The sequence below is a fragment of the Colias eurytheme genome, chromosome 15 (assembly GCF_061535395.1).
Source record: "Colias eurytheme isolate Ceu_HAF_F1 chromosome 15, ilColEury1 Martin Lab GWU primary, whole genome shotgun sequence".
Classification (NCBI taxonomy): domain Eukaryota; kingdom Metazoa; phylum Arthropoda; class Insecta; order Lepidoptera; family Pieridae; genus Colias; species Colias eurytheme.
In genome coordinates, this window is record NC_142994.1 from 8,406,784 (window position 1) to 8,535,636 (window position 128,853).

General features: G+C 32.8%; 6 protein-coding genes across 7 annotated transcripts; 3 read left to right on the top strand and 3 right to left on the bottom strand.

Annotated features, from left to right (window-relative positions):
* Window positions 1-45,805: 45,805 nt before the first annotated feature.
* On the bottom strand, window positions 45,806-47,525 carry mRpL27 (mitochondrial ribosomal protein L27). Its single transcript, XM_090110282.1, has 3 exons — window positions 47,339-47,525; window positions 46,961-47,124; window positions 45,806-46,054 (listed from the first exon to the last, which is right to left on the bottom strand). The coding sequence occupies exons 1-3, from the start codon at window positions 47,385-47,387 to the stop codon at window positions 45,851-45,853; spliced, it is 417 nt and encodes a 138-aa protein (XP_089966408.1). The 5' UTR covers window positions 47,388-47,525; the 3' UTR covers window positions 45,806-45,850.
* A 4,576-nt stretch (window positions 47,526-52,101) lies between these two features.
* LOC149902479 (cytochrome P450 4d2-like) lies at window positions 52,102-72,400 on the top strand. Its single transcript, XM_090110450.1, has 11 exons — window positions 52,102-52,353; window positions 61,817-61,923; window positions 62,512-62,602; window positions 63,290-63,478; window positions 65,263-65,332; window positions 65,406-65,602; window positions 66,092-66,201; window positions 66,950-67,083; window positions 67,337-67,437; window positions 69,067-69,255; window positions 72,224-72,400. Exons 1-11 carry the CDS (start codon window positions 52,203-52,205, stop codon window positions 72,376-72,378), a joined length of 1,494 nt encoding a protein of 497 aa, XP_089966576.1. The 5' UTR covers window positions 52,102-52,202; the 3' UTR covers window positions 72,379-72,400.
* Window positions 72,401-74,896: 2,496 nt separating this feature from the next.
* LOC149902480 (transcriptional adapter 1-2-like) lies at window positions 74,897-76,874 on the top strand. Its single transcript, XM_090110418.1, has 3 exons — window positions 74,897-75,443; window positions 75,627-75,991; window positions 76,258-76,874. Exons 1-3 carry the CDS (start codon window positions 75,048-75,050, stop codon window positions 76,406-76,408), a joined length of 912 nt encoding a protein of 303 aa, XP_089966544.1. The 5' UTR covers window positions 74,897-75,047; the 3' UTR covers window positions 76,409-76,874.
* A 932-nt stretch (window positions 76,875-77,806) lies between these two features.
* On the bottom strand, window positions 77,807-80,037 carry LOC149902481 (uncharacterized). The gene is made up of 5 exons (XM_090110048.1): window positions 79,884-80,037; window positions 79,680-79,812; window positions 79,131-79,433; window positions 78,886-79,052; window positions 77,807-78,309 (listed from the first exon to the last, which is right to left on the bottom strand). Exons 1-5 carry the CDS (start codon window positions 79,942-79,944, stop codon window positions 78,047-78,049), a joined length of 927 nt encoding a protein of 308 aa, XP_089966174.1. The 5' UTR covers window positions 79,945-80,037; the 3' UTR covers window positions 77,807-78,046.
* Window positions 80,038-81,043: 1,006 nt separating this feature from the next.
* On the bottom strand, window positions 81,044-93,521 carry Suv3 (Suv3 RNA helicase). Of its 2 annotated transcripts, none has more exons than XM_090110047.1 (15): window positions 93,029-93,521; window positions 92,824-92,944; window positions 92,565-92,733; window positions 92,153-92,339; window positions 91,537-91,614; window positions 91,138-91,229; window positions 90,702-90,841; window positions 90,198-90,332; window positions 89,737-89,843; window positions 89,285-89,478; window positions 88,447-88,626; window positions 87,938-88,086; window positions 83,021-83,116; window positions 82,025-82,166; window positions 81,044-81,214 (listed from the first exon to the last, which is right to left on the bottom strand). In XM_090110047.1, the coding sequence occupies exons 1-15, from the start codon at window positions 93,450-93,452 to the stop codon at window positions 81,110-81,112; spliced, it is 2,319 nt and encodes a 772-aa protein (XP_089966173.1). In that variant the 5' UTR covers window positions 93,453-93,521; the 3' UTR covers window positions 81,044-81,109. The 2 variants fall into 2 exon arrangements, with proteins under 2 accessions (XP_089966173.1, XP_089966172.1); XM_090110046.1 differs by having other exon boundaries at window positions 82,025-82,163; window positions 83,018-83,116.
* A 1,617-nt stretch (window positions 93,522-95,138) lies between these two features.
* eIF5B (eukaryotic translation initiation factor 5B) lies at window positions 95,139-118,366 on the top strand. The gene is made up of 18 exons (XM_090109996.1): window positions 95,139-95,357; window positions 95,433-95,495; window positions 95,634-95,794; window positions 95,904-97,042; window positions 97,234-97,398; window positions 98,429-98,551; window positions 98,772-98,990; window positions 99,560-99,673; window positions 99,913-100,140; window positions 101,273-101,455; window positions 101,862-102,023; window positions 102,586-102,716; window positions 103,491-103,623; window positions 104,197-104,304; window positions 104,642-104,806; window positions 105,811-105,918; window positions 106,350-106,511; window positions 117,502-118,366. The coding sequence occupies exons 1-18, from the start codon at window positions 95,311-95,313 to the stop codon at window positions 117,607-117,609; spliced, it is 3,519 nt and encodes a 1,172-aa protein (XP_089966122.1). The 5' UTR covers window positions 95,139-95,310; the 3' UTR covers window positions 117,610-118,366.
* Window positions 118,367-128,853: the final 10,487 nt, after the last annotated feature.

The following is a 128,853-nucleotide window of genomic DNA, read 5'->3' on the forward strand; positions in this document are numbered from 1 at the left end:
TTCATATTTATTAGGGACATTTTCTTAGTACCTTGTCAGTGAAAAATCCTCAATTGTTTTTAAAAAGTACATTAATTTTTTTACACAATTTTTACAAAACGTCTTCTTAAAGGACCTTCTTGATATAGGTAATTAGGTAGTTAGTTTAAAATATTTATCAAATTCAGTAACTTAATTCTATGCTTAAATGTGAGTTTTGTTGGGCCCATAAAATCGACTAAGTTTAAACATACCTACTGTTGAATCATTAAACTCTCTCTAATACAGATTATCAGATATTATCCTTTCTCAAATTACGAACACTCTAGTGTACCTTCTGCATTTTCAAAACGAATCTGTCGATAACGACCGTTCTTTAATTCTACGGAAAACCTCCTAAAGGATTCACATTTACGATATTACGATAAAATTATGTCGTTAAAGCAAATTTAATCAAATATCGACACCCCTAGTCCCGCCTACTCGTTACCTGCCTGATGGCACCTCAGGCGTACATTGCGTCTTACACGCCGACCATTCTCATTAGAGCCATGATTACACATCATTCACTCCTCGAACACCTAATCATAGAACGCAACAGGGGGGATGGAGGGATCAAAGTAAAGTGGAAAATCGGTTGGCAGGTTAAACCGTATTTGCTAATGGAATACAGATGTGAAGATGAACAACATTCTGAGGTTTACCGTAATACCAACACGTTGTTTCTATTCTATCGTGTGCCGTAAGCTTTGAGGTGTAAAATACTAAACATTTTGAACACTTGAATGCTCTTGAAAATTTAATAGAGTTGTTCTATGCTCTACTCTCAGTCTAAACTTACTTAGCAAGCTAATATTTATTACAATACCTACCTAGGTAATGTAACAAAAAATCTAAGACGATATTAAATCGATATTTAATTTATTAACCTATAGGTATTCTAAATACTAGAATATCCAGATAGCTAGAAGAGCTTTAGAAATTTGAAATACTTTCGCAAATACTTCAGCTAAATCTAAAAGCCTTTAGCAATGTAGGACGGTCGATACCCTGACACTTCTTCCAATCAGCTCATTGTTATAAACTTTATGTGAAGTTTCGGTAAGTTGGAGGGAATTACCTCACCGTCTTAATTAGGAACGGCCATTAACAAAACCTTTTACGAGTCAATAATAAATTAGGATCTCTTTGCGGTGAACTAAGTTTTATAGCCTCGGGAGTTAAGTTAATTTCAAATTTGTTTCATTTTGCTTACAACTTTACATAATGTTTGAGTACGAGCCAATAATGGCAGCCAAAAGTAGCTTTATTTTTAAGAGGATTACTTTTTATTCCCGAAGGCAAAATTTCTCTTGGAAGATTAATATTTCAACGTAATTATGGAGTTCGATAGAACTTGAATACTTACAGGACAGGATTGGCACGTGAGCGCACAATAAAGTCTGATTTCGAACGCTAAACTATTATAAAAGTCTTTGTATCTTGTACCTAGGCCTTCGAAAGAAATCATAATCATAAGAAACACATATTTTATAGATTTACACCATTACACAACTAGGGAATGCGGAACTTGATTAGTTTACTTTACAGGGCGCGTTTTAATAATATATGTATTAAGATAAAAGACCATACACGAGCTTTTAAGTCGATGATACGCCAAATACTCTAAATAATGATGAGCTTTCTGTTGAACTTTGAATATTGAGGTTTTCTCATACGAAGCACTAAATACCTACATTTAAAAAATTTTATTTAAATAAAAAATTTCCATTCTTTACATTATTATATCTAATCTTAAACCTCTATCTCATCAAAAATTCAAAACGAATTACTTGCGATACACAAAGCCAGATCCATATAAAACAGGCCATTTGCAAAAATAATTTTTAAATGTAGAATACCCAACGATTTTCTCGAATGGCGGGCGGTCGGAAGTGACGTAGCAGGTAGATAATAACAGCGGTGCGCCCCGCATTGTGCAGCTTCCGGCGAGCCCTCGCTGCGATAATCTTCGACGTACGTAATTTCCAAATTGGACAAGAAATTTTAGGAGTCGCATTGTTACGTAAATTTTATAGTGGTTTTACGTTAGTGTGGTAGATAATTCTATTGTGACGTTGTATTGTTGTGATAATATAATTTAAATATTTAAGATATTGTGTGTACAGTGTAATAAGTGAAATGGTATTATTTCCGTTACTAATAGGAGTGCTATAATTCGATATAGAATAAGTTATATAAAAATTAATAAATTTATTGTTACTATAATTATGATCATTAGATGATATTCTCATGTTTTCATTTTTCATCTTTTGTTTAAATCATGCCTAGTTTTAAAATATCTCGCCAACGGATTTTTAAGTGTGAATATTTCAAAAATCCCTTGAGAATCATTTCTCATGAGCTCCAATAAAAAGCTCAGTTTCAATTCATACATTTTTAATATAATTTTGAAAAAATATCAAATAACAGCTCCATGCATTCTCTGTTCCAGCACCCTTCTTTGTGCAGTGACCCCCGAGGCTCCCCTGCGCAAACAGTCGTCAAGAAACCGGGAACACCTGAGATCAACGCAGCACAATTATAAGATCAGCGTTATTGCCTTACAACAACTTATACTAATTAAATGTAAACATTTCTTCTCTATAGCTTTAAGTTCAAGTTACGGTTGTTACAAGGGTCTACTTATGATTAATTATTATTACTGTAAAGCTGACACCTTCGAAAGTCATTAACGATTAATATATTTGAGATTGGATATTTTAATTTGCGAGTCATTATTTGTTAAGTGGAGTCTACCTTATACAAATTTAATAGTCCATTAAATCGGATCACCTTGAAATCGTATTTAAGCGATTAAAGCTCAGAATATCGCTGCCTAAAATGAATATCGCATAACCAATACAGTTTTCAAAACAAATAAAACAAAAATTGTATACAAATATCAACTCCATAGACATTAAAAAATTATAAACATACTCGTTTTAAAAGTGTGGACATAATCCGAGCACATCAAGAGGACCAAAGGAATTTATTACAAAAATCTCAAACTGTCCGGAATTAATCCGATCGTCGTTAGCAATATTTATGAGGTGTTTGGGCTTCTGTCATATCTCGGCCTGCACGCACTTCCACAACATTGAACTGTGACTAAACACGAGGGACACAACGATAAACGTCCATTGTAAATATAAAAATTCTATACAAAATACATCGTGGTACAAAACATTCTGGTTGGGCCGGTGGTCGCGGTCACTATGAATTCATATATATCAAACAATAATATCATCTTCTTAGTAATCAATCATAATGTTTGTAACGTCATGCAAGAGAAAGAAAGATTGAAGACTAATTTAATACTGTACCGTTTCATACCATGGATTACTGTATGTTAAAAAATTGTTAATTAAATTTTATTTATTATTTATCTTTGCTCGAAAGAAGTTAATATCCGTACCTACTCTATGATGGACTGTAAACCTACCTGAAAGTACTGGCACCGTCCATAGTAAGTAAAAAATGGTCTGAGCCGATTGTTTGACAAATATTAAACATATTATTATAAATCTAAACAATAAGAAGTTACGTCTTGTTGTTCTGTAGAGATGCGATGAGATGCATCCCAAAACATTATGTTTACCAATTTTCTTTATGGGCAATGAAATGCGCCCTCCGCATAAATACTTCTATTAATTTATCGACCTCAGCAGGCATCATACTCACAACAACTATAATATGTTACAAACAATATTATACCAAGAATATGATCGATATTATTAATAAATCATCAAATACTTTTACCACACATTATATTAATAAATTATACTATCTGTAATAATGGATTACTCCAAAAATACTTATCTATATGTACATTCATCGAATTTGAATCATCTGCATTAACATTAACTGACCAACCAAAGGTTAGTTAGAGAGCAGTTCATTAATAAACAGACGAGTTAAATAGAACTAAAATAACTGACTAATTTAAGTTTAATCAACCCAAAGCAACACTGACGAGCTTCCAAACTGATTCCATTATCCCTCCATTTGCAAACATGAACTTCGACCAAACTGATTGTTTATTTTTAGTTATAGAGTAAAGGTAACTAGGCATACATTCTATGTAAGTATTAAATATTAATAACAAATTGGTGGTGTAATGTCGATAAAAATATGTCAAAATGACCATTTATTATAAGGTTTGTATTTGGTAATGGAATATCTATTTCAATAAATATTTCATCAATTTGGTATTTACTATTTTCCCATTTCAAGCCGGGCGAAATAATTGCGAACAGATAATACTAGTAAATCTAATTTTACAAATAACCATATTAAGTGGAAATCTTCAGAATTCCTACTAGTTATCTATTATATTACCTATACATGAAAAGGCAGTTTTCAAATATGTATCTTTTTATTTAATTCATATTGAATCCCTCTTTTTGTTTATAAATGCATACGACATAATTACCTATATGCTCCGATAATATGTCTAAATTCCTTTTGCTACTATTATTTTTCCATCAACAACAGCACGTTATCGTAATAGTATCCGCTCTTCACAAAATGATTAAACAACGACCCTCACACACAATACCTCTCCGACTTACAGGAGAAGTTGCTAATTGATCTTATACACGGATGCTCGAGCTAAGATGCTGTTTACCAGGAATTGCTATTGTGTACACTGATAAATGGCATCTATTGTAGTGATATTTAGCTGCTCGCGGTATAATAGAACGTGCGAATAATACGCAATATAATTCATAATAATGCGAGGAAGTGTTAGAAGATCGAAATGGTCCTGCACAAACTCGTTGTTAGAGTTTGGGAAAATTGGATGAACCTGCGAGGGAGATGTTCCAACTTAATATGTACAGTTAAGCGAATTATTAGAATTAAATAAATCATGTATACCTGATTCAAACCATTACCTTCTAGATAAGAATATAATTTAGGACAGGTACAGCCGTGTATTCCAATCATATTTTTGCAAGAAAATGAAAAAATACATAATACACATTACGATAAAAGCTCATTTCATTGTGACTGTGAATACATCTGGATTAACTGAAGATAAAAATATATTATATTATTTTCTTCGTCTCATATAATATGTATCATATTGCTTTTAATGTATTAGAATAAACATACATTTTTAATGAAAATGTATTCTACCATATAAAATGCAATATTTTATTCATATAGGTCAGCATCTTTACTAGAACTACTAAGAATTTCACATTATAGTTTATGTTTGCGTAGGTCATTTCTAAGAAAACTCTTACGTACTCGTAAGCTTTTAAACAAATACGACGTCAAGAAATATTCTCTTGATAATAATTCAATTGAACTATAAGACTTTTCAAGATATTTTCTACTTGCAATGTAATTTTTATAGTTGTTTTAGAGAAATGAAGGTTTTGTTAATATCTATAAAATGTCCTTCTCGCGACATCTTATCAAAATGAATCGTGTTGCTCTGCAATATACTTACTGCAATACGATTACTATTGTCTGTATTGTGACAAACAAAGTAGGATACGGATAATATTTAATGAATAAAAAGAAAATTATTTAAGGATGTCATTGAATTTGGTAGCTATGCAGTGAAGCAAGAAAGTTTAACTGATTAATTCAACCAAAAAAAATTGGTTGTCTGTAAAGTCGGTTTACTGACTATCGTCACGTCACGTATGCCATTTATCAGTTGAACGTGACAACGTCCGATTGTGCTTCTTTGTCGCTCGTTCCGCGCTCTCGCTTGCACTTCAAGCCTTACATGGAACGCCTCAGAGCGAGGTAACGCCGCATGAGTCATGTTTTTTCGTGCGTGCAGCCGGCTCTATCGAATTATAAGACGTTGTCACGTCAAAAATTGGTTGTCTGTAAAGTCAGTTTACTGACGATAGTTGAACGTGACAACGTCCGATTGTGCTTCTTTGTCGTTCGTTCCGCGCTCTCGCTCGCACTTCAAGCCTTACATGGAACGCCTCAGAGCGAGGTAACGCCGCATGAGTCATGTTTTTTCGTGCGTGCAGGCAGCTCTATCAAAGATTATATATTATAAGACGTCAAAAACACTACCTTTATATTTTAATCTATCTATGGCTACTAGCACGAACTTTAAGCAGATGTAAATGTGAATATCATATCATGATTCTATAAAAGACACTATTTAGCTTTTATTCCATACATCCTAAGTCACTTCCTTATAAATTAGCGTACAAATTTTTATATTATGCAAATGTAACATACCGTTTTGATCACCTACTGGAGTCCATTACATTACTATCGGATGCTCCTTGACTGGAATTGCTATAGATATGTAAATGAGCTCTGTTCCGTTTTCCTCCACGATTGCCGCCGATATAGTCCGTTAAGCCCTTGTAATTTCATTCAAATATACGATTCCATTATTGGCAATGATTTCATAGTAACGGCGCGATGCAATGGGCATTTTAAATAGATTTTTAACCGACGTTCCCAAAAAGGAGGAGTTCATTTCGTACAGTGTAATATGAACCTATGTATAATTCTGTGTTGATATCATTCATACTGTTAACAGTATATCCGTTTTGTTGTGTGTGTAAAATAATTATTATTTTCCAGACCTCAAAAAAAAATATTTTTAATCCTATATATTCATTATAAAACTACTCACTAAAAATAAACCTAATAATAATTTTATATTTCCGCTAACTGACCGTATTAAAAAACCGATAGAAATCAAGCACTTAATCCAATCAGCGTGTACCTGACTGGCTAATCAAGTGCATACGCTATTCAGGTCACGTAGCTGGGCTGTTCGACCTAAAGCATAGCATTGCTTCAAATTACTGAGGGCTTCAATTTGTGTCATTGAGAACCGGTAGAATGATGCCAATTTCGACGATTATGGAAAGGGGAATATGAACTACGTAAGCTGGGAACACTGAAGATGTATGACAGAAATGTGTGAATCGTAACTCAACCATTTAATATTAGGCCACTATATTTTACTGGGTTTTAATCTGTCTTTGTTAATGTTATGGGCATTTTAATAGAAGTATAGAAGTATAAATCAAATGTATATTTTAGAGCTCTACGAAACGCTATTGTAAGTACCTACGTATGTGCGCATAAAGGCGACTTGGTATCACCTGGTATCTTGGTTGGACTTTATTTCATTAAGTTCGCAGTGCCTTTACTTTTGTTAACGTTGTTAACAAAATTAATGGGAGTATAAATTTAATTTATATTTAAAACTCTACCAAACTCTTAACTTCGTCATGAATAAGTATATATACTTTAAAAGCAGATATTATTTATTGCGTACATGTATAGAACATTAAAAAAAACAGGACACTATACGCAAAGGGCGGCTTTATTTCTTTTTAGCAATTTCTGGCAATCAACCTTTTGTTTTTATATTAATATAAAAACAAAAGGTAGAACGGATAATAACATGCATTCACAAATATCTTAGTACATTTGTAAAGCTTTACAGTGATACCATGGATCCAAGCCGACATTCCTATTTTCCGAATGTTGTTGGAATGTAAAAGTGTCTGAGCAAGTAATTGCTCTGCCAGTTACGGCGCGATGGATTTGTAACTTAGCAACTGCTGCGTAATCACTTCTCCCATGAAATACTGTTAGGAAATATTTTATTGTGTAATTCGTCAATTAATGTACAAACGGTTTAGGTAAAAACTGTTATTGGATAGACTGAAGATAATGCTTGAAATTTTTTTAGCCATTATAAACTATGTGTATCTGTTAATTGCATAATATTGTTGCTAAGCACAGTCAATCCGATCGAGCATTATAGTCTTTAAACAATTGAATATATCATAGCCAAGTCCACTTACAACATCCACTTATCAAACGTAAGCATCCAATTTAAAAACTACACAACGATAAACTAGTAATCGCCTAATCTAATAGAATCTTGATGGGTATTAGCGTATTCCAATGACAGGTCCTTTGATCACACTACGCATTGAATGTTTGTCTCAAAGCTGTATTTAATTGCTTGCTCGTTATTTTTGGATTATTTACAGTGCTAGCCGTTCCCCAGGGCCGCCTCAATTCGAACCATCAAACGATTTTTCCGCGTATGTTACACTCATTTAATTGCCAGTAAATTCATACGTGTTTGCAGAGAAAACAAATAAACGCTTTTAATTATGTTTTTGATTACTGTACACATACTAGTGGAACACGGCAGCGCTCGGGTTATGGAATTAGGTAACTCAGAATTGAAACTTTGTTATGTAGGGAGGAAAACTAAAAGTAACACATATTTTGTATCATTAAGGAGAATATTACGTCTTACAGATTAAATTCGTTGTTTTTAGTACACAACGATCGCAATCATTGATCTCGTCTATTAAAATAATACGTTTATAATCCCTATTATTTATTTATTTTATCTTGCTTATCTATTTTTCTCATCATGTCACCAATTCAGCTAAAGCGTTTCATTTAAATTCAAACAATTGGAAAAAATATTTTCAAGCCAAGTACCAAGTATCACCCATAAGTCCAAAATATTGTTCAAAAGCTCTTATATCGCAGTTAAAATGTAAATAAAAGAGCGTAAAACTCGTAACATTGGCCCACATTCGTATTCACTGTTAATTCGAACGCATTGTCTGGCATTTTTCGCCTCTCTAATCTTGTTAAGCAAATCCGATGGAGACTGTGACGCGGGTCCGGGATTAACTTAACTTTCCCGGAATTTACCTTATGTGAGCCGGGTATCATAAGGGCCGTTTTGATATTTTTATTGTAAGTTCAAATGTACTGTTGTTTGTTTTTATTGATTTTATGCAAGAATTGCTAATGAGAAAAGCTGGTAGGTGCGGACTTAATGGCGTTCACTTCATAAGTTTATCAAATTTATTTTTGTAGGTTCCTATGTATTATATTTCATCCCGTGCCATTTCCCCTATTTACATTCGTGATACCTACACTGACATTAATTATTCCGGACCATAATTTATCTGCAAGTTTTCGACAACTTCATAGGCTGGGGTTTGTAAAGGTGTAGTATTATACATTTTCGAATTTGTTTAATTAACAGTATGTTATAAAAATATATAAACTTTTAGGCACATAATAAAGTTAGTTCTTATAATAAAATGCTATAGGTATTATAGAATGCATCAGGTTTAAGAGGTAAGTTTTAAACATCTATAATTGGCGAACAATTCTTGTTAGAGTCTTAATTGCACATTATGACGATAGAATAATACACGCAGAAACACAATATTCGTTATATTCCTACGTCGGATTGCGACATGTTCGAGCTCGATAAAATCTCCGGAGCAGAAAGACTTTCCGGTATCGTACTTAAGTCTAGTCACTGAGTTATAACAAGACAAACTTGGATCTAGTCGCTAACAAGTGAGCAGGGCGTTGTTAGGGTTCCGTAGTCGAATATTGTAATCGGCTTAGTTACTTGTACGGAACGCTCCCTTCAATGGGCTTAATGGCGAGCAGGATAATTAATGGTGAAATGAAACTTCTTTATAACTGAATTTGAATTGTAAGGGGAATTCTGCGGGTTTGTGACAAACGATTGTATTATATGCATTTGTAAGTTCTGTTAAATGATAATGTTTTAATTTGTTGTTTTGAGATTTTAAAATTTGTTTCGTAAGTAGCGTATCTGTTAAGTATTCTCAATTCTCATCTTAAAGAAATACGAATCAAGCAATGTTAGTTATATTAAATACACATAATCTGTTCAGTCTGTTATTATGAACTGAAATAAATGTTTCCTTTTATAAGCATGCAGGTAATTACTATCTAATGTAAAGTGTTGCATACTGTTTATAAACTTACACAATTACTAAGTCCAAAAAGAAACCCAGACATTTTACGTTAGTAATTCCTCCCTTTTAATTAGCTAATGAAATAAAGACCAAGGGAAGTTTGTTTATAATTTTCAGTGAGCCCCCATCATCGATCGAACTTTCGCACCGTCTCAAGGCCCCGTCTATAAAAGTTAAGTGCAGCTTCCCCTCTTAATCTTCCATGTTTCGTGAGGTATTAAGTATTTACCAACGTTTGGGACGTCCATCGATTTGTGCATTGCGAAGGCGAGATATGATAGTGTCCATCAAGATATTGACTTTGCTATATACGAGATTGAGAAGTAATTGGATACGCAAAACTAGTTTTATGCTCAGACAAATAGTTGTTAAACCATGTTACAATTGATTGAATTTATGTTACTTTTAGATCTAGGTTTTACGAATAAATAATACAGATGTCAAGTATCTACTACTATATCATTTGTTTTAATGTACCTTTTCTCTACTTCTCAAATATTTTGACTACCTACGAATATAATATTAATTAAAGATTATTTAATACACATTATTTAATATCTTCAATATATTCACAATTAAGAGTTTGATTGTAATAACAACATACTATAAATAAGACAATTATTATAATGATGCACAAAACCATGCTTAAACTTGTATGAAGTAAAGCTATATGCAAAGCTTACGTGACAAGCAAATATGTCAGCTGTACCTGATATATGATAGGCTCTACGGCTAGCTGTTGACTTATGGAGTTCCTTAAGATTATGTAGGGTTGTTCCTTACATCGTACTTACAGTTATCGATAAACATACGTGCATGTTTGGAAATTATCGACATATCGTAACGTATATGTATCTTTTTAGCAAATATGTTTATTAAAATTCATACCAAGGTTACTTTAATATTATGTTTGTATTAAATTAATTACAGCATCAATTTTTATTTTATAAAATAGAAGAATTAGAATCGGGCTCACGCATTATTACACACATACATATTATTTTCTATGTAACAAGTACTATTAGCTATGTAAAACCAATGTCAAATACTTCATCTATAAACTTTCTTTATTTCTTAATGCACTTATTTATTTATCGTATCATTATCATAACATCGAGAGGCGCACAAGCCTACTCCAGCACTTTACATTCAGCGCTCCCTCTGGCGGCAAACGACTAATCTCTTGATATATCGACCCTCACCTTCCTTTATTGAAGATCAACGAAAAAGTGCTCCTTTATTACGACACCCGGTGTTGCTGGATTAGTCTGAAGATCGCATCATTGACTGACTCAATATAAACAATGCGAAAGGATGTAAAAAGAAGTTATATTCTTGGTTATATTTACAGTTCTCTATGAGAAAGGGCAATAGAAGGTTATATTAAGATGGTATTATGTGTGTGGATGCTGTTTGAGTATAAAAAGTGTGATAATAAATTAAAGAATAGAAAAAATCTCATTTATATTTGAATGCTATAAAAACTAAATTATCAAATATAATTATGTGTATAATCATTCTTGTGTTTGTGTCTATTTCTTGTGTGTTTATGTCATTCTAGTTAGTACTATTATTAATATATATACTTTCTCTTACTAAAAAAACAATACAAAAAACCTAATATAAAATCGTACTAAATAACATTGACCTCCCTAAATACAGTCTCTAAGAGCTTCGTAGCATCGACGTAGCGTTGTAGGTCTCCGTAGCAAAGCGGCACGTTAGCGTAGGCGTAGCTTAGAACTCGTATAAAGAATTATAAAAATAAGTATTACGGGTCACTGAACTTGTCTTTTACTTCTTTACTTATCTGGTTTTGGCTAAATTAAAATATATACTTGTCTGCTAACATTCTACAACTGACATCATATAAAGAACCTTTAATTTATTAGTGTATATCTAGAAACAAGAAACCATTGTACACTTAAATGTTCATATAATAAAATTACTTTTACCTATCCCACGATCCTTTTACCGATTAAACAACGCAACTTGTATTTTATCAATATCGGAATCAAAATCCTAATAAGCGGATTGTACTATTAAGTCGTTAAGTCGAGATAAAATCTAAAAAACTTAAAGTACCAACTAACTCGTCTTGAAACAAACACGAGGCGGTTATCTCCAGGACCCTAGAATTCTAAACTTGTAACTTTGACAAAGCATTTATTGTTTGTAAAGAACTCAAGAAGCTGGCTACGAATGATAACGAGTTTAAATCGCAGCGAAAAATGTTTTCACAGTAAAATGTTTTCTACGTTTAAATGATAACATTAAGTTTGTTTTTTAAGCAAAAATTGTTAAATGTTTAATATTAAATACTTTAAACTTTTAAATGTAAGTAAAAATCATTGTATTTTGTCACACATTAAAACCTATAATAATTTTAAGGTTTTACACAAAATACTATTGTAAAGAATACACCAATAGTTCAATCAATCGGCGAACAACAAAAAACTTGTACATATAATTATTGTTAATCACATCTTTTTCTAAAACTAATTAATACAACAAAATATATAAATCAAACAAAACACAATAAATCCCACTACTTTTATCTTAGGAAGCGCACAAATAAAAATATTTACAAATTATTTTAACACGTCTGAAATTCTTTTAGAAAATTCCGAATCGGGTTTGCTAAAGTGCTACAATAAATTAGTTCAAAGAACGTGGCGACAATGAATTTCCCTAAAGCTAGGATCTAGACGTAAAACTTGAACGTTAGCTTACAAGTAAACCTGGTGAATATATAACAAGAAAGAAAAATGGCTACTTAAACAATGCTTAAGGAAAGAAAACAAAACTAAATTTATCATGTTTTCATCCTTTCATATCGTCTCAACATGATACTAAAAGACAAATCATATGAATGGGATACTTATTCGTTTTGTTACGTAATAATATCTACTGACGGAAAAATAAAGAGCGGTTCGTAAAAGTACGCTCAATTTCAACAACTCGTAAAACCGTCTGCTTTTGCGATAGTTCATATTTTAGTGTAAGTAAATTCAACACAATATTTCATAGACGATCGTAAAGTCATTTATCTGTCTAGAAGTTAGAAATGCCTTTCTAAACTCTTTTATTGACTTCGCGTTGTAATCTCTTCACGATACGAAAATAAAATAATAAATCATTTAAACCTTTATGACGGAAACGCTATTCATGAGTACGTGAAAACAAAGCAGTTAAACAAACTCTGTTCACTTAATTTCGGCGGCATAACCCGACCTGTCATAAAACAATAAATATACGACTTTATGGGCGGCTTCGAAGGATCAGAACAGCATTGTGCGTAGAGTGCCAGGCTGTCTGCCTGAAATCTGCTTTGTAAATCCCCTTTCATGAAGATGACGGCTTAAAACCTCATTTAGCGGGACCTCGACGCCTGTACCACTTAAACGTTATGGCCCAAGAAAATTGTCGCGTAATTTGAATAACTCCGACGGAATCCTCCATTGTCCTCGGCGTTCGAAGCGACGAGACATCGAGTGTATAAATCTCCTATTGTACATGGAATCATTTGTAAAAACGATTCCATGTACAATAGGCATTTCTTTGTATACACACTACACTTTTCATTACGAAGTAATCTGTAAAGGTACAGACACAATAAGATAAATAAACACATGTGTACCGAAATAATATTTGCACATAATCCATGATCAAAAGCTTAAAAATCACGTCTACGAAAGTAACCTGATCTTTGTTAGAGTTCTCTCAAAGGCAGCGTCTGTTATAAAACCATTCTGTATGAGGTGAAAATAAAGCAATTAGAATACAGTAACATCAAGCGCATTTGCTAACGAGTATTGTGAGTGATGCAACGCATACATCAACAGTTATGAGAGGACATCAAAGACTCAGGTATGAAACTAAAACAGAACAAACAGTTTCAGAACTTAATTGAAAAGCGGGCGTTGGGTGTATTTGCTTTGGACTCTGCTATGACCATACTGTGTGTATTGCTCTTGTCCGATTTGTATCAAAGATATACGAAAGTCTTATTGGACGGTAGTTGAATGCACTACAATTTTGAAATATAAACCTTGATTAAATGGGAGGTGCTTATTATTAACGTGCAGTAACTGAAATTTAAAAATCCGTTTTCATTTTGCAATTATTAAATTATATGAATATTTGTAATAACAACCAGACAACAACATTTTAGCAATATTTCAATTTTGTTTGAAATTTTTAGAATCAAATTAGAAGAAAATAAATAAACCGCACTAATAAAATAAATTTCATCTCCTTTTGTAAGGATTTATAACCTATATAAGAATAGGGGATTAAATAAATAAGCTTTTGTATGAACTTTAATAATTTAAAAATAAAAAAGACTAAGATGACCCAATTATCGTGTGGATCTGTTTATCTATGAATAAATCATATGAACAGCTAACTTCACCCGCCTATCTTTAAGGCTGTGTAATAATTAACTTGTCCAACCTTTGTAATTAATTAAAGATAAACTTACTAAAGCTTCAACAACATTTGAAGGTGAAAATCAAATCGAAACTTGACTCGAGTTTCGTTTGAACTGATAACTAATTAGATAAAAGCGAGACATAATAAACTCAACCAACAAATACCTAAACAAAATTGGTTAATGGAGCTTATTGAAATCTGCCATCATCTCACTAATCAATAAACATAAATGTCGAAATCAAGATCGAGACACGTAAAGTCGTGTCTTAATGCTCAAGGGGAGAGTTCAAAGGCTTTCCAATATGGCCGGATAATATAAAGCGACGTGAAGCAGCTGCCGAGTTAGACGGTGAATTACCAAGTACACGCTATGAAGCGATTATCGCTGAAGGAGTGAATAGAAGGCTGTTTTGAGGCAGGGAATATATCTTTAAGAAAGATTAACGATCAGGTACTGAGCTGGGGTCGCGCTATAATTAAACGATGGAGTTTCCCAAAAGACTCCGAAGAGGGTAGGTGTCTTGCTGAGTTATGATATCCCGTTGATGGTGATTGGCAATACATAATGTAACACGCGAAAACCCAACGTCATGTTATATTATCAGATATAAGGAAAGTAATTATTTATTTTCCACACATAAAATGTGACTGCTTTACTCAAAAAAAAACAATAAGTAGCACAAATTACAATTAAAACAAATACACTTGCAATTATTATTTAAACTGATTAAAAATGATCTTCTACAAAATTTTTATTGTAACTCTAAGTACTAATAAAACTCCGAGATACAGGTTGTTCGAACTTACTAAAATCATACATTGTAATTTATAAATTTATAAAATGTGCTTAAATGTTCAATTTTATACACTACGAACACTGAATGCAAAATATAACAACACACGACCGTCATTCGAAAAATTCGCATCCATCCCCATAATATGGTAAAATTCGTCGCATGAAGTGGATTATGCGTTTCATTCCTCTTGCTTGGTTACAAGGCTTTGTGTATTAAAAGCCTCAAGATCACTTTTCTTCCCCGCTCCGTGAAGCATAACCATCTAGTCACATATTTCAGTACGGACCCCTGAGAACAAACTCTTTATTAGAATGTTAATATACGACATGCTACCTATCTGATTTGGCTGCAGTTTCCGCAATTTAGTTAGAGTATGAATCGCTTGGCTCGATGAAATGATAACTCGAATTTAGGAGCGGTATAAAATTTTATACGGGATATTGTTCTTGAGATTTACAATGCTTTTGAGAAATATTGTACAGAATATTTGTTATGCTTGCGATTGTTTTAAATTTATATTATGTGTTAATAAAACCGACCTCGGTTATTTTTTTTTTATTGTTGAAAGTTAAAATCTAAATCTATATCTTATACAAGGACCGATGAATATTAATAAATTATAAAAAAAAATATTTTTTTTAATCTTGCTAATAAATTGTGTAAGTTATACAACAATTTGTAGAATATTCGAACTACTCGCAATTAATTACAAAATGCGCTCATATCATTAATGACGTAGTTAATGAACATAGAATTAATCACAGAATGGGTCCGACACAAAATGATCCGCAGTTGAGATGCGGTCGAAATAGGACGAGTCAATTAGGATATTGGACGCAGTGACAAACTACAGCCGAATTTAAGTCCATACTGTGTCCATATTGTCACTGTTTGTACGAAATAATTGTATTGCACACTCCCGGGCAAACTGTAAACGTTCCGGGAACAGAGTTAAGGGAAAGCTTTGTCCCTCGGATTGATCAAAATTTTCTGAGCTCTATTCTATTTTCGTTGAAGTGTAGTGGGAAGTAAATGTAGGTTTTGGTTTGTTTGTTTCAGTTGTTTAGCTTAGATACTTTTTGCTCTTTTAACCTCTAATAGATTTGGATAGAAATGGCAACGATAATACCTATACGAGAGAGACTTGAACAAGGAGGAATGATCGATCAATTTTTAATTGCGATTTTATTAATTTTTCATTTGAATCTTAAAAGCTCATATTTATTATAGTTTTATTTTTTTATTTACAGAGTCAAATGAAACGCTATCAATCTCGGAATATATTGACTCAACTCAATTAACAAACAATCAAAGGAAACCCTGAAATTGAAAGAAACGTATCCTGAGAGGCCTAATTTAATTCTCCCACAGTTTATACAAAAAACTCATCTGAATTGCCAATGCAATACGAGATTCGTTTACTCCCATTTATATGCAGTCGGAGGTTGAATTTATTTAATGAAAATATTCAGTTGTTGTTGCACTCGCTCAAGGGTATGTTACAATAACAATTGCTGGAGTACCTATTAACGTTCTCTTTGGAAGCGTATGAAATTATAACATATAAATATAAAAAATTACTTTTCTGCACTGCTTATTATTTATTGTAAAGAAAAAACGTTTCTGGAGTATATTTTCGCTGCTTATGTTGTGAAAATGAAAATTAAATTCTGTTAAAACACGTTAATAGTATAATTTTAGGCGTAGATACTTAACGTGAAATTTTATGAGAACTATAGTAGGATTGTTGACCTCCTTCGTACAGTAATTATCGCGTTAAGGTAAAAAGCGAGAGGTCTTAGTTTTAACCCCTTTTAATATGAATAAAAGAAAGTCTTGGTCTAGCAGTGCACAAAAGCCTTGTCACCAACTTGCCTACTGTTTAATTTCTCTTATAACTAAAGAACAAAATGTATTGTTTATAAATGTTCACATAATATCATAGAGCAGTAGCATTTGTAGACTATTTAGATATAAAATGTACATATTCCTTGTATTCTAAATTGCGATAAAAAGACACAAGATGTTAAATTAAATGAATGTTTAATTCTGTAAAAGTGAATATTGTTTTAATAACAGTGCACATATTAATAATGACCTCTTTCATGCACGTTTATGTATTTAAATTTCAAAATTAATTTAAGCGCATATAATTTATGTTTTAATCGTTTTCTCGGTACGTTGTTATCGGTCAATTAATAAAATTTAAACCATTTTGCCGCTGGACAGACTATTTCCGAATGTTATTATGAACGTCGAAACTTGGTCTATGGATGAAATAAAATAATACAAATATTATTCGAAAATACTAAAAAATATTAGTTATTTTTTAATGAACACTATTGACTGCGCAAATGTTATGTCAAACTGAAAATTAAGAAAACAGACTATAGTGTGTTCCTAGGGCAGGCGGAAATTCGTACAATGACCTAACAGGGGTGTCCAACAATACGTGAATGCGTGTCGCTGTGCTTCCTAATCTGCACCTTATACAGACATGTAATAACAAGTTTGTTACCTCTGAACGACCTTGTCGTTCACCCCACCTTGTACCACGAGAACCCGTACGCTGCGTAAACGACATGTAAACGATAAATTAGTGTATGAAGAGCGATAGGTATCGTTTTATTTGATGATAGCATAATACTTCGTGTCATTGTACGAATTTCCGCCTGCCCTAGAAACATACTATACAAAACAAACAGAAAACTATAGTCTTATTTGACTCTCATGTTATAAAGTAGTCATATCATTATTTCTAGAAGTAGTTTCTAGAATCCAAAAATATGGAAAAAAATATACTCCAGCGTTTATACAACGTTTCATACAAATAGTTACAAGACTAATAAATAGCCAGACACAATTACGTTAGGTTCAGTTCTGAATAATTATTGTTGAATAGTGAACTTATTACAGAACTAAAGTGAAGGTAAATGAAATGCAAGCCCGAATTAGTCAGCCAATAAGCAGTAAACTATGCTTATAATAAGTTGAAAGTTTAAGGAATAAAGTATTTTGTATCGTTAAAATCATAAAAAATAGAATATTTCCCGCAGACATATTACCCGAAAAAGAAAACTCGTTTTTTAAACAAAAACAATATTCAAAGTGCTAACAGCGTAACACCGCATGATTTATGTCCCGATAATATTTTATTAGGCCGATAAAACATCCGAACCGAAGAAGAAAAGCTCCTGCGTCGTGAAGCTTAGTGAATTTTAATAATTGCCTTCTTTATTTTATCATTTTTATGAAAGTTTTAAATTTATATCGCAAAAAATACAGTCAAAATAAGTACAACTTTTTGGGGGTGACTTTGAATTGAAAGACATTTTCTTCTATATTAGTCGTTTATTTTTGAATTACTTACATTTGAATTGTTTGCGTTTGTGCATCGATTAATTAATAATATCCATACTTAATATTATAAATGCGAAAGTAACTCTGTCTGTCTGTCTGTTACTCAATCACGCCTGAACTACTGAACCAATTTGCATGAAATTTGGTATAGATATATTTTGATACCCGAGAAAGGACATAGGATAGGTTTTATCCCGGATATCCTACGGGAACGGGTTTTTCTCTGAAAACGCGGGCGAAGCCGCGGGCGGAAAGCTAGTAAAAAATAAAACAAGAAAAAAATAGTTTTGATTAGCCCACGTGCCTCATAGGAGTATAATATAAATCCCACCACGCTGGCCAAGTGCGGTTTGGCAGATGTCACATGTCGTTGAACTTTTGATTCTTGGGCATGCTGGTTTCCTCACGATGTTTTCCTTAACCAAATAGACTGGGTTAATAAATTGTTAAATTGAAAATTAGTTTTATTATTGCTCCTGTTGCAATAGTCTTGAACCCGTGGCTTTTTGATTGCACTTATGTTTGCACTTACTTGATTGTTAGACATAATATTAGGAGGTAAAAATAGTATTTAAAAAGGTCAATGCACAAACCGAAACAGAAAGCCCTAATGCGATGGAAACTTATTATTATCATAAATAATGCAAAGAGTAATGTTTTGGTTTTTAAAATACCAAAGGATGTTTAGTTTAGTGCCAAAATATTGTTCTGCAACCTCCATAAGGAACGTCTGGCACCGTGGCCGCCTTGACGACGCCAGCGGCATTTCTTACTCCTTAATATGACTGTGTAAAATGCTGCTTTTCTTTATGAAAATATTAAAAATATATTCAATAACAATATGTAAATTCAATACTGTACATCTACAGATATAACCCGAAACTGGATAATAAAGAAAATTGACTATTACAATATTTGTTCGAAAGCGTGGATATTGTACCTTTCCATTTTTTCTCATTATTCATCTGATGTTTAAATAATTCTCAATATCGTGTGCAATAATACATTTTCTTTTTCATGGAACATTATCATAATAATTGTTAATGTTCTACTATTAAACCAAATAGTTTAGCGAATCCCCTTTCTGTGTCTAAATTTTGTTTCGGAAAGTAATACATGTAGATGCAATATCATCATCACAATACCAATGTAGATGCAATATCTCACAAAGTATAATTCTCACTATTTAACAACTTAGAGAATTAAAGTTTAACAACGACGATTTAATAGTGCAATTTTCGTGTACAAAAATAAACGTTTTAGCATCATTTTAGCGCTCCTATTTTACCATGAAGTAATTGCCAAATTTATGGCAGCCTACACTAACGCAATTGCGGTGGGGACGGTGTGTATCACTTCAAATTAGATTGCAATGAAAACGCAAAATGTCGCAAAGAAAAGTGACCCTTATTTATTATAAGAAGTGTACGTTAATAATTATGACTGTTGGAAAAACAAGGCTGAGAATTAAATGGATAAACTTTGTAATTGCCTTAAGTAGTTTTGCGGCTGAGTGCTCTAGTGTTTCCTTTATCTTGATGAAGACAACGGAGGACTTCTTTTATTTTATATTTAGACAAGAAAGTAGAATGTTTTTGTTGAAAATAATATTTAATTTGCTTAATTTGTAAAACTAAATCTCTGGATAAAAATAAAATGTTTACTTAGTTGATTTAATTGATTTATTTCTCTGCAAACAATATTTTTGAAAATCTATATTACTAAATAACTGCAAAATAATCGGAGTAAAACTTGCGACGAAGTTTTAAAGTAAAGGAATGCTTCAAATTCGCCTAAACACCATTTGAAACTTCTCGAAGACATGCTTTTGGTTTGAACTCAAGTTCTCAATAGCTTGAAGCGTTGCGTTTTCTATTAAATTTTATAGATTGACCATTCATGATGACGAAAAATAATATTCTATGTATAAACATAATTTGCAAATCCAATTATTAATAACTTTTATCCATTATATTTGTTTGTTTATTATTAGGGTATAGTTTAACAATCCATAGAACTATTAATTACCTACTCCCTAATATTAGAGATTAATAGAAGATAGAAATAGGGTGATTTAGAAATTTTATAAAATAAAATATTAAATTTCGGGAAGACCATAAACAAAAAAGAAGAAAATATTAAATTGATTAATCACGCTTTTTACATTGTAAAAAACTGAAGTAATTTTGGTACATATTTAAAATCATAAATGAGAAAAAGATCGTTGTGTTGTTTTTATTATTATCTATAAAATATGGTCCAATACCTACAGAAAAAAAATTGTAACACATTATACCAAAACAATTCCCTTACAAAATTCGATACACTGAACTCTAACAAGAAAACAAGGAAAACATCTAGCGTAACCTTACATTACCTGAATGTGCCTTTAAATTGTCTGCACTTGTAACAAATGTGCTAGAAATTTAAAAACAAACACTGAGTCTGCGTTGAGGCAATAACTCCGCTAATTTCAGCTATTCTAACTAACCAGCACGAGCAGTCTTGGATTGCGAAATATTTTTCTCTTTCAACTATATTTTCGTTCGGAACTATAGTTGCACTTTTCCAAGTGCTAGAGCTTAACATATTAACAATTATTAATTAGCAAGACTATTAATTTGAAGTTTCATTTTCATTCTACTACATTTTGCATAAATATAATTTACTGCTTAAAAAATTAGAATTGTACAGAGGATAAGGTAACAAACGAGACTACCAAACATTTATAACAGTCGACAGTCTAATAATACAATAGATATTATATTTATGATACCACACATAAAGCCGGTATTACAGTTGACATTTGGCATTTTAACAACCAATCAACTCAGAGTGCTGATGAAATCGGATCGAGTTATAGGGTAAAATAAAATAAAGTCATCGTACCCCATCAATCATTGGAGCCTCTTCCCGTGACAAAGTGGTACCACTGACATAGGAAGAAATAATTGATTTTTAGACTCAATGACCCAATTTATTTAGGCGATTTGATGTTATGTGACGTTGATTGATATATTGAAAAAATCTAATGAATTTTCGTGATCACGGGGATTTGTTGAATCATAATCGAATATTGTGCATGTCGATTAGGTATTGTTTTTGATTCTTTTAATTAATGCTGTATACATGTTGTTATTAAATGCATTTTCATTTCCCAGTTGTAGCGCATTAATATACCATATCATTCCGATATTTTTTTGATGAGTAACTAAGTATTTTTCTCTATTGCAAAGAATAAGAATAGCTCATTCATCCTACTAATCTTTCGTTCATACAAAAGACACCAAATGTTAATTATTACACGTGAAACGGCTTATCAGGAATGTAAATGCTCAAGATTTCTAAGTGAACTCGAACATATAAAGCTTATTTCTTTTGCAAATACTCACTTGTTTAGAAGTGCTTTACGCTCCATGCTTACGTCGGGGATTAGCCGTTTCGCGTTTAATTATTAACCTGGTGACGAGTGCATTGCAAAAGACTATCGATTTAATATAAATAGACGAGACACTGAGAAATATTCATGATCTAGTGCGAATGTGTGCTTACCAGTATTTACGTTACAATGCAAAGGGGATCTCACTTGACAGTTTGTAGTTGTACTAGTACTGTCTCGAAGCGATCGTACCTATATAAATAGTACTATCGTTGTATAAATAACTAGGTATGTCCCAAGGTTTTGCCCGTATTGATCAGCTTCTATTGATCTTAGGGTGATGATATAGTATAGCATATAGCCTTCCTCTATAAATGGACTGTCTAACACTAAAAGATTTTTTTTTTCAAAACGGACATTCCTGAGATCAGCGCCTTAGAACAAAAAAACTAATGTAAACATATGAGTATAGATACAAAAAATGTACGTTTTCGTATATTGTCGTTGTAGAGAATCAAAATAGAAATATATTATGTATTCTACTCAGATGTATGTATAATTAGAGCAATCATAATTATTAGAATTAGAGCAACATTTCTGCTCAAATCATACTCTTTGACACCATGTTATAGATGAGAACCTACAAAGTTTATTTGACGTTTACCGAAGTGCTCTTATGCGGTCGCCACGCGGAATAGAAGGTTTACGCACAAACGCTTCTGCTCTCCAGTTTGTAATTAATTTTTTATTTTAATAATTTCACAGTTTGAATATTGTGTGTAATTTGGTTGTTAATATTATGTAATTACTAGAATTATTATTCATATACGTAAATCAGATATCTGTTTATATCAATACCATATATAAATAATAAGTTCAAATGTAATTTAATTAATTTCTTATTTGGGATAATGAAGAGTTCACAGTTTAATTCACCGATTTACCAAGTCAATAAAATGAACCTCAAAAAAGCTCGCTTATTTCATTTACGCCTTCAAGAATAAACCCATTGCAAATTTTACATTACCCTACACCATATTCTAGGAAAATACCACATACACTAAGCGTTATTACTTTCAGTTATAGGTATCACAAAACCTAATCCTAAGTTTACATACGGGAATATCACAGTACCTAGTACCAAAACAAGAATTCTGATTCGTATTGGCAGAGCATCACGCGATTCTAAAACTAGAATGTTCTATCAAGGGTGGCGTATGAGAAAATATCTCTTCGGAATAGCCTATTCCTCATGCGAGCGAGTGACGGGTGTTTTGTGAAAAATGGCGGCAGAAATAGCACGCTAATGCCGCCAAGACACGGCAATTTTGACCGACTTTTATTCTTAAAAGATTGCCTTTGTCTGCCACTTACGTAATCCTTTGAGACTTATACTAAAATGTTTTCCGTTCATATTTTTATGACAAATCCATTTCAATTTCTGTGAGATATTTTGATTTTTGAACGGAATAACAAATTTTCTTAGAAAAATCCCTCGTGTAACATTTCTATTTTAATTTACTTTGACCTTTAGTTTACTTTTATGGAATACTTAATAAGCATTTACTAAAAAAATATACTTACTAAGTTTTGTTATAAAAGTTGGCATTCACAGTCTTTGAAAATGCCAACTTTTAAAGGTAGGTAACCCTTTTTAAGTCTCCATAAATCCACAAATAGATAGACACATATATAAGATTTCGTCCTAAACTGGTCAACATATTATATTTATCTTTATTAAGCCGCATATATTAATATTCAGAATATACTTATGAGGCCTTTTTTTCAATCCATGGTGAAAACTTAGCCGTCCAATCGTCCAATAAAGTATCTATTAAACATATTTTTAAATTGACGGTATTCAAATAGCCCCTAGATATCGATAACTAAAATATATTTCAATATTACTACAACTTCTGGCTGTACACTAAAATGTTTATCCCGAAATCCAAAAACACAAGATATTCAGTTCGCGTGCAATCCAGACCCGACTTACAATCGAACAATACTCATAAAATACCGGTAAAATGCTACAACAGTACCGACATCGCTGACACGTTTTTACGATTTATAGCAATCCTTTTAACCGCAATATTTAAAAAATATAAGGATAGACGCGGCCGAGTGAAATATTATGTTGGGTATCTCTGCCGAAATTGTGATTGGGGTTTAGGGACGATAAATCCAGTTTATTGCCCAATTTTTGTTGGATAAACAGTGGAATTTGGTTTTATTACAATTTTTGGAGGAAGGCTGTTATCGGAGCGAGTAACGGTCATGAGTGGAAAATTTATAAGCCAAGATGAAGACAAAGTAAATGCCCTTCCTTTAATCCTCCTAGTATATAAGTAATGTTTAGAGATACTATAATATATTCTATCCCATATTTCTATCGAAAACAGTGTGATAAATTGGAAGGTTTTTGAATAAACGTGGGTAGTTCCTTCCTCCTATTTTGAAATTTTGGCAGCACTATTTAATGATATGATTATCCACATTATAATATCAAATAAGTCTATATTGTATGACATAATTTTAAGCATGTCAAAGCTTAACTTAAAAATTTCAACAGAAAAAGTAAAAAAAGAATGTAAACGTTTAAACACTCATTGCATCCGCACTTAAAGGTGCTAGTAGTAGGAAAAGAACAGTCGGATAAACACCAAAAACGTTTTGAATATTCATTAACCCTTAACTAGAGTCGTGAACAATTGTTACGTATGTATAGTCGTGGGTCCATTAGACCCATGTATTTTTAAATGGTCATAATTACTTATCTAAGCATTTATTTATGTAAATTTAAATAAAATATGATATTTTAGTTTATGAAGAATATATATTATAAAAATCAACAATTAGAACTTTTATTTACTTAACATAATTTCACTTATAAAATCAGTCGTTGTTTTCTTATACAACAAAAAGGCGTCTTACAAAAATTAAAAATCTCAACAAAATTTTTATTTTTTTTAAATCAATTTTTTTTTATCTAACTAAAAAAAGTATGTTGCTTCCTAGAAAAAACAAAAACAAACTAAAAACTCTTATATAAAAAAAATAGCAATCCCTAATTACGTGCAAGATTTACAAATTATATTTGCATATGGGCTCCCTGCATTTAGTGCACAAATGTACAGTTTTTGCTCTTTTGCCAGGCAAACAGAATGAACATCGCTTCCTGTTATTTCTATCTAACAACAAAATCTACATCATCATCGGAAAACTCATTATCTGATTTAGTTTCTGTAATACGGGTAGGTGTTGAGTTTTCATCGGAGTCTTCATCATTTCTTAACAATTCTTCATTTAACCATTGTTCTAACATCTCTTCGTTATCAACCCATAAACTTCTGGGATTCGACATAGCGATAAACTAAATAAAAATACAATAATAAATTTAATAACGAAAATAAAAAAGATACGTATCTATAGTCGTGGGTCCAGTGGACCCCTGTAAAGGTCAGTACCTACCTAAGGAGTATCGAGCCGAACACGTCTGTCTCACAGGATACGCTCCGGCGTACTATAGGAAGGTACTGAGCAGTGGGAGGTTCTGCGGTAAGTGCCGTGGAGTAAACGAGACTTTAAAAACTCAACCTGGGTCCATTGGACCCACGACTCTAGTTAAGGGTTAACTAAACAACGTTGGCGAGACTGTCTACAGCCTATCTTTATGGCTAGGGTGCATCTAAATGTGCTTTCAAAACAGAGGTCAGTGTATAATAAGCAACAGCTATTTTCTTATACATACATATAGAGAACCTCTATTTTGTTTTGTGCAAGCTGGAATATAATATTCGTCTCAGTTTTACATTTGAAAATTGTATCTAGGTACTGTATTTATATGAATACGGATTTAATGAATAGATATATCTATAACAAAAGGAGTAACCACGGCCATAGTGTAAGTGCCTTGTCTTAATTTTTTCGGCTTTTGTGGTGTTTTGTCAGCGTAGTTTTTAGTTACAGCGAAAATATATATGATTGTTCAAAGTTTTACATTATTGTGTTTTAACCATTAATTCTTGTCGATCTAAACTTAAAAGTTAAAATAGTTAAGACGAAGGACTCCATCTATTGACAGTACTCGGCAGACAACCTGCTTGACGCTAGGAAACTTTACCTTCAATAACTGTCCGTAGTGAGATACGTCCAAACGTTGCAATATTAAAAGACTTCGAAACTAATTACTTACCGGGCCATATTCAGAGATAAAACGGTGTGTTTGTGCAGTTTTCAAACACTCTAGACAAGAGTTAGACGCCTGTGTTTATTCAAGGTGTAAGTTTAGTTCGAGTACCGTCGTAATAGAGAAGTTTGTTTTCGAGTTTACTTGGTTTAATATTGAAGCGTGGATCCAGTGGCTTCAATCCTCGTGTGTACTTTGCCTGTCAGCGTAATGTGCATCAGAAGTGAGGTAGAATTTTTATTCCTTGCACGGAAATTTTACGGCGAAGTAAGCTTCGTCTTTACGGTCAGTTAGATTTCTTTTCTCGGGGTGAATACTCTTTGGTATTTTAGACGGTGTGTGTAATTTATTTATATAAGCTTGTGAATGTTTCTTGTTAGGTTTTTCGTGGGTGTTTTATTCTTTACCTTTGTCAGCTATTAATCTTAAGAACGTTTCTTTCGTATTCTTTGTAATAGTTAAAATAAATATGTCGTTTGAGTTTTAAATAACTGTTACGTACATCTTCTAAAGAAGTGTGCTCCAATAGCTCTAAAGGCACCTTCTAAAGAATTGTGCTCTTAGGGCTTTTTATCTTACCAGCTGGCGAGATCGTGGTCAAGAGCTTCCCTTTTGTCATAAAAGTATTCCTTATGAAATAGCTGTCAAATTAATGCACCAATTAATCAGATTTCTTAATAATTACTGAACATTTATGAACGAGGAACATAACTTTCAAATCATAAAATCATTTTTTTATTTTGTTATAAACAGGTTTTTATAAAAGTGAAAATGTCTGTGAAATTCTGGATTTTCATCCGAAAATTTTAACTGATTGACCTAGGTACAGAACATGAATACTGCGTGCGTCCATCCACAAAGCTGCGGCGGAACATCAGGATTACGAGCTATACAATATAGTAGTACGTCTATCCGAACAGTGTTTTATTGTAAAGAATATTCTACCTCAAATCTACACTAGAATTTATTACGTACCAGTGTAAGTAGGCAGCCTATTTTTAATCTTATAAGACGTGATTTAACATAGATATAAATGTGTAATAAAATAAAATCCCAGCTAATCTTCATGTTTAACATTTGATATTGAAGTTTCATATTCATATCTCGTTCCATTTCTGTGAAAAGAAAAATACATGTGCACATGCAGGCAGCTGGAAATGCCGCATTCTCTCCATGCGCTCTTGTTCAAGATCCATTCAAGAGGAACCAAATGAAACTAGGTTATAAACAATAGTCGTACAACTAAAGTAAATGAAAATGTCCACCATTCTGCACTCGTCATTGTCACCAGGAGCTCGACTTTCATCAATAACACACATGAAGGCATCATAATTTACGTTCCCCGCAACATCAACAGTTTAAACAAAAAAACTTTCACTCGGATAACTTTTCATATTTTTCAACATGGACACAAATAGGTCACAGCTCGGGAGCGGGCCATTGTTGCAATATCCCCAACAATGGGTAAATGGGAGCAGTTGTCAGCCAATGGCTTTGTCCAATATCTACTCGATGCATAGATCTATGGCTTCCCGCATTCAGATATCGGTGAAAAGAAAATACTAGAAACATATTGTGCAAGATCGAGTTTCATATTCATACGTTGCATTATCGAGCACTGCGTGTCTTTATTGGAGGTTCTAGTACGGCCTCCCGCGATGTGATACAATCATACAAGCGTGTCATAGGTAAATATAACGCAGTACCTATTGTGTACCTACATTACCTTTACTAAGCGTTACCATTGTACAGTTTAATTAGATGGTACAATGAAATAACAAATTATGCAATATTTTTTTGGAGATTAAATGCGGCAATAATTAATATTAAATACAGTATACATTGGTAATTTAAGGTGGCATGCAGAAATATATTACTACTTACATTACCTACATAATGAATAATTTAAAAAGCTTTTCCTATAGATATTACCTTTAGTTTTAATCAAATCAATTTGTCAACGTGATAACAAAAAATCTATGATTTTAAAATCATATATCCATATAGAAAGTAACCCAAAACGCTTCATACATCCGCTCTACTATAAACATAACTGAAAAATGAACTCTACTACAATACCTCTGAAAAAGATCGACTGAAACATTCAAGTGACGATGGTTCAGATAGGCTGTAGAGTGGTTCGACCAAACAATAGACTAAGGATTTTTATTCTATTCACCTTGTATATTACAGCATGTATCACGTTATATTTATAATACAAAAAAAGAGCGTGTGTGCCGAGCACACGTGTCAGAAGTTAAACTTATTTGGCAAGATTCAAATATACCAGAATCGTCGCCTTAGGTACTCCATGATGTGACGGTATTGCTATAACGTGACCTTGAAATTTTTTCTCAACGTGCTATTTAGTATTTTAAGCTGTGAAGTGAAACTTCAAAATCTAAAACACAGCTCAAAATAATATTTAAGAAAGCCTACACATGGCCTAGACGCTATAAAACTTATATATAGACTACGCTTACTCCCTAGTATTTAAAGTCTAAGATTTAAAGTATGTCTTTTAAATAAATTCTCGTATCCTTTTTTACACCCTCCTAGTCCTTTCCTTTATTCGCGTCATCAATCCTGTATCTCTCTTTCTTTAAAAATAGCAAAAACTCGCATAGAACTCACCTCTACAGATGTGGATGGTGGCTATCACTTTCCATGAGGCAAACAACCTCTTTTGCCAGCTAAAAAAACCTCCAATTATTATCTATGATTTATAAGAACGAAATAGAAGTATATTATTTTCATAGAAAATTATGTATGTAAGTAAGAATAAAAAGCAATATTCAAATTACGGGAACCATTAAATAAATATATGATTTCACTTTAATTAGCTGATGATGTTTAATCGAAACTGTTTGATACTCATTTCAGTTGTTATTTATATTTATATCTTATCTCTTATATATAAAATTCTCGTGTCACAATGTTAGTCTGCATACTCCTCCGAAACGGGTGGACCGATTCTCATGAAATTTTCTGTGCATATCGGGTAAGCCTGAGAATCGGCCAACATCTATTTTTCATATGTACCACGGGCGAAGCCGGGGCGGACCGCTAGTCTTATATATAAAATTCTCGTGTCACAATGTTAGTCTGCATACTGTTCCGAAACGGGTGGACCGATTCTCATGAAATTTTCTGTGCATATCGGGTAAGTCTGAGAATCGGCCAACATCTATTTTTCATATGTACCACGAGCGAAGCCGCGGCGGGCAGCTAGTTATAAATATAAATAACAACTGAAATAAGCGATAATAACTTTACATTAATAAATATTATTAATGTAAAGTTATTATCGCTTATTACCACTTCTATCATGTTAATTAAAATCCAATAACATTTACAACAATCAGATATATCAATAAAATACCGATAATGTTGTCGTTATCAAATTTTATTTTAACTTAAATCTTTTCCCAAAAAAAATCTATAGGTCTCTTCAGTGCTCATCATCATAGTTTTTTATCATCAAAAAATCCTTCATCACATGAGCAACAAGATCATCAACTTAATACAATAATGAAAGCTAATACGTACCTACTTATTTGATATTTCTATTTCACAAACACGCAAAGATCTACAACAAAACATGAATACAAATTATATTACAGAAATTAACACGTCGTAAAACAATATTGAATTGTATATTAATTTAGAACGAAAACACAACATTCATTTCTGTTATCGAAAGCATACAGGCGCGCTCGAACCAAAGCTGAATTTAATCTCGACAAGAACACAGTAAATACACTGTGTCGAAATATTCGCGCATTATTTCATAAATAAATACGTCTTCGTTACATAATCTTAGTCAATATTGGATTGGTGAAGCTTTCCTCTTGTTGATTAGGTGGCATTAAATTCACGTGTTCTAATTCATAAAACGTATTAGCTTATTTAAATATTACCTGAACTTGCTAAGTAAAGTGTATTTAATTTGATCGAATAATTTTATCCCAACAGTTTATTATTAACGACTTATTAAACAAACAAATCAAAATGGTTACATTAATCTATTACGCTTTGGTAGAATTTTACCGCTTCAATTAATAATTTCCTTGTTTGGTTTTGCAATGTCTTAACAATACGTATATTATCTACAAGTATACTGTCGTACTACGTATATTATCTACAAGTAATATTTTTCTAGCTACATTGTTCAATCGACATTATCCATACAATCACCAATAAAGCGTACTATCTTCATAAATCACTAAATCAAATAACCATAAACGTCGCGCCAATAAAAACGACACTTTAGCAAAACGAAAATATCCACAATAATTCGCCAAATGGCAGTATCATCAAATAATACGAAAGGAAATACGAAGACAGTCTACGCAAATAAATGAAAATTCATCCGAGCAAACAACGGGAACGGAATCTTGTTCACGTAACAAAGTAAATATCTTAACGCGGTTGCCAGTGGCTTCCAGTTTAGTGTTATTTCAATTGTAATACGATGCTCCGCTTTACTTTTGTTTCCGAATCAGAAATTAATTTTATTGTATTGTGTTACGAGAAAGTGCAACTTTATGTGTAAGACTTTGGATAAAAACTAGATTCGTTAAGGCTGGTGAGTATTTTGTGAAGATCAAATAAAAGATGTAAGTATTCACGAATAATTACTGACAACATTTCTAGTTGTTCTAAAGTAAATTTTTATAAAATCCTAATTTAACTAAGTAAATAATTTTATGCATATCAAATAGCTACAATGTAGGTAAAAAATTTTACCTAACAAAAGAATTTTTCATAACTATATCAGCTTCAAGAACTTAAATGAACCCAAAAATACGATCTAGTAAAAAGTCGCTGTCGTTTTAATGAAAAATATAAAGCATAGCAATTTATCATGTTAAAGTAGCTTTATATTGTAGATTTATTCATCCCCAGATAGCGGAGGGCGGAGATCATATAGCTCCACTTACATTTTCAGATTACAGAATATGGAAGACATCGTCAGGTCGTGGTTTTGTTTGAGTAATAGCCTTTTGCTTCACTTTAGTTTAAAAAAAAATTTGAAGCGAACTTATCATATGCTTTGTAACGGGTAACCGGCTTCGTTCGTAATCTATACTATTATTATTATTTCTCCTATTTATGACTTTACAATTATGTATTTATTTATTTAAAATTTAAACAGCTCTACAATTATCTCCCTCCATAGACCTGTTTCATGTCTGTTTACCTTTTTAACAATGCTCCCAACTTTCCTTCATTAATGATTAACGAGATGTCTGCTAATACAAATGGTGCTACGTTTTAAATCTTAAACAATCTTAAACGAATATTCGATAAGCCCGAGGTGCGCAGATTTCTCAAGGCAATTTCACGCCACGTCGTCGTAGGCCTCTAGTGTAATTCGTCCAAGCAAATACAGGCTGTGACGTTGATATTTTGTGTCTACGTTATTAACATAACAGATGATGTCATTTTCTTGAAAGTCTCGACGCTTTTCTTGGAGGTGTATCTCAAATTTTTAGGTCCATTACTGCTGTTCTTCATTACTTAGTTATGAGTTTAAAGTATTCACAAATTGAAAATAATTATGAATGCTACAACATTGTTTAAAAAAATAATATAATTGTCTATTATTATTTATTTTGCCCTCTCAACTATGCTGTGTGTATACAATTGATTGGCATTTTACCGCAACGTGTGATTGTTCTATATATGTTAAATTGTTCTGTATATAGGTATATGTATCTCAGTCAAAATTGTCAGCTGTGGTGTGCACCTTTTTTTAATAAATTAAATAAATATTAAGCTTATTGATTAAAATATGAAAATTCCATCGTAACAACGTTAAATATACATACCAGGGTATGAATATGCGAACAAATTGATTATATATGTAATACCAAACTAGAAACTAACTATACTACCGGCTAGCCCCTAAGTATTATCAAGTTGCAATTAAACCACTGATATATACCCATCAGACAAACAAAACATATTGCTGTGAAATTTCAACCATTACCTCTCAATTAGTTTAGTTAAGTGGAGTATTCTCCGTCGGAGGCACCGTGCATAAATTAGTCTTGTTAAGTGCAGTACAGGAATTTAATCCTCATATTTCGTCTGCCCTGGGGTTCGGTCTTTCTAAAATGCAATAAGCATTAAACAAAGCAATTTACCCTTAATAGCGTAGGAGCTAAAATTTATTATCGCGTGGATAGTGCAATTATGTCTTTGCAATTTTACGTAGCATCAGGTAGGTATACAAGTGAAAGGTCACGTATCAATAATTTTATTCATATTACCTTAACTATGGATTTTTTTACATCTATACTAATATTATAAAGCTGGAGACTTTGTTTGTTTGAACGCGCTAATCTCAGGAACCACAGGCTCGATTTAAAAAAAAATCACTATTAGATAACCCATTTATAGAGATAAGCTATAGGCTATCATCACGCTAAGACTGGAACGGAGCAATGCGTGTAAAACCGCGGGACACAGCTAGTTATTAATGAATGAATCTTATCGGTTCTTTAATTAGTTACATGAAATATATAGATATTAAGAAAGCATCAAATGTTTAAAGCTTTCAATGTATCGTAATCGTATATAATGTACATATTTACTATACCTACCTATTTAGTCTGAATGAGCAAAAAAAACAAATCAATAATTTATAAAATCAAGTTATGTCTCACTCTATCATCATTCTCTCTATTAAATAACTATGCTATTAAAAGTTTCGCGAACCATAATTCAAAAGACATAGCAAGACCTGTATTTAAAGGAAGAAAATTAACTTCGAACATAGATTGTGTCCAATATGGAGAAGGCATAAAAGTGGCAAAATGTTTCTATGAATGAAACAATTTAATAGTGGTTGAGTAATTGCTTCAAAAAGAAAAAGTTTAGCCCGCGAAAATTTGCGCATTTGAAACTACCGCTTTTGAAAATAGAATGAATGGACATGTCGGAAATCGAGACGTTCGAGATCACAATAAGATGCTTTTTATTTTTTAATTTTCTGAATGAACCTCCTCCATTCCGCATCATAGACAATTGCAACTTTTTAACAGAAAAGCAGGAGAGGTTGAAGCCTCTTTGTATTGTGCTAGTTGTAATTTCCTCGCAGACGAGCTCGACGACAATCCCGACTTATCTTTGTTCCTTGACTACACTTTCCCCTGGGCTGCTTTATTACAAACTTGTGTCTTCAACTGTGTAGCCCTTTTGCATTGTGCATAAGGCTCTTTTTGCGACGTTGGGACCATTCATTCTTTTGTTAGGACATAGGTTGATTTATGGCGCAACTTCGCAACTTCTGTAGTCGCTTTCATTTCACACAACACTACGGACAAGGCTGGTTTATTTGTTTTATTTCATTGTACAGTGAATTTATAAGTTGACAAATTAAACTCGTCGCTTAAACTTTGAATATTATTGTAAAGTGTGGTCTAATAAAATATTATATGGAAAGCCTTTAGCATAATATTCACTTAACCAGAAATAGCAAATCGGTATCTAAGGTTAAGGCATAGTAGGTATGTAGTAGGCTTACAACAAAAAAATAACATACAAAAGGTCTACATTAACATAATTCTTGCATAATTAAGACCATAAAGTGCAAAGTGCGAAAGGAAAATAAAAAATGAATATTACTAAAGCAACAATGAGCAATCTAAATAGCCTGGTTTTAATGAGACTAACCTTAATTCTTGCTGGACATGTGGTTCTAATGCCTTTTATAAATGGCAGTCTAGCCCCCGCCGAGAGAGACATATAAATTTAAGCAAATGTTTGCCCTGACGCCGAAATCTTTCTACATAGCATATAGATTATATAAATAAGGTTGCTTTTCTCGATATTATTTATTTTCTCTCCCTTCTTTGCCTAATACCTATACAATTTTACACTTAAATATAAATTGAAGTAATTTCTACAATTTCCTGTAACGTTGTTAGACAATAAAATCAAAGCTCATGTTTTAATAGACTGATCATTATTTATACAAGAAAGGTTGGTCTAGATTTTAGTAGATCTTCTAACTTTTTTATCTCGAGACCCAAAGAAGTTGTTTGAAAAATGCAGGAATACTTTTAAAATTTAAATTCTATTTAAAATTAAAAAAGAAATTAAACTCTATTAATCTTTTAATAACAAATTCGTTTCATAATAACTCGATTCGCCACCAACAATCATGTACACCTGACTGAACCGAAAGAAAAATCCGATATTTTATCGGATCTGATGATTTACGGCCGCCTGAAACGTCTGTTTTGTTTTAAAACTACTTAAACTGGAACGTCACGTGCCAAGAGATGATAAAATAAATTTTGAACATCCCCCCATTACAAAGCTAATGGGCTGTATCTCCAAAGCTAGGGAATAAAAGATCCGTCGATTAGAAACTTTATGTTTGCAATTTTCCGGAATCTCCCCTAGAGCCTTGTGAACTCAAGAAACTCGTAGGTATACATACAACGGTATTGTGCCCGATTCTCTATATTATTGCACTCTTGTCTAGTTTAATTTTCACATGTGCACCATCCGAATGGAATGACAGTGAATTTACCTTTTAGCTTCACGAAAATGGTAAAACGCAGATTTGTTTATTTCATTTCAGAACCTATTTTCTTATAAACCTATGATACACTTTTCGAGGTTTTGATGCAAGTAATTTAAATTTAATTTTAAATGCCACACACAAAGTTTATCACAAGAATAACGTAACGAACATAAATACGGAGGGTAAAAGGGTAGACAAGCGAATCGAACCTCTACAATTTAGAGGTCGGGTAGAAAGGAAATAGACTCAATTACCCACCTATCTAGTGTAGGTTAATCTCGACTGGATCGAAAAGACTATTAACTGTTTAATCTTGCTCAACCTCGCTCTGAAATCGGGGCAGAATTGTTCAACTCTTATATAATAGTGTAACTATTTACTGTACACTGGTGTGCTTTGCTTGAAAGCGCTTTGTACTGTGTCAACTCTCTCGTCTGTTTAAAGTTCTACATTGTATTAGTAAAATACGTAGTTAATCGGAATTTAAATTTAGAAAAATTGCATTATGTTACAAGTCCCGTAAGTAAACAATGACATATGTGTAAGAAGTAACGTAAACATTTTAGTTATTACTCACAAAATACATAATAATTAACATTAAGTACATGACTGCAAAATTTATATTTCAATTTCAATCGAATTCGATATTACGTACTAGGTAGTAGGTACTATAGTTGCTACGTTATATTTATTGCCCATCATGATAATTTTAACCGCGCTTAAACGTCACAAAAAGGTCAAATGAAAATTGAAACTGCCTTTTCAGGATCAACGTAGCGTTCAAATTAAAAATCGTGAAAATTGACGGGCGCAGTGAAAACATATAAATCTGAAGGCTAGCGGAAAATTAAAAAGCGTCCCGAGGCGGTGCGGGCGGGGCTCCGATATGCGACAATGCTGCTGCCCGGGTCAATACACCACTTAAATTATTGTTACCTTTAATTCTTGTCACTTACGTAATTATTTTTCCGCTTTTCGAGGGAAAAATGATTGGGCTTTTATGGGCCGAGTCACGATATTATCTGCCTATCAGATGAATGGATTTTTATGCTTTTACGTTTTTGTTAATCAAGTTAAATTTACTGGAATATGTTCGTAAAATTATAAATTCTGGTTCTGAGATTTATAGAACAATAAAGATAGTAGCTGTAGCCTGTAGGCAATAAAGTTTGTACCTTCTAATCCTAATGACATCGACTCGGGTTAAAATATTCAGAAATATCTTTTGGTTTATTTAATAGTATGTACCATATTTTTGTTTGTGCAAGGACATGGAACATTACTAGATTTTAGTAATGAGTTTTAATACAATGGGTAATTTCTTTTCATTGCTTCATTATATGCCGTCGTTTGGGTTAATGATGCAGTAATGCGTTTGCACTGTTATCCGCTAGGAGTCCTTTCAAATAGCCCATTGCTAAACGATTATATTTGTTATAAATAGTAATACCATAAGAAACTATTATATCATAAAAAATACGAACTAAAATCTACTTTTATGTACGAGTATAAATAATAGGTATAGTATAATCTTAAGTTATTCCAAGCACCGTACCATCTTTGAATAAAAATATTGCTATGTCCCATAAACATTGGCTCCTTCATAAAAAATTCCTCCCATGTATTCACGCATTACGAGCATCTTTAGATTTATGGTAACCCGCTGTCCGCCATATTGTTCCAAATTTAAAAATATTTATTCTCCCGCGCAATCATATGAATATACGGTGTACGTTATCTGTGGAAACATCCGGATAACATTGAGTGGACTTTAGAGACTTTCGGTTACAGATTTTATGTGTTTGGGATGAATATTGGACAGTTTATCGCTATCACGTACGCTAAAGGTACAGCTGTTTTTCCATGTCAATTTATATGCGGTTTCTGTTACAGCTCGAATATGTGATTTTTAAAATATATTCATTTTCATTGGTTCCCTTTTCTACGTAATGCGGAGAACATGACCTCTTATGTTCAGAGATATAAAGATCGAAGTTTTCCCTAACTGGAATTGTTATTTTAAACAAGGTAGAGCTAGCCTAGTATGTAAGATAAAGCTCGTTGTTCATTCGATTCACATGTTAAAAATGCCTATAGAAGTATAAAAATATGGCTCTTGATTTGAATACTGCTGAAAATAAACCTAATGGTTAAACTTATAGGTACTTTATTTTGAGATTTTTTTTGTGGCTTAGGTATTAACCAAGGTATTAACCAACGCCACAAAAAAAATCTAAGAAAATATAAATTATACACGCATTTTTGTAACTTCAATTAGATGCAGTCGATTTTATATTATCTGTTGCAGTAACGCAACCACGCATTTACTTTTTTAATACATTCATATCATCATATTCAACCAAATTGTTGCATAACAGACAGATCCGGATCTAATAAAGTCAATGTTAGAAAGAAAGGGAATTTCCAAGACTACAAATTTAATAAAACCATCTACGAGCTAATAGTGACTGACATTAGCCAATAAAAGGATCTCTGACACCTACTGAATTATATATTTGCTGCTGAATGTGGGTAATAATACCTAATATTCATTCGTAGAGGATCATTTTATTGTTGAATATTTTTTATGGTTTGTAAAACTACATAATATTTAGACGAGTGCCCATCTGGATATGGAATCGTAGAATAAAGAATGGCTCCTAGTGGACACTATCTAAACTTAATGTTTTAGAACTAACAATCATAAATAAGCTTATTATAATTATTTTTGACATCCACTAGTTCTAGGCGTGTAAACTTTGTGTCTAGGAAGACACAAAGTTTAAGTACATAATATATAAGTTGATATAAGTATCTAAATCTACACATAGACCATCTCTCAAAATGTAGCCAACTATAACGTCGATTTTCTTTAAAGATATGACACATTATCCATACTTAATATTATAAATCCGAAAGTAACTCTGACTGTCTGTCTGTTACTCAACCACGCCTAAACTACTGAACCAATTTACATGAAATTTGGTATGGAGATATTTTGATACCCGAGAAAGGACATAGGCTACTATTTATACCGGGAAAATGACGCAATCCCGGAAATCCCACGGGAACGGGAACTATGCGGGTTTTTCTTTGACAGCGCGGGCGAAGCCTCGGGCGAAAACCTAGTGTGTAATAAATCTTCATTCTTTCCTCACATTGGAAGGCTTATTACTAATATGCCGTTTAAGTAATTCATGAAGGTGACTCGCAAAATAATCAAGCATCATTTTATTTGATAAAAAAACATCCTAAAAGAGAGCGTGTGTGCCGAGCACGCGTGGCAGAAGTGAAACTTCTTTGACAAGATTCAAAGACATCAAAACCTTGTAATTTTACTCTCCACCCGCCTAAAGAAGTTTCACTTCAAAAAATTACATTAAAATAGATAACGATACTATACTTAAATAAAAACTAAATGGCTCTTATTGAGAACACCTGGCCTAGTTGGAGATAATTAATTTTAACGTGCTAAGAATATTCAACTTACCTACACTCGGCAATTTTCCGCACGATGCGTTTTATATTAGGTACAAAAACACAACCAAGATAAAATAATTTCTGCGTTGCATTTTTATTACTTTTAATACTAATTAAACCTTTGTAACCAAACATAATTACACTAAAAATTTAATCAATTAAAATATAAAATCCTCATGAAAGCCGTTAACATTTTGTTATTTTGTTGTTGAACTTGAGCCAGGCGGTTAACGAATGTCAGGGCAATTTGACAAGTCAATAAAACAATGGCTAAAGAAATTAACCGGGCAAGTCCGACAAACAAGTTAATTGAGTTAGCCAGTTAACGTCACGTCACGTCAACCCTTTGACGCAACAATTGTACGTTTGTTCCTCGCATTTCGCCTCAGAACCTCCCAAATATCAACATTTGGTATTTTCACAATACTGAGCATTATTTAGGTGTAATGAATGACGTCTTTCGCACGGTTGGTAAGTGGTATTCTATGTTATTGTGAGTACCACTGAAGCATAAAGTACCTAGCATTGAACAAGAGCATATTAAAACACATTTGGCTAATTCAGCTGTAGATTTACACGTTGATATCATTTAGGTACATGGTTTAATATGCACAAAGAACACTGTAGTCCGGGATACATCGCCCATTTTTGCAAGTGATTACTATCAAGCTAATTTTTCGTGAGTAGCTTTATTTTGAAGAGATGCCCAATAATTTCATGTACGAAACTCTCGATTGTGGTAGCTACCAGAGGAAACAAGGATAAAATATTTTGATTTTATGGTTCTCAAATATTAATTACTAACTGAATGTTTTTTTTTGTTCAATCTCAAGATAATTATCTAAATTATTCGAAAAAATATTTGTCCTACAAAATCTATGGTTTGATCAAAGAGTCCCCCTTTCCAATGTGTATCGATAACGAAGTCATCATAAATGATTACTAACCAGCTGATTTTTTTATTTTCACTTATTTAATACTTATATAATTCAACAGACATATTGTCCTACAAATTGCGTAATAAATATTTGAGAACCGTCAAATCAAAAATTTTTATCCTTGTTACCTCTGTACCTAAGCTACCACAATCGAGAGTTTCGTACATGAAATTATTGGGCATCTCATCAAAATAAAGCTACTCACGAAAAATTAGCTTGATAGTAATCACTTGCAAAAATGGGCGATGTATCCCGGACTACTGTATTCAAATTCACAAAATCTTTTATGCGAAATCAGCTTGAAAAAAATTTTCTGCTCATCTGAAAAAAATAAACGAAAACCTCTGCAAGCTGAACCAACTCAAACGAATGAACGTTTGTAATAAAGAAAACATCATAATGTCCCGCAAGCAACATAAAAATAAAACATTATTTTAATCTTGCCGTAATAAACGGAGGAATATCTCATGTAAAGTCCATAATTTCACATTTTGAGCGCGTTTTCCTTCATTACACATTTTTCGAGACAAGAGCCTAATCTCTTCCGCGCTCGGTCCGCCCAGGCTTCTTTTGGAATTAAATTATGAGTTTCTATGAATATTATATTCGAGATAGCAATCTTTTTGTGTTACTCAACCTTTCCTTTGAGAATGCTTTAATACATCAACAGTTTGATTTATACGGTTAGGTAGAGTAGGCACTTACCTATACAGGGTGTCCCAAAAAGTAGTGATATACTGAAGCTGGGAGGTAGAGGACTTAGAGGGCTATCCGAATCACCCCCATGTGTGTTATGCGATTTTTCGTATTTTCGGAGTTATTACATTTTTTTCAATTTTTCATCTATCGCCGAGTACGATGAGATTTTTATTTATGGTGACGTGAATTATTGCGCTAGATGCTTGTTTTTTTTTTGTGTGCTAAGCTGAAAGATAGGCCAATTCAGTATGGTAACATTTACTATCGTTAGATCTTCGAATGGAATAAAAAAAAGAATTAAATGCTATGAAAGATAAAATTACCCAGTATGTTCATAACTTCAAGGGCCCATAAAAAAATAAAATCACATAAAAAAGGTTTTCCATTTGGCTTTTAAAAACTTGCTCTATCGATCAGGTAGCCACCCTAAAAATTTCATTTTATTATTCTGAAGGCTTCAATCGAAAAATTGAAATCTAAATGTGGTAAGTGCGAAATTTTTATTAACATGATGATTATTAAAACCAATAAATAGGTGTTTAAAAATGAATTTTTTTTAAATAGCCCCGCTGTTGCTCAATGCAAGTGCGACATCACCGTAAAAAGTTGTCTTTTTTAATGTCTGAATGCTCTTTTATCATTTTTAATGGTTTCTTCTGCTACTATGAATTTCCGGGTTATTTCGTCCAAATTGTGGCAGTCTCTCGTCTTTGTAGTATCCCCACGGAAAAAATTCAATAGGGTTTATGTCCGGAGACCGTGGAGGCCAGGCTAAAGGGCAAAAATACCCTGAAAGATGGATTGGTCGTTGCAGCCTGCGCATGCGCCGGTGACGCCTGCTTTAAAGCCTGGCCTCCACGGTCCCTCGAATAAACCCCATTGATTTTTTTTCAATGGGGATACTAAAAAGACCTCGGCTACTTGAGAGAATGCCCCAATTTGGACGAAATAACCCGGAAATTCATAATAGCAGAAGAAACCATTAAAAATGATAAAAAAGCATTCAGACATTTAAAAGACAACTTTTTACGGTGATGTCGCTCTTGCACTGAGCAACAGCGGGGCTATTTAAAAAAATTCTGGTAATTAAACACCTATTTATTGGTTTTAATGATCATCATGTTAATAAAAATTTCGCACTTACCACATTTAGATTTCAATTTTTCGATTGAAGCCTTCAGAATAATAAAATGAAATTTTTATGGTGGCTACCTGATCGATAGAGCAAGTTTTTAAAAGCCAAATGGAAAACCTTTTTTATGTGATTTTATTTTTTTATGGGCCCTTGAAGTTATGAACATACTGGGTAATTTTATCTTTCTTGGCATTTAATTCTTTTTTTTATTCCATTCGAAGATCTAACGATAGTAAATGTTACCATACTGAATTGGCCTATCTTTCAGCTTAGCACACAAAAAAAATCAAGCATCTAGCGCAATAATTCACGTCACCATAAATAAAAATCTCATCGTACTCGGCGATAGATGAAAAATTGAAAAAAATGTAATAACTCCGAAAATACGAAAAATCGCATAACACACATGGGGGTGATTCGGATAGCCCTCTTGGTCCTCTACCTCCCAGCTTCCGTTCATCACTACTTTTTGGGACACCCTGTATAATTTAGTTATAGCTGCTCTTCCATACATTGCCTACTTCCTTTAATACTGTATTATATTTATCTTATATGACTTTACTCATGTACATGGCATTGTCAAGTTTATATAGGTAGAGTAGAATTTTATTTAAAACTAGCGGTCCGCCCCGGCTTCGCCCGTGGTACATATTTCGCAATAAAAAGTAGCCTATGTTCTTTACATAGTCTAAAGATTGTCTGTGCCAAATTTCATCAAAATCGGTCCAGTAGTTTATGAGCCTATTCATTACAATCAAACAAACAAACAATCAAAGTTTTCCTCTTTATAATAATAGTGTAGATGTAGAAAAATACCTATACAGTCATTGTGAGGAGAAAAAGGCTCTCTTTGTCAGGAATACAGGTATTAGGCCTAATATATTATATGATCTGTGTTAAGGCACTTAAAAATATAACATGTATTAATTGTATCATATTTTACGCTTTACACGATAAGATACAGATCTTCATCCTGAAGCATGACATCACATTTCAGGTGTTAAAAAACAAAACACTGAAATCGGTGACGCATTCGGACTGAGTTGCAACATTTCAACCCCTTTGATGGCGAGGTTTTTTATCGCAGAGCCGAGATAAATGTCCGGTTAGCGGGGGTCCAACATTGATTTATACTGGATGTCCGTCAGGCAACGAATTACGAAGGCAGCCATGTAAATCACCTGCCGTCGGTGCTGAATCAATACCGCCCTAATAGCTTTTCAATAAAAATTACTTTCTCGACGAGGTATTTTAAGATTAAGTATATAAATGGTGCTTGGTTTTTTGGTCCTAATGATGTGTATGCTAAATAATTGAGAGAAGGCTTTAGCCGTATTTAAATTTACTTAAAACATAAACAAATTAGATGCCTTTCCTTAAGATAAACTAATGAATTTTACCACAAAATTGTTTGTAGGATGTGCACCACTTCAAAGTCTTATAGTACCTAGTACTATTAATAAATTACAAACGTCTTTGGCTGAATATCGCTTCAGTAAACCCCATTTTGGATATTATGCATCAACGAAGTGTAGCTTAAAAAGTAGTAGGTAGAATCTAAGTGTGCATATATTTCTAAAACTGCCTTCGTTTGCGCGCACTGAACTGAAGAATGTGAACATTATCACCCGACAGTCGATCCCCTAAATTGTGTCCCCCTAATTTAATACAGTCGAGTTAAGTTTTCGACTTCAAAACTAGCCTTTTAAGACTTGATCTATTTCTATGTCTAATCAAAATTCTAATAAAAAGTTTTTGCACGCGAACAAAACATAGGTATGTACATTATACATAGACAAACCCTATATGCAATCCTATAGCAGTAGATAAGTTTCACGTTCAAAAATCACGTTGTAAGCATGAAAGTAGTGAAGTTGCAGTTTTTTTAGGAATTTGTAAGGATTACCCTATCCTTAGAATTTAGAGGCATCGAGATTAAAACAATAAGCGCTGCCATAAAAACAAAAAGAAACAAGCCTATCGTTACAGGGATGATGTTTATTACGTCGCAGGTTGAGTGTCAAAACTTTTTATAGGTAAAGTTGATCGTAAAACACGTTCGGGTGGATTAAAAAGGGCCGACATTTCAAGCTTACGAGCGGGGTAAAGCTAAGCGAGACGCATTATTTGTCCCTGTACACGTTTACGTGTTGTTTATTACGGTACTTTAAATTAAATTGTCAAAAAGTTTAGCCACTTTCGATGCTCTAAGAACTAGAAAATGTTATATAAATTCTTCAATAACAAACTTTTTGTTATGTGTTATAAAGACCGCAAAATAACTCGGAATAACATTACTATGCTCGAGAAACTTAATGCCCCTTGAAACTTTACGATGTGAAGAGGATTTTTTTTTTTAATATTTTAGACACGAAGCACTGGATTACAGATATCTTATAATGACCACAAGCGAATGTTTCCACGTACCATACGTCTACAATCTACATAATATTGATGTTTCAAAATTTTACATGAGGTTTTCTTTTTTTTTAATAATTGTTTTGTGCGTTAGGTACTTTAAATCGTGCCAAGTGTCGACATAAATATTTAAAAAAAATACCAATAAATCGTAGCAATAGGTAGTTAGGTACAGAATTAACAGACGTGCGCGATTTTACCATAATATAAATCGCAATGAATAACTGGGTCTGTGCAGTTTCCAGTTTGCCGGATTTATAGGTCGTGCAAGACAAAAGACCGACACAGCAATGTAACGTCACTCCAGACATAACAATGACGGCTGAGACATTCATTACGGGAACAAAATGTTACTTAAAACATCCCGGATTAATATCAAACGATATTGCACTCAAACAACGCCGTGTAAGAGTCATTTCCGCAAAACACACCGAGTACTAAGTATGTTGATTTTCATCTAGCACTGAAATAGTAGGGAGGGAAAGTACTCAGCAATGACTGTAAAAGGAAACGCTGTATGTATGTTTATCTTATAGTTGGAATAATGATTATTACGGTTTTATGGATCTTTCGCTGAAGATTTCCGTTTTTATTTTCGGTACTCGACATACCTATACTCAGGCTACGAATAACATTATTTTAACAACACACTAAACATGTTTCTATTTAGATTATATATTTTAATTCTTAACGGTTGATGAATTATACAGAACTTACAATATATCGTAGCATCATAATTATTATCAATTCATTAGAAACAACACATTAAAAATCTATTTATATAGCATTAAAAATTAGGAATAAAAATTATAGTATTTTTTTATAGAATTTAATTCCTTCTCAAAGTAAACAATGTTTGAATGCGAGACCAAAGGGCATTGCCACAGATACAACATTATGACAGAAGAAAAATTACATGCGGTAAATATGTGGTCCCTCTTATTTTCTCTTCACCCTTAGGGAAAAGCCGTCCAACGCTTAAGAAACGCGTTTTCTTATCAGATTTTGTATTTTGTATAATATAATAGATGTTATACCCGCATTTTTAAGGGGAATTGTTAATATTTAGGTCCAAAAATATTGTTATAAAAAGTTAATAGCTATATTAAAATACATATATAAATATTTGATTGGCTTTTAAATTATCTGCGCCTGTTGATGAACATCACCATGGCTCGAAGGGTGAAGGAAAACATCGTGAGGACACCGATATGTCGAAGAATCAAAAGTTCGACGACATGTGACATCTGCCAACCCGCACTTGGCCAGCGTGGTGGATTAAGGCCTGTACCCTCATAAAGGGCTCTTGTGACTTGTCCCAGCAGTGGGAACGTATATAGGCTATGATGATAATGATTGAAAGCCTTAATAGACTTTCAAAAATACCCTAGAGCTCCATTCAAAACTTTTACGTAACTAGGTTCTGTGACGCAAAACAAAATAATACATATTACACATAGACTTATAGTAGGTACTATACCTAATACCTACAACACAAATTAGGTAAATGGTAAAACATAATATGTTACCAGTACAGAAATCATGTTTTACAACACAGCAGTGCAGTCACCGGACGTTATTTCAAAACCGGAAAATCGCCAATCTCCTCGGCCTCCATATTTTTTATGACATATGCATATAGTTATCTGTGACATATGCACCTGACATCTGTTGCTAATTGCAGTTGCATACACCATGCGGTCATTTCCGAGTTGGTTAAATGTTTTCTCGATGATATAAGATTCAGAATCTATTAAAGATATTCATAGTCGTAGAAGCTTTTTGAACTAGCTTAACTCGCGTCATACCCAAATATAAACTAATTTTAATATAATATCTATCTATGCATAATACACATACGTAGTGAAATGTGACCACAATAATCACCTCCATCATAACTACATTATTCATTGATATCCAACAAAATATTGAAATGCCATAGGAATTAAAGTATGTACGTATACATAACATAACCTTGCAATCACAGACATGTAATATATGTCTGTGCTTGCAATACTACAACTTCGAGACTTCGAATCTATTTCTATAGAAATAATGGTAAAATTACGTACATTATACACGTATATAAGAGTAATAAGTATTTAAGTTTCTTGAATAACATCCCCTCTCTGTGATCTTCCCAACATTACAGAGTTTTGCAAACTCTATGCAAGGGAAATTACCTTTGCTTTATATTCCAAGATGGCGCTAATATCAAATTCGTCGTATTTATTATCTACGTCCATATTATATTGATAGAAACCAAATTATTTATTTGGAATTTTAGGGGTACTTTCTTCATCAATAAAACCTCATTCATATGTACCTTGTTTCTAACTTATTTTTTTTTTTCACTAGTAGAACACTAGAACTTACTTAGAAGACTGCATCCAAGACTGCATCCATGAATGTTGTTTAGTGAAGTCTATTGAAATGAAATAATTTCTTGGAATATGGCAATATTTATGCATTCATGTAGAAAAAAAGTAATTGAAAATTAAAAAAAAGAGATGTAATTATAACAAAAATTAACGTAAGAAATGAAGTGAATTATCAATTCAAAGAGGAATAAAATTATGAAGATTAGAGTTTCAATGATGTATCTTCCTGTCAATAAAACAACCCTAATATTAACTAATACTATATTTCCTATCAATAACAATTATTTCACATCTATAATTCATCTATCAACTTGAATCTGTTATGCTGTGGTTTTGGTATAATATTAAAATACTTCTTGTATATTGTCTGATCGGTTCGTCCTCCGTAGATTCTCTGTACCCATGTGTGGTCCCAATTAGGATCAAATTTCTCACAAGTTATGACAACCTTGCCCGCTTCCATTGCAAATAGGGTACCATTACGACCCATACCAACCTAAAAGCAAACAATTATTTTCATATAATAGTTATTTCTTGGTTACATTTTCATATAATATGTATCCTATATATATCAATTTCCTGTCATTGAAAAATTGTGTGTATGAAATGAATATAATTTTCAGTTTTCATTTTCATTTATATTTCATGTAAATGTTAAAAACATCATGAATATTTTAAGGAACATCCATCAAATCTGGTAACAATATTAATATAGGATGTTAATTTATTTTTTACTGGGCGCAGACATAAACTGGCATTGAACCTGGAAAACTATGGAAATTCTCTTACAAGGAAGGCTTTGTAAATGCTTATGAGTTATGGGAAGTTATAATGAGGCAACCCATTAGTGATTGTCAATATTATATGACTTATATCCTTATAAACATTTTTATTGTGTATTCAATTAAGCGCTTTTCATTCTATATACTAGCTTTCCGCCTGTAGCTTCGCCCGCTTTGCCTTACAACCTTATAAATTATATGATAAAACCTTCCTCTTGAATCACTCCATCTATAAAAAACGCATCAAAATCCATTGCATAGTTTTAAAGATTTAAGCATACATAGGGACAGAGAAAGCAACTTTGTTTTACTCAAATCTTCTTTCATTCACTTCAAACAGTATATGGATGAAACATATGAATATAAAGTTATTTCTTATTTTGTAAATAGAGGTCTAAGGTTCACATTATTTGGTATACATATTTATAGGTACTTATACATTATTTTGTATTGTTAGTTATTCATGGAAATACAATTCATTGAGTATTAAGACAACACTTAGATAACCATATAGTTTACTATGAATATTAAGTTACATTTAGTTTCTATTTGAATGGTGTCTTGTCTTTGAAGAGTTTTAGTAAATAATGTTATGCAAATTGTTTATCACAGTTACTTACATTGAGCCCTGGATGGAATCTGGCGAATCTTTGGGTTGCTAAGATATGACCAGCCTGAACTGAATGTCCATCCTGCACCTTCCAACCTCTGTGTTTTGGTCGTACTTTACAATTCACGTTTTTGGTACTGCCTCCAGTTTTCTTACTGGCATGTCTCACAAATTCTTGAAAGTAATAAGTCGCTTATTAACGTAATTTTCGTGTTACTGACGCAATAATTAATAACAATAATAATTAACAAGTAGAATATTTAAAAAATACAGAAATAAACCAAAGAGATTAATTACACTACAATGATGTAAATCGAATTTTTATTTAAGGATCACACATTACCGAAATATGAATTGACTAAATACTGTTATCTGTACTGTTACTTACCTAATATTGGAGATGCGGGTTTCAGAGCGTTCAGAAAATTAGAAGACATTGTGGAAATTTACCATCCACAATTCTTTGCCCTGTAATCAAAATGTAAACTGAATTTTATAAGAACTTCTATAAATTCTATAATCTTATTTCTTGTTTTGATTTTGAGGTTATGTTCGGAATTCTGACAAGTCGGACATTGACATTTGACAACTGTCATTATCAGTACAAATCGTAGACAGAGAAACCAAAAGTGTACCAAAGTTTAGCGTTTAGCTACTATTATGTATTCTGTGGCCAAAGTACCAAAAGTAGAGCCATTATAATAGGCAACATTTGACAGTTCAACAAAATTCAACAACGTAACCTAGTAACGACGACATGGAATAACATGATATTTCGTTTTGTTAGAACTGCACAATTTGCTTAACTTTTTTCAATTATAGACCGGGAGATACTGACACAAAATTTCGAGTCATTTGTAGCAGGATGGCGGTTCTACAGGGTTCTTAGTACGCAATGACAAAAAGAAAAACGATGGTGTGAACGCTGGTACCGGCGTCTTAGTCGCGTGGGCGTTAGTCGAACTCGTCGGAAAAATAGCGAAAGTCAAAAGATTTGTAACACAAAAATTTTAGAATTTACCGATAGCCCATAAAAAAGAAGTAGGCGGTAGTGTCATGCCATACTTTTCCGGTGTGACTTACAGCCCGCCATACCGACGCGAATGTGTGGATTCAAATAAAACAATTATTCAACCATTTGTACCAGGCTAACTTTTGCACAGGTAACCATCGTCGTGCAGCCATTTACGAAAATCGCCATGCCATACTTTTCGGACGATTCCAAATGGTCGCCATACCGCCGAAAATTTGCAAAAAAATTTATTTCGCCAAACTTTTTGTACCAGTATTGCATTTGGATTTTTGGAGAGTATTTGATAAAATGTGACCATTATTATATTTGCCATACTTCTAGTAGGGGGAATAAGTGCTGTCATACTTGAAAAATTAATTAAGTATTAATTTATATAATAGAAGATTTCCAACACCTAGATCTTTGAAATTTTGTATTTATATTCGTTGATCCTCAAACTTACAGGAAAAATAAGTGCCATACTGTTACAAATCGTTTGACTTTCGCTATTTTCCGACGAGTTCGACTAACGCCCACGCGACTAAGCCGCCGGTACCAGCGTTCACACCATCATTTTTCTTTTTGTCATTGCGTACTAAGAACCCTGTAGAACCGCCATCCTGTTACAAATGACTCGAAATTTTGTGTCAGTATCTCCCGGTCTATTACGATTACATATTTATAATATTATTATTAGTTATTACTAGCGACCCGCCCCGGCTTCGCACGGGTGCAATGGCGGCCGGCCGGTACCGCCGCGCCGCAAACGCTACCTACGTCCCGCAATTTTTAAATCTGTAATACCTTCGAAAATTTTCGTCTCATATTTTGTTTGGCCTGGTTCACCTCATTAGAAAAAGACAATTTCCCAAAGGGAACGCTCCTCTCGGACCGGTTTTTCGTTTTCGGTTTTCAGTCTACACAATAATTTACAAACTACAAACTCATCGTTACGAAATCATCACGGATGAAGTCGCGGGCGCTAGATAGATTAATTCATATTTCAACATTAAGCATTTCGTATAGATGTACCTAGTTCCATAGAAAGAAAAAATATATGAATAATTAATATCATAAAATATTTCGGTGATAACACATTTGACCTGGGATAAAGACTGAATACAATGCAATATAACCCTGACCTGATATTTTTAATGTCAGCTTACGCACTGAACAAAGTACATTTGTGTCTATCATTGAAATTTGAAATCTATAAATTAATCTATGAGCTCCGAAACATCTAGACGGTACTGTAGGTACCTGTATTGTTATGTAGATAACATTTTAATATTATTATATGTATAGGTTGTCTAGAGTTTACTTTAGTACTTAGTGAAAAACATTCTACTTGTTTAACTTGTTGTTTTCGGTGTTCTAAATTCGAAAATATTGAGTAAGTAAACTATGTCAAATCTTAGAGCTGTATCACTGCATAATAGGTATTATAAATATGTACATAATTATATCTTAGAATAACAAAACACTTAACATTTCTAATTCCACTTATTGTAATTAATACATATAGGTAAATACTTACATTATATTATAATCAAGCAATTTAATTTATTTATTTGTTACGATTCTTAAATGTTGCTTATTTATCGTATTAATGATATAAAAATATGTATTTTAATTTTTGTTGTTGTTGTAAGTTTGTAAAATGGATCTAAAACAACGTAAAGTTGTAAATATGAATGAAGACCAGGCGATTTCATATATATCATGAAAAGAGACATTCCTGAAGATGCGAGCCACTCGGAAACCAAAGACAAGTTACCTAGGACAGAAAGAAAGTATTGTTATCTATGTAATTACAAAAAGAGAACAAAGACTGCACATTTATGCACTAGATATCTGAAGCCTGTATGTTTGAGTTGCTCAAAAAAGGTATGCCGTCGTTGCCTGCAATCAAATTCAAATTTTCAAATTCAAATTCAAATTCAAATTTCATTTATTTACAAGAATGTAGTTACAAAAAAGGTGTTATTACAATGTTAACGCGCTAATACATTCTACCCACTTTCTGGGTGTGCAATCTGGTGTTTTTTTTTATATAAGCGTACATTTTGGTTGTTTATTATCGGTTTTGTATTCCTTTAGAAGTCTTATAAAATTAAAAAGATTTTTTAGTTAAAAATATTTGTTATTATTGTAGGGCTTTGAAAATAACTCTGTTTTTTAAGACTGTTAGAATAAGTTTATTTTTATTTTTAAGAGTCAGAAGTTTATCCAGTTTTGTTATTTTTTGTAGTGCCTTAATAAACATTTAAAAATAATAATTAATAATAAAGAGTTTTATTTGAAAAAAACACGCTAAGAAAATATATGAGTCCAGTGGACTCATGGAAGCTGTTAATGTTAGCAAATTTCACGTAGTCAATTGAGGGTTAAGTTTTAACAATTTTACGATACCTATATTATGCTTCCGATCTCATGATCAAAGAGGTGTGATCTTTAGACTGAAACGGTGAAACCTACTGAAACCGAAAAAAAATGCAGTATTACTTATATCTACTCAATACGGCAGTATTACTTATATCTCTTACTTATCTATATCTATATCTACTGAAAAACGTTTCTACTGTATTCTATAATTTATCGAAAATCGTATTCCATATTTCCATAGATACAAATAAAATTTTGTCAGTTGTTTTTTTCTTTTTTTTATAGTTAAGACACGAGTTTTTTCTATACTTAACTGTACACTTAAATAAACAAAAGCAAAAGATTCATCATCATTTATTTTAATTCACCTTACAATACAAACTAAATACTTAGTCAATGTTTTGTTGTATGATTAAATATTCAAACATTTAACACACGTGTGATCCACAAGTCAATCACTTACGTAAATTTGATCAAGTTATTATAGAACTAAGCTCGTATTACCAACATAGTTACCACTAATCATTACAAATTACTAAAAATTCCACAGCTACTTATTACGTGTGTTTGTTTGTCTCAATTAAAGCTAGGAAATTAATTTTCCATTTTGTGCTTTGAAAAGTAAATGCTACCATAAGATTTACCACAAAGATGTAAAAAAATCAATTTACCTACAAAGTCATACCTCTACTTACGCACAACAAAATCGGCAGTCTGCTTTTCAAGTCTACCCATCCAAATTCCAAACAACAAATAAATTTTGACTCGTTATTTGAAAACTTAAAATTTTATCAAATTCAATAAGTTAGGTGGAGATTCCGCACATTGATCCTATTTAACTAACTAGCGGCGCCGCGGCCGGGGTCGGGCCGTGGGGTTTCTATATACACCCGCGCGCGTGATTGGGTTTTTATTCCGTCAAAATCGGTCCAGTCGTTCCGATGAGCCGGAACAAGTAGACAGTAAAAATAGTTTTTTTTTTTTTCGATATTAAAAAAGACACTCCAATTTGAATATTGGTATCCATGCAAGTAATTAAGGAGTTTAACAAGCAAGAAAAATGCACGGACTGTGTAAAAATGTGAATGAATTGAATACAATGATTATTGATTATACAGGTACTTTCACTAATTTGCAGTTTTGCACTGCGCTCGCGCTGTGAATAGTGTAACAATCCTCGTACTCGTATTGACGAGTGTAAATAAAGTTACTATGTATTGTATTTGATAATTCTATATCACTATTTATTATAAATGCAACCGTATAATAATTTAACGATGTTTCGTATGGTGATTATAACGTGAGCGTAGTCTACTACTCGGAGATCCTGTATAAGACTTCAGGTCGCGACTGAAAAATAATTGGCTTAAGTCTGACAGGACACGGACTACTGGTACCAACTTACCCATGTTCAAAAAACAATTTGTAAAAGAAATGTGGCTTTATACCTATGGCCCATAGGATATACAGGAGTTCACTTATAATTATTTATAAAGTATAAACACGGAAGTTTTTGATGTTGAGAAAAAAAGCTGAGTTGAAATTATTGAACAAACATAACTTTGAATAAATATAATAAAACCTGTACTTCAAAGTATTAATTATACATGTATAAAATGAAATTAAACCAAAAAAACAAAATAGTACATAAGTTTATTTTATTTTATTCTAAAGACTCGTTAATATATAGTAATAAAACAGGAAATGCGGCAACTTCAAAACTAGATAATATAATAATATAGAGTTTACAGTGCATTCATAATCAGACTCAGTGGCTAGTGATACATGTAACGTATTGGTCGTCGCGAATGATACGAAGTTTTACGAATATAGTTAAAAATATTGTGATAAAACGATGATTGCGATTTTGATATTTATCGCTTTTATATTAATACTTATTATATCGTGGATAAGTTTGATAAGAGATACCAAATCTTATAATATTCCCGGACCCACACCCCTTCCAATAGTTGGAAATGGACATTTATTTGCGATCAGGGCAACTCGTAAGTAATTATTATACTTAGTTAGGAAGAATAATCTAAAATAATATTATGATATAACAAGACAAAGGTGGAGGAAATATTAGTAATGTGTTTGCTTTTTACGATTTTACATACCCAAAACTAAATAGCCGGCTTCATAAATATTCAACCCAAAATAATTATTCACTAAACCAAAAGCGGTATGGTATTCAAATTTATTTTAATTAATTTTTTAGCCCTTTTTTAATTTATTAACATTTTTCACCTATTTCTCAAAATAGTAAATATTTTACACGAATTAGTATAAATATATTTTTTTTATAAATTTACCTTTACCTACTCTACCATTTGAGACGAAAAACTTGCGAAAAACACGTCATTATTGTTTTATTATTATCGTAAACACAGACACAACCACAAAAGAGATGTTTAATATTTTTGTGGTCGTTATTTCTTTTTTACGATAGACCTATTACATATATTTTAATACAACAATAGGTAAAAGATTTTTTTGTTACTACAGTGCCAATACAGTGGTAGGTACATTTTATGTAGTTCACCCACAATAATTGTACCCAAAGTCAATAATTTGAAACATACGTCGCAAATTGTAACGTAATTGTAGTGTACGTCGCAAAAAAAACAACTAGATTTGACCCTCTATTATTCACTTATACATTTTTTTACGTTTATGTCTAGAATTTTAAGTGGTTTGTCAACTGCCTAGGTTGCTCTCATTTGGCCTATGTATTCTGAGATAAAGTTCAATACTCTGAAGAAGCAGATATTAGGTTTTATCTACATTAGGGGTCAATAAGTTATCACATAATATAATTAGCAAAATTTTGACTTTCGCATTCATGGACCCAGGGATAATAATAACAGTTAATTTTTATAATCATTATTGTATATGGTCGCCTCTCTATAGTAGGTATCTTTACTTCTAAAGCAACAGTTTTTCACAGACTCACAGTCACTAATAAAATCCCAATTTTTCTGTTTATCCAATAAAAAATGATAGGTATCTATAGATACTTATATAAGTATTATAAAGCTGAAGAGTTTGTTTGTTTGAACGCGCTAATCTCAGAAACTACTGGTCCGATTTGAAAAAATATTTCGGTGTTAGATAGCCCATTTATCGAGGAAAGCTATAGGCTATATATATCATCACGCTAAGACCAAGAGGAGCGGAGCACTGCGGGCTAAACCACAGGGCACAGCTAGTAAAGAATACAAGGTAAAGACACCTCAGGAGGTACAGACTCCACACAATATATAGGTACTTATTGACTGTTTAATAAATATACAATGAAAAAAATAATTAAGTCCATTTAAGTAAGTCGGTTAATAATCTCGTGTGTAATACCTGAATATCTACACTTTATTATACGTACATCAAAAATGACCTTTATCATTCAACTCATTTATGTACTTAATTTACATGGAATTAAGAACGTTACACGAATCTACAATTAAGCATACAAGTATTATTATAACTATAATAATATGTATCTACAATTCAATCACGTGCTAAAAAGTATAAAACCCCTATTTCAAGCTCCTAATTTATGTACATAAACCTACATAGAGTTTTAATAGTAAGTAGGTACCTAACAATATTTTTAAACACAACGTTTTGATATAATGTGAATTCACATTCGGAAATAAGTACATACAAATACAAACATATCAATAACTTTTTTAAAATGTTTATAATGTATTTTAAACAATTACATATCCATACTAATATTACCTATAAATGCGAAAGTAACTCTGTCTGTCTGTCTGTTACTCAATCACGCCTTAACTACTGAACCAATTTGCATGAAATTTGGTATAGAGATATTTTGATACCCGAGAAAGGACATAGGCTACTTTTTATCCCGGGAAAATGACGCAATCCCGGAAATCTCACGGGAACGGGAACTATGCGGGTTTTTCTTTGACTGCGCGGGCGAAGCCGCGGGCGGATAGCTAGTTCTAAATAAACTGAATATTTATATCACTCATGACGAGATAAAAAAACATAATATTTAATTCATTTCAAAATTAGATAATAATAATACTTTTAAAATAAAAACTATTATAATTTTTTTTTGTAACATAATTCAATTTTTTTGTTACATAATTTAAATTGCAGCCATATGAAATAATATGATTTTATTTCAAATTATCTTTTATCTATTACCATTTTTCCGCCCACGGCTTCGCCCGCTTTCTCTAAAACTTTATAAATTATAATTATATATTATATATTCCTCTTGAATCGCTCTATCTTAGCATCAAAATCCGTTGCGTATTTTTAAAGATTTAAGCATACATCCCTATGTCTAGTATATCCCTATATAATATCCTTTTTTGAATCTATCCATTTTCTTAACGATGTGGATTGTATTTGTACTTGTACAGTGTACACGTGTATTCGTATATTGGTGACCCAGTGAATGAAACTGGTTGAATCTGGATAAGCATAACTGGATGCCTGAAGGATTGCATGACAATTGTCTATTGCTAATTATTGCAAAAGGTCAAGTGCGATCTTTTTCAAATAGTGGTTAGTGAGATATGTCAATATACGTGCGAATTTTTTTGTGTAATAATGATGAGTAGGTACCTACATAGGTATCTACCTTTATTATAAAAAATCCAATATGTATTCTATAATAGTTTGTCAAGCGTGTAAACATAGTGTACTAATCAAAGTTTCGGTTCCTTGCAAAAGGCAATATTAAATCAAAAAGTTAATTAATGTATTTACAACTTAGCGAAAATCAACACGAAAAAATTAATTAGTAACTACTTCAACCATCTTAAAAATAAAAATATGTAATACAATATAAAAAATAAATGAATTGAATAATAAACAAGCTACATTTAAACAATATATAGTTCTCTATGATTAATGATCGTGCTATATTATTTCAACGAGCTTATTAGAATATTCTAGCAATAAATAGTAAGTATATAAAAATAATAAGTTTAAAAGCCATTCCGAAGCTATTATGATCGACCTATTTTTCTGAGAAACGAGTTAAAAAAATGAATAGCAACTAATACAAATTATAATCATTCTGTACCTACGCCGAATTCAAAACTGTTCCGCACCGAAATCGATTGTTTATCGATCGCTGTAACTTGAACAAGAAAAAAACAATAATTTGTTACTTAGATAGGGTAGTATAAAGCGTATAGTAGGTATAAAGTAGGCCTTTTTTATCATTTGCAAATTGTAATTTAATCGTTATACACAAACTTCAGGTTCATCTTTGACAAGTGTAGAGTCTGGTAGAGTCCAATATCTTATATCAGCTGTGGCATTCTACTGTGGATTATAAAAAATAAAAGATTGAGCAAGCATCGTTAAATTATCAAGTTTTTTCTTATATCAATTGTAATTATAAAATAATTATTGTTTTGCCATTCATTGAAATGACTTCTTTATCCTCAGAATAATTATTAATCTTCAAAGACCTTATATTTGTAATCATTTGAACGATTCAATGATCACACTCTTATCTTATTACTGCAATGAATGATTTTAAATTGCACCTTTGATAATATACGATTATACCTACGAATATCACAATTACAATAAGAAGTAGTAAAGAAGAGCCTACTAAACAGAAACAATTTAACTTACATAGATCTATTAATAATAATTCGATATGACCTTGCGCATTCAAAATTACCTAATATTGAACCGTAGACCGGGAGATACTGACACAAAATTTCGAGTCATTTGTAACAAGGATGGCGGTTCTACAGGGGTCTTAGTACGCAATGACAAAAAGAAAAATGATGGTGTGAACGCTGGTACCGGTGGCTTAGTCGCGTGGGCGTTTGTCGAACTCGTCGGAAAAATAGCGAAAATCAAACGATTTGTAACACAAAAATTTTAGAATTTACCGATAGCCCATAAAAAAGAAGTAGGCGGTACTGTCATGCCATACTTTTCCGGTGTGACTTACAGCCCGCCATACCGACGCAAATGTGTTGATTTAAAAAAAAACAATTCAACCATTTGTACCAGGCTAACTTTTGCACAGGTAACCATCGTCATCTAGCCATTTACGAAAATCACCATACCATACTTTTCGGACGATTCCAAATGGTCGCCATACCGCTGAGAATCTGCAAAAATTTTTTTTTTCGCCAAACTTTTTGTACCAGTATTGCATTTACATTTTTGGAGAGTATTTGATAAAATGTGACCATTATTATATTTGCCATACTTCTTGTAGGGGGAAAAAGTGCTGCCATACTTCATAAATAAATTTATTATTAATTTATAGAAGTGAAGATTTCTACCACCTAGATCTTTGAAATTTTGTATTTATATTTGTTGAACCTCAAACTTATAGGAAAGATTAATGCCATACTGTTACAAATCGTTCAAAATACGAATAAAATCATACAATAAAAAAAAATCTTATACAAATTCGCCACCTCCCACAGGTATGGCATTATCACACTTCTATTTATAATCATTCAGGAGTTGTTGAAAAAAAAATTTAGGGTGTTACAAATGGTTCGGCGAAAAAAAAAATTTGCAGATTTTCGGCGGTATGGCGACCATTTGGAATCGTCCGAAAAGTATGGCATGGCGATTTTCGTAAATGGCTGCACGACGATGGTTACCTGTGCAAAAGTTAGCCTGGTACAAATGGTTGAATTGTTTTTTTTAAATCAACACATTCGCGTCGGTATGGCGGGCTGTAAGTCACACCGGAAAAGTATGGCATGACACTACCGCCTACTTCTTTTTTATGGGCTATCGGTAAATTCTAAAATTTTTGTGTTACAAATCGTTTGACTTCGCTATTTTTCCGACGAGTTCGACTAACGCCCACGCGACTAAGCCGCCGGTACCAGCGTTCACACCATCGTTTTTCTTTTTGTCATTGCGTACTAAAACCCCTGTAGCACCGCCATCCTGTTACAAATGACTCGAAATTTTCTGTCAGTATCTCCCGGTCTACCGCAAATATTGCGCCAAAGCATTTTGGCGAAGTAGTTTAAATTATAGTAGAGCCATTTTAATAGGCAACATTTGACAGTTCAACAAAATTCAACAACGTAACCTAGTAACGACAACATAGAATAACATGATATTTCCTTTTGTTAGAACTGCACATTTGCTTAACTTTTTTCAATTACGACCACATATTTATAATAATAATGACCGATACAAGTAATTTTAAGATTTCATTTTACTGATAAACCATTCTAAACATAATAAACAATTTCTGAATTGAAGAACTGACGTCGCTACAATTTTGTGTCAATAAACCTTTTTTCTTTTTAAATACCAGAGACGTTACTCTAAAAATCGAAAACTGACATCTAGAATCGAATGCATTGATTACTTGTGAATAAAAATCACCATAAATTAATAAATTCGATTGACAAATGTTTCAAATCCGTATCGATTAATTCACTTTAATCGATGTTTTTAAGCAGGTTACCTCTCTTCGAAGATAAAATTGATAGCGTCAAATGTTGCCTATTAAATTGGCTCGACTATAGTTCCTTTTTTACTATAATACATATTATAGCCTTGACATTTAGGCATTTCATGTTTAAAGACATATTAAAGTTATAGATTAGACTCACAGGTTTTAAAATGATATTCATCTACAAATTAAGTGATTCGACATATGAATCATTTCATGAAATGCGACCATTTCGTGAAATGATCAATCATTTCATGAAAAGAGCAAATCTACGATATGGCCACAACATGTACATATGGAAAATCTGCTTTTAAGGTGTAATAATTGATAAATGGATGTTTTTGTTCTGTGATATTATAGATATGATTTTAGAAGTAGGTATTTTTATTTATTACACAATTAAAATCAATTAACTACATAATAGAGACAATTACTACTATGTATTGTCTTTTTATAATAGCTCTTATCACGCTTTATATGCAAAAAACAATGTAAACATTCTAAAGATACTTAATAAAAAAAATGCGTGGAACGCTGCAATTAATCAAACGAAAGAGTTACTGCTAACTACGTTATTATAATTGTTTAAATTACCTTCTGCTCACCAATAATTATTGATCACATAATTAAACTGTCTCGTAGTTGAGGCCCTGTATCTATTTTATAGTGCTTACCTAATCATATACAGCCTACAGGGTGTCCCGCTGTGATATTAATTAAAAGTGAAAGTAATGTAGTTAGTGTGATAGTAATTACCTAAAAAATTGTGAAAAATTCAATGTGAGAGACGCTTCAATGCGAATTAAAAAAATTACATGGCTCTACTCTGTTTTTTCCTGCAAATATAAATAAATACATTAAGTATTAAATTATTTATAATTCTGTAACATTATTTTTAAACTAATTCTCATGTCACAACAAAAAACTTACGTAGTTGGTCGCGCGGCATATTTACTTAGCTCCTGTTGCATAACCTCGCGCACCCGACTCTCCGCGCTGCACTGAGTGCATGGGACAATTATTCAACTTAGAGTACACGAAGGATGGAATAACTAGAGCATTTAGATTTTTAGAAATTTGCAATTTTGTATCTCTGTCACCTGGTCTGCATGTGTAATCACATGTAGACCAGGCGACTACTTTAGGGTTATTGAAGTTACGCATTTACGGTCATGTCACACTGAATTGTGGTTTTGAAATGTAATATAGGTATACAGTATATTGTTACTATAATTTTATTCAAAGCAAGTGATATCAACTTTAAGCTGGTGTCGTAAGAGGTGTTACGAGAATAAATTTATCATATTATGTATCTACAATTCAAATTTTGACTGGCAACCTAGTCGATATATATATTCTCCTAATCTATCTATACTTATAATAAATCTGTAGAGAGGCCAATTCTGTACATGAAATATATTTAAAAAAAAACTATGAAGGGGTGATAAGGGATCGCTACTGATGCCAAAAATGCAATCAGTAAAATTTTTGTCTGTCTGTCTGTCTGTCTGTCTGTCTGTCTGTATATTCGCTATAGAAACAGAAACTACACGACGGATTTTAACCAAATTTGGCACAATTATTCTTCATACTCCTGGGCAGGTTATAGTAAAAGAATCATGTAAATCGGTGTAGAAACACCAAAGTTATACATGAAATACGCTATAAGTCATCGCGCGTGAATACAGAATCATGCCATAAGGATTATTTTTGTGTATCAGTTGCCGCGTTCGACGCGCTTCGCGGCGGGAGCTATAAAAAGGCGGCGGGTCTGCACCCGTTTCGCGTTGTCACGGCATCACGTGTGAACGGCTGAACCGATTTCGATAATTCTTTTCTATTATATTCCTTGAAGTACGAGGATGGTTCTTATGTAGAGAAAACGTAAATACGTTCCACGGGCGAAGCCGGGGCGGACCGCTAGTTATAAATATACATAAAAATTCGGTTTTCAGCAAAAAACCGATGAACGCACTAATCCTATATTTATAATTTTTATAAGCCAGCAACCCTTATTTGCGGCCGGATTTAATTAGGCAACCATATATGATAATAAATAGAAAAAAATTAGCTTTAATTTGATATAATTATGATTCATAAATGTGCGTTATGAACGTAAAAATGAATCGAAATCATACCTGTTTGCACCAGGCTGCCAGGTGAAAAGCGGCAACCGTGATTTTTTAGAATTTTTATATCATTTGACGTGATATAGACTACATTTTATTCAAAAAAACAAGTGAACGAATTTTTTTCCCAAATTTTAATTAAACATGCTTGCGGCCAAATTTTGACTGGCAACCTAGTCGATATACAGGGTGTCACACTATTGGTATACTAAGCGCGAAGGGACTTAAAGGTTTGCATACACTGATCATGAAAAAAATACTTAAACAACAAAATTATGTCAAAAATTTTTTGCTAAATTTTTCCTGAAAATCCATGTTTTCTTCTCTGGCTTCGCGCAGCCGGCATATAACGCTTCTCTAATGTGAGCATTTTGTCTATGAAAACATAATCTTAAACGATAGCCCACGTGCTGGTGGCAAAGCTGGGCGGGTCGCTTGTTATGGGTGTACACATAGACTTTTAAGATTTCATCTATTTGAAAAAAAAATGCGTCTGGAATTTTTTAAGTATTTTTTACGTACTCAGCGTATGCAAAACTATAACCTCCTTTGAGCTTAGTATACCAACAGTGGAACACCCTGTATATTCTCCTAATTATAAATATACACAAAAATTCGGTTTTCAGCAAAAAACCGATGAACACACTGATCCTGCAGCCGGATCTCGTACTAATACTGCCTTGATCTAGATGCAACATTGTAGCAAGTAATTACTTTGCTATCATTAAAATAAAATTTTTCAAATAAAACCTTCTAATAGACCGGTTCATTGGCCATTGCCCATAAGGTTAATAGTACCTACTGCAGCAGGCTGCAACTATACAGGGTGTCCCACTATTGGTATACTAAGCGCGAAGGAACTTGTAGTTTTGCATACACTGATCACGTAAAAAATACTTAAAAAAAAAATTACGTCCAAAATTTTTTGCTAATTTTTTCCTGAAAATCCATGTTTTCTTCTCTAGCTTCGCGTAGCCGGCATATACCGCTTCTCTAATATGAGCATTTTATCTATGAAAACATAATCTTAAACGATAGCTCACGTGCTGGTGGCAAAGTTGGGCGGCTCGCTTGTTATGGGTGTACACATAGAGTTTTAAGAATTCATCTATTTGAAAAAAAAATGCGTCTGGAATTTTTTAATTATTTTTTACGTACTCGGCGTATGCAAAACTATAACCTCCTTTGAGCTTAGTATACCAACAGTGGGACACCCTGTATATGTAATATGTATTTGACTTTTATTTAAATTAAGTATGTAGATAGTTACCTAACCATTTTTATTTTAAAGGTGTAAAGCTCCTTACTTACAGAAATCTCATAAAAAAAACACATAAAGCACAAAAGCGATTTAGTCTTGTACACAATTTTTTTTTTTCGTTATGTAAACAGACCGCAAATAAAAGCTTTACAATTTTAAGCCCAACGACATTTTTCAATTAATATTACTTTAACTTATACAAGAAGAAGGTATAGGTTATCTGTTACTATAATTTGCATTGATCTTTTCTTAAATTTGACAAAATTAAACGTGACCCTGATATACCTATTAACTGACACCATTTAATTTAAAACAACTTATATAAGTACAACTTGACTAAAGATTAAAGTTTATGTTGAATAATATTAATTAACTAACTATGCTCCGAGTCTTTTCTCTTGTAACAGGTTTATTTTATACAAATTAAAATTTAAAATATTTTTCAAAATTAAAATGTTAAAGCCCGTCTTCTCTGGGTTCAATGTATAGTTATTCGCAAATATTAAGATTACTAAAACTAAGAAAGAAAAATTACTTTGTACCTATATAATTATTAATTACTATTTCCAATGAAGGATAGGTACAATCAATTAACATAAAATATAATAAAAAATAATAACTAACATTATTTCTTACAGAGTTTCTACCGCTCTTACAATATTTCCAAAAAACCTACGGAGAAGCTGTCCGAGTCCATTTATTTAACCAGCCTTATGTCGTCTTGTATCATCCGAAATATATTGAGGTAAGTATGTATACAGTTATTTATTATTATGACAATATCTCCTAATACACGATCCTCGCATCCCATAAGAAGGCCAGCTTGTAGTATCCTTACGTAGTGGTCTTTATACACTGAGATCCTTTAAATTTTAAATGATTATAATTTACTGTCGTTATTTATTCTTATATCAGCTGTTGTTATCATACTTTTAATTAGGTACATATTATATTCATTAAAAAGTTGTAAGGAATTGATGAAGTTGCAACGCATACGTGTAATGTGTAATTTACACTGTAAACATCAATGAGATAGCGATATGTAATGCATTGTTTTATAATTATTACGTTCAAACATGTTAATTAATAATGACTGTATTATTTGTCAAGTAATCAAGATAAAGGTTCATAATTCAAATGCATTTATTACATTTCGTCTTTATTATTATTTTATTTAATTTAAAATAATAAAGCTTCTTTTTCTTGTTATGGCAAGAAGATATAATTATTTGAGTAATAAAGCTTCTTTATTATTTTATACAATTCGTATGTTAAGAAATAATTATACAGATAACAAACTCATTTACTAATTATTAAATAAACATTTTTTCAGCCCTTAATATCACATTCCGAATTGATAACAAAAGGTAAATCGTATAATTATTTACACGACTGGCTTGGCTTTGGACTTCTGACCTCAACAGGTATGAAGCGTTTGGACTTCCAAAGTCAAAAATTTTTCACATGAAGCATTGACATATACGTAGTAATTTGGTAGTAATTTGGTATGTAGTAATATTAGCTCAATGACATGAAGTTGTTTTTTAAAAACTGTTGGAAAAAAGGACTTATAATAAGTATGTATTATAATAAATAATAACATAAATATATAAATTAATAATTAAAAAAATACGTGTGGCACTCGGGGACTGCTGCGGTAAAGCTATTGCATAGCATGCCTTCAAGCCACACCTCCGTGTCCGTCGCAGTGGGGAGCGTGAGGTTTTTTCGTTACGGAATTTCTGGATTCGGTCCCCGCGCTCAAGGCCCGCGATAGAAGCTATGCAATAGCTTAAAAATACGTGTGGCACTCGGGGACTGCTGCGGTAAAGCTATTGAGTATTGCATGCTTTGCCTTCAAGCCACACCTCCGTGCCCGTCGGAGTGAGGAGCGTGAGGTTTTTTCGTTACGGAATTTCTGGATTCGGTCCCCGCGCTCAAGGCCCGCGATAGAAGCTATGCAATAGCTTAATAAAATTGATAAATAACGTGAAAAACATTATTACTTACGTACATTTATATTTTCAGTTCTAACCAACTTGTGTAATATTATAATATAGTCCATTTGAATGAAATCAATGTATTTTAAACAAAAATATTATTTCTTTCAGGCAACAGATGGCGGACGCATCGAAAATTTTTGACGCCCGCTTTCCATTTTAACATTTTGCAAAACTTTTTGCCAGTTTTTTTGAAAAACGAGAAAGTACTCATAAATAAATTGAAATCTACATATTGTAATGAAAAACCATTCGATCTATTTCCTATCATTGCACTGAATGCACTAGATAATGTTACGGGTAAGGATTTTTTTTTGTATTACAAACTTCACTCGTAAGTACTTTATTAAACCCTAGGCTTCGACTCTAGTCTTATAGACTAGAGTAGATAATTTTTGAAACAAAAAAAAATCGCAGTCGGATGAAACCCATTAGAAAAGGATATGATAAAGGATAAAGGATATAAAGGATACCCATATGATAAAAATGTAAGGAAAAATAAATTACGGTCAATCCGAGTTCGGGAAGCGGGAGGGGGGAGCTTTTAAGAGAAAAAAATGGTTTCTCTCGATTTCCGACAAAACTACAAGTCCTATAGAAAAAAGTTCAATGGCAAAGTTGTAGGTAATTAAAAGTTCTACAACTTTTGTATTCACAATTTTTTCACATAACCTCAAAATTTAGGTGAAAAATTCAAAAAACCAAGTTTTTGGTCTTTTATTTTTATCTACTTCAAAATTAATTTTTTTTCTACGAAATTTGGTGGAAACCTACTTTATTATGTCCCAAATACACTGTAATTTATTTGATTGAAAATATTTATTTTTTCGCCTTATTTTGAATTAATACCAAAAAAACAACCTAATTTTCAATCGAAAAGTCACCCGTCAAAATATCAGCTTTTTTCAAAAACTTGGGGTGCCTTTTATTCATTGAAATCTCTACTTTCATATGATGTAAAAAAAATAAACACCACTATAGTAAATGTTCTCAGGAAATGCATACAAACAGTGTAATAATGAGCTTTTACTAAATCAGGCACACTTCTTGAACTCTATATCTTCTCTTGTATCGGCTTTTCGGTAATATTTCAAAAGAAAAATAATTATCTGTTCTAAGTTTAATATTTAACAGCATATTCAAAAGCAAAATGATGTCGATAAAAACATTTCAGGTAGTTCGAGAAGTGTGCCTGATTTAGTAAAAGCTAATTTTCACACTGTTTGTATGCATTTCCTGAGAACATTTACTATGGTGGTGTTTATTTTTTTACACCATATGAAAGTAGAGATTTCAATGAATAAAAGGCACCCCAAGTTTTTGAAAAAAGCTGATATTTTGACGGGTGACTTTTCGATTGAAAATTAGGTTGTTTTTTTGGTATTAATTCAAAATAAGGCGAAAACATAAATATTTTCAATCAAATAAATTACAGTGTATTTGGGACATAATAAAGTAGGTTTCCACCAAATTTCGTAGAAAAAAAATTAATTTTGAAGTAGATAAAAATAAAAGACCAAAAACTTGGTTTTTTGAATTTTTCACCTAAATTTTGAGGTTATGTGAAAAAATTGTGAATACAGAAGTTGTAGAACTTTTAATTACCTACAACTTTGCCATTGAACTTTTTTCTATAGGACTTGTAGTTTTGTCGGAAATCAGGAGAAACCATTTTTTTCTCTTAAAAGCTCCCCCCTCCCACTTCCCGAACTCGGATTGACCGTAATTTATTTTTCCTTTTATTTTCATCATATTCCCCTCCTTTTCTAATGGGTTTCATCCGACTGCGATTTTTTTTATCTTTTCATTATTTTTAAAGGCTTCTACCCCAGTCTATTAAGTCTAGATATAATTTTAAAGTTATATCGTATCGTTATGCAAATATATTTCTTACTAAAGACGTAAAATATTTTTTTACAAATTGCTTTATTTTAATATACATATTTGCATATGTATTCCTATAGACGCTTTGCATATTTTATTACGTATTATGTATCAACTATTAATATTACCTACTCCCTATGTTAATACGACGTTAGACTATTTTTTACTATTTATCTAATACCATTTAATATGTTCACCAGAGTCTGTTATGGGCGTATCAATAAATGCACAAGATAATAGCAATTCCAAATATGTAAAATCCATTGAAGCGTAAGTTACTGCTATTAAACGTATTAATTATTTAAATCGTTCCTTCTTAAGTTTTTTGTAATTTTTCTTTCAGTTTGACACAAATATTAGCATTAAGAATGCGAAATCCGTTCATGGGTGAAGATGCACTTTTTAAAATAACAAATTATAACAGAACACAACAACAAGCTTTGGGTGTATTACATGGATATACTAAGAAAATTATTGAATTAAGAAAAAAGGAGTTGCAAGATGCTAATATTCACACGCTTGAAGAAAACGCTGAGTTTGGTAATTATTAGGAGTTTTTATCTTACCTATATTTATTGTATATACTAGACGATAATATCAAATGTTCTACATGTTTTTAAACGTCTTGATAAAATCTATATCTATGAACTATGACTACGCATAAATCTAAACTTATTAAAATTTTCAAGGTGAATAGGTTTATTTATTTTTTCGTGAACGCACGAACTAAATCCAGTTTGAATTTAAAAAAAAAGTATTTTATTGTTGGATAGCCCATTTACATAATAAGGCATTTGAAGAAAACATAAATTAAAAATTTTTGAAATTACGTGGGAAAAATTGCTAACTACTTATGATGTTTAGGTACATGAACGAATTCATAGTTATTTTGACTGAATTAAATGCACACAGCACATGCAAACTGGATTTATAATACATAATATTATAATCTATTTAAAAATAACTGACCTTGCACTTTGTGTAAACATTTAATTAATATATTTCCTATAAAAACTGTATATCTTCCAGGTATCAAAAACAAACACGCCTTCTTGGATTTATTACTTTTGTCAGAAATTGATGGAATGAAAATTAATGATGAACAAGTGCGTGAAGAAGTTGATACTTTTATGTTTGAGGTAATTTTTAAATAACTATATCACCATAACATTATAAACTTAATAGGTACTGTATATTTTATTAAGAGCTAGATTTATTTGGTCATTACTTTCTTTCTACTAAACAAAGACTCTCTTTTAAAAGACATAAATTGATATTACGAGCTCTAGGTACAGTCTGAGCTCTACGTTCTGTTAACTCTTTTTTTTTTTTTTTTTTCAAGTGGGGAAATCTTGCCTAAGATACCCACGGCTCCCGGGGAAGGAGCCGTGGGTTATGTCGGATTCCTACCGACTAAAACCCCACCGTGTACCAACGCGCTGCTTTAGACGGGATGCGGGTACACATTCGCAATCTTCCGCATGTCCCGCCCAGCAGTTGCCCGTTTCCAGGCCCTCCGCCACTTGCCCGTTTCCAGGCCCTCCACCAAATGCCCACCCCGGGGCGGCGCAAGCTGTATACGAGCTCACGCCACCCGCTCGCCGATGATGGATTGTTCCCCGTTCCATCATCGGCGTTCCCCAAACCCTCGACCCCAGCCTCGTTCAGTTAACTCTACAGTAACTCTACGGTCTGTTTTTTATGAAGTTGCAATTATCATCGATATTATTTATATGCATTTAATTTCTTTTTTCTATATTTGGTCTTCTATTCACAACAAAATATCATATTAAAATTAAACGTTCCTTTACCCTTTCTATTATGTGTGTAAACAGTTACACATCAAAATTAACATAATAACAATGACACTCGAACAAAAAATTTAAGGGCCATGACACAACAACGTCAGGAATATGCTTCTCATTATTTTGCGTATCAAAACACATGGATGTACAAGAAAAGATTTTTGAAGAACAAAAACGGATTCTAGGCGATGACTTGAGTAAGGATCCTACTTACAGGTAAACTTTTACGTTACAATTTATATTTGTTTTATTAATATACAATTTGTTTTTCAAGTGAAACTTCTTTAGGCGCGTTGAGAGTAAAATTTCAAGGTCACGTCATGGAGTAAGGCCTGTGGTAAGGCGTCGATTTTGGTTTCTTTGAATCTTGCCAAAGAAGTTTCACTTCTGACACGTGTGCTCGGCTCACACGTTCTTTTTTTGTCTCCGTCACTAAAACAGTATCGATTTATATTTCTTTCATTTGCAGTGATTTGAAACAAATGAAATATTTGGAGTTAGTAATAAAAGAATCTTTAAGAATATTTCCTTCTGTACCTCTTATAGAGAGGCTTATTACAAAGGACTCGGGTAAGTTGTTAAAAGATAAACATCGTTCTTACGTGTCTTTATTTTAAACATAATATAATTTTCCTTGTACATAATTTTATGTAGAATTATTTCATTTTTCATAATATAGCCCAAAGATTTTATCGGCTTAATTCGTCTTTATTTTTGTTATTATAATAAAATTTTTATAATCATACACACACCAACAGCACGTTAAAAGCGTTAATTAGGTACCAAAATATTATACCATCATACGTTTTACAGTATACAAGAACTGTAATAGGTATTAGATACTATAGACCGGGAGATACTGACACAAAATTTCGAGTCATTTGTAACAGGATGGCGGTTCTACAGGGGTCTTAGTACGCAATGACAAAAAGAAAAACGATGGTGTGAACGCTGGTACCGGCGGCTTAGTCGCGTGGGCGTTAGTCGAACTCGTCGGAAAAATAGCGAAGTCAAACGATTTGTAACACAAAAATTTTAGAATTTACCGATAGCCCATAAAAAAGAAGTAGGCGGTAGTGTCATGCCATACTTTTCCGGTGTGACTTACAGCCCGCCATACCGACGCGAATGTGTTGATTTAAAAAAAACAATTCAACCATTTGTACCAGGCTAACTTTTGCACAGGTAACCATCGTCGTGCAGCCATTTACGAAAATCGCCATGCCATACTTTTCGGACGATTCCAAATGGTCGCCAGACCGCCGAAAATCTGCAAATTTTTTTTTTCGCCGAACCATTTGTAACACCCTAAATTTTTTTTTCAACAACTCTTGAATGATTATAAATAGAAGTGTGATAATGCCATACCTGTGGGAGGTGGCGAATGTGTATAAGATTTTTTTTTATTGTATGATTTTATTCGTATTTTGAACGATTTGTAACAGTATGGCATTAATCTTTCCTATAAGTTTGAGGTTCAACAAATATAAATACAAAATTTCAAAGATCTAGGTGGTAGAAATCTTCACTTCTATAAATTAATAATAAATTCATTTATGAAGTATGGCAGCACTTTTTCCCCCTACTAGAAGTATGGCAAATATAATAATGGTCACATTTTATTAAATACTCTCCAAAAATCCAAATGCAATACTGGTACAAAAAGTTTGGCGAAAAAAAAATTTTTGCAGTTTTTCGGCGGTATGGCGACCATTTGGAATCGTCCGAAAAGTATGGTATGGTGATTTTCGTAAATGGCTACACGACGATGGTTACCTGTGCAAAAGTTAGCCTGGTACAAATGGTTGAATTGTTTTTTTTTAAATCAACACATTTGCGTCGGTATGGCGGGCTGTAAGTCACACCGGAAAAGTATGGCATGACACTACCGCCTACTTCTTTTTTATGGGCTATCGGTAAATTCTTAAATTTTTGTGTTACAAATCGTTTGACTTTCGCTATTTTTACGACGAGTTCGACTAACGCCCACGCGACTAAGCCGCCGGTACCAGTGTTCACACCATCGTTTTTCTTTTTGTCATTGCGTACTAAGACCCCTGTAGAACCGCCATCCTGTTACAAATGACTCGAAATTTTGTGTCAGTATCTCCCGGTCTACTACTCATATCATTTGAAATTTTTATTTTACTTTTTATCATCATGTACTTAAGTTTATCTAGTTAAACAAAAATCTTTCAGAATTAGCCGGGTTGCGGATCAAAAAGAACACATCAGTCATCGTTGATATAATCCATATGCAAAGAAGTCCAGCTTTGTATGAAAATCCACTGGAGTTTCGGCCAGAGAGATTCACTGAGGCTGCCGCCATGTCTGGGAAGAATGCCTTCTCATGGCTCGCGTTTAGTGCCGGCCCTAGAAACTGTATTGGTAAGAATTTGTATAACTATTAAGTATCTGGAAAATATTGTTCTGCCCCGAGAGCCTTATTTTTTAACTTAGGAGCATAGAAACATAGATTACGACCTTTTTTCTGACCTACCAAAAATAAAATCGATCAATCTTTTTGAAATGTTACAAATACAACCATGGAACTATAGTCATACTGGAACCCAAACTCCTAAGAATAAATAAAAAACTGATAGAATCACCGCAAGTAACCCCTGTTTACCCCATAGGGTAGCCAGCGTGATTGTAAATTTTTCCCCTATTGACGTGCATTAAAAAATCGACTGTCAGTAATAATAGTCTATATGACATAAATCATTAATAAAATCCGCTAAAAAAATGAAATTTAAACGATATTCATGCAGGTTTGCTTTTCCATTGAAATAACAAAGGTTTACAACTTTTAAAATGGACTGCTTATCGAACACGCTCATAATTTTTTTCCCATATTTTGAATTATGTTATGAAAATCGTTGCGCGGCAGCCCCAATTCTAGGTGTCAAATAATGTTTACTGCAAAATGGCGGATGTTTATGTTCATTTCGTGAGTTTGTTCTTGTATTTTGGAATTATTCTGAGCCAAAATTAATAGAAATGGTTGTAAATATATTGTGCGCGGTTGCAAAAGTGAATGGCATCCAGGATGTGATATTATATATCATTCGTAAGTACAAAAAACCATGCATAAACTACGCTTCATGTAAAATTGTAGTTTAGTAATATTTCTACTTTAATTGTTGTTAAATCTGGAATAATAGATCGAAGTTGTGATTATAATGTTAATTTTGATTAGGTTTTTTCCATTTAACATCGTTATTTGCGTATTATTAAATGTTTCATGATTGTAATAAATATTAGACTAGGGTGTCCATACTTTATAAAATTGTGTACATATATTTCGGTATGGTATTTTATATGAGGAGAAGTCTTTCTCCACTTGAGTTAGTTCAATTGGCGTGAAAGTTAATGGTATAAAAACGTTGTTTACTACTTTTATATAATGATATATTGTAAAATCAAAAACTCAAAGTACATACATATATGGTACCTACTGAAATAGAAGCACAAGACAACAGCACAAATTTTGTGTTATCTGTATCTAAATGACATTTTTTTTTTTTATATTTTGCAAATAATCTTCTTTTCTCTTTACAGGTTTCCGTCCAATCTAGCGGAACGTAATACATGGCTAAATATAGTAGAATTAAAAATATCCTGTTTTGAAAAAGTGAAGATATGCAACATTCATTTTAAACCCGCACTTGGCCAGTGTGGTGGATGTGGCTGTAACCTCATAGGAGGCCATGTCCCAGCAGTGGGAACGTAATATATACGTTACGGGAAATAAAATGTATGGGAGGGTTTAAAGTTACATTTTTAGATATTTCTTGTTATATTTAAAAAAAGTTATTATTGTTATTTTACTCATTAGGTAAAGTATCATATCAGTATCATATCGATATCAGTTTAAAGTTTTTTGATACCTGCAATAGTTACGGAATAATCACCTGTGCACACTTAACGATTACACCCTGAATATATTATATTTTGTTTTTTATTGTATGATAGGGAAGCGCTAGACCACGATCTCATATTTCAAGTACTCTTAAAACTATTTAAATACTTAAGGGTATGGAATGATAAAAATATTTTCAGTGAACCGATTTCGTTACTTTTTATTGTTATTATCTTATAATTTGCAAATTTGTAAAGGCAGTTGGCATTGTAATGATAAATAAATATTATAAAAACACATTGATATTTTACTTCATTAATTCCTCAAATGACTGGACGTAACGCCAAATTATACAGCAAAATGTTGTCATAATTTATAGCGGTCCTGTGTTCTGAAGATGCAAGACGGAAGACGCAAACATGAAAAAACGCTGAAAGGAACATTACAATTTTCCAATGTTAAATACTTGAACATCTATTTTTTATCTATTTGCAAAAATTCTACAGTAACTATATTAGAATAATAAATGCAATTACGTAATTTATTTCCGCCGTAAATCATCAACCATCAATCAATCAATAAATATAAAACTCTCCCGTTACTTAGTGACTGACAGACAACGCACAGCCTAAAATCACTGGACCTAAAGACATGAAATTTGGCACACTCTGTATATCTAGAGTATCCTAAAGGTGCACTTAGAAAGGCTATTCCGAAATCCCCACGGGATAAATGGGATTTTATGTTTTATGACTTCAACGAGGACGAAGTCGCGGGCAAAATCTAGTATTATAGTAAAATTTTAATACGAATAAAATTGATGTATCCGGTATTTTTTTCCTTAATATCCTGAATTTTTTACATTTATACTCACCCCACGGAAATATAGACATCTTATATATAAAAATGAATCGCAAAATGTGTTGGTAAGCGCATAACTCGAGAACGGCTGAACCGATTTCGATAATTCTTTTTTTATTATATTCCTTGAAGTACGAGGATGGTTCTTATGTAGAGAAAACGTAAATATTATGTACCACGGGCGAAGCCGGGGCGGACCGCTAGTACTATATATATTATGACTCACCGTAACTAGAAAGAGACGGAGGGGAAACGATAAGATTCAAGGTCAAATTTTTTGACTTTACTTTTTCTTAGGGAGTGTGGGTTCCATACGTAGTATATATAGTTCCATGAATACAACCAACAATACTTCATTATTTGCCACATTGCTCTGTGGCATCTCTGTGGTCATAAAACATGATATATCCATGGTCCCTGACAAAAATTGGGATATTACCTATTTATAGTTGTAAGGTGGTAGTTATTTAAATACGATTCTGATTATGTTCTGATTACGTGTTGTAACATAAAAGAGAGAAGATGGGTAGGAGCAGATACTATTGTGGAAGTTATTTCCGCGATAACGTGTAGGTAATGCTAACGGTTATTTTACCTCATTTAGTATAATCTACATCAATATTTATTTTACAGGTCAAAAATTCGCCATGATGGAATTGAAAATAACCTTGGCGGGAATCATAAAAAATTTCAAAGTGTTACCAGTAGACATGGAGCCGCAATTATGCTCCGATCTCATTTTGAGATCAGAAAACGGCGTACAAATTAAATTAAGACCAAGAATATAAAAATGTTTATTTTATTTCATGAGATTAATCTCTAACATGTCGATTATTATTATTATGAAACTTGCGTTATATTTTAAGACATAATTATTATCTCTGTCGATTTTGTCATAGTGTTAGCATTAAATTAGGTAATAAAAAAAATTTAAAACCTACATTATTTTATTTTTATATTATACTAGCCGCGCCACGCGGTTTTTCCCGCGTGGCTCCCCTCCTGTTGGTTTTAGCGTGATGATATAATAACCTATAGCCTTCCTCGATAAATGGGCTATCTAATATAATAACACCGAAATAATTTTTCAAATCGGACCAGTAGTTCCTGAGATTCAGCGCGTTCAAACAAACTCTTCAGCTTTATAATATTGGTACATACAGTACATATATAAGTATACTATGTACAGTATACATATGCAAGTATACTATGTTTCTGTATTAAAATACTTAAATACATACATATTTACATAAAAAAGATTTTTCATTTCTCATAACGCTTTGTATGACGTCCGCTTATTATGACGTGTTTGTCGATTCCCTTCGATGTCATTATAAACGGATTCTACTGTATATATTTCTTTTGTGTGTGTTCACTTAACTCCTCCTTAACGGCTGGATCGATTTTAATATATCTCGATGATTTTAATCTATTTTTTATGTGTCGTCAACGTCAGGTGGATTCGAGCATGGTTCTTATAAATTACAATGGTTAATTAATTTACAATAGGCTATTTGACAAGGTTTTGAAAACTGTCTCAAATTATTAAGATACGTTTATAGAGCACACAAAACACATGTTTCTTAATTTTTTGTAGTTATTCATTGAGAAAATGGAAAATAAAAACATGATATTCAAATACGCCGCCAAAACACAATTTTGAAGAATATGGCGTCTCGCGACCATGGTGACGTCACAGCGGCGTAAAGATCAACGTGCTCCTAGTACTTATCGTTCGTTTTTGTTTTAATTATAGTTTAATTAAGTTAATCTGTTTAAAAACCAGAAAATGAGTTCTTATAGGTGGTGTGTAGTTCCTGGATGCAGAAATACGACTATTAAAACCCCTGAAAAACTATTTATATGTGCTCCAAAAGATATAAAAATGCGTAGAAAGTGGTTGCAGTTAGCTCGCAGAAATCCAAGTGATATTAGATATATCAATTAAAACAGTTATATTTTTTTGTGAAGACCACTTCGATGTAAGTATGGTGTTGAATACCTAGTAGGCAGTTTATTTTATTTGCAATACATAGTATAAATCGTCTCATTACTTACCTGCTTGAGGTAAGATAATGATATATATAAAATTGATGATGATGTGTTTGTATTGATATTGAAAATAATCAATACACACACGTCAATCCTATAAACTGGATGGCTGAAATGAAAAATAAAGGACTTAATCTAAAAAATGTATACTTCATAATTATTGTGCTATTGTGATTCATGTTTGTAGGTACAATTAACTAAAAAGGTAATGAATGACGATTGAAATATTAACTTACGTAGCTGTTTTCACATTTCTCAATTGAGGAGCGTAAAAATCTTGGTTGTTTTTAAAGAACATGCCAACCATTATAGCACAGTATTACAATATTATTTCCTAATTATAGCGTCCACTTTAGGTAGATTTCTACTGTCTGCTTTTTCGAAATTAGGTTCCATGACAAACAAAAATAACACATAAAGAACAAAACTGATTACAGACACCTTGAATCACAAGAAATAAGTTATACAAGAAACAAAACCAAAAGCGAAATTCAGCAACGACGTGAGTAAACGTTGGGATCTCTTGTTATTTACGCCGCTGTGACGTCATGGCAGATGCAGCCAATCATGGATGTTTTCGGTCACGTGGTCATTTTAAAAAATATGATGTTTTTTCTCGACGATTTATAAATAAATAAGTTATTATTTATATCATTTATTAATTTAAATCGCTTCAAAAACCTTATATATATATGGATTACACAAAAAAGTAATTTATTTTTTATACTGTCAAATAGCCTATTCGAACGCGAGCGAATGCTACTATTTAATGAAAGGAAATAAAGTTTTATTTCTTTCACCACTCTGCTGCACTAAACTAGGGAAGCGCGTACCATCTAGCCGTATTCAGAAAGAAAGCTGGAAAGCTGGTTCGTTCTACACAAAGGAAGCAGGTTGAAGCAGACCAAGACAAATTTTATATGCTAGCGCCCAGCGCTGACCAGCGCGTGTTGAAGCTTGTCGGCGCCGTTCAGCGCTTATTGGCGCGTGTTAATATTTTTTGTTACCAGCGCTGACAAGCGCCGGTAAGCGCTTATAAGTTTCCAGCTTTCTTTCTGTAAACGGCCATATTAGATTAGCTTTAAATCAGGTGAGATGGTCAAGCGCTTCCGTATCTACAGTAAAAAAATCTTCTTCTTCTCATAATTAATGGCACTGGAACTTGTCACGGGCAAAAAGTCTTCGCTCATTGCCATAATTGAAAAAAAGTAGCACATATTGTCAATATTGACAGCTGTTGATATCTACGTCAATGTCAAGTTATTGTTAAATCGATAACGCGGTGTTGTGTTGATATGTGAATGTGGAATAATTAATAAAAACAAAATTGATTAAATAGAAACTGCATATATCCGAAAAAGTTAGTAAAGAGCTTACTGAATAAAGCACTTACAAGTTGTACAAAATGACCTCAGATACTCTAACAGTTGCTCGACGGAAACTAAACGAAACTCTAGGGGATAAATCAACAAAATATTACAATCACATGAAACAATGGTTTCGAATGAAACTTACAAAGGAAGAGTTCGATATGGAGGCTCGTGCTATGTTAACATCAGAACAAATACATTTCCATAATGATTTCTTGCTGGCTCTACTCAATAAAGTCGAGGGTCTAGCTGAAACATCGATAACCATTGCTCAAGAGAAAGCTATCTCACATAATAGGAACAGTAGAAGGCATAAGAGAACGTCGAGGACCTCCGAAAAGTCAAACTTTGAACCAGCTGATTTATTGGAATATCTTCCACCAAATTCCCCTCCAGGCGCGGGTAGCGATGGCGTGAAGTACGCAGCTCAGGTGAGACATTTTCTCCATAAATTTAGACACTCAAAAATTAAAAATATCCAATATAATACGCAATAAGAAACAATTTTCAATTTGAATGATAGTTTCTTGCTCCCATTCTTTTAACATTGCCTGTAAACATAGAAATATCATACTTATTGTTATATTTATTTCGTTGTTATAAATATTTTCCAGGAGATATTCCTACCAGACCACGCTCTAGTAGTGGGACGATTCATGCTTGCAGCCTGGGAACTAGGTCTTGAAGGCGCCGACGACGAAGCTGCAGATCTCATAGTAACAGCAGTACAGAACTTCCTTAAAAACGTCATAAGTGCAGTTGTGTCTCAACGAAAAGGTTACAAGTTGAGAAATAGGCACTTTATGTATGATGTTGGTGGTGATATGCCCAACATGTGGTTGAGGGGTACCAACAAGTTGTATGACCCTCAGCATGAAGGCAGGGTGATTGTGGATGATGGTGTGGATGCATTGGGACCAAGGTGCCCACCTACGATTGATGAAGTTGAACACTCGGCGGCTTTTGAAATTGCTTGCAGGTATGTTTTGAAGTTATGTTAAAATTTTATATTTTTGTAGTATGTTTATTTGTCACAGTTTAGGATTTATATTATTATGAATATAAATTTTTGGTTTTTACCAAGCATTTTAACATTTAAACCAAATTTTTGGTTTAGTTTTTATAAAAATATAGTGTACAAAGTGTAAAAACAAAATGAAAATACACTCTATATTTCTACTTCTAAATAAAGTTTACGAATTCTATTTTATTTGAAATAGTTACAAATTAGTGTTTTTTTTTCAGTTCAACAGATGCAGAAGCAAATGACGAAAAATTAACAATAGATGAGTTCTACAACACATTATTGGTCCACAAGAATGTAATAGCATGTCATTCTGTGTATGCAGTTAATATGGAACGGTTGGCTATCATGCTAAACCATCCTAGTTATTAGTCATAGGTTTTTGTTGGTTTTCTGAACTAGTAAAATGTGTATGTGGTAGACTGTAGAGCATAGATGATCCTATAATAAAATAAATTGAAAAGTAAGATGTTATTTGGAAAATGTGTACTAAGCTAATGAACATCACTTTCATGTCCAGATACCGTTTATAACTTATAATTTTACCTTTCATTTTTCTGTTTTATGATCTCCAATGAAACAAACTTTTAACAAAAAAAAATATTGCAGATAAAGTGGATGTATATTTTATTTTTTCCTGTGATTTTATATCTTCTTGTGATTCTTGTATATTTGTATAAACATAACATGAACCAGGTACAATAATTCTAAATATTTCTACTTTTTAGTCAAGCCAAAAATCATTAAGATAAATAATACAAGTCCATAATCTTAATTTATCTTGTCTATATGCTGTAAATATGTTATGTATATGTGATGTTTAAAATGGAATTAAGTTTTATCTGTTTTATCTTAGTGTACATAGTTTTAGTGGTTTTAGAGTCCACAACAATTAGTCTAAGAATACTGTATGAATTATATAAATGTGGTACATGTATGTATATGATTAATTCATTAAGATTTTAAGGAATAAAAATGTTTTTAAATATGTGTATAAGTTCAGTGTTTTATTTTTTGTAATTTGAGGAATGGGATATATGACATAAGGGAATGGGATATATGACAGGAATTCGATAAATAAATACCTACGCTATTAAAAAATTTTTTTATTACGAGTTAAACTTCGATACTTACCAATTAAAAACAATTTCATTTACATATTTAACATATTTTCATAATTATAATACACTTGAATTTACAATTATAATAATCTTATTTTAGTTAATAGTTGGGGTTTTTTAGACGTAGATCAAAACCAAATGTTAAGATTTTTTATCAATATCATTAAGCATGAGTAAAAGAAAGAGAGAAATGAAAAAATAATGTTTATAGGTTCACAAGTAAAGTGAGCATTAACAAAAAACAGACAAGAAATAGTGATACTTACAGAAATAAAATAATACATATTTTAAAATTGTAACTAAGTACTTAATAAGAACTGAGTCAGGAATAATTATTTGTTTGATAATAGCATTCAACTTTCAAGAAAACATAATATAAACATGTACAAGATCTCATATATCAATAATCTATTATTGTTAACCTGTTAACAAAAGTCAAGAACATAGAATATAGCTATTTTAGCGGTAGGTACTTAAATTATATACATAACACATTAGTCAACTATTGCTTACAATTAACGGTGACATCTACTCTATTATCTAAGCATTTCAAATCAAATATTTACAAAACTAAATCGTAAGACTAGGCGCAATTAAAATAATTCATTTTTTTTCAAACTAGGTAGAGAATATGAATAGGAATACTATGAATAGGATCACCATATTGCCATATTGTGGTCATAGTTGTAAATGTATACTTATGAATAATATACTAATTTAAACACTATTGTTACAATCGAGTTACAATTTAAATTTGATGTAAGGTTACGCAAAATTAAATAAACGGTTAAATATGCAAGTTGGATTTATAAGTAACCTAGGCGCAATATTCCCATTCTTAGTTGAAACGCATTATACTTAAGTGTTGACATAACCCGTAAATAGGTACCTATGACCTTGTACTCGACATTAAAGGAGACGAACCAGGCGTAGACGGAGATTGTACTACAATACCAGGCACAGCTCTGAAAGGTCTTGGAGATGGTGTTTCAGCTCTATGCTCCATCTCCATTGCCTCTGGTTCCTGTTGCGTAACCCCTAGCAACCGCCATTTCTTCCACGCTACGTAACCGAGCAAACCCATTGTAGCCGCTATTATGATACCTCCTATTGTCATCCCCGTGGCTGACGCCGTGGACATTGCGTACATTCCTGATAAAAATAATATTTTACGTTAAAAATAAGAAATAAGCTAAATTTTGATTATATATATATATATATATAACCTGAACAGTCTAGAATTATAATCCATACTAATACATACTAATATTATAAATGCGAAAGTAACTCTGTCTGTCTGTCTGTTACTCAATCACGCCTAAACTACTGAACCAATTTGCATGAAATTTGGTATGGAGATATTTTGATACCCGAGAAAGGACATAGGCTACCTTTTATTGCGAAATATGTACCACGGGCGAAGCCGGGGCGGACCTCTAGTATAAATACCTAAATACCTCTAGTATAAACGAAATAGATAAGATGCCAGCCCTACTTCTTAATTTCTATGCTAGATTAACCGATCCCGACCGATACATACCGTGATCGTGTGGATGAGCAGTTTTGCACACGTGTATCAGATGACTCGCCCATTCCCTAATCGTCTTTTAAATAATAATCCTCCAGTTTATTTCAATTAATGGGCAGACCGTACAGATAGGTACATATTACTAAATGCTATTGCTCTCCCTTTCGCCAAATAATAATATTTTAGCAGGTGTTCCTTACCTTCAATTTCCACTCTGATGATGTCAGTATGTTCATTTCCGTCCTCCATACCAGCACCGCACGTCCACAAGCCAACATCTTCGGCTTTCACTTTACGAATTGTGACACAACAATCACCTCTATCAAGACTGCTATTGGACGGGAAATAGTATTTATCTAAGATTGGACTGGAAAAGAAAAAAAAATTATCACATTGCAAAATCGTGGTAAATTAATAAAAAATAATTAAGAGTTAAATAACTTACTTTGCTTCAGTGACCGTTGGATCTATGCTAAAAGATTTGCCATTTGGCGGTTCAAATCTGCAATAGCTCAGAGGAATAAAACCACCCGTAGTCGCGCAAGACAATGTTATACTCTTCCCATATTTTGTAGTTATGTTTGGTTTTACCGCTGCTAACTGCTTAACAACTCTTACTTGAATCCTCTTTATGGTTTCCAATCGTTCAGTTTTCCTCCCAATGTGACATTTCCACTCACCACTGTCTGTTTTCTTTGCTTTGATCTCATGAACGCACCTGCCTGCATGAACGCCTAGATCTGTAAATCTGAGTATGAAAGATTGATAGATTATTTACAAACAATACTAACATAATATTTAGCTACTAGTTCAATAATAATAAAAAGTACAATTAGAGTAGGAAAAGGAAACGTTTGAAACAACGAGGAGATACGATTATTATGCCTTTAATATGTTCATATCTAACTACAGACCATAACTTTACCGCCAAAAAAACTAATATTGCAAGTCACTTTACAAAAATAGAAGTAGTAAAAAAGAAATATGTACTTACGAAAACCGTGCTCCCTGCGGATTAACAAAACCGCAATAAATCATGGGAAAATCTGATTTGCACTGAATTTTGATTTTCTCATTTTCAAATGCCAATATCGTTTCTTCACCGTCCACATCAAATGTCCTATAAGCTAAGAATATTATATAATTAAACGTTGCACATCACCAATTTGTTAAATTATGAATTATTCAAATAAAATACCATTTATAATCCACAAGTTTTGTAAAAATACGCAAATAAATGCTAATTGTATTTGCTTCATCTTGGACTGTCGCGTATCAGGCAGTAATTAATACTATCAATAATTAGTTTAACTACCCTCGGGCTCATGCGATAATACTTCTGCATTACAAGTGTCAACGGGTCATTTCTTAACAATTATGATAACGTCGGAACTATTAAACTATTTACTAAGTAGATACTTATTGGGCTAGTTACATAATATTTAATTAAACTTGTACATAAATGTGACCACTTGTTTGCACCGTAAAAGATGTGTAAAGGAACTGGAGTTGTTACCGTTAACATTTTAAAGAAAATTGATTTTTTACAGTTGTGAAAAGACAAAAGCGCTGACAACATAAGTAACTGCTATACATTAAATAAACGGTAACCCGAGGTTTAAAATTCCTTTGTTACTTTCTGTTTTTAGGTGTAGGTTAAGTAGGTGTAGTTGTATTTTATTAAAACGAGATCTATCCTTAGTATTTTATTCAGACAGGTCTTCGATTTAGGAGAACTAAATAAGTGACCGAAGTGAGCTCTTATTTTGTTTATTATTTCTGTTGTAAAGATACATTTTTACGATTTGCGATTTTATAATTGTCATGCTTGTAATAAGGTTGAGCTTAAAACTGTTTTAAAAAATATTTCTTAGCGTTTGATAGGGGCCAAAAGCACTTAGCATTAGTATATTATCACGCAGATAGAATTAAGCTTTTATTTTTAAATTATTTAGTTTGTATTATTGATCGAATTACAAAGAATTCTTTCGCACATATTTTACATATTTGAATTGAATTGCCTATAAGCCACTGGATTCTGGTAACTTGCGAGTTCTAGGTGTAGTTTCATATAATTTTTTGGCTCGATCGTATAATGTCTGATTTTTAAACCTAGTGACATATAAAATCGTATCATTTGTACTGTCTTCACTACATATTTTTGAGCGTATGGCTATAAAAAAAATTAACGTTGATAAGAAAACTATTATTTTTTAATTTTCGTATCATCTCGAGAGACAATGTTACGCACGAGAAGTGTGACGCTGTTCAAAGTTTCATCTAAAAATAACGAAATTCAAACATTTTCAAAATGAATTTATCCTTAATGTTTATAAAATAATAAATAAAACGCATAACAACTATTCACATACACTTTATTAGACATTCGCACGATCGGACACACAACTATGGTACAATTAATTTTCATTTCCGTCTATTTCTGTTAGGTTTGCCTCGACTACTCCTGTCTTGTTTATCTGATGTTAATTCTTGTTGTAGTTTTTTCAACATCTGCGGTGTTATAAGGCCCTGGAAATAAAAAAAGATGTTGTCTAAAAACTAGTAAGAAATAAAAGGTATTAAAAATTCTGTTAACATATACTTAATAATATTATGTTTATTAGATTTCTAAGGTACAAAAATAGTCGCCCTACTCCATGACGTGACGGTATTGCAATGACGCGAGCTAGTAATTTTACTCGCAAAGCGCAAAGAAGTTTACATTCAAAATATTTTGAAGTTTGTGGATCTTTCATATTACATCAAATAACTAATTGAATGAGACAGGGTGTGTGCTCTTTGCACTACTGGCTAATTGAATTGATATCCTGCCTCATAATCAAAATTACAAATATAGGTTTAAGATATCGTCATTTCATTACATATATGTGTATAACAGTATTTATACCGATACAAGTATTGACCTATTTTGAACTGGATAAAAGATAACATACATTGCACCATGACCTTTAACCTTTGTTTAAAGGAAACAGACAGTTTGGCACGAAATTAATCCTACAGACGAAGAAAGTAAGAAAAACTTATTTATATTGTATATCTTTCACATAACATTCAAATAATAAAAAAGAATAATGGTATTAAAAAAAAATCCTCTTTTCCCGCTTTTACTTATCGATGATCATTTTAGCCAAGAAACTTTTTCCTTCATTCCACAAAACAAACGGATGTAGTACGATAAAACAATTATTCAGTTTATTGATTACTGTCAATTAGTAATCAATAAACATCATAATTCAATGAAATTTTCGATGAATTAAAAAATATGAATGTAAATATACTCGTAAAAACACATATTAAGTATAGACAAATAATTCTCACCCTAGCTACAAGCATTTCTGACAGCTTTCCCTTCGATTCATCACCTCTCGAGTGTCCGTGAGACATTTTCTTTTTGCCTCTACCGACTTCCTCCAACTCTGAACCGTCTTTGAGCGCTTGATCTGAGTTTCGTAGTAATCTGTTGAAAAATAAATTATCAATAAATATTTAGTTCTATAGCATTCAAATGCTTTCTAAATTCAGTTTTAAAGAATAGAAAAAATTTGGTCACGAGGTGGGATTCGTACCCGCGGCTTTTTGTATAGTAATCGATTTTCTATTTTTTTTTTTTTAATGTATCAAATAATTAGTATCTAATATCTACAGTTGAATATTCACTGAATTTAATCTGAAACATAAAGTTAGTAAATATACGCCATTAAATTTATCGAAAATACAATAGAATATTAAATCGTATTTTCAATCGAATATTTTAATTTTTAATCATAGATAATCATCACCAAGTTCTGCCATACAAAAAATTTATTGCAATTCCCAAATCTGAGCATAATATAATAATTTGGAAAATCCAAAAGTGCACGCCTCATAATTTTTTTTTAATAAATATTTATTAATTATTATTTTTGTTTATTTAATAACAATTAAACCACATCGAATCAGACCCTGAAAAATGAAAGGGTTCTATTCCTGAGCATACTCAAGCGTAAGAGAAAAAAAAAGACTCGATTAGTAAAGTATTTCGGTCGCTATCGTGTTAACAAGAAAAAGGATCCGCACATACAGACACACGGACGTCCAAGACAGAACTTTTTTAAACTGTTTTTTAACTAGTTTAAATAACAAAAATGACATCAAAAATATGATGAACGTTAAAAATAGTGTTTTTTCTTAATATGTGTGTGTATGTATTGTCTTACAAGTGCAATGTATGATACATAAAGACATTTTAAGTTTGAAAAATCAGATGTTTTGCGCGAAGTGACAGTAGTACCCACCTCAACGCTTCGCTTATGAGGCGTGCAAAATTCTTACCGTGTAATTTGGAAGATCCCTTGCTGTATGATGGCATCTAGTTCCGTCTCCATTTCGCGAACGAGCTTCACGTCCGGGAACATGTCCGGAAATCTATAGCTGTACCCAAATATAATATTTCGTTAAATTTATCATACAAATTATAACGTAAGTAGTTATATTTAATACCCTCGAAACACTAGGACATCAAAAGCTCTAACTGTTAAGTTCTAACAATATATAAAAAAAGAAATTTATTATTTTTATACCCGATTAAGCCAAAAGTTAGGTTGTTTTTTGACAGTATATTATATTACATCCTGTCTTACGTAACGCGCACAAACTAGACGTCTTTCGGTTGATCTTTACTTTTAGAACAACAATAGAAAAAAATCAAAATATATACAAAACATAATGGCGTATTATTCATATCATATTATTCACATTTATTTTTTAAGGTTGATGTTCCGACCGTCCCTCCATACATTTTTGATTACCTCTAAACACTTAACACAGACACTATTTCTTTAAAACTAATCATTTTATCACTTCTCTATAATGAAATGTGTGCGCGTTCGACCTTTTTAATCAATAATTTACAATATTTACTTAGAAAAACAACAGTAAAATACCGGAAAAATTTGACACTTCTACAGTAGTGTGCGTGACTTTTGCCAAGCGAAACACGACATAAAGCACGACATCTAGCGCATAGACTATATACTTATTACAGATCTAGCGCGTCAATGTCTAAACGAAAGGCGATGTTTAGACATTGACGCGCTAGATGTCGTGCATCCGCGTTCGTTATCTTATATACATAATGAGCATAATTCTAATAAATCAAAGTTCTGTGTAAAAATTGAGTAATTTCATTTCCAATCGTTCAAAGAAAATAACAATAAAATAAAATAAAACTAATGACCTCAGAAACGTTTTTTTTTGTAAACGAATAAAATTGAAACGAATAAAACGAATGCAAATTCGGGGATTTTCTAATTATTGCTAAATAATAATTGAATTCGTTTTGAAATAGGTACTCTATAATTTTTAGTGTATAAATAGACATTTATAATGTGGTGCTCATTTTTTTTGTACTGCTAACGCTATTGTAGGTACCTATTTTCGTTGTTTTATTTCAAGTGAACACGGCCATACAATTTTGTCACGAGCCGCCTATGATTGTAGGTACTTTTGTTAGGCTCCTTCGTCGTCCGCGTCGCGTCGGCTCGAAAGTTCTTGATTTCATTGTCACGCGCTATGATTTGCGCGCGGATTTTCTTGTGTTGTGAATTTATTTTTGTATTATTATTATTTTTTATTTTTTTTTTATTTTATTGATTCAAATAAAATATTTCACTAGTATGCATTTGAGACTATATTGTATTATGTATAATTTATCGTAGGTATAGTTATTCTTATAACGCAGTTATATTTTCGGTGGGACAATTTGACCCGTGATTTTTCTGAAATATCACTACGTTGCAAATCACATCAATCATACACACGTATGACGAAAGTATAGTGGCTAACATTGACTCATCAGTTCATCACTGAAACCAGTGATAAATCAGTACCTATATCATATTGTGTTTGAATATTTTTAAACAATGATATAAGTATACAATTATTATAAATCGATAAACTATCAAAGTAATCACAAACTTGCAAACATTGGTAAAATATGCTTTAGCGAATTTTCAGACTGACACACAATTTTATTACTTAGTTTGTTTTAGCAAAGTAGGTAAGTACCTACTCCGTTTACGTCACGCGTCGGCCGTCGCGTCGTCGAAAACGGTGCACCCAGGTCCCAGAAACAAACATACCTAATTACCTAATTCAGTTACAATCCTTCTTTTGTTCCAATACGATTTTTTTCCTGATAGCTAATAGCAAAACCATATGTTACTTTGTTTTCGTAAATATGTTTTTCACCTTCCTGGTTATTTTCACATAATGAAATATAATAAAAAAATAAATAGTGTATTAGATTTGTTATTGTATCTTGTATACGAATTATTCTTACTTGTTGGTTATGAAATGTTCAAATAAGTACCTATTGAAATAATTTACTGTTACAAATCATTAGTGTTATTAGTTTTGAGTGAATAGGCATGGATCAGAAATTCAGAATATTATATGCTGCTAACTACTCAAATACATACATGTTTTGATAAAAAAAAACAATAGTGTAAGTACTAATGTAATAAAATAAAACTGCGTTTTATTGTAATCAATTTATTTTATTTATTTATTTATTTTCCAAAATTAATGATGAATAAAATAGTTTACGCCAACAAATATGTATAACTTTTATTTTTATAACAATCGTTCATACCGTAGCAGGTAGCGTTTTGAGTCTCACGCAACGTTGCCATTCCTTTAGTACAAACACTATGGATACCTACGCGTAGGTACGCTCGCGAATGCAAATTCGGTGATTTACTAATTATTGATAATCATTGAATTCGTTTTGAAATAGCCTGTACTTTGTAATTTTTAGTGTTATAGACATTTATAAAATGTGGTGCTCATTTTTTTTTTGTAATAAATTATCCTGCTACGCTATTGTATTTTCGTTGTTTTATTTCAAGTGAACACCGATACAATTTTGTCACGAGCCGCCTCTGGCCTCTGGGTGAAATCAACCAGTCAAATGATTTTTGTTCTAATTGTATTTTGGTAGTAGTTTGTTTAGAATTTACATTACCATTGTTTAATTTTTATTTTGTATTTGCAGTAAAATAAAAAGATGAAAAACTTCATTAGGTATATTGTACGACACCTCACTCTGAATCGCGCTAGCGAAATTTTTTCGTTACAGAGCACATATACAACTTTCGGACAATCTTCATTGAGGCCGGCCGGCAAATCGAGTATGTCGAGAAACTTCACTTATTCGATGGAGGTATTCTACCTTCCTTCCTCCACAGTTGTGGGACCCCGACGTGCATTGAACACGCAGCTTTCTGATACTAGTAGCTAAAATCAAAACCACAGATATGTCTGTGATCAAAACCATAATAATATTTTTACCTATTATTTTACTAAAAGTCGAGTGCATCGAAATCGTAAATATGTTTTTCACCTTCCTGGTTTTTTTTCCATAGTAAATAGTGTTGTTGATTTGTTGTTGTATGAATAATTATTCTTACTTGTTGGTTATGAAATGTATATTGAAATAATTTACTTTTACAAATCATTAGTGATATTAGTTTTGAGTGAAAATGCTTGGATCAGCATAATATCATATTATTTTGCTACTTCAAATACATGTTTTGATAAAAAAAAAAAAATAGTGTAATGTAGGTAATAAAATAAAACTGCGTTTTATTGTAGGTAATCAATTTTGACATTATTTATTTCCCAAAATTACAATAAAATAGTTTACGCCAACAAATATAACTTTTATTTTTATAACAATCCTACTTCCTACTAATGCGAAAGTTTGTGAGGATGTGTATGTGTGTGTTTCACGCAAATACTACTGAACCGATTACAATGAAATTTAGCACACATATAGAACGTAACTTGGACACATTGAATAGGTTTTATCCCGGAAACCCCACGGGAACGGGAACTATACGGGTTTTTTTTTGAAAATGCGGGCGGAAAGCTAATTGTTCATAATATAAACCGTAGCAGGTGGCGTTTTGAAGTTTTGTCTACCCATACAGAAAAATGAAAACCACAGGAGATTGCCCAAGTGACTATGGCACTTGGTATCGCAATCAAACTTATTGTGTCAAGATGAAATATAGCTCAATTTAAAGCTTGATGTTAGTACTTTTAGATATGATTATAGTTTTTATGTAAATAAGCCGCAGTTCGCGACAATAAAAATAAAACAATTCAACACTTCAAAAAACTACTTAATCGAGTTTAAACTAACGATGAACGTTAAGTTTTACATTTATTACATAGGTAATATTTTAATTTACAAGACAAATGTGAAAAGTAAATCGTAATTTAAACATTATTTCAAAATAACATCGAACAATGCGTCGAACACATTCATTTGACATTTCAAATAGAAACTATGACATATGACGTTTGCAAGAGAGATAGATATAGGTATGTGTCAAAACAAAACTTTTACTTTTATTTCTATTTATTCGGTATAATTACAACTTAATAGTGATAAATATGATCATTATAAATACAAATAGGAATTAACAATATCACGAACACGTGACACAACTAGTATTTTACCGATTCCATACGTAGTCATACATGTTTCAAAAGAAAAACTTTTACTTTTACTATTATTTCAATTTATCCGGTTTAATTAAGACTTAATATTGATACATATGATCATTATAAATACAAATAGGAATTAACAATATAACGAATACGTGGCACAACTAAAATTTTACCGATACCACCCGTGGTCATTCTCCTTTGTGGGTCATTTGTAACAGGATGGCGGTTCTACAGCGAAAAAAGAAAAATGATGGTCAGAACGCTGATACCGGATACCTTAAGATACTGTAATATAAAATATTACTAGATTAGATAAAATATTATAGGTAGTATCTTCACCGTGTGTGACGCGCTTTACATTCACGCCATCTAGAGTTAAATCTTTATCATTTTTGTATACGTCTGTGTGTGTAAACGACCCTGTATGCAATGACAGATGTTAAAACGCATAATTTTACCGAATTGGGTGGATTTTAAGGCAATGATATAACATATTTCAATAAAATATAATATTCAGTAACCGCCATGACTATTCCTAGGTTTGATGACTATTCCAATTACGCAAAAACTCAAATAAACTAGAAATGTAGAATTCAGCGCCATCTAGCGGGATATTGGCTGGGAACAGATCGTTGCAATCACCTTAATGAATTTAATAGCAAAACGATAGATTTACATATCTTTTAACTTTTATTATCTACTTTTATATTATTTTATCACTTTTAATATCCTTACCTAAGCCACAAATACAACTCGAGAACATCAAAAACAGCTTCCAGATGCACTAGATCCATGATCGTCTTTGGTGCTGGTAGCGGCCAGTCCACTACGTTGCTCAACCAGTTTTTGGTTAACGGCTCGTTGCGACTGTATTGCCGCACCATCTGCGAAATTATTTTATTATAAAAATTCACTATACTAAAAAACGAGCGTGTATGCTGAGCACACGTGTCAGAAGTGTTCTTTGGCAGGATTACCAAAATCGTCGCCTCACTCCATGACGTGACGGTATTGTCATGACGCGACCTTGAAATTTTACTCTCAACGCGCCTTAAAAAGTTTCACTTCAAAAACCTTTACTTTAAACAGTAGCGAAAAAACTTCCTCATTTCCGTTTGTTTTTTTATATAAATACAAAAAGACCAAAAAGTACATTACTATGCAGAGAACAAAATAAACATCAGATATTTTTTTCACCTTTTTACCTTGAAGTGAAAAAAAAAAACACCAGAAAAATGTTTTACCTTAAGGAAAGTAGCGCACACAAAGGGCAGTTTATTATTGATCGGCGCGCAACAGAACACGTACCGCGCACGCAACGGTAGCGGCACGTGCTGTATCATCTCCGCTAGGAACTTGAACGCCTCCGTGTTGCACATGAAGTATAGCGAGTCGTCTACCGTACATAGGTGTACGAATATGTCCTGGGAACGAGCAAAATTATGGAATAAAAAAGTTTAATGCTGAATTTATTATTTAAGTTAGTTTTCACTAAAATGAAAAAAAAGTTGTTTCGTCTGTAAAGTCGATTTACTGACGATAGTTGAACGTGACAACGTCCGATTGTGCTTCTTTGTCGCTCGTTCCGCGCTCTCGCTTGCACTTCAAGCCTTACATGGAACGCCTCAGAGCGAGGTAACGCCGCATGAGTCATGTTTTTCGTGCGTGCAGCCGGCTCTATCGAATTATAAGACGTTGTCACGTCAAAAATGAAGCTGTCCAATAAAAGGCATAGTTCACTTGTGTTTACTGTTTAGCTATCTGTTTAAATGTGTGGGTTTTGAGGTTTCATACTAATTATGACATTATTGCAATTCTAGTGCCTTCTTATTAAGATCTCTATGATATGAACACGCCAACAAAACAATTTATTTTAAAACACACTTTATCCCAGTCAATTGTCTGAAGCAAGACTCTTCCTACGCGTCTATAAGGCAGTGTGTCTTATTATTAATCGAATTTATTTGCAATTATGACTTTAGTTTTCTTATCATCAACACCTTTGATCCTCATTTAAACTCATTAAAGCATCTAAATTTGCTTTTTTCTCCTAATACTAATTCTTTTTAATTATCTACATACCATTAAGCTACTAAGACTTGCATGTGGCAAATGATAAGCGTATAACTCCATCTGTTCAGAGGTTGGATGCAAGCCAGCTTGCATTACTGGGTCGGGTGGTTTTGATAACAGTGTCTTTAGTGTTGGCAAGTCTTCCGCTTTGAATGTTGTCACGTAACCCGTCTCCCAGGCACTACCGTATCTACCTGCTCGACCTGAATGGAGAACATTTTGGTTGACATTTTAAACTCCTCTGCCAATATAATTCTACACACAATTTTAATAAAAGACGTGTGGCACTCGGGGACTGCCGCGGTAAAGCTATTGCATGCTATACCTTCAAGCCACACCTCCGCCCGTCGGAGTGGGGAGCGTGAGGTTTTTTCGTTACGGAATTTCTCGATTCGGTCCCCACGCTCAAGGCCCGCGATAGAAGCTATGCAATAGCTTAAAAACCAGTCAAAAATACATACCCGCTATTTGCAAAGCTTGCGATATACTGATAACATCCATTTCCTTCTCACCATCCTCATTTACAACTGGCTTTATTAGAGAATAAAATATTATCCTTCTTATACTCCTAAAAAATTAAACAAAAAATGTCAAAAATTACAAAAAAAATCTGTCAAACAAATCTTATTATAAAATTTCTTAATTAGGGCTGATTTTTCAATCCTTGATTAAAACTTATTCGTCGAATAATGTATAAAACTAATTCAATTCAATTTTTTCGAAGGGTGGCAATTTTGAAAAAATACCATTTTAAAAACTAATTGTCCATATTTGACAGTTTACGTGACATTTTAATATTAACGTGTAATACTTTATTGGACGGATAAGTTTTATCCAAGCATTGAAAAATCGGCCCTTAATATAACAAATTTATACATAAATTCAGAACGTAAATAATTCCAATAACAATAAAAAAACTTACAAATTGATACCAAGGCCGATAGCATCTGTAGCGACCATAACCTTACATGAACTGTCAGGATCATTGAATTTATTTGCTTGTGCCAATTTTGTTCCTGGCGGTAAACTACCATATATAACTGCCACTTCATGTCCCCTAAAATATTATTGAAGGTATTAAATCTTCATTATTGTTAAACAACTAAATGTATGAAATATTATAGATCTTATAATTTATGGGTGTAAAGTCTCATGATTCAAAAAATTCTCTAGAAATAATTCTGACTTATCGACAACTGAACAAATTTTGACAAATTATAGAGACCGGAGAGATTATTTTTTACTGTTTTTAAAGGTTTTATAACTCTCCTTTCTGAATATGTTATCAATATTGTAGACTATATATTTTTTTTTATATGAATACTGTAGCATATGCTACTAAATGACTATCTTTCAATATAATGATTTCAATAACTAACAATAAATTGTATAACCTTATAGATACCTGCCTCAACAGGGGACTGACCTCTGTTCTATCGCACGACTTACACTGTAAATGTCGTTCTTATTGAAACATACGATACAATCGCCAGGTTTCACATTATCCAATGAGCCAAGCGCTGAATCCTCTACTTTCAATTCCGTCAACCTTTTGTATGTATGAATCTGAAATAATGTTAAATATTGTCTGAATTTATAGTTTGTTTACAAAAAAATGTATTGGATTTGATTTAAATATCAAAGAAAGTTGTGTTAGTTAAACCAATTGTAAATCAAACAAACAGGTGCAACAATTCATTGATTTTTGGTTTCTTTGATTTGTCTCTGTTCATTTCAATTTTTTGCATTGCTAAACAACAAGTAAATAGCTTATAAAAAAACAATTACAGCTACAAATGAGATAAATATTATGATAAAAAGAAAGAGATAATCTATGTGTTATATAACATTATCAAATATACCTCCATTTCTTCCCCAGTAGTATTGCAAATTTCTTCCACTAAATTTATGGCACCAGCCTCTCCACACAAATGAATTTCATCAGCTTGTAAACCTATGCAAAAATATACCATATATTATGTATGACTTCAGACCTCAGTTTTTTAAAAAAAACCCGCATAGTTTCCGTTCCTGTAAGATATCCGTGATAAAAAGCCATGTCTTATTCTGGGTCTTCAGCTACTTACATACCAAATTTCATTGTAATCATACGATTATACACATACATACAGTAGTATTTGCGTGAAAGAGTAACAAACAACCATCCATCCTCACAAACTTTCGCATTTACAATATTAGTAGGATGATGAGCATTTCTTTGTTTCTAAGTATTTAAAACAAAATAACATTAAATAAATTACCTAACACAGCTCTCGTCCATGCCCACCCTCTGCCTCTATCACCAATCATTTGGATTTCATCTATGATTGCTACTTCATCTGAAAAAATTAACAAAAGAAATATATACAATATTACTAACTACATTGTCACCTGTCAGCTGACAACACACCTATAATCATCATCATCATTATTCATCACAAAAAAGGCCCTGCAGTTCTCTTTTTTCAAGTGAAAACTTCTTTAGCGGCGTTGGGTATAAAATCTTAAACTCGCGTCAGGACACGTGACCTGATCGAAAAAGCGTAAGACGGACCATTCCAAAATATCAAACATGCTCAACATTAATAATCAAGTTTTCACTTCTGCCGGCACTCCCAGGGTGCAACTCGTCTTTTTTTTTAACAATCAAAATGTTCTGATGGTATTTATATTTTTTATTGATGGTGACTGCCCACTCGGCTGTGTGTTGTTCATAATTGAATTACGATTACCCCAATATTATATTCAAAACATAGAGGACTTATGGGCGCGGTTTGGATATATGTATACATATGGACATTTTATTTCTGTTTGTATTGCATGCATCAATATTTTTATATACTTAAAAAATATGAAATACAATTTTGGATAACTTACAACTGTCATTCAATGATGTCATTTCCACTGTACACGCAACATGCTTTGATGGAGTGAGTTCTGGTTCATCAAGAAGAAATGGCTGCTCGTCAGTTTCTGTAACTTTTTCTTCATCATTATCTAGTAATGTACTATATTGTGACGCGTGTCGCCTCTCTTCACCAGTTATTAAGTCACATGGTGTCCCCTAAAATAATTATAAATTCAAATTCATTTACTTGCCAAAAAACATGGTATACAGAGATGTTAACAATTTAGTTTTCCATCATGTTAAGCCGTTATTAACAGCATGCATTATTCATACATATTTAAAAAAAATTATGTTGAAATGTAAAGATATTTCAATATGTACATCAAATTAAATACAGGATAATTTATGAATAATAATTATACTAATAATTTGAATACATACCCTTTTATTTGATTTGTGATATATTTCTGTAGCTAATAATTTGAGTGGTCCACAATAAACCCCGGATTTGGCAGTGAGGTATCTTTCCATGGCATGGTAAGTCTTTCCAGAGTTTGTAGGACCTGCGTGAAATACTATCTTCCTATTCATATTCCGAGCTTGGGGATACCTGATTTAATTATGATTTCAGTTATAAAATTTCATAATATGTTTTACAATAATTTTATTTGAATTAAAATTTAGAAAATTTTATATTTACCAATTGGCTGGGGTTCTTAAATCTGATATTTTCTTTAAATCTTCTAAACAGTCTAGATGAGGAAATGCTAACCTAGCGTGCCTTAGAAAATATGGAAATAAATCATCTACATGTCCAGCACCTAGAAATAACATAAATATTTTTTCTTGTAATTTTTAATCACAAATTAAAGATTCTGAACAGAACAATGTGTTAATAACCTCACCTACTAATATATCACTTATAGTTATGTGTAAATCTGGCGGCAAATCATGTTCCAAACAATGTCTTCGAAACGACAAGAATGCCTGATGTAACAACTGGTCATCCAACCCATTCTCAGATGCCAACACTCTTACTTCAGCTTTCTGATAAAATTTATTCAATATTTTTAACAAGTCTTGTTTTTTTAATCTTCCTGTGAATTCTTCGCCTATATTGATATCGTCTGGATTTGGTTTAACTGGTACAGGAACAAACAAAGCCGATGGATTACCCTTATCATGTTTCTTGGTTCTTTTGAAAACATAACCTACACTTCCAAGTTTTCCTTTTCGCGGATTCAAAACACTGGTGACGAAAGGTGTAACACAAGGTTGAAGTCTATCAGTACAATAAATAGTCCATATTCGTGAAAAGCCTTTGTACATTTTGATTAAAAAAAATAATATTAAATACTAAAATTTTTCGAATACAATCTGACACATTGCTACAAAAATGCAAAATGCTGACACTTGACGGCTGACGCCTGGTGGTTGACACTGACAGATTACTGTTTTTTTTTTTTCTCCTGGAGTTTGATATTTTTGCCAGTTCCTTGTCTTGGCAAGTTACTTAATACTTGCTCTGTGGGCATGTTTTAAAAAATCCATACTTATATTATAAATGCGAAAGTAACTCTGTCTGTCTGTCTGTTACTCAATCACGCCTGAACTACTGAACCAATTTGCATGAAATTTGGTATAGAGATATTTTGATACTCGAGAAAGGACATAGGATAGGTTTTATCCCGGAAATTCTACGGGAACGGGTTTTTCTCTGAAATCGCGGGCAAAGCCGCGGGCGGAAAGCCATTATACACAATAACAGAATTGAGCGTGACTCATCTGTAAAAATAGGAGAGGTAAGTAATAATTAATATACAAGTATGTCAAGAGGTAATAATTAATATACAAAAAACAATGTTCATAGAGGCAGAGAAGGCAAGCAAAAAGTAAATAAATAGTAATGAAGAATACTCACATAATATAAGTACACAATGAAACGGTATTACAACAGTAATGATTTTATCTCCCTTTTGTTTCTATATTATAATATCATTGCCTTGAGCCTTAGATCATTAAGTAATGGATGGAGTACGCTAGCAAATGTTCTAACTAAACTTTCTGCTAATTTTGGTGCGGGGAGGGTAACTCACACTGATGAAACACAATGAAACACAACCACACATTCACAAAAATAATTTGTGTTACGAAAGTCGTAAAAATTTACGACTTTTTAAGCGACAAGTTTTTAAATTCAACTCTATCACTAAGTTAATTAAGATTAAATTTGTATTTCATTCCAAGATAGTCTCGTGGGGAGTGCGGTTCAATATCGCGTTCTAAATTCAACTTAATCACTTAGTTGATAAAGATTAAATTTGTATATTTTCTTTCCATGATAGTCTCGTGGGGCCGCATCAATGATCGAGTAAACATGACTCGATTATTTGTCTTGATCATATCGCTAAACGATACATCGATGATTATTAGAAATTGCATTTAATTAGAAATGTACTTTAAAAAAATAAAAAAATATACACAAATGAAAGGTTATTCCATCTTTTTTAATATTCGACATGTTTGAATTGCTTCTGCAAGACTTGACAGTACAAAACGGCATTTTTAGCGGAGCACTCGCAGACGTCCTTTCGATGTTTTACGAATACGCAGAGTGTTTGTAATCGATTACGCAAGTAGTTTTTATGAAAGCATAAGATTTTTCGATTCGTATAATCTTATACCTCGGCAAAAGGGGAAACGCCTGCGAGTGTTATCCATTACTTAATGATCTAAGCCTTGAGCGATCAAATCGCTCGCTGTTATCCACAAACGTCCGCTGGTTAAAATTACTGATTGGTCATGGAAACCAGTAACTAATTATTTTTATGTTTAGTGTAATACAACAAAATATTATTTTATACATTATATACATTAGGTAATGTATAAGATAAATTCTGCAACTTTTTAAAGATCTAGAAGCAAAAATTTATCAAATTCTCTTGTATCACAGATGGGACAAAAGAATATTTTTGACATTTGACACTCACTTTCATTCGAACTGCGGAGTGCGGACATAAGTTTGACGTTAGGCAAGTAAAGGACGGACACGACACGACGACCAGAGTTTATTTCGGCTTAGCCTAATTTGTATAGTGATTACGTTTCACATGATACAAATTACCAAATACTCGGAAATAGAACATTATTTTACAGGGATTGTTACTTAAAACAACCTTCTGTCGCCATGGGTAAAGCAAAAAAAGGCAAGAAGAACCAGACAGCTGAAGATGGGTAATTTTCTTTCACATATGTTTTGAATACTTTTCTCCCATTCCATTTTATTTATTGCAATATTATTAATTACAGTGACAGTGATATTGAAACTACTACCATTGAAAACGTGAAACCAGCTCAAACTAAGGGAAAGAAGTAAGTGTTTGAGGTTATATGTATATAAAGGAATAACTTTCATCTAGCAAGATAAAACTTATAGAAAGAGCATGATTATTGTAAATCTATTCTTTATTTCTTATGTTTAATTAATGAGTGATAATTTTTAAATTAAAGGGCAGTCATTGCATCTGATGAAAGTGAAGACGAAAAACCAAAAGCTAAATCAAAGCAAAGGAAATCTATTGATTCTGATGTAAAGGAAGTCACAAAGAATATTAAAAATGTATCAATATCAAATAAGTCTCAAAAGAAGAAAGTTGATATCAGTAGTGATGGTAAGATAAGCTCTTTCAATGTTTTTATTATATTGCAATTACAGTAACATAAATGAAACAGTTGGTGTATTAAAACAATCTGTAGTTAATGCTGATTATTTAATTTCAGAAGATTCCGATGAAGAAGTAGAAGTTAAGTCCAAGAAAAATAAAAAGAAGGAAGAGAAGAGTGCTTTCTCTTTATTACAAGTTGAGTCTGGAGAATCTGCACCTGAGGCACCACCCTCGTCTGACGATGAATTACCAGTTCAAAAGTCTTCTAAAAAACCCAACCAGGATAAGAAAGAGCCTGCAGGAAAGAAAGGAAAAAAAGCAAGAAGAAAAAAGGATGAAAGTGATGAAGACATTGAAAAGGTTCTTGCAGAACTTGAAATGGAATATGCTGGAATAAAAAAAGAAGTAGCTCCTGAACCTGAACCTAATAAAGTAGAGGAACAACCTGAAGAAAAAACAAAACCTAAAAAGAAAACCAAAAAAGAAGCTGCACCTGAAGTTGAGAATGATGCCCAGGAAAAAGAAAGTGATAATGAAAACGACATTACTATTAAGACAGCTGCACAGAAGAAAAAAGAAAAGAAAGAAAGAGAAAAATTGAAGAAGCTTGAAGCTAAGAAGAATCAGCAAGATAAGAAAGAACCTGCAGAAGCAAAAGCACCTGCTAAACCTGCTGAAAAAGTTGAAAGCAAGGAAGATGAAGTAAAGGAAACCAAAGCACCTTCAGAAGAGAAAGAAGCTGAGGGAGATGCTCCTGTTGAAGGTAAGAAGAAGAAAAAGGGTGATAAAGGCGATAAGGCCGAAAAAGATGATAAGGGTAAAAAAGGTCCCACTAAAAAGACAATTGCTGCTATGCAAGAAGCATTGAAAAAGGTAAAAGAGGAGGAAGAACGTTTGAAACGTGAAGAGGAAGAAAGAATTAAACAAGAGGAAGAGAGAGAGCGACAAAGACTAGAAGCAATTAGGTTAGAGAAGGAAAGAAAGGAAAGGAAGAAGCAAAAGGAAAAGGAGAGAAAGGAAAGACTTAAGGCTGAAGGCAAACTGCTAACGCCTAAACAAAAAGCTGAAAAGGCAAGAGCTCAAGCTCTTCTGGATTCCTTGAAAGCTCAAGGTATTGAAATTGGTTCAGAGAAGAAACCACCAAGGCCAGGCACAAGGATTAAGCCTGCAAAACTGAAGACTCAAATGTCACAAGAAGCACCTGCTACACCACAAGAAGAGAAAAAAGTGGAGGTTGAAGTCACTGATAAGCAAGTAAGTTTTGTCCCATAATTAATTTACAAACTTTGACTTTGGTATAAAGACTAAGTACAGATAAGTAAACATATGCAATATATTATAAGTTAGCAATGTTTAGGTATCTTTGTCATAATGTCCTTATACCTTAAAATAATGTATCTTTTCAATTTACCAAGACTAAATTCTCATACATTAAAAAATCATAGGAACCTCCAAAACCTGAAGAGAAGAAGGAATCTGATACAGAATCTGTAAAAGATGCATGGGATGCTGAATCCTCGGAAGATGAAGCTCCTCCACCGGCCAAACCAGAACCAGCGCCTGCGCCAGAAAGCAAGAAACCTGAACCAGTTGAGCAGAAACCAAAAGAGGTATAACGCGAATCATGTAAAAAGAACGCTGGATGAAAGTGATGGGGTGTGTTTTGGCATGTATTGAGTTTAGCACGAAAGTTATTTGCTGCTTATTTTATTTTTGAAGTAGGCTCTCGAGTCGTGGCTTCGCAACTACATATTTGTTATTCTTATACCACCTCATAACACCAAATAGACCAATAAATCGCCAATGCGCAGCTTAACCGTCAGCGTTCTTTTTACATGACGCAACCTATAAGTACTGCTTGTTTATAAGCTGTAAACTATAATGGTATTACCACAAAACAATTTAGAGACAGTCTAATTTTAAACCAGGGATCTGTCACTTTAATAGTTGTCTATGTGAAATACGACAAAACCAGATTAAAGAGAATGCGCGCTTAAAGATAAACCCTGTCTAAAGTTTTTTGTGGTAAGACAGTATACATACTCTCAGTGAAAATCCAATAACTTATATGGATGTTTCAAATTGTAAATTTCTTGTCTCGAATGTTATAAATGTGAAAGTTTGTGAGGATGGATGTTTGTAATACTTTCACGTAAAAACGACTGAACCCATTACAATGAAATTTAGTATGTTTAGGACATAATCCCACAGGAACCAGTACTATGCTGGTTTTTCTGTGAGAATGCAGGCGAAAATCTTGTTTTATATAATAACTAGCTTTCCGCCCGCGGCTTCGCCCGCGTTTTCAAAGAAAAACCCGCATAGTTCCCGTTCCCGTAGGATTTCCGGGATAAAACCTACCCTATGTGTTAATCCAAGTTACCCTCTATATGTTTACTAAATTTCATTGTAATCGGTTCAGTAGTTTTTACGTGAAAGAGTAACAAACATCCATACATCCATACTTACAAACTTTCGCCTTTATAATAGTAGTAGGATGTTGTTTAAAGATTTTTATTATTATTGCTTTTACTGTTTCTGCTCAATAGGGCTGTTGTTACCTATTTTTACTGTGCAATATTTTTTAAGTAACTTCATGAAATATTGTGTAATAATAAACTAAATGATAAATAATTATAGGATGAAGAGAGTTCTGATGAAGAAGGCAGTTCAGACGATGACTCGAGTTCTGACGAGGATTCCGATGATGACCAAATGACTGATGCTCAAAAGAAACGGGAACTTATTCTTAAGAGATTGGAGGTAAATTAATGTTACTTTTGTTTCTTTAATAGCGAAGCTACAAATCGTTACAATCTTTTTACATGTATATTGTATACTCTGTTTAAGACTCTGTTCGTATATGACCTTTGGGAGTTGCGTAATGGGAAGAAAAGTCATTTTTAGATAAATATATTTGAAAATATTAAGTAAAGATAGATTAAGTGACCCAAAAAAGTAATTTTATTAATTTATCTTTCAGAAACGCCGCGAAGATAACGAAAAGAACAAAGTGAACAATCCGCTGCGTGCGGCCGTGGTGTGCGTACTCGGACACGTAGATACGGGCAAGACGAAAATATTGGACAAACTGAGACGTACAAACGTACAAGATGGCGAGGCTGGTGGTATCACTCAGCAGATCGGTGCTACTAATGTACCGATTGAGAATATTAAAGAGCAGACGAAACATGTTAAGGGGGTGAGTTGTGCATTTAATTGTTAAGCTATTGCATAGCTTCTATCGCGGGCCTTGAGCCTGGGGACCGAATCCGGAAATTTAGTAACGAAAAACCTCACGCTCCCGGCTCCCCACTCCGACGGGCGCGGAGGTGTGGCTTGAAGGCATAGCATGCAATAGCTTTACCGCGGCAGTCCCCGAGTGCCACACGTCTTTTTTTATTTACAGTGCGCTTCAAACTTAATGGCGGCTCGGAACATCATACACAAAACAATTTTAGATATCAGCCAATCAGCGGGACGGTAAGGGACGCGCACATGCATTCGCAGCTAACTTTCGAACCGTCATTAAGTTTGAATCAAACTGTAATTAATATTTTTGGTGACTGCATAGTATATTGAGCCTTGGGATCAGCAAAAGAGAAATATAATGTTGAAATTGCATTTTTTATACAAGGCTAATTGTTTCATTTTCTGTTATGTCCAAAGATAGATATTATCATTTCAATACTTTCTTAATTTCCTACTAGAAGTAGTATATTAGTAAATTTTTATGTGTAATACTAATGAAAGCGTAATAATCTATTGCAGGTGAACGAAATAGCATTTAAGTTACCAGGGCTGCTGATCATTGACACACCTGGGCACGAGTCCTTCAGTAATTTGAGGAATAGAGGCTCTTCTCTTTGTGATATTGCTATTCTTGTAAGTATTGTCTTCTTTCTTAATATAGTTCAGCTTTAAAAAAATTTGGTGTTGATTTACATCATTATATTTTTAACATTTGGACAGATATGTATTAATCTTATGGTGTATATATCTACCTATTTATATTACTAAAGTTTCTTGAATTTTATAGGTAATGTTTTTTGGACAAAAATAAATAAAGTATAAAATAAAACTCAGTTGGCACAGTGATTTAAATAGACAAAATTTTGTTCCAGGTTGTAGACATTATGCACGGGCTGGAACCCCAAACGATTGAGTCTATTAACTTATTAAAACAAAAAAAGACACCGTTCATAGTAGCGTTGAACAAAATCGATCGCTTATACGACTGGCAGAGCGCTCAGAGGAAAGACGTTAGGGATATTCTGAAGATGCAACAACCGAACACACAGTTGGAGTTTGAGAAGCGATGCAAGGATGTTATACTGCAGTTTGCCGAACAGGTAAACCTTTGAATTAGGGCCGATTTTTCAATGCTTTGATAAAACTTATCCGTCCAATAAAGTATTACACGATAATATTAAAATGTCACGTAAACTGTCAAATATGGGCAATTAGAATACGTTTTCAAAATGGTAGTTTTATACATTATTCGACGAATAAGTGTTAACTAAGGATTGAAAAATCAGCCCTTAGTACAAAAAACGCATGCAATGGTATTAAATATGAATCATAATTATTGTAGGTGAAATATTGCACAATATTGTTTAATCAAATATAATGACAAGTGATGATAAGAATGATAAAAACAGTAGATAGTTTTGAAAGTTAAAAATAAGTTAACAGAACATGTTTTAAAGATCTTGTAAAACTTCAGTTTTGTCACACAGGATTGAGGATACGTTTCCACTATAGATGTGCTATGCTATGTTGCTGTGGATGCGGTTTATATGCACTAATCATATTCATTGATGCATATAGCATAACATTGGTGGAAACAGATTCAACTAAGCTATGATTTTTATATGGAATGATGCGTGCTATGGATGGTTTTGAGTGGTACAGTTCGAGATTCAACTAAGCTATGATTTTTATATGGAATGATGCGTGCTATGGATGGTTTTGAGTGGTACAGTTCGATTCAAACTTAATGACGGTTCGGAAGTTAGGTGCAGGTGGTATCTAAAATTGTTTTCTGCGCATCGGATCGTACGATGTTCCGAGCCGCCATTAAGTTTGAATCGTACTGTATAGTCGATACATCGCATAGTTCGCACTGCCTCGCACAGCAATTAACCTAACCTTTGAACTATTAGGACGAAGTTAAAAGTTTTAAAACATATATTACCAAAATAAAATATACTAGATTTCCGCCCGCGTTTTCAAAGGAAAACCCGCCTAGTTCCCGTTCCCGTGGGATTTCCGGGATAAAACCTATCCTATGTGTTAATCCAAGTTACCCTCTATATGTGTGCTAAATTTCATTGTAATCGGTTCAGTAGTTTTGCGTGAAAGAGTAACAAACATCCATACATCCATACTTACAAACTTTCGCCTTTATAATAGTATTAAGATTAAGATAATATAGTGATATTGTAGCTAAAAATAATTTTTAACACTTGTTCAACCTTCCAGGGTCTAAACGCAGCGCTATTCTACGATAACCCAGACCCTCGCACATACGTGTCCCTAGTACCAACGTCTGCGGTGACCGGTGAGGGTATGGGCAACTTGCTGGCCATGATCGTGCAAGCCTGCGAAGGGCCCTTGCATAAGAGGCTTGTGTTTTCGCAGCAGTTACTTGCTATTGTGTTGGAGGTGAGATTTAATACTACTGTGATATTATGAAGATTTAGATTGACGTGACAACGTCTTATAATTCGATAGAGCCGGCTGCACGCACGAAAAAACATGACTTATGCGGCGTTACCTCGCTCTGAGGCGTTCCATGTAAGGCTTGAAGTGCAAACGAGAGCGCGGAACGAGCGACAAAGAAGCACAGTCGGACGTTGTCACGTTCAACTATCGTCAGTAAACCGACTTTACAGACAACCAATTTTTTTTAATATTGTTCGACTTGAATTATTGGGCGAGAAGCAAAACTTTAACTTAAAATTAATTATATATTTAATCTTAAATGACCAATAATTAATAATCCAACAGAATTTTAAACAAAATATTTACGAATTGCAAATCTCTTCAAGATATAATTATTTATTTCCAGGTGAAAGCGATCCCCGGGCTAGGAACAACGATCGATACGATTCTTATAAACGGAACGTTACGCGAGGGTGACACGGCCATACTGGCGGGTACGGACGGTCCCATTGTTACGCAGATACGTTCCTTACTCATGCCGCAGCCTATGAAGGAGTTGCGTGTTAAGGTTAGTTTCAATATTTGTTAATTTTAGACAACATAAAATAGAATTATTATTGAAGTGAAAACTTCTTTAGCGGCGTTGAGCACTTTTTCTGTAATGGGTATAAAATCTTAAACTCGCGTCAGGACACGTGACCTGATCGAAAAAGCGTAAGACGGATACCATTCCAAAATATCAAACATGCTCAACGTTAATAATCAAGTTTTCACTTCTGCCGGCACTCCCGGAGTGCAACCCGTCTTTTTTTATTAGTAATTAAAACGACTATGGTTAAAGTGGATGGAAATAATTATAAGTAATGTAAGAAGAATATACAGGTGACATTTTTATCCACACAAATTTAATTATAGTTGTATATCTCAAACACATTTACTAAAAGAGACTTCACTAAGAAGGGCTTATAAATCGTTATAGAAATTAGTTCCGTACAACAACATTCCGTACAAACATTAGTATACTCGTGTTTATGTGCGGAAAAAATGTACGTGCCACACATTCAGATTTTCCGTCATAAAATATAATAAATATTTATTTATTTATTTATAATAAATATATATTGTTACAGAACGCATACATAGAACACAAAGAAGTGACTGGAGCTCAAGGTGTCAAAATCGCAGCTAAAGAGCTGGAGAAAGCTATTGCCGGCTTGAATTTACTCGTCGCGCAGAAGCCAGACGAAGTTGATGTTTTGAAGTAAGTGATTTTTTTACAGTCGCTATCGTAATCATTAATATTTAAATACATATACATATATATAAATAATGTCATGATAATGACTTACGCGATAGACTCTTTTATTGCATTTGAGTCAATGATATAATGTTGGATTAGCTTTGTGTTTGTTAAAATGTTTAAAAATAATAAAAAAAATTTTTTCAAATTAGGTTTACAGGAACATTTATTCGCATTTAAAACTTAAAAAAGCTTATTACATGAGAATACAAATTGATGTATGCAATACAGTTGCACGGAACCGAATCTTTCAAAATCCATAATGTTTGTACATTCTAAAGTATTAAAATACACGCCAAAATCTTAAAAAGATACATATATAATTTTATAAAAAAAGACGTGTGGCACTCGGGGACTGCCGCGGTAAAGCTATTGCATGCTATGCCTTCAAGCAACACCTCCGCGCCCGTCGGAGTGGGGAGCGTGAGGTTTTTCGTTACTAAATTTCTGGATTCGGTCCCCGCGCTGAAGGCCCGCGATAGAAGCTATGCAATAGCTTAACAATTTAGAAAGATATATAATTATCCATACTAATATTATAAATGCGAAAGTAACTCTGTCTGTCTGTCTGTTACTCAATCACGCCTATTAACTACTGAACCAATTTGCATGAAATTTGGTATGGAGATATTTTGATACCCGAGAAAGGACATAGGCTACCTTTTATTGCGAAATATGTACCACGGGCGAAGCCGAGGCGGACCTCTAGTATTAAATAATTATTTTCCCATACAGAGAAGAAGTGGCCCGCGAGCTAAAGTCCGCGCTATCCTCCATCAAGCTGTCGGAGCGAGGCGTGTACGTGCAAGCGTCGACGCTCGGGTCACTCGAAGCGTTACTCGAGTTCCTTAGGACCAGCAAGATTCCCGTGAGATGTTTTTTTAAGCTTTTTGAATTTTTTATTGTTTTTTTTTTTTGAAGTGAATACTTCTTTAGCGGCGTTGGGTATAAAATCTTAAACTCGCGTCAGGACTCGTGACCTGATCGAATAAGCGTAAGACGGATACCATTCCAAAATATCAAACATGCTCAACGTTAATATTTAATCAAGTTTTCACTTCTGCCGGCACTCCCGGAGTGCAACCCGTCTTTTTTATTGCTTTTTTTTTGAAGTGAAACTTCTTTAGGCATGTTGAGAGTAAAATTTCAAGGTCGCGTTATGGTATTTTCGTCACGCCATGGAGAAAGGCGACGATTTTGGTATCTTTAAATTTTGTCAAAGAAGTTTCACTTCTATAAACACGTGGTAGGAAATCCTTTTTTTAATTGTTTTTTTTTTTTGCCTTTTTGATAATATAACAACAGCAAAGCAGTATTCTATTTCCAAGGTACCAATAAATTAATATTTTTCACATTGAAATTGGAAGCAACTTTGTAGTAAGTTTTTGATAAGTACAAGAGACATGCAGGTAATTTAAATAATTTATGCATTTTATTTCAGTACTCCGCAATCAGGATAGGGCCGGTAGTGAAACGTGACGTCATGAAAGCGTCCGCCATGTTGGAACACGACTCGCAGTACGCTACTATATTGGCATTTGATGTTAAGGTTTGTCAAATATATTATCTGAGTTTCATAGAAATACTTGCACAAGGATTCTTTAGTAAAAATATGAAGACATAACAATTTTGATGGTAAATTACGCCATTTTTATACAACTATCACACTCCTAGTATCACTCTACCAATTAAGATTTACGCTTTCCTCTAAAAACTGCAATATTATAAAATACATATATTATATGTATTGTTATATCATATTGTATGAAAAAAAGTTTGCCTTATAAAAATTTCACTTACAAACTGTCAATTTTATAAATGTAAATAACAATTAAATTTTACAACACTTCTATCAAATTAACACTCTTTTTTTTTAAACAAAACAGATCGAACGAGACGCACAAGAATTAGCCGACAATCTTGGTGTGAAGATATTCGCTGCGGATATTATTTATCACTTGTTCGATAAGTTCACTGCATATAGAGAGGAACTAAAGCAGAAGAAACGGGAGGAGTTTAAACATATAGCCGTGTTCCCGTGTAAATTGAAGGTAATTTTTATTTGTTTTATGGTTTTTTTATTGTTTAATTTGTATGTAATGTAATGGTGTGTTTATGGTAAAAAATATATGTATAATAATTAATACCTTTATATTTTTATGAATCGAAAAATTAATTAGTAGTTGAAAAGATAAAATTGCGAAAAATATAATCTTGACTGTAAAAATTAGGGATGTAACGATACATGATTTTGCCGATACGATACCGATACCGATATTTGTAGTAATGTATCGGCGATACCGATACCGATACCGATATCGATGGTTTGGTAGAAAAATAAATAGTGAATTATGCATAAAAAATTACCAACATTTAACAGAGACTCAACTGTTAATCGTATTCTTTTAAATAAAAATGCCAAATCAAAAAACAACAAAACCATTTATTTTAGTATTATTATTTTACAAAGTCAGTTAAACTTTAAGTAATACACATACAATCAGTACCTAATAAAAGTTCACTATTGGTAGAGTTTTTTCAGAAAACAAAGTGCGCACGCGCGGGCGGCCTCCCGCATCGTTCATCGGGCGCGGTTTTTTGAATTGTTTGATATCGGTATCGGTTGTTTTATTATCGGCGATACCGATATATCGGCTTGCCGATTATATCGGCCGATATATCGGTATCGGTATCGGTATCGGTATCGTTACATCCCTAGTAAAATCTATTCTCATAAACTACTTACGTGGTAAAGTAAACGATATTGTAATGAATCTCTTATTAAAAATTAATCCTGCTTAGTAAAAAAATACGAATTATTAAATTTCTTGCCGATTTTCTCGGAAAAAACGAAATGTCGAATTGGCGGTAGTTTAAAAACAATAATCATGAACATGTTAAGGTATGTTATGGTTGATGTGAAAAAAAGTTTGAATTTATTTATTTATTTCATAATAACAAGTAATTAACAGTCAACCTGTTAATTACAGGGTGAATGAATTAGTTTCTAGGTCTTTTTATTTATTTTCTTTATGTAAATGATATTAATTTGCAGGTGTTACCACAATTCGTGTTCAACTCTCGCGACCCGATCGTCGCGGGTGTTATGGTAGAAGGCGGTATTCTTAAGGAGGGCACTCCTATTTGCGTGCCTAGTAAAGAGGTAATTATCTTTGTTCTTTTTTATTTTATAACTAGCGGTCCGCCCCGGCTTCGCCCGTGGTACGTGTTTACGTTTTGTCTCCGGTTCAGCCGTTTTCGAATTTTACGGTTATTAACATAATTATTGTCGATTCATTTTTATTTATATAAATTATTATATTCATAGTTCAAACATGTTGTAGTGATCACGTGTGGATCAATTATGTGTTAATTATGTGTCATTAAACAATGTTTGCGGACAGCATTTTTGTTATTCAAGAAAACTTTTTTAAGAAATTACCATGCCTGGTCTTTTCTCATCCCGTTTCAATATTTTCTTCCTATTCTTAAAATTTTATCTCTTCAAACGATTCGTAAAAACTAAAAAAAAAACTACTTACTTTAAAATTAGTATTATAATTGCAATTTTTTAACCGAAATCCCATTTGACAGTTCGTCGAACTCGGCATAGTGACGTCCATAGAGATAAACCACAAGCAAGTCGAAACCGCTCGCAAGGGGCAGGAAGTATGCATCAAGATCGAGCCGATACCGGGCGAGTCGCCCAAGATGTTCGGCCGGCACTTTGACGAGACCGACATGCTCGTTAGCAAGGTTAGTGACTTACCGCCATAATAGTGGGCGGGTTGGCGACTTACCGTCATAATAGTGACTTGTTAGTCGCTAGTTGAATATGGTATGTATAACATAAATTGCTACTTTGGTGAATTACCGTTATAATAGTCATTGGGTAGGTGTCACCGTCATAAGGGCGCTTGTGCACTACAAGGAATTTTACTGTCCGGCATTCCGATTTTTTACGGTCCGGTGTGGCATGAAAAAACCGATGAATTGCTTGTGCACCTGTCCGTCTTTACTCGGATCAGTGCGGTACAGTTCAAGGAAGTTTGGCGGTATAATGCTATCATAAATGATTGTTTTTGCATTTTACAAGAAACGAGTAAAAAATATAGAAGGTGAAATATTATATTACTTCGTTATAATAAAAAGTAAAGTTCCGTAAGAGATTTAAAATGCGTGTTTCACTTATTTATTTTAATCGGTGACGAGGAGCTAAAGCTATTCCCACTTGAACTTTAACTTAGCAACACTTACTTAGATAATAATTATAGGTCAATACTTGGTCAATGTATATAAAATAACAATACCGACTTCTCAAATCTCATTGCCAACTAAAAGAAAGTAAAACAAGAGCTTGCTTTCAATTGGCATATGCAGTAAAAACAGTAAAATCCAAGCAAGTGGGCATTCGAAAACAATTATACCTACAGCGACTCGTAGACACAAAAAACCATCCGGAATAGGGAAAAGTAAAATGTCGGACAGTAAAATTACGTATAGTGCACAAGCTAGTATATAGATTAATGGCGTGCCATACCGGACCGTAAAAAATCGGAATGCCGGACCGTAAAATTCCTTGTAGTGGACAAACGCCCTAATAGTGGTTGGTTTGGTGACTTACCGTCTTAATAGTGGCCGATTTGGTGACTTACCGTCATAATAGGGGCTGGTTTGGTGACTTACCGTCTTAATAGTGGCTGATTTGGTGACTTACCGTCATAATATTGGGTGGTTTGGTGACTTACCGTCATAATAGTGGTTGATTTGTTGACTTACTGTGATAATAATAGTATCTGAATTAGTAACTTACTGTCATAATAATCGTTGGGTATGTGACTTACCGTCATAACAATGGCGAAAAAAATTTCAGTTATAGCTATATATCATCACTATTAGATAAGAGCGTAGCAATGTAGATAAATCCGCGGGACACAGCTAGTTTATATTAAAGTTCGATACAAACAATATTTATTACGACCACACATCGCAAAAAAGTAGACAAAAAATAATAAATTAATTATTACAGTAGCAGTGTCTATTTACAGTATATTTTTCTCCCTATAGCCATTATAAGTCATTATTATGGTCTGTTTTTGTCATGTGAATTTGATGTGTGTGCCGTTAGCAATTTGATATTGTTTATTTACCTATACTGGTATTGGTCTGTTCATTGGAAGTTTCTGATTTGTATTTTTTGCGTTCTACTAATATAATAATAGTAATTTTTACACGATGAAATGTTTAAATCGAAGGATAAAACAGCTCTTTCACACAAAATCGGCTGACCGGATCATCATGAAACTTTTGTACAGAAACTTTTACCTACGCGAGTAAAGCCACGGGCTTTAGCTAATGAGTACATAATAAACTTATAAACGAAATGTATCTGTCACATTTTCGCTAATCGAAAGGGAAGGGGAATCTAGAGTCATTAGTTGGACCTAGTGGCTTATTCAGAAATATCTACCGATTTTCTTGATCTATCTAATATCCATAATATCTGCGTAATACTCTAATATCTACTTTAGTTTATCAGCTGTGGTCTCAGCTTTATAAAAAGCATGTTTAAACAATGGATTAGCGCTTAGACTCTTTATTGTAAGTATAGACAATTTTTTACAATTATTTAAGGGCTTGGTCTAGTAGTGCAAACAAATGCATCCTGTCATCCTATATGTAAATAATACAAATGTACTAAGGGAAAGTTGCTCCACTTAATTTTTAAAAATTAAATCATTCGTATGCATAATTTAATATTCGTAATAAGTACCAAAAATGACAATTTGAAACAATTTTCGTGAAAATTACACCGGGTGATTTTTTTTTATCAGTACACAAAATTTGCGAATACTTTCTATTGATATCTTCAACTTCATGTTTATATAACTGATCAACTTTGACAAAGAAATTTGGACGAAATATAAAAAAAAATAAGCTTTCCATACAAAATGCAGAACTCTATACATTTTTTCGACCTAAGTTTCTTAGTGAAAGTTGTTCAGTTTAACTAATAAAACGGATAAACAAATTTTGTATATAATAAAAAAAATGTAATGTTTGTGTTAAATGAAAACAAAAGATATTTATTTCTGACTAGCTTCCGCCCGCGACTCCGTCCGCGCGGATGTCAGCTGTCTATGCGTCTTCTACAGATTTATTATATTATGTGTAATATATAGATTTATATTGATAAACCTAATAAATCTTTTGCTAGCATTCTGATGCTTTATCGGTTGCACTGGATTTATCTCTTTTTTTTCAATCGCTTGAATGATATAGGATGGGTCCTTGATGGGCATCGAATGCTGAAGTCTCGAATCAATCAATTCTGACAGTAGGCAATTTATGTAAAATCTTGATAATGGTCCATCATTTTATTTTGCCTAAACGTTACATACTTTTTTATATATTCTATTTTTAACGAATTATTCACTCCAGTCCAAACAGCAAATAAGCAGACTTCTGCTTCTGCAACGTTTAGTTGTCCCTGAATTTAGAAAAAATAGTCATGATTCTTATCTATGACAAAAGTGTTATTTTTTGCATTGTATTTCAAATATTAAATTTTTTTTTAACCGCATCTTCCGCATTCATGTCTTTTGCCGGAATTAGACATTTAACTTCTACTAGTTCCATTTTCCCTTTTTGATATGGGAATGTATAAAGTAAATTTTTTAGATATTTCTCGTTATACTTTTAAAAAGTTATTATTGTCATTTTGCTCATTAGGTAAAGTAATTTCGATATCAGTTTTAAGTTTTTTGATACCTGCAATAATAACGTCATAATCGCCTGCACATACTTATCGATTACTGCCTGTATACAATCCACCATCCACATTCATAATGTTTTCCTGTCCTCCTCTCCTTTACGCTGTTCACCGATACATTTGAAATGAGTAAATCTGCTACCACTGAAGGATGTTTCATTGTGATCAGCAAATTTTCACCACTGTTGTCGATTATTTGTTTTTCATTTTTAATCAGCAATTGGGAATCATCAGTTTTGTTTTTTGCAGATTGGTGATGTACCCTAACAATACGTCGAAAAGGGAAAGCATCAACGAATTATCGTTTTCGTCCTCTTTTTTTATTCTTCGCGTCTCTGTTACTTCTGTTTGTTTAGTTCTCAACACCCACTGAATTTTATATGTTATTGTGATCTTCCATTACATCTGAGTTTTGATGATGTGATGATAATCCATTCGTTTTAATATTGGTACTTAGAGTTGGTAGACTAAACTAGAAATGGCGGACTAAATTTGTCAGCGCGTCTGTAAGATCAGAATATAAAACCAACATCCTGTATTTAAGTTACAAAATTAATAATTAAACAACATGCCGCTACGTTGAAAATAACTAGAAGAAAAAATTAAAACACCTAAGATCAATTTTGGAGTAAACAAATCATTTTCCCCGTATGGGGATTTCCCCGGATGAACTTGGGAAGTTCAAGTTCTCAATACAAGTTTATATTATATTTCGTATTTCTCAAACGAAAAATAAACATTTTTGGAACTTCAAAAAAATTATATTATAAGAAAGTTTATGAGCTTACTTTAGTTTTAAAGAAATATACATCCCTTTACTGACACCCCGTAAAATAAAGAAATTGTTGCCAATCACCTTTGCAATCTATTTGGTTTCATTAACTTTATGTTCGAAGATAATTTTTTTTCTAGTAGTTACACGCGTATTTTTTTCGTTTATTTTCCATATCGAAATCAAATGTTTAAAAATACGAATATTTGCACAAAACTAAGATAAAAATAATCAATTAACAAAAATATTAAATTTAATGAAGTAGAGCAACTTTCACTTCGGTATGAAGGAAAATCGAGCGTAGAGCACACGTCAGAACGCTCCGGCCCAAGGAGCGCGACTAAAGAAATTCGCTAGGATTTTTCCTAATTATTTTAAATATTTTTTTAATATTTAAAGAATTATCAAAATTCAAAAAAAAAAAAAATTTAAAGGATTAATACTCATTGGTCTTCAACCAACTCGAATAAATTAATGGAAAAAATAACTTTTAGCAGTATTTATCAATAGATTTTGTAAGGCAAAAAATGGGAAATTTAATGAATTTATAACGTTCTAATTAAGAAAATCATAAGTTTTTCGGCAATTGTATTCAGCAGTTTTTAATAACGACTATATAAGGATAATAATGCGCTGATCAGATTGTGTAAATTGTAATCGGTTGCAACGTAGTGAGTGCACAAACTTAGCTCGAAATGTCTTTGGGGGAAAGAGACTTATCTTGAAAGCCTGATTAAGGTAACATTAAGTAACTTTATAAATGTGAAAAAATTCACGCGCATTGCGTATATAACACTAATTGATAAACAAGAAAAAAAAATTCAGTTTATCATTTCATTAGCCGGGAAAAAATTGTTAAATAACTTGTTGAAAACGCAATTTTGCTAGACTGCAGCCTTAACATACAGGATGATACAGTAAATGCAAGCCTCATAAAGAGCTGTCAAAACTCAATTAGGATGCGCCCGTATTAGTTGAGGGCGAAGTAATTGATCCTGGATATATAAGAACATTCCAGTTTTTTCCAGAACGAACTGACCTACCGTGACATTGGATCTTATTTATTATATGCAACATGTGTTAGCCGTTGTTATAACATGAGAAACGTAATTATTATTCATACAATGTATATAAAAGAGACGTTCATTGAGTAAAAAATTTATGGTTATAGTATTAATATTGCGATAAAATTGTCCGCTAGAACCAAAACAACATTGGTTTCATATGTTGATGTTGAAGAAAATTGAATATTTGTTTGGATAACTCTTAAAAATAAATTGTTTACATATAATTTTTAATCTAACATTATCGGGGAAGATGTTTAATTCCAATATATTTTTCCCCTATATTACTTAATGTTTTTTGTTGTGTTTTCCACACATGCGCATTTTTACCAAATATGGCAAGAACATTTGATTGTGTAGCGGTATAACCATTTTTATCCGATATCCCTCCCAATATTTTGTTATACATTAACAAACTATTTGTTAACATACAAGATTGTGTAAGTTAAAAGGTAACCCAGAAAATTTGTTGCAAAACACACAATGATAGGTACATATAACATACAAATCGACTCTCGATTTGAGATCGTTTTAAAATACATAATTTATACCACAATCTAATTGCCAAAGTATACATATAACGTATTCATAAATTACTATTAGTATTAATCATAAAGAAGCCCTCAAACAAATATAAACATCTAAATATAGGGTTAACATGTAGGTTGTTGCTTTCTAGATTTCATTTCCGCAGCAATCAATGCTCTCAGAAATATCCGATGAACGTCGTAACACGCCTCGATTTATTTCAAAATAACTACAAACGGTGTACATTAATATATATTACATCGACGTCGTGTGGGAAAGAAAATTTCGCTCGTCATCAAAGTCGCTTGAGAGAAATGTTTGATATATAAATAGAGTCTTTAAGTTCTATTAATGTTCCGTCGTTTGTTTTGTTTATTGTTATTATTATTGTGTATGGTGCGAGCGAATTGATAATCCCTTTTGATGTTTAAATTACGACTTTCTATTTGGGTATCGGAAGATTTTAATTTTTCGCTTTATCCATGCTGAAAAAAGAAACCAATATTATAGAAGGAAAGCCTCACTAAACAAACAGTTTCTTTTTTTATTTCAAAATAATACCGATTAAACAAGACACGTATAAAATGTACTAAAGAGTGAGAAAGGCAATTATAAAATACCTAGACATATATATCGTTTGCTTCCTCAGCCTTGATACTCTTTAATGGGCGCACAAAGCAGCGTTTAAATATCAATTAGTTTGAAAAATGTTTCATTCCTCCGTTTTATTTCTTTAATTCTTCCAACGAAAAAGATCAAACAGAAGAAGAGAATACTGACTTATGTTAATCTTTAAGCACATAGAAAGTCAGTCAACTCTATCATACTTCTGAATAAAAACCCCTGAAAACCCGTATAAAAAAGTTAGGCTCGTTGTATCACATAAGTTATAAACAACATCATTTTGATAGTATTTCAAAAGATTCGCATAAAGAACGAAATGTCGCCATTCAAATTGGAAATAGTTTTGAATATTTCAATCAGGTTATTTCTTAAAATCTAAATAAATGCGACCGCTACAAATAGAAGCGACCTTCGTGTTCAAAGTCAAGGCGAAAGCGTTAAATAAATTAGAACACGCATACAGGATTAACATTTACCAACTGTTAATGAGATAATCTGAGAACTATTCTTAAATATTTGCAAACGTTTTGTGTGAATGCAAAATTATTTTTGCAAGATATGAAAGAGATTTCGGATTAAATTATGTCACGCTTGGGTAGTAGAAGTTTCTGGAGCCTTCTGAAATATTGATGTTAAAAGTATAGGTTTTAATTCGTGTTACGATTAATATCACTATGTCTCATTGAATTTAAAGTTGGATACAAAACAGGTTTCAAAAAGGGTCTCGTAGCTCTTTGTAACAATGAAAAAATAACAATTATTTTTTCTCGAATCTAACGTAACGAGGCTTCGTTATCAAAAATAAATCTCGTACTTATATACAATTATGTATACTATTATAAGACCCAATTAATTTTAAAAGGTGCTTATTCCACTATTTAAGTAGGTACTTGAATAGTCTGTCCAAGTTTAATGCAAATTGATGTTACGAAAATTAAAAACTAACGTCTTATTTGCACATGCTGTAGAGTATGTACTACACACGCAGTGAAACCTACACGTGTCACACGTTTGCAATTTACATGTCCCTTTAGTGTAGTTTTAGCAAATATTAGCACACGAGAATAGAACGGATACGTTATTATATACGCACCGTGTGTGTTTGATGTTTGTGCATTGCAGGCAAACAGTGGTGCGCCTAGATAGCTTGCGGGGGACGTGTGCGGTTCGCTTTGATAGTGGGCGAAATTGTATACCAATTTTGCCTCTAATAAAATAGTACAAAAGTTCATGTTGCGATTTATATAGGACCTAAACCTACTACCTACTCTATGTAGGACCTGTATCTGTATATGTACCTTATCTTAGGTACATATATTAATTTTTAATAATAATTAAGTAGATAAAATCTAAATGTGTGAATGTGGCTCTATTTGGCATACATATTAAGATTAAAGAATTCATAAATTTCATTACTGATTAAATAAGTATTGAAAAGTTTAAATTAGCGCACCACACCTACTTCTAAATAAATCAATTATGTACCTCTACGTAATTTTGGGATATTCGTCCCCCCCTCGAAACGTAGGTATAACATTAACTAGATAACAGTACGTTATCTAAGCCGGTCTCCATTCACGATCGCTAAATGCGGCATGAATGGTCCCGGGTCAGTGGGTCGAGAGGACCGGCCTCGCGGATGCAGTTGCTAACCCTATACTATATAGTTTATATACTGCTCTATATTGTATACTATGGTCTGGTATATAGGTACTGTTAGTATATTGTACTCTGTCTATAAATAAATGCTCTAGAAATTGATGCTGGTTCAATGTTGGATGATGTGTGAAAATTTTTAATAATTTTAATTTTACATGGCATGGCATTACATACCTGGTTAATCACTTAGACTAATGGATGTTGATTTGTTGTTTAGATTTAAGTATAACTATTTTTTCTCACTGTATAATAACACCTTTTATAGTTTAATTGTACGCATGTGGTGTTTACCTACTTAAATTGTGCACTTAGTTTTAAGATTATTTTTTTTTTGTATACTTGCTTATTTGTGTAACAATTACTGGTAAACCTAAATAAATAAATAAATAAATGAAATACATGAATGGGTGTGTCACGATGTTTTTAACTCTTTGTGGTATTGTTTTGTCTCTCGGATAGGTAATTAGTATTTAAACTTTTTTATATTGCAATATTAGTTACCAAATAATGTTGTTACTTGTTACTATATTCAGATATGATATTTAAAAAAACATAGGTATGTACTCATACTACTGATAGAACAAGCTTAATTTTAAACATTTATTACACGCCGTTTTACAGCTTCATATTAAATTAATTGAATCTAAAATATATGAAACCACCTAGGTAATAAAATGAACAATTTTCCCAGAAGGCTATATTACATTTTGTCGAGTGACGTCATCGCTTTCCACACACCGGCAGGCTTCCACGCCCCCGTGTTGGACCTTAACAAAATGGAGTCCGTCATTTAAATGTTGCCAAGCTATTAATAGAATTTCAATTTCAACTATAATTTAGTTTGCGGTTTATGTAGGTGCATGTATTTTCAAGTTGTTGAAAATTACAGGCTGCGTGTAACGGTGTGCTTAAAATAGCTTCTAGTGGGTATATAATATATATTCAACTTGTATTCTACACTTGGAGCTTTATTTAGATTAGAAAAATAATTAAAATATCATGCAATTCTAAAAGATGTGTTTAAAGTTACTTTCCCTTGAACTACAGACCCCAGGTTCGATTACCTGTGGTGACAAATTAAAAAAATATCTCGGTCTTGCTGCTTGCACGACACAGGCTGCACGTCACCTACTTGGCCGTAAAGAAAATCGATCAGTGAAACAGATGTTTGGTACATCTGCCTCACAAAAGGGACACGGGACTTCACACATAAAAATGACATTTGTTTTGACAAAGAAATTATCGAAAAACTTAAAAAAAATAACTTCTTAAATTATACAAAATGAAGCTACAATTTACGTGTTACTTACAACGCATAGCAACATTCGAAACACACGTCTCAATAAAGTCTGTGTTACTCCTAAGTAATTAAGTCATTAGAAAATTAACATCACGAAACCACCGAGTATGACGAAACAACTCATAAAATCATTGGTAAGTACATATATGAAAATGAAAACGTTCTCATGTACCTACGTCAAACAATAATAACATTAGAAATAGCCGAGGCCCCACGCCTTAATCGTTGTTCATTTCCATTCAGCGTTCGCTCCACACCCTAAAAGTAATCCACGTTAAAGGTAAACAGCTAATGATGGTAACTTATTAGGTCATACCTACGTTACAGCTTCATTCAGGTCGATATTCTCATAACGAACACCATTCTGACCCTAATGTTTGTACTGTTAAGATCTCTTTTACATTGCTCGTGATATATAGGAACGCATTCATTGCACACAGCCACAACGGCCGGGTCACATCTCATTCTAGAAGCTCCATTGATATATTCGCATGGCAATTTCATTGATTACATTACTAGATTGCGCTTGTATTGTAGCTAAATTAAGTTAACGACCAGAGTCGTTAATAGCCGTGTGTGTAATAAATATCTTGTTATCAATTCACACAAACATTTATAACTTTATTGTATAGACGTTTTGGTATTCGCAGACAACTCTTCCTTATGCAATAGTCGTTTTAATGATTAATTATAATTGTCTTGAATTGAAATTATGTATTCAATAAGATGTAATTACTGCTACTATATATAATATATTGTAGTGATAGGATTGGACAATGCATACTGATTATGGTTAATATGCATTATGCATTCATAGATTTGCTCTTGTTGGAATTTATTCCCTTTTGTGTCGTTCTTAATTAACATATAATTTAAATAGGTTTAAGTAAATCCGCAGGTATCGATTATTACTTATTTGGATGCACGATGCATGATGATGATTGATGAACTATAGATGCAGTAAGAGCAAGAAATCTTTTAACCTCCAAGTCACCGAACTGTGCATAAGTACCAAATTGTGTATAATATTTTCAAAACGTCAAAATTCTTTAGTTCCCCGGTTTGGAAATTCGTATTGCAATAAAAACAAAAGCAATTCCCTAGTATTCGATTCATTCTTTTAAATCTTATTACTATAAAAAGAGCCAAAAGCTTGTTGGTTTAATCCATCCCAGTTAAAGGTGTTTTCACTTTTAACTGTTGCAACAGCAAAAAGCTGTATGAATTGGTTTTAATTCAACCAGCAAAGTGCGCGCAGAAAACCTTGTAAAGCTTTCAAGCTAACGCGATTACCCCAATTGCTTCAATGACGCGGGCCCCGGGGGCTCGGGCGGCCCGGGGTGCACGGGGCGAGGCTAGCCCCGTGACCCACTTCCTCGCTTGCACAACCTGATCTATTTTCCGTATGACGTCATACCATTCAGGCCCAGAAAGCTGAATCGATGCGCCAAAACTGGGTCGAGCTGAATGAAGCCCGTGTACATTCATCGTTTCCATTTTTAGACGAAGGCTGCAGTGAAGGCTGTTGTCAGACATATTGGATTAATTTTGTAGTATATTTCGCGGGATATAAATTATTAGAATTAATTGAATTAGAATTACTGGAAATTTAAGATTTGGTTTAATTTTGACAATTCTACTTGATTTTTATGTTGGTTTGATTGGAATATTCGAATTCTTTAACCAATTATAGATCTCCTTATCAAAAAATAACACTGAATTCAATTAATAAAGTCGCATTGTCTCCTATAAAGTAAGGGTTATGTCCATGTCTAACTGATCCTTTGCGTTAAATAATATCTCATCGATACAAGATACAATGTTTTATGATGACAATAACTTAATTAGGTAAACCACTACATTATTTTGATACAATACAGTAATGTACATTACATTACACAGTATTGATGTATCAAGAACAAGTAATTAATTATGTTTATGATGATAATAATTTCAGTGCAAATTTACCTACCCAATACCGTATATATAAATTAAGTATATGAAACTTAACTATCTCATTGTTACAGATCTCTCGTGCCAGCATTGACGCGTGCAAGGATTACTTCAGAGACGACCTCATCAAGACGGACTGGCAGCTGATGGTCGAGCTGAAGAAACTATTCCAGATCCTCTAAACCCTCGGGATCTCGTGAAGCGTCACAACGGAGTATAGGTCTACCTATAACCCTCCGTTGTGCACGCGAAACATGTTTCAAACGCTTTTATAAGCTCTCAACCTACAAGCAATTTTATTGGTGCGAACTCGTTAATAAATCACCTGTAGGCCTTGTCTATTCCATCTAGAATCCCCCGTTTCACATAGAATCTCATAATCCAACGTTTTCTAACACTTTCCTTTTGATACTGCCATTGTTTTCGATCCAAAATTACATACACAACACACGCAGACACATAGCATCGCATTGTATATACACCATTAATAGTATTTATTTTAAAAAGGCATATTCCTTTCAACCTTCTGTATCTTTGTGACTTCGTGCATTTAATGTTTGCTACAAGGAACATACAATTATTTGTATATAATAAATACCTATTTACTTTAACTTGTGTAAATAAATCATTTGAAGCGTAGTGCAATACACGATCTCAGTTGCGTAAACTGCAGGTTCCTAGGGTTTTTATTTAGCAAACATCTTTTTTTTACAACGTAATTTAATGTAAATAACATGTGTGGAGGAGGTCGTATATTGTGCGTTGGTATTTATAAATGAAATGCTGTGACGTTTTGGCGTTATCGAAGTACATTAAAGATACAAAAGGTTGTCTTATGTAGTTATTATTACCGTGCCACCCTTTTTGAAATGCTTTGTATTATATAGATGGAATCGGACATATTCTTATATTGAGAAATTTATTAAATTATGAAATGATTTTTTTGCATTTTATTTCTCAACCCTTTTACCTTTTTATGAACATTAAAGCAGATTTGAAAGTCGATAAAGATTATGCTAATCGACAGGTATAAACTTCTTTTCACCATAATTTAAATGAAATTAAGATTGCACATTGCAAATGTTTGTTTTGAATTATGTGTAACACCAAAACACCTCTGTACCAGATATTTTGACACAAAAAAGCTAATAAGTCCATAAGGACTACTACAATATGTGATATTCTTATGAATATCATAATATTATGGTACATAATATAACTCATTTCGAATTTCGATCAGCAGTGCCCAGAATGTTTTTATTTATTTATTTATGCTTTAATGTTCTAGAGTAGATAGAGTTATTCTTGTAGAAGGTTCTAGTATATAATTCATTTGTTTTTATTAGTTTTTAATCTGCATAAAGGTATGTGATAAAGTATGTGTGAGATAATATATCATACCTACCTTGGGTACCTATCTTGGCTTTAATAAAAAAACTGTTTAACCTATCTGGAATTTATCTGAGTGAACTTCAGTCAGGATTTCATCAAAATTATATTAAGAGAGTAAACAGAGAAGTTATAGTTATGGCTTGCTCATGTTTAGGTATCGTTTGTTTAATTGCGCTCCTGAAGCCACGGGAAGATAAATTAAGCCGATATGTCAAATATATATTAGATGTAATCCACTTATTATACATAGAACTAATATTATATAATCAAAAAACCTATTATTATAATCAAAAGAAATAAATACGAGAAATAGATTTTTAGGAAACACCCAATAAACTGCAGTGCCCGAGATCTAACAGTAGGTAGGTCACTGTTTGAAGTTTTAAAACAAGTCTGAAATTTTCAAATTCCATTCATAGTAGAGAGCTGTTTTATATAACGTTTGCACACTTTAATCGGGACCTCACAACCGAGGACTTAATAATGGAATACCTACATGAACAAAACACTTCAATGTTTGTTCCTATGTACAAAGCTTGAATAGAAAACAAAATTTCAATCCATCGGCCAGTCATTTAGCTTGTTAGAAAAGTCAACCTACATTCCAAATCGGTACGGTCTTGGTATGCATTATTTCGTAATTGAAATAACTGCACAATCTCAATTGGTCACTATCCTTGACGTTTTTATTTATCTCAAGTTGTGAATGAATATGCATTCAACCAAATGGGCCCACGAGCCTACCTGAACGAGTATTGGCCGCCTTACTTGTAGATCAATGTGGGAGGTTCTGAATGGGCAATTTTGCGCAATAATTTGAAAATTTCGCATAATTTAAACCTGTTACAAATTAACAAGGAGGCGGAATAACTAATCGCGGGTAAGTAGGTATCGTAACTAATGTATTTATCAGAGCTGGTGTCCCATTTAGTTGATAATTTACACAAAACATTTAGTTATGTAGATTAGGTAAATACCTACAAGACAAATTAGAAATATCCCAGCAACAGTAGCCTATTTGTATCAAAGAATATTAGAATCAAAGAAGTAAAAAAATAAAAGGATAGGTAAATATTTAACAAGTATCTATATTCTATACATACATCCTACATACATTTGAAATTATATCTTCATTTCTGCATTATAGGTGACCATAACGGGGCATTTACCTACATCAAACGAACATAGAGCTAGAGCTAGAGAAAGAGTTTCGTGTAAACGAAAATTCGTATTCAGTATTGGTCAGTATTAGAACTTTATAATTTACATAGACACACTTATAAGAACAACGAAAGAATGCTCTACGCCTGTTTACACTAAAAGAGTTTGACATAGTGGGGTTAGAATGAGCATTCTCTGGTCTGATGTACCTAGATGTACCGTAAGAAAGCGTCAATTGTTTAATTTCCCATATGCCTCTACCTGAAATTCTCAAAAGTTTATTACATCTTCTGTGTTTTGAATCTAAAAATTAATGCTAAAGATGTCTTTATATTAGCCGGTCACGAAGCGAGTTACACCCCGGAAAACCAAGTTTAGACTACATAAAATTGTTGTAGAGGTGAGGAATTTTTTGAGTATTTATTTACTATCTAACAATTTTTTTATAAAAATAATTTCTTTATGTCCTAACGTTTCAATGTCTATATTTGCATTAGAATCTATACTTATATTATAAATGCGAAAGTAACTCTGTCTGTCTGTCTGTTACTCAATCACGCCTAAACTAGGTACTGAACCAATTTGCATGAAATTTTGTATGGAGATATTTTGATACCCGAGAAAGGACATAGGCTACCTTTTATTGCGAAATATGTACCACGGGCGAAGCCGGGGCGGACCACTAGTAAAATATAAAAGTGTAATCCGATGACCGAGCACACGTTATTGACAATTAGCACTGTAAAAGCCCGCGGTAATTTGTTAAAAGCCCTACAGGCTTTAACCTATTTAGGTGTTGTTTGCCATCAATAATGGCTTCCGCAAGGCAAGACCTCATACCATGCCATGGAAACACCAATGCCGGCTACGTTTCACGATTCATTGGGAGGAGCGAAGTTTGTAGGTAATGCATTACTTTCTTTAACTGCCTTCGTCAATTGTCTGTGCAAACAAATAACATAGAAAAAAATTAAGAAAAATAAAAAGGTAACTCTGTTCTAGATTATATTTCAATTGGTGGTGGTTTAGAGGTGATTTTTAAAGGATTTTATGAAATTTTTTAGTTGCACATTTCCCAGTTGCCATGGTAACCCAGTTCGCGTGGGCGAAGAGGGTGGTGTTTTCAGGGTCTAGGTCACGCCCCAGTGAGCAAAGCGCATGTGCGGATCTCGAACCAGGAATACTTCCAGCTCAAAGCTCTCCGGTCCTTTCCTGGTGAAGCCAGCATTTGCGCGCCGCTACATTTTCATGAAATTGGCTGTGAAGTTCAGTGATTGTTTCCAAATTTGAATGAGTAAAGTTTTATTCCGATTTCCTGCTGTATTTTACGTAAGTATATGCTTTAAATATAATTATAATAAAAAATGTGGTCAATTACAGATTTTTATCAAGTTTAAGTGTGTAAAAAATACTCTTAAAGGTCCTTAAGATGCAAAGGGTTTTAATTAATTATTATGATGCAAATTGAAGTCGACGGACGGTGAAATTAATAATTACGTATCTGCATAAGCTCATTCTTATTCCAAGAAAGCTCCTTCGGTTGCATTTTGAATGGTGTCATAATAAATTAATTTGTTTGGACGTTTAAATATACCCATCGTTTTTCATTAATATTTTTGCGACTTCCATATTTTATTTTTTAATATTATTTAGGTAAGTATATAAAACTGTTGAAATATTCGTTAACTTCATTTTTTTTCAATAGTCGGTTATATCGTCTCATCCAAACGAAATTAATATCTATCATTAATACGAAAATATATATAACTCTGTTAATATCGAACACAAGAAGAAAATAAATCAAATGGCAAATAAGGTTTCGATTTGGACCTGCAATACAACTTCTTCGTAATATTGAAACAAAAAATGTTTTTCCAATACAAACAAAGGAAGAAAATAAATAATCAAAGATACCCACATAAAAGTCTTTTAAAAATAAATAAACACTAAACGATAGTACGGTTTGATACGGAATTAAAAAAATTAAGTTGCCTACTTCTAGGTCTATATAGATTTTATAAAATCAGATTAAAGTATAGTTCTTGCGTCGACACATTTACAAACAATCATATATTTCCTCATACTATGAGTGTACTAGTATAGTATTATACCTACCTATTATCTGTGATGACTGTTAATACATAAAATTTAAAATTAAACCATTATTTAATTAATTTCTCACATGCGGTATAAATTTTCAAACACATTTCTTCATCAAACAAGCCTTTGTATTGATAGAGAAATGTAATAAAAGAAGGATTAAATTATTTACATAGTAATAAGTTAAAGATTATTATTGACTTGATTCTGACTAAATGAACATTAAATAATTTTAAATATATCATGCGAATTCCCAGTGTGGAGTGGTAGAGGACGTGTATCATGTTTTAATGAAATGTGTCCGAAAACAGGTTGAAAAAAGGTCTACCAGCTGATTGTCCAGTCGTCCAGTTGAGTTCTACATCTGTCTAGCATTTAGAATGCTGGAATGCTAAATTTAATCTAATTTCTAGCATTGTATATAATGTAAGCTAGTAGATATGAAAATTATGTGATCAATATAAGCTAATGAAATTTAAGTTACTAAATTTTTGTGCACATACCGAACATTATTTCGTATACTGCGTCTCATAAAGTGGAAAAAAGAAAATTATAATTAAACTGCAAATATAATAAAAATTTCAAATTATTTATTTTCTCTTTTCCATTGGATCTTGAATCGCGTTTATTTTCTTAATACAATTATTAATCAATGCTTAAAACTACTGCAGACATATACCTATTGCCATTTGATTTCATGATTTGTGATTCGTGAAGAATGTGATAAGAATAACATCTCACAGCTTCCGTTGCTGGAATAGGAAAAATCTAAAACTTAAATCGATACCCACAGCCTGGGTTAATTTGTGAATTAAATTTATCATAGTTAAAAGCAAAGAATAGGAACTATGTATTATTGGTATCGCTTCCAATAAAAAAGTGATGCTCCGGCGGCTCTTGGTTCGGAACCGAATTTAGAAATTCTGTGACTCATAATCTGCGAAAATATACAACATAATATAAATACGTCCCAACATATTTTAAAACCATTCAACACGACTAGAACAGACGTAAATCGTATTCAAAAGTATACCTATTCAATTTTATGAGTTTATTTTGCAAAACATAAAGTATATAATTAGTTGCATCACGCGGTTACCTAACAGGCTAGAGCCGCTAGACTAGCCGCGGTTAGACAAGGTCGATTCAGCCATTGCTGTCCGACTCGGAGCGTTTCAGTTTTTCGTCCACGTGCTGGCATTAGTTCATTCATGCGTACGAGTGAATGAGCCTGAAACAGTCGCGGTCCAGAGAGCCCGCGCGCATCTGCGCTGCGCCCGCGCCGGCGACCGCGCACCGCGAGTGTCACTGCCACTGTCGCTCCCACGACCACTCACCAGCCAGAACCTTCGGTGCGTCGTCTATTTATACCTCGATCAACCTTGATTCTGTTGTAGTTCAACTAAAATTATTCCCCTCGAGTTACACGATGACGAACGGCCTCTAATTGACGATAATTTGTTTGATCTAAAACAGTTGCTTAAGATCGTATTAATTGTCGGATGACCGGCTTCAAATCGTCTGATATTTTATACATTCATAGATCAAAACATGTGTTATTCCTTTTTATCGAATGCGATTCTACTTATCATTGCCTATCCACACGACATACTACGACGGAAATTATAGCGCAAGATAATAACGTTATTGGAAATAACAGATCCACAATTTACTGTTATTAAAAAGTAGTATGGAGGAAATTAAAAGTTGTTAGTAGGCGATAGGGCCAATTGAGTGCATCAGGTAACAGAAGCCAAGTCCCGTTGCTCGACGACAAGCGAGTGGTTTTACTGACAAACAATACAGTAAACTTAATACATTTATATCAGTATCAGGAAGTCTTCTTGTATCTACTACTGTTTATCGTTCGGAGAACAAGACCTCTTTGTTTTCATCTTGGGAAAACAAATTGTAGACAAAAAAGGTCTCCGGTGTACTATTTAATTTGATAAGATAAAGTACAATGCTTTGCTTGAATAATGTGCGCGTTTTCAAATTATCTGTTTAAAAAGACAATAATGTAGAGCTTTGTAACCCTATATAAGTCGGTTTTGAGGCTGGCGCCGTTAGTTTTTTTTTTTCGTTTAAACATAATTTTATATATTTTTTTCTTTATTTTTCTGAAATGTCAATATATGAATATATAATGTGTGTTTAATAATAGTGTTAATTAGTTTATTATTAAAAAAAAAGGTTTAGACGCTAATCTAATATCTACTTACATATTTTGACATAATAATATTGTCATAGGTGCATATTGATTTGTACATGCACATTCGGTCCATAAAGAATTTAAATAAATCGTATTTCGTGTAGATTTTGAGAGATTTTATATACATTGCTTCTTTAGTTTCAATAATTGCGTACATAGAGCCAGAGCATATAATGTACAATTTGAATTCTTCGATTAATTGTTAGATAAAAAACATATTTATACATTTTCAGGTCCATCGTAAAAATATTTTCAAAAACTGTATCTCAGATCAATATATGAGTCAGTCATATTATCAGTTTTAAAACCAAAATTTTAGAAAACTCCAGTTACTGTTTCTTTATCAAATTATGAATTAATTGAAAGATTTTTACATTACATTTTCATTGCGTTCTTTCCTCAATTAACAAACTGATTGAGCGGATTCGAATGAATGAACGATTCATGAGTTTTACTCGGTGACCGTTTGCTGAACGATACGAATGAGCGGGAGCCCGACCTCGTAATCTATCAATGAACGAGATAAGGGGACCGGGTGTCACATAACTGAAGGAAGTGCCTACCTTCTGCACTCCGCTCGTAATATCGCAAATTATTTATCACTAACGTTTTTATGGCGGCCGAATTTTATCTGCGTGTTTAATTAAAACAAAAATTTCACGCAGGCTATTATTACTGTTGAGATAATTTGGGTATTGGATGTTTTGAAGAAAATTAGTGTGGCATTTGTATCGTTTTCTAAAATAGCGACTCATATCAAAAGGAGGGAATCATTTGTTTTACAAATTTTAATCTACGTATTTATATTTATAATAGATTACCACGATGACGGTAGATTTTTGTTATAAAATATAATTATTTTTTAAATTTGGTTAGTAGATATCGAGTAACTAATGGTTCTATAGGTACCGGACCTACGTTTCAAAACATGTAAAGAAAAAAAGAAAAACCTTATCTTATACTCATTCTGATATACATTTTTGTAAAAATATATTGCATAAAAAAATTATTGCATAAAAAAAAAAAAAACTCAAACTCAAACACAAACATTTATTTATTCAATTAGAATTCTTCTAGAAGCACTTTTGAAAGCGTAATAATATAAAGGTAAGGTATTTTATAATTAATCATATAAATGTGATAATTGAATCGATCACTCTACATACTCACTAATAGATTAATTTAGGTTAGACTATTATGTAATCATCCTGACATTTTTATATTTTTTTTGGTTTCATTAGAGACCCGGTAATTTTAAATATCGCTTTGGATATGATTATTCATTTTATGAATCATATAAGAACAAAACGAAAAAGCATAACTGCCATAAAATATGTTGAAAATGTCTTAAAACATTAAATTTTAAGCTCATGACCAAACAATCCGTACAGCAAAATTAATAACTCACTACATAAAACGTTAATGAAAACATCTCGGCATTATCAATTCCATTCCAGATAAAAATCATAGTAATAACGGGCGCGATTAATTTCCGTTCGCAAATGGAAATTAAGAAAAAACATCACATCCTGCATTACAAACGTTCGGAAATAATAATTTCTAGCGATTGATCGATAAGCAGCTCATTTGAGATCGCGTAACATCGCAATTACGATGCAAGGCGGGTACATCCCTCGGGCTCTGTAAGGCATACTTTATAGAATTGCAAATTAAACGAGCATCGCGGACGCTATGTCCTAGATTTTATAGTTATCATTTATTTCCTTTGTATTGGGGTTTTGATACGAGCGGATGTGACAGCGCTCCTCTTTACAATTGTTTATTTCTCTTTGTTGCTCTGTTGTTTGCTTCATAATGAGTTTAAATGAATGGTTTGCTTGCAAAATTGTGTTTTAGCTTAACTGGGATCTATTTAGATGCAACATATTTCAAATAGCATAGAATAAATGCTCAAGTACTCCCTTTTCAGACAATTTCCCATTTATTTTTAAACAAATACATATAATACATATAATTTTTGTACAATTCAATAAGTGCATATAGGTACGCATGCAACGTAGGTACACTTAGGTATACATATTGATTCAAATGAATGCTTATTTGTTAGTTAAATCTAATCTTAAATAGATTAGATTTATTAAAAGAAAGACTGTTTAGGTATTAAAAGAAAGCTTTGTTTCAAACGACAAAATAAAATATAACAATTGTCTGTACAATATAGCCAACAACACGGCTTAGATAATACTCACTGCATACCAGACAACTGGCCTATTAAATAAAAAGCGAACTCACGATAAACGTGTACTCTTTTTGTACAAGAAATCAGTGGAGTGCACATCCTGATTCATTTTGTAGACGGATCCAGCTACGATCGTTTACACGGGGACAGATTACGAGAAGATATGTATTATGTATTACTTTGTCTCGTGAGCTGATGCCAAATGTTTGTTTGCATTTATGTTTCCACAGCGGCGCAGGAAACCCTACTTTGGCATCAGACCAACGCGCGTACCGTGCCATATAATGTTTATTTTATGATATGCAAATAGAAAATTTTGATCCATTGTTGAACAACTCTTTGTTGAGATGAGTAATAAAGATGCGGTATTTAGTATTGACATTGCGCGCTGTTGATGTAATATATTACTAGATAGGCTATGCGCTAGCCCTTACGGTTTAAATAGTTCGGTTTAATAGTTGATGAAGAGTTTTTACGATTTGAACGTCTTTCAACTTTCAACAAGCTCAATAAATCTTTACAAAAAACAATAATCTGACCGAAAATCACGTACACAGACAAAGGAATAACAATAACTAGCTTAGGGAATTTTCCATGTCAAATAATTTGTATTATAATGTTTAATGTTATGGACCTACTCACCTTGGATTAAACAATTACGTATAAGAGGCAAATTGTGTATTCCATTCCAACACCAAATTTAAAATGCAGCGTAGGATGCATAACCCACTTATGACAAGCGAGGAGGTGACTGAATAACTTATCCAATCCTTATTCAATCTGTAATTTTAAAAACTCGTTGGCCATTAACTAAGTTAGTAGGCGTTAGGTAGCTGTTGTAGGACATATGGTGTCTCAAATTGGTAATGCAAGATCATTATTTTCGTTATTTATGTGTGACGGAATATCGCCTTTGATTTTTTACACATATGTGTCATTGATTGAATTGTGGAATTATCGAAATACCAAATAATTATCTATTTATTATAAACATTGTCAAAATAAACATATACATAAACATATTATATACAGGGTGTCCCAAAAAGTAGTGATATACTGAAGCTGGGAGGTAGAGGACCGCAACAATTGACGTCACCATGAGTGAAAATATCATCGTACTCGGCGATAGGTGAAAAATTGAAAAAAACGTCATAACTCCAAAAATACGAAAAATCGCATAACATACATGGGGGTGATTCGGATAGCCCTTTAGGTCCTCTACCTCCCAGCTTCCGTTCATCACTACTTTTTGGGACATCCTGTATTTTACTTTCAAAATAAAAAGTAGAGCTGAATTTCGTTAATACCTACGCAATATTTATTTCAGGATATATTAAATGAAAGCTCTTAAGAGTTAGATTCATGTTATATTAAATAGAAGTTCTTTTTATTTATTTTTTTTGATGATTTTTTGTATGATTTCAAAGCCGTAAAAATATTTTTCAGAATGCTTTATGAATAGCGAAACGTTTATATAAAATTCTGAAAAAGGTGTGTATTTATTTATGTTTTTCTAAGACAGAACTTTATCATCGAATCGTGAAAATTCATGAAAACATCTTTTACTTCTATAGGCTATTCCTTATCTTTATTAAGACGGATAGCACGAACCTGTATAAAATAAATACTTAGAGCTGAGAAAATCAAAAGGATAGTAAATTATAACAAACATGGACACTCCGCTGCGTTCACAAGACGGGATTCTAAGAAAATCCCGGAAAGACACGACGCTGTAAATAGAGATGCGTCACTTTAAAAGTATTGGACTTTCCAGCTCCATTAGTTCTCCGTAGAATGTGTATATCAAATTCTACAGTATGGATTATTATGAAGTTCACATCCGTTCCAGTTTTGAGCATACACGTGCAATCCTAGATGTCGTAAATACAGAACGTAATTTTGACACTAAACAAATGTGTGCATTTATCTTTTCGGATGTGAATGAATTAAAATTCTACAAAATACTTATATGTGACCTAAAGATTGAAGCAGTTGCTTTTGTTATGTACCTAGGCTACTGTTAAATAAGCTATTTACTTATATCAGAATTAAAATACCTTTAAATCTTGTAAATGGTAGTTGAAATCCTATCGAAAAATAAAAAGTACTTTTGATTTAGATATTATCCTATTATCCAATAAATATACGATAAAACCTAACATGCACACTAAAAAACTTTTAAAAATATGATTTGTTAAAGTTTATAGATTAATTATAGTAGGTATCGCAAATACCGATTTTTCTAATGAATAGACAATCTATTAATTATACAAATACAAAGCGTTTATCATAACAGCTTAATACGGAAGTACCTACATAATATATCATAAACACACATCATCCATTACGCATATATGTATG

Bases quoted from the DNA above. Each gene is read 5' to 3' on its own strand.
- eIF5B (XM_090109996.1), top strand. From the start codon at position 95,311: ATGGGTAAAGCAAAAAAAGGCAAGAAGAACCAGACAGCTGAAGATGG. The intron at 98,552-98,771 runs GTAAATTAATGT...TTTATCTTTCAG, and splicing joins TTATTCTTAAGAGATTGGAG to AAACGCCGCGAAGATAACGA. The intron at 104,807-105,810 runs GTAATTTTTATT...ATTAATTTGCAG, and splicing joins TGTTCCCGTGTAAATTGAAG to GTGTTACCACAATTCGTGTT.
- Suv3 (XM_090110047.1), bottom strand. From the start codon at position 93,452: ATGTACAAAGGCTTTTCACGAATATGGACTATTTATTGTACTGATAGA. The intron at 92,945-93,028 runs GTGAGGTTATTA...TGTTATTTCTAG, and splicing joins TATAAGTGATATATTAGTAG to GTGCTGGACATGTAGATGAT. The intron at 83,117-87,937 runs GTAAGGATATTA...ATTTGGGTACAG, and splicing joins GAGTTGTATTTGTGGCTTAG to CTATAGATTTCCGGACATGT.
- LOC149902481 (XM_090110048.1), bottom strand. From the start codon at position 79,944: ATGAAGCAAATACAATTAGCATTTATTTGCGTATTTTTACAAAACTTG. The intron at 79,434-79,679 runs GTAAGTACATAT...TTTCATACTCAG, and splicing joins CCGCAGGGAGCACGGTTTTC to ATTTACAGATCTAGGCGTTC. The intron at 79,053-79,130 runs GTAAGTTATTTA...TTTCTTTTCCAG, and splicing joins CCAACGGTCACTGAAGCAAA to TCCAATCTTAGATAAATACT.
- LOC149902479 (XM_090110450.1), top strand. From the start codon at position 52,203: ATGATTGCGATTTTGATATTTATCGCTTTTATATTAATACTTATTATA. The intron at 52,354-61,816 runs GTAAGTAATTAT...TATTTCTTACAG, and splicing joins ATTTGCGATCAGGGCAACTC to AGTTTCTACCGCTCTTACAA. The intron at 65,603-66,091 runs GTAATTATTAGG...TATATCTTCCAG, and splicing joins TGAAGAAAACGCTGAGTTTG to GTATCAAAAACAAACACGCC.
- mRpL27 (XM_090110282.1), bottom strand. From the start codon at position 47,387: ATGTCTTCTAATTTTCTGAACGCTCTGAAACCCGCATCTCCAATATTA. The intron at 47,125-47,338 runs GTAAGTAACAGT...ATTACTTTCAAG, and splicing joins ACCCGCATCTCCAATATTAG to AATTTGTGAGACATGCCAGT. The intron at 46,055-46,960 runs GTAAGTAACTGT...GTTTGCTTTTAG, and splicing joins GATTCCATCCAGGGCTCAAT to GTTGGTATGGGTCGTAATGG.
- LOC149902480 (XM_090110418.1), top strand. From the start codon at position 75,048: ATGACCTCAGATACTCTAACAGTTGCTCGACGGAAACTAAACGAAACT. The intron at 75,444-75,626 runs GTGAGACATTTT...AATATTTTCCAG, and splicing joins GCGTGAAGTACGCAGCTCAG to GAGATATTCCTACCAGACCA. The intron at 75,992-76,257 runs GTATGTTTTGAA...TTTTTTTTTCAG, and splicing joins GCTTTTGAAATTGCTTGCAG to TTCAACAGATGCAGAAGCAA.